Genomic DNA, 144,179 nt, shown 5'->3' on the forward strand with positions numbered 1-144,179 from the left:
AGGGATCTGCGCTGGCAATTGGAAGTTTACCAGTTTGATTCCCACTACTGCCAGAAGTGATTCCACTTTGTTGGCCCCTCAAGCATGGCCCTTAACCTGCAATTGCTCTGTCCTGGGTATGATGTTACCCTGCATCCAGCCCTGGTCCTCCAACTTGCAGGGAGAACTCGAGGATTGGTGGCAGGATTGGCACTCCAGCCACTGTAAAAAACCTCACACTGTTCCATTCAAACTAGTGTGGCACTGAGGTGTCACCCACTGCACGGCTGCAATCAGGTCCAAATTTGGGATCCTGAGGTAGTTCATTGTTTGGTGAGTGCTGAAACATACTGTATCAGTACAGGCTCCCAACCTCTATCTCTCTGTCCATCATACATACAATATCGAGAGCCCGTTGTTGAATCTTAACAATAATTAAGCTCTTATTGTTTAATTAATATGATATCGTTGTAATTGATTATTATTTTATAGTCTCTAAGTGCCTTACAAAGCCCCCATGTAAATGGACAATAAAATAAATTCCCTGAAACCCCTGCAGTCGACCTCATAAAAATCCAAATTAAGATTCAAATGTATTTTTTTAAACAAGACACAACATTCCCACAGTTATAGCCCCCTCCACCCCCCACTGCTACTGGCCTTCCCAGGACCCTGTATGGTATAAAGCAGTAATGGAAAATAGACAGGATATTCATCACATAGGCACGCACACTCACTTAAACAGAAAGTGTGATGTCTGAAACCGGGACCTTTAACTGATTCCCATAATACCTGGTACTGTACTCTTAAGAATGACCAGTGTGAGGGACAGTTGGGACAGACTGGTGTCCTAGCTGGGGTGTCCCCCATCTCATTACCTGGTTATCTATCTATCTATCTATCTATCTATCTATCTATCTATCTATCTATCTATCTATCTATCTATCTAGTACCTTTCATTATCTATCTATCTATCTATCTATCTATCTATCTATCTATCTATCTATCTATCTATCTATCTATCTATCTATCTATCGTATTTCTCTCAACTACACTACATTACAATAACAGCATTACAACATTACATACAACAGTAGTGAATAATAACATAGTACAAAAACGCAATGCAGAATTGCTCTCGTGTCCAGTAAGGTATAGAGCTAGTCTTTATAATTAAACAAAATTATAATAAATTAAGAATACCTACATTTTTCATGTGTCAAGAGGATGAAGATAGCAGGATTTTGGGGTAACCATTTCTTATACCCTGTTTGCGAATAATGTTGTATGAAATTATTGAAGCAAAAAAGTAGCTACAAATCACATAGTGTAGGACAACGGCCACTTTCTTTTCCACAGGGTTATCAGGGTGAGTGAGATGTGCCAACAAAGGAACGCATGGTAGAAGTAATGCATTGTTAGTATATAAGTGGCATTAACCAAAGTGTATCAGAGATCAGGCGTCTAGGTTATTCTTGGAGACCATAATGCTTCAGCCTTTAGGTGCAGATGATTTCTGGTGTCAGCCGTGTATCATTCACACCAAAGCTAGTAATTCCCTATATGGAGTGTTGAGGGTGATAGGCTGTGCAGGCTCATAATCAATTCTTAAGTAAACAGAGTCTCCCTCAGACCCTTACAAAATAAACTGAAGCCATTCTAATGGCCAGGAAAACTAAAACATGCCTTATAAGACATCTACGAGTTGTACAAATAAACATTTCAATCAAGGAGAGGTCTAAGATCAACACATGATTTTTGGAGTTACTAAGACTACAGTCTTAATCAAAGACTGGATTCAAAACAGAGAAAAGATTATTTCCTGGTAGTGGTCTAGGAAACCCGGATGAGAAAATGCTTCTTGGGAGCTTCTTTGTGTTTGTGTGTGTGTGTGTATCTTAGATTCTTTAAACCACAAAGAAGCAGCTTGCTTCTTAAGAGTGGTTTGATCTAGTTATAATTTCTTTAGACATGGCATCCTGGGTCCTCATCACCAAACACAGAAAAGATGTCATCTAGCTGAAGATATACTTGGTGAGCAAGTCTTTAGTATTGCCTCTTCATTAACCTGCAAGTTTTTACAAAATGAGGCCAAGCGATGGTGGTCTGATGCTTTCATGTAAACAGAATACAATATTATTACCAAATAATAGCCTCTGAGTGGCATGGTGGCACAGTGGTAGCGCTGCTGCCTGGCAGTTAGGAGTCCCGTGTTTGCTTCCCGGGTCCTCCCTGCGTGGAGTTTGCATGTTCTCCCCATGTCTGCGTGGGTTTCCTCCGGGTGCTCCGGTTTCCTCCCACAGTCCAAAGACATGCCGGCTAGGTGGACTGGTGATTCTCAATTGACCCTGGTGTGTTTGTGTGTGTCCTGCGGTGGGCTGGCACCCTGCCCGAGATTGGTTCCAGCCTTGTGCCCTGTGTTGGCTGGGATTGGCTCCAGCAGACCCCCGTGACCCTGTGTTTGGATTCAATGGGATAGAATGGATGGATGGATAATAGCCTCAGTACTTTGAGGCAGCAATTCAGTTGTCCGAGTTTTATTTCTAATATCCACACATTCATTGAAGTTGCCTATACATATGCTGAGTATTTTATATATTAAACATATGTCGGCTTTTGTATTATTGGGCATGACCACTTTTGCCTGTCGTAACGTCTAATTCATTGCCAGCACAATCTATTAACTGCACTCTGAGGCAGATTCTTTTGAATCCCAGCATTATTGGTCTTTTGAATTTTTAAGATTTTGCTGCCTTTAAGAGCTTTTAGAGAAGAAACTTTCAACCTTGCAGGAGAAATGAAGCTGAAACATCGACGGTGAGGAAATGATGAAGTGAGATGGAAGACCCTCTGAGACCTGCTAAAAGCCTGTGTTTCATATAGATTTTGGTTCACAGCTCTGTCACCAGCAGCAATGTGACTGTTCTGTGAAATATTGAAAACAAACATGCTTCTTAAAATGATTTTGTTATTGGAATTATAAACAGATAACGTATAGTATGTTAAAAAGCAGAGAGAATTTTTTCAGATTGAAACAGAAGAGAGTTTGGATTAAAGTAGACCTTCTTATCTTCTTTTTGAAGGACATGTTATGAAAGATTACTTCTGAAATAAAGAAGAGAAACACAATGTAGAAGCCATCATCAGCATTATGGAACTGTTACAATTGTTGTAAAGTGGAGTTTTTAACATAGCAACGATGGAGGTGAGACCTCCAAAATAAGCCAAGTAGCAGGCCAAGGGCCTGATGACACCCATCCAGTCTAACTACCTCAAAACTGTGACTAGTAGGCAGGTCCCAAACAGGGAAAGCTGGCAAAATAACACAAAAATGTCCCGATATGAAGCATAGTTTTAACAAGGAGGAGCATTTTCATAAACCCCCGGTTTGTGAATTAAACAAAAATGAGAAAATTAGAAGAAAATGCTGAAAAAAAGCAAAACAAGACGAGAAGGAGTTGCCTAGTGCCAGGCATACACTTGGCAATTTTGGTCTGATTTGCATTCACCAGCTGACTTTCTGATTTGGCCTAAATGGCAGCTTCTTCTGATGTTGTTTCATGTGCAGTATGAGGGGGTTGTGATTCTCAATTGCATCTTATGATTGGCCTTTTATAGGATCAGATGTCAGAAGTTTCAGTCAGCAAATTTCCAGAAATTCATTGGGCATTGACTGCAGTACACTCTATACTGGGCATTGCCATAGCCACACTCATTTTCATTGTTTTGATTTCAAAAAGCTAACTAACATGCAGAAACACACGTACAACTAAATGGCCAGTTACAAAGGCATCTTAGGAAACGTTTACTTGGAAAACCTGAAATAAACTCACAAATAGTAAATTGCATACTTCTAATTCTCTTTATGAAAGAGAGAGACCGCATTGTCCGCACCTTCCCAATCACCCGCAGGTCCAATTACACCTTTTTCTTTTTTTTTGTAGTTTTGAAGCACAGTATAGCAAGAGTCAGCAATGTGTTGATATTTTGAGAAGCCTGTAATCATCATGGGTAAAACTTCTCACCGGGGCCACGTACACGTAAACTTCTTCTTCTTTTGGCTGCTCCTGTTAGGGGTCATCACAGCGGATCATCTTCTTCCATATCTTTCTGTCCTCTGCTTCTTGTTATTTTACACCCATCACCTGCATGTCCTCTCTCACAACATCCATAAACCTCCTCTTAGGCCTTCCTCTTTTCCTGTTCCCTGGCAGCTCTATCCTTAGCATCCTTCTCCCAATATACCCAGCATCTCTCCTCTGCACATGTCCAAACCAATGCAATCTTGCCTCTCTGACTTTGTCTCCCAACCGTCCAACTTGAGCTGACCCTCTTTGATTCTTTTCAATCTGGTTTTCGGAGGCGACATTCTACAGAAACAGCTCTTCTAAAAGTTTTTAATGATCTTTTAATTGCTGCTGATGCAGGCAGGTGCTCTGTACTTATACTGTTAGATCTTACCGCAGCTTTTGATACGGTAGACCATCAGATCTTAATTAATAGATTAGAGCTGTTAGGTGTCTGTGGCTCTGCTTTGGACTGGTTCTCCTCTTATTTGTTAAATAGGAGTTTCTCAGTCAGTGTGGCTGGGTTTTTCATCTGACTCTGCTCCTTTGACATGTGGAGTGCCACAGGGATCGGTTCTTGGACCTGTACTTTTCTCTTTATATATTCTTCCCTTATCACAGATTCTTAACTCTTTCAAAGACATCTCGTATCATCTGTATGCAGATGATATACAGCTCTATTTTTCATTTAAGCCTAACCAAATTAATACTTTGGTCACTTTAGTTGATTGTCTGTCTGAGGTTAACGACTGGCTCAGTAGTAATTACCTGCAGTTGAATTCAGGAAAAACTGAGGTACTAATTGTTGCTCCTCCTGTTCTTCATTCTGAGATCAGTTTAAAATTATCTTTTGTCTCTCCTGTTATTAAGTCGAGTCTACGTAACCTTGGGGTTATTTTTGACCAGTCCCTGACACTTGATGAGTATGTACGGTCAGTCAGCCGCTCGTGTTTCTTTCATTTAAGAAATCTTTCAAAATTAAGAAATGTTGTTTCTAAATCAGAATTGGAGATGCTTGTTCATTCTGTTATTTCTTCACGGCTTGATTACTGTAATGCTCTCTTTACAGGTTTGAGCAAGTCCTCTCTGTCACGCCTCCAGTTAGTTCAAAATGCAGCTGCCAGGCTCCTAACTCGTGCTAGCTGGAGTGATCATATCACTCCCATTCTGTACACACTGCACTGGCTCCCAGTGTTTTATAGAATTAATTTTAAAATTTTGGTACTCACTTTCAGAGCTTTGCATGGACAGGCCCCTGAGTACCTAACCAGCCTGCTCCAACGCCATACAGCTTGCCGGACTCTAAGATCTGGTCAACAGGGCCTTTTAGTTGTCCCACGCACTCGGCTAAAAACCCGTGGGGATCGTGCCTTTCAGTCTGTGGCACCAAGACTATGGAACAGCCTGCCTTGTTGTCTGCGTGGAGTCGAGTCTGTTGATTCTTTTAAAAAACAGCGCTCTGTGACCTCTTGTCTGTGAAGGGCGCTATATAAATAAACTACTACTACTACTACTAATCCTGTCCATCCTCGTCACACCCAATGCAAATCTTAGCATCTTTAACTCTGCCATCTTCAGCTCTGTCTCCTGCTTTCTGGTCAGTGCCACCGTCTCCAACCCATATAATATAACTGGTCTCACTACCGTCCTGCAGAACAGGGGTAGTCAATTGTGGTTTAAGGAGGTCCGGATAGAGAAAATATCTTCATGTACAGGTCCACAGCCTCAGCTTGTTTAAGCTGCATTATAATTTAGTTATACATTTCAATTAATTTATATATTGAAGTAGCACTGTCATTGTGACAATATCTGCACTGTGTAAAGTCAATGACTCAAATCAAATGAAGAAAGCTATAATTCAATGCCATTTCAACAATATTTATTTTCACTGCAACTCTTGACTCTAGAGGGCTAAATACAATAACAAATAAATAAGAAAAAATAAGTAACAAAATTAAAAGCAAGGTAAATTTGACATTCAACTGAGAATTATAAATAACAAGTACTTTCATAATAATAACAAGTTTTAACATATCAACAAAAAATAAGACTTGGCCTCATATAAAAATAAAATATATAAGAGTTTTTAATATGTGCACAACTGAGCAGGTTTAACCAGTTTCACAGTAAATCTGAACATCTTTAAATAACTGAACGTTATCTTCCCCTTGTGACAGACAGATGGCGCTATCGTCCTCTTGAACCCTCGGACAATACGTCAGACACCAGGTAAAAGTCCAATAATTAAATTTATTTGAACTAAACAGTGCACAAAGCACCCTCCTCTCCACAATACTCATAAACTCTCGACAATGCACAATTAATAATCAATAATACACTCCACCACTCCCAGGCGCATTGCCACCCTTCCACCCAGCTCAGCTCAACTCTGGGATCTCCCACAGTCCTTTAAATAGTCCGTGACCCAGAAGTGCTCCTGAAGCCCTGTCCATGTGACTTCTTAGCACTTCCGGGTCAGATCAAAACTCCTCTTCTTCATCCTGGAAGCACATCATTCCCTTTGTCCATGTGACTCGGATGCACTTCCGGGTTGTAGGGAAAATACTCGCTGCTCCTCCCTGCAGCACCTTCTAGAGGCCCCAATGGTATCCAGCAGGGCTGTAAAGGAAAACTCCAATGTCCATAATTCCCTGCTGGCATTCTGGGCACCTCCATGCTGCAGGGAGGGCTCCACCTGGCGGCCTGGGGGTATTGGCCAAGATGAAAGGTCCGGCCATATCCCACACCCTCTTTTTTTCCCTTGTATCCCACTACCTACTTTCTCTTGTTCAGTGAGAGAAGTGAGATCTTGCTTTGTCTGCCAGTATTTTAAATCTGGGCTGGAATGGTGCCAGTGCCATCCTCATGCATGTGTGAAGACTGCCATCCCTAAATGTTTTTTTGTGACTTCTCAAAATCCGTGCAACTCTGAGGGAACACTCATTAGTGAGTTGTTGGCCAGCAAATGTGTTAAAATCCTTGTTGACCGATTGTTAGTTGACTTTAAAATCGCTTATTTTCTGTAGCGTTACTGCCGAATTTAGTGGGTTATTTTTCTCAAATGTAAGTTTGTGCTTAGTTTCATAGTGGTGTTTCACATTCCCACTCTTAACCACTGCCACCGTCTCTGAGCAGATGAGACACAGCGGTTTCGAGCTTCCTACGGAAAGTATGAACATAAACGCCTTGGCCCATTCCGGACTAGATGCTTCCACTGTTTAGCAAAAGCCATGGCACATTGACGCACAATTTCGCCGCTTTTCTCTCTTGTCTTCTCATTCCTTTATATTTTTTTTCACCCTGTCAATGCCGCTGCCACAAGAGTACAAGTTGTTTTCACGTGGAATGCAGGTTTTCCGCACCTTTATTCAGTGAAGGCCCGCCCTACTCTGCCTGTGATTGGCTGACATTCTTGCCTTCACCTTGACCAATCTCAGTTTTCATGCTTAAACCCAACCAACTGGAACCCACGAAAACAACAAGTACTGGCCAATCAGAGACACGTAGGAGGCCCCTTTCACTGAGTAGCCGTGTAGAAACACTGTCAGAGAAGAGTTGCCGGTAAAAATGTAATCGCCGACAAAACTAAATAAAACTCAGTGATATGTCTGTTCCAGGTCTGGGTCCGGACCCGGATCGCAGTCCACTTATTAGTAACCTGTGCTGTAGAGTGTCAATCGCCTGAACACGCTCATGCACGTTGAGCACAGTTACAACAGTGTGAGTTGTCGCTTGATCATTATTTCTAAAAATCACAAACTGTACCTGCAGGCTCATTTATATTTCACGCTCAGAACGCGTACGCGCCCTCATCATGGCTGCCACACGTTCCCAGCATTCATTTCATGAGTCCTCTGAACAGGTCCTCAGAAATTAGCGTGATGCGTGCGCAAGTTGCAGTACCAGCAAAAAGTCGGGGGGCGCAGTGTGCTAAAAGTCGGAACGTGACGTCAGTGTCTCTGTTTACCATCTACATGTGACAGCAATCCTCTATGGAGATCCTACGGGATGAATGCTTCGATGTGTTGAAGCAAAATGCTGACATACAGATGCATTCGTGGTGCTTTTATATTCAAGTGTCGCATATTCCCGATCGTAATGACACAATACATTTTAAAAGTCTGACATGCCATCTTTTGTGAGTCTTTTTTTTCTTTTTTTTTGCAACTTAACAGCAGCAACATAATGTATAGCGGTGTATTTGAGCCACTGAGAAAAAAATAAAAGACACGGTGAAAACGTGTATTTTGTGATTAAAGTGGAAATTTCGGCTTTAATCTCGAAATGTCCACTTTAACCTCGTAGTTTACTTTATCATTAATGCAGACCATCGAAAACGTCAACCCAGTTTTTAATCGCTACGAGCTTCTTGGACCGGACAGCAACGGCAAGCAGCAATAGATCACCACACAGAACAAATTAAATGTCTGATATCCCAACTCTGCACATTTAGAATCTTTAGATTTGTACTTGATACCACTTTCATGATGAAATGCATTACACTGTGTGTGTTACATTTTACATATAATTTCGTTTAAATAATGAATACTGTTAATGATTACACACATGGGGGTGTCACGGTGGTGGAGTTATAGCACTGCTGTCTCGCAGGGAGTTATGTTGCTGGTATTTCCTGCTTGTATTCCACACTGTGCTCCGGTTTCCTTCCAAAGATATGCTGATTTGGAGCCGCTACAATGACGCTAGTGTATGCGAGTGCTTGTATTCACCTTGCGGTGAGCTGAGGCCTCGTCCAGGGATTGTTTCTCACTTGTGCCCAATGCTTGCTGGAATGGACACATCCCTGAATTGATGGATTTAATCAATAAACATAATTTTCAGAGATATTGCGGTAAGGTGTCATCAGAATTTAATGAGTGTTCCAGGCAATTCACAACACAGAGAAGCCGAACATGTTCTCACCGTGATAATATCTTGCACTGCCACCTGGTGGATTCCTCCAGATTTATATAAAGTACGCGTGCAAGTATAAACACTACAATGCTTGCGTAGCAGGAGCGTCCACTGCAGCATGCGTCATGTCGCATGAAGTATAACTCCGGCCTTAGAGGCAATAATAAGCAAACAAGCCCCAATCCAGAGTCATGAACTTAAAATCCTAAAATATAAGAAAGGGGTCAGCAAAATAAGAAGCAATCCAGCGTTTCTCAACCTTTACGTATTTGCGACCAACGTTTTCATAACAGTTTCAATCGTGCCCCCCCCCCAACAGTTTTTGGAAATGTAGATGCATATTTTATTATACCTACTTTTATCGACATTTATCTAACTCTATATTCATTGTTCTAGTATCAGCATGTAGTTTAAGTTAATTTGTTTTGGTTTCAACAAATGTTTTTTTTTCATATTTTTGATTCATTTTCTTTTTTTCACATCTTTACACCCCCCTTTTTGTTACTTCACACCCCCCTAGGGGGGCCCGCCCCTCAGGTTGAGAACCACTAAAGTAATCGAAGAAAATAGCAATACCTCCAATTCTCCAAAATTCAAACTGTGTGCTCTCCTGATCTGAGCTCATTTGACGCCTAAATAACCAGAGGGAGGGCCCTTGAATGATGATGTCAGGGTGACCACGCCCCCTGGAGCTCCACCCCACAAAATACATGGAATGGAGGCACATTTAAAGAGACAGTACATAATTTTACATATCACAGAAAATACATGAAAATATGAAAAATAATCATTCTAAGAGAACAAAAACAGCAACAATATACATAGATTTTAACTGATACAAAACATATTTTTAGGGGTGATTTACAAACATCCTCAAACAAAATGAAAAGTGACAGTCAACCTACAATATATACAAACAGTCCAGAAGAGCAAAAACATGTTTGTCTTTCAACAGAGGCAGCCAGGTATGCAATGACTTTGGCCTGGCAGGGCAGACGAGGTGAGAAGACTCTGGCCCAGTGGGGCTAACTGGACAGCTGGCTGTTATGTACTGAGAGTCCCAAAGCGCAAGAATGTCAAAAACTTCCAGAAATGCCCACTAGAATGAGGCATACTGCCAACCCCATCTAGATATAAGGGCAAGAAAAACATTTTAATAAAATAAAATGGCCCTGTCACTAGTTTAGTTGAGTTGTTGCAATGATTTATTTTCTGGTCCCATGTTGTGTCTATCATTGCAGACAGAACAGGAATGTTTAAAACCTGAATCAGTTCAAATATATATAGAGTACAGTATTAGTATTAAAAGTACAATGGGGATGCCAAGGTGGTGCAGTGTTCAATAATGCTGCATCACAGCTCCAGAGACCTGAATTCAAAGACAGTAGAAAGTTGCTGATTTTCAAATAAAGACGTATCACACTTCTCAGCTACCCTGGGAAAAGGAATGCTGGGAAAGTGGAAGGAAGACTGTATCCAATAGCTGAACCTCAGATCCATGAGGAACAACATGGATTCCATCCAAGCTGTTGAACCGTTGAACAGAAGATTAACCCTTTAGCCATTTACTAATATTTTAGTGGTCCTCCCTTACATGGATTTGTAAAAAGTGTCACACCTATGAAGGTCTCATGGACATGTTTACATTGGAAAATAAGGGGAATGGTTTGGATGTGACACCACCACTAACAGTATTTCCATTCCCTTTATAATGGAAGACAACAACCTGGAGGAATAGTGACATTATTTCTGCTTTCTCCATCTTCACTTTGGAAACTTTAAAGATCTCGGACAGACAAGGAGTCCCTGTTCATTTTGGACTCAGTTCTTAACAGAAGAACAGAAGCACTTGAGGAGCTGTAATTATAATTCCTGGATTCATTTCTTTTTAATATTTTTCCATAACCTGAACATTACATGGGGTATCCCTTAGAACCCCAAAGCTTTTCCTCTCATTCTTCTCTTAGTTTCACAAAAATTGTTATCTCTAGGGAGGCACTTCAAGGGTATAGGCTTCCTGGGCTCCCGTTTTATGCCATTTGGTGCCTGTATTTGTGGAGCCAGAATTGTGTCTACATCCACGACAAGACGTTAAATCTACTCAATGTGAGTGGAGAGCCTTGCTAAGAGAACTTCTTGTCTCTTTTGCTTGAGATTTTCACAGGCAAGGTAATAATAATAATAATAATAATAATAATAATAATAATAATAATAATAATAATGTTTTATTTATGTAGCACCACTCAAGGAAATTTTATAATTCAATAAACACATTAACAAGACAATAGAAATTACATATTAGCAATCCAAATTTTAGGGCCATCACACTGAAAGCTGTGCCACCCATTGTTACTAACCCGTATTTAGGTAAGTTAAGTAAGTTAGCATCTGATGATCTTAATGAGTGTAAGGAAGTAGCAGCTCAGACAGATAATGGGGGGCTAAACCATGAAGGGCTTTAAAGGTGAGAAGAATAAATTTACATTCTAATCTTGAAGAAACTGGTAACCAATGCAAATCATAGAGGACAGGAGTGATGTGAGGAGATTTTTTAGTGTGTGTAAGTAGACGAGCAGCAGAATTCTGAACATATTGACTTCTTCTTCTTCTTTCAGCTGCTCCCGTTAGGGTTCACCACAGCTGATCATCTTTTTCCATATCTTCCTGTCCTATGGCTCTTGCTCTATCACACCCATCACCTGCATGTCTTCTCTCACCACATCCATAAACCTTCTCTTAGACCTTCATCTTTTCCTTTTCCCTGGCAGCTCTATCCTTAGCATCATTATCCCAATATACTAGCATCTCTTCTCTGCACATGTCCAAACCAACACAATCTCTACTGATATATTTAGTCGGGAGGCCATTAAACAATGCATTGCAATAGCCCAGATGGGTAGTGATGAAAGCATGAATGAGTCTTTCAGTATCCTTCACACTGAGGAAAGAATGAAGAAGCTGTCTATACTATTGAGCTAATGTGTGGTTGAAAAGTAAGAAGCTGTTCAAAGATGACACCCAAATTATGGACTGATGCTGAGGGTTCAACCAAGATCCCATCGACGTCAATTTTTAGCCCACGAAGATTAGAGAGGATAGATTTGGTACCAACTAATAAGATTTCTGTTTTATCAGGATTAAGTCATTAAAAATGATCTCTCATCCAATGATTGATTTCCCAAATGCATTCAGTCGGTGCGACAGGTGAAGATGTTGCAGTTGCATCAACACTTGTATAAAACTATGTGTCATCGGCATAGCAGTGGAAGCTTAGACCATACCGACGAATAATCTCACCTATAGATGTTAAAGAGAATTGGACCTAGAACATACCCTTGAGGCATACCTTGTGTAAGTGAAGTAGTGGCAGATTTGTGTTCCCTAATGAAGACGTAATACTGGCGATCATTGAGGTATGATGTGAACCAAGAAAGAGCAGCACTAGAGATACCAATACGTGAAAGTTATTATGAAAGTTGGTACAGTAAAATGTTATCGTTAACTGTATAAAATGCTGCACTTAAGTCAAGGAAAACTAGAATAGCGTCATAGAATAGGTAACACAACATAACGAAAGACAGAAGACTCGCCTGATCACATTGTGATCTAAATGTGTGCACTGCGTACATTTGTAGCTAAGTGTGATGAAAACCAGCAACTCCAAATTTGGGTTCATGGTCATGTCATAGAGAAGAGCACTCTTCAAATAAGCAGTGAACAGCTGCCCCAAGCAGAGGAGTTCAAATACTTTAAGTTCTTATTAATGAATAAGTAGAGAGAGGTGATCAGGAAATTTACCAAGGAGGACACATGAGTTGATGCAGTCGATAGATAATTATGACTTTACTTTTCACACAGAGTATTTATGAAATGGGAACATAATACACACTGCACAAAAAAAATGAAGGGAACACTTAATCATCAGAGTCTAACACCAAGTCAGTTAAGCTTCGGGGATATCAGTCTGTAAAGTTAGGAAGCATAAGCGATTGTGAATCAACTTCACCTGCTTTGGTGCAAATGAAAGGGTCAACAGGTACACTGGAGAGGCAACAGCAAGACACCCCAAAAAAGGGAATGGTGTTACAGGTGGATACAGACAGTTGCTCTCTCCTTCTCCTGCTAGATTGATTCTTCTCTAGTTTTGCATTTCACATTTAGTGTCCTTCTCACTAATGGTAGCATGAAGCCGATTCAGGATGCCAAAGCCTTATGAAATGACCTCCAGCTGGCTACAGGTGTGCATGTTTCTGATCAAAATGTCAGACACAGACTCCATGAGGGTGGCATGAGTACCCGATGTCCTCTAGTGGGAGCTGTGTTCACAGTCTGTCACCATGCAGCTCAATTGGCAATCCCCAGAGAACATCACAACTGGCATCTCCACCATTGGCGCCCCATTGTCTTCACAGATGAGAGCAGATTCACACCGAGCACACGTGACAGACATGGAAGAGTCTGGAGATGCTACGGTGAATGTAATGCAGCCTGCAACATCATCCAGCATGACTGGTTTGGTGGTGGGTCAGAGATGGTCTGGGAAGGCATTTTTTTGGAGGGTTGCATAGACCCCACATGCTAGGCAATGGTACCCTGACTGCTATTATTTACCAGAATGAAATCCACAGAGCCATTGTCTGACCATACGCTGCTGCAGTGGGCCCTGAGTTCCTCCTGGTGCAGGTCAATGCCCGGGCTCATGTGGTCAGAGTGTGTAGGCAGTTCCTGGATGACAAAGGCATTGATGTCATTACCTGGCCAGCACATTCCCCAGACCTGAATCCAATTCAGAACCACTGGGATGTTATGTATCGGTGAATCAGATGCCGCCTAGTTGTACCACAGACCGTCCAGGAACTCGCTGATGCCCTGATTCAGGTCCCCCAAGACACCATGCCCAGATATTGTCAGGATTGCATACGGGCACATGGGGGCCATACACACTACTGAGTCACATTATGAGCTGCTGTGATGAAATTCACCCTGTGATTTCAATTTCTGACTTTTACTTTTGGTCGGTGTGATGTTGAATCCAGCATTCAGTGGGTTGTTGATTTTGGTTTCCATTGACTGTTATTATATCATTTTCGTAATGAGGAAGACAATAAATAAATAAATAAATAAATAAATAAATAAATAAATAAATAAATAAATACATACATACATACATACATACATACATACATACATACATACATACAAAGCCCTTGTATGTGGAGAAAATGGAAGAAACCTTGGGTAAAGGCAATTCAAAGAGAGACCCTTTCCAGGTAGTTTGGTGACAGCCGCCCAGCCTTGTGCAGTGTAGGTGTCAATTCAAAAAGAAGGAGGTCAAAAGAAGGAGGTTGATACAATACAATACATAGAACAGAACAAATCCTCAATACAGTATAAAAATAAAAATATTATAAGTATGGAGCAGAATTCAACAGTAGATGATATCCCATAATATGATTTGGATTTGTTTAGAGTCCAGGGGACCTCAGCCATCAAGCTGCCTCCCCTTATTGGCCATTCCACACCTGAGTCAATGCTGGGCCAGCCAATCCAATGAAAGGACCCTTCTACCCCAAACTTCTTGCGATCCTCCATCAGGGATGACTTTACTTTAGGCAGGTAAAACCACCTGGCAGGTGGGCAGTGGCACCAAGTGCCACATTTGAGTATCAAGAAGAGAAACAGAATAGGTGAGGGTTAGTAACAAATTATAACTATCATATTACTCATGTTTTAGTGCTAATGACTAACAACAGAGATGCTGTCTGTACAGTTAATCAGCAGCTAATGCACCTGAGGATGAGCCAGGTAAATGAGGAAACACACCGTGAGTAAGGGGTTAGTGCATGGGGCTAGTACTTCTATTACAGAAAAACTGTGTCCAAAAGTGCAGTGCAAAAATCTTCAATAAATAAATAATCCAAAAAATAATCCAAAAAATCTGTGAAAATCTGTGAGTTAAAATTGAATGAATCAATGATAAAACTGGAATAAAACCACAGTAGTTGGATTCTCTCTTTTCTTCCATCTTCTACCCGTGCTCAGTTTAACCAGGGCCGTCTTAACAGCATTACCAGACCCCCGGGCAAAGCAGTGCACTGGGGCCCCTGCCTACACAACCACTCAACAAGTCACAACATACATAGATTAGCATGGGGCCCCCGGGCACCTGCCCATTCTGCCCATGTGTTAAAATGGCCCTGAGTGCAACTACCACTTTCTTGTCTTCCCAGCTCACCCAATGGATTGCTATGTATGTGGAGACACCAGCAGCTGCCGACTCCCGTCTTGGTTGTCTCTGCTCAGGGTCTGCTGTTCTCCTGTCTTACCCCCACACAATCTTAGCGTCTTCTGGATCCCTAGGAAGGACTCCACCACCATCATACCAACTCTTCCATTAATTCAGTGGGAAATGAATTACGCCATAGAGTGTCGATGACTTGCTCTTCCACAGAGCTACTGATCTCTCTGCCTTATTCTCCCTCACACTGGCTTGGCTCAGGTACCCGATATTGTGCTCACTCACGGTTCTCTTGTCTGTCTCTCTTTTCACCTCTCCTTTTAAAAACCTTGTGGGATGCTGGGGCAGCAATCATGACTCCTGCACTAATGATGAAACAGGTCAATCCTGCACATATGCACGTGGATGAGAGACCACCTGCCACCAGTGGCGTCCCACCATGCTACCTACACCCCAACCACTATTTGTTTAAAATGCATGTGCCATAGACCTGCTATCTCACAAACAGAAAAGGAAAGCTGTAACCAAGTAACTCAAAAACTAATAATGACACAAAAGTTTTTCATTCATAAATCCAGATCTTGGACAATTAGTTACATGTGGCTTTATACATTTTCACACTAGTGACACCATGACATGCAACCTCCTGGAGCGTCTCAGCAATGGGATCTCATGTCCAAAAATAATTTTGAATCCTCTGATGTTCTATATTATTTGAAACTGGAAAAATACAATTCTCACTCAGAGGATTTGTTCAAACCTTTTTAAAATATGGCAGGATCCAATCAACAACATTTTAGAATAAGCTTCTACAGTATATTGGGGAAAAGGATACTCTTCCTTCCTTGAGGCTTTTAAAGATTTGCTCTGGTTGTTATCTCTCCACTCTTTCTCTTGGGTGGGGATTAAATTCTGGTTTAAGTTTGATTTGATTGTATGGATTGTTATTTGCTTCTATTTAAAATCAATAAAGAAAAAAAAAGGCCTGATCCTGATCAGGGTCAAGGGGGTCTGCTGGAGCATATCCCAGCTAGCATAAAAACAACATTTATTTCTGTAGCAGATTTTTGTACAAATGATTTAGCTCAAAGTGCTTTACAAGATGAAGAAAGAAAAATAAAAAAATATATAAAAATTTGGCAATACTAATTAACAAAGAATAAAATAAGTTCATATGGCCATGGAGGACAGAAAAAACAAGAAAAACTCCAGAAGGCTGGAGAAAAAACAAAATCTGCAGGGTCCCCAAGGCCATGAGACATAGGCTGCAAGACAGGAATAAACATCTTTTTAACATTACTGATAAAAAAAAAAAAAACTTTGGTAGCTGCGGGTGGTTTTGAGGGTCCACAGCTCAGATTGAAGAGACCAGTTTTTAAACAGATAATCACGGCTTAACGAGGGGGCGTGATAGTGTGGCCGGAGTGGTTCACAGGTGCTTCGTGATGCGGGCAGTCCTCACTTAAGGGCACAGGTGAGGAGTCGACTGCATCCATAACTGACGCCGGGAACTGCTAACTGCCACACCTGAGCCATATCTCCATATAGTTATACTAGCAAAATACCCACGCTTCACAGCGGCGAAGTACTGCCTTAAAATTTTTATTAAGAAGAAAATGAAACCTTTTTAAACTGAGGGAAAATATACCAATAACTATCTTTTAAGGATCTCTTTGTATACCACATTGTGAGTTCGGCCCTCCAGTTGTAATATGATCAAGCTGTGCGCTGAGCTTACTCTTGAGCATGCAACGTACAGTTGGCCATGTGAACAGTAATCTTGTTTCAAATCTCACAGCTTGGATTGCTGCTGTCATAATCGGTTTGAGTTTCATGGTTTGTTTCAATTACGACAGTATTTGTAAGACTTGTGTTGAAGAGACATTCGGCATCTGTCGAGCGTTGTAAGTATACAACCAGTTTCATCGATAACTTCACTTCCAGCTTTTGAGAGTTTAAAAATTCATAAACATCAAAGTGTCCACTACTGAAATCGTCACCTGTGAATCTAAGATGTTTAAGAGGCATTGGCGGTTGTTGAAAGGTGTAAAATATTTGGCCATTTCAGTACACTTGAAAGCGACAACCCAACAATTCAGCGGCAGCCATCAACTCACATGCAGAACCATAGGTGAAGGGCTTAAGCATTTCACTCTTATAGTGCTCCTGTGTAGTATAATTATCTCCTGTACTGTCATCAGTCCACACCTTGAACCTGTCCCAGTCATTCAATACATAAGACACAATGTTCCTCCGGATATCAAGAGTGAGCCTGATATGGCCGTGCAATATGTAACACAGAGAATGGAAAAGGTAGGTGCCATCTCTGGACATGGAAACCACTCGGTAAGTGACAGTTCTTTGATCGATGGTGATCTCCTCGATAGACATGTTAATGGGGGTACGGTTGGAACGATAAAGGAAATGTGTACCTGAACAATGTAAAGTAAGTCTAAAATACCTACGCAATAACTATAAGCGTAATAAATGAACAATAAAACAGAGAAGAAGTCGTGGATTAAATAAAAAGGCTGTAGTTATCAGCAGGGAGACGTGAAAACTGTGGCGAAGCAAGGAAGGGAATGTGGAGATTGGAGCGACGGATGGCCTTATATAGGCAGGCAGCCAATAACGTGGGAGTCGTTGGGATGGGGGACCACACGGTGATCGAGCTGCAGACTATGGATGTATATATGTACGTAAGTAGGATTCAATTAGCGTAGGGAACCCGCGTACCAAATTTCTGGAAGATGGGCCCAGTAACAAAGACCGTTGAAAAGTTCAATATGGCGGCCGACAGTGGCATCATACCACCGAAATAAGTATGTACATTGGTTTCGGTTAGCGCAGGGAAGCCGCCTACCAAATTTCGTGAAGATGGGGCCATAAATAAGAAAGTTCAACATGGCGTACGTTGTTGACCGTTATGACCGTTACGCATAGAATTTCGAAATGAAACCTGCTTAACTTTTGTAAGTAAGCTATAAGGAATGAGCCTGCCAAATTTCAGCCTTCTACCTACACGGGAAGTTGGAGAATTAATGACGTTGGAAAGTTCAATATGGCGGCCGACAGTGGCATCATACCATTGAAATAAGTACATACATCGGTTTCGGTTAGCGCAGGGAAGCCGCCAACCAAATTTCGTGAAGATGGGGCCATAAATAAGAAAGTTCAACATGGTGGACGTTGTTTACCATTATGACCGTTACGCATAGAATTTCGAAATGAAACCTGCTTAACTTTTGTAAGTGAGCTATAAGGAATGGGCCTGCCATATTTCAGCCTTCTACCTACACGGGAAGTTGGAAAATTAGTGATGAGTGAGTGAGTGAGTGACTCAGTGAGGGCTTTGCCTTTTATTAATATAGATATAATAGGAGCGTGAGTGCAGAGGGGGAAAAAAAGATTGAAAGAATGGAGGTTAAGGAAGAAGGCAGCTGGAAGTGAGGAAGTCGGTGTGTGAGTGAGTCGGTGAGCGTACAGGCAGCTGAGAGAAGTGAGCCCTAGCGGGGTGTTTGGCTGGCACTCTGGGCAGGAAGTAGAGGCCGCTCATGCTGAGCACTTGTTAAGAGCAGGAGTGACCAGAAGGAGGATAGCTCGCCGTAGAAGACAACGGGAGTTGGAGGCTCGGAAGATGGAAGCCCCAACATGAGTACCCTGGTTACTGGGGAACCCAAGTCTTGGTCTGGGGAGAGCAGAACGAAGCCAGGGATCAGGAAGCCACCAGACCAGTAAGCAGAGAAGGTCAGCTGCAGTTAGGGTGACTCCCCTGGTGCATTAAGCCTGGATGGGAGAAGCAGGGGAGCTGCCAGTAGATGAAGGCACCGGGTGTTGTTATAAAGGACTGCTACCAGCCATTGTTTTTTTACCTCGCTTTTAAAGGAATTATTTATTGGTTTTAACCTCCACTGATTCACCCGTGTTTTAATAGATTATTTATTTAATAACATTCTTTTAGGAACACTGCACTACTTATTTGAACACTGTTTGTTTTTGGTTTTGGTTTAAATAAAAGTACTTGCACCTTTTTACACCATCCCCTTGCTTCATTGTGGCCTCACTGATCAGCTCATTCGGTGACATTACCGATGGTGTTGGGTTCAAAAGCTGCCAATAAGGTAGTGGGAGCACAGAGAAGAACCCACATCGTCACACTGCCCCCAGTGTCCACTAGTCCCATTACTGCACCCTCTTCACACTTTTGTGTTTGTTGTAGTTGCTCATTTAATTGGTCTTTTCACAATCATGTGCTCCTCCACGTATTCCCCCACCTAGGCTTCCAGAACATTTATTTAGTCAGGACAGAAAGTCTGTGACTTTCTTCTCTTATCCTGACACATATCAGACTTCAAATATTTAAATCTGCAGTGCATTGGTGTCCCTCGGCCCAGTCCCATTTGGTCACTTACATCAAATCAATCTTTAAGCTATCTATGGCCCCTTTGAATGCCAGGCACTGTTTTTCTACAGTGGTGTTCCTCACCTGTGGGAACACTTTTATACCTAAGTAAAACACCAGCCAACACTCTTCACCTTCACTCTGTCCTAATTCTTCTTCTGGACCTCCTCCACATTCATACCTCTGAAAAATAAAAGACATGTTACAATCAGGCAAGTGCAAAACATTTTCTTACACCTTATGCTGTAAATTAGTAAAAGCAAGTTTAGTGGAAGGATATGTCTGCTCTCAAACTATTTTTTCCACTTGCTGCTTGATGTTACCTCCTCCTACTGATTAACCAGGTAGAGGGCCTCCATCTCGAAGACACGCTTTCCTGAATTAATGACTAATCCAGCTGCTTTAGTTTATTTAAATGTTTTGCTCTTCCCACGGGTTACAGTAAATGATCAAAACACTGGCATATGACTCAACTCCCCTCTGCGCCTGATCCATAGGGCACTGAAAAGTTGCAGGGGTCCCATGCAGTCCGAAGAGCTTTACAGTAAAAGCCTGGAGCATCAAAAGCAGCAAGAGGTTTTGAATTTTCTGACAAAGGTATCTGCCAATATCATTAGCGAATGTCTACAGCTGACAAATATTTTGCAGATCCTAGATGTTCAATGAGTTCATGTAACCAGGAGACTCTAGTACTATTTTGATTTACAGTATAAATGTGCTTTTGTCTATTTTAAATTTTGACATTTGAGGTATCAATTTCTGAAATGAGTTTTATGTGTGGTTTTGAAATTAAAAAGCATTTTCCTTGGACATCTTTTATCCAAGGCGACTTACAACATTAATGATACAATTGGTTACATTTCTTTTGTTTTTCCAGTTGGAGCACAGGCAGGTGAAGTGACTTGCTCATGGCCACATAGTGTCAGTAACAGGATTTGAACCCACAACCTCAGGATCTAAAGTCCTAAGCCTTAACTACCATAACACAATGTTTATTTGATGTCTGGTTAGTTGATCACATGACCACGGTCATCATGCTGATGAAATATGGTGATGATCGCAAATCTGGTGGTTATCACGTACTGCTTTTGTTCTTTGGTTGTGTCGCATATGCACGAGTAGGAGGCAGCTAAAGGGCCTGATTGACTGTAATAAAACATCCGACCAGGGGTCGGAGGAATGCGCTGACTGTCTTTTCTCATTTTCCCTACAGACTTTTCCTGGGAAATCCTGCAAAGGTTCTGGCACCTCAGAAGACATCACTTCTGGCTGTGGGGCCTTTGCTGACGTCACTTATGGTCCAGACGACATCACTTCTGATTTCGGCCCTTTTGATATATGGGCGTTTAAAGCCTCAATCTATGTCTTGTGTGATCAGTTCCGTTTTGGACTCTGTTCTATGCACATTGTGCTACTTAATTCAACTTTTGCAGCCAGGAAAACAGTATACAGATGGCTGCCCCAAATCTTTATGATGTCTTGGACTCTTTATTATCACAGTAGATATAAAGTCCTTCTTTATTCTTAGTGGTGTTCATTTGTTTTGGTACTAACACAACTGGACTACACCTTTAACTGGAGGATGGATTCAAGTATGCCAAGACTCAACATTTGCCAAAGCTCTTCTGTGAAGGACTGAGCTGTTCTTTCTAGCAAGATTAGAGAAGACAGAAATCATGTTCAATTAAATTTAGTGTCTGATAATTCAACATTCGTTCTGCTCTTTTTAAGAGTGATGCTCCAAGAAAGGCATCATCAATTGCTCATTCTGGCACATAGAAAGGTATCACACCTCAGATTCCTCTTCATTCATCTCTCGGTAAAGAAGAACTGCTTAGATTCATCAGTCCTCTTATACCGCATCTGCAGCAAACATATGTGGAAAGTCTATTGTCTGAAATGCCTATTGGGCAAATACATTTTATAAGTCACAGGAACCTTCTGAGCATTCTTGGCTAAAAGAATGTTTTCATTACTACACAATTTGGTAGAATTGATCCCTCATCTTCTAAACAAAGGTTACAAAGTTAACTGATCCTTGTGGTTCTAGTATATGACACCCATATAATAGCCAGTTTGATTCTTATGGTCCTTTTAAGGATGCAAAAGCACAAATGGCAACCAATAGTCCTAATCATCTGGACCACTTGCTTTAATGTCTACCAAACCATCCCACTACAGGTGGTATGGTGTGTTTCTCATTCATCTTATGCCCAACACCTTAAGTACTTACTGTAATAGTTTCAAGGTAAAATTTGTACCCTAATCATTTCATGGGGTATCCTTACTTGAGAAAAAAGTGTATTAAGGTACTCCTTATTTATGTAGATAACTGTCACAAAATCAAAGAAGCCACAGATAGGTTTGGGGCAGCCACTCGTATATTATTCCCTGGCTGCAAAATTGTTTATAGGTTTGTACTGATGCATACAGATTGGAATCCAGAACAGAACTGAGCAGATGGAGGAAAGGTGGTGGCTTGAAAGGTCAATATAGGAAGTGACATCAAAGGGGCAGGTGGAATTTCCCGTCAACGGTCTGCAGAAAAGTGAGAGAAAGAGTCAGTACACTCTGCTACCTCTCGGTCTGGCGTGGAATTACTTTCATTCAAGCCCTTTAGCTGCCTCCTATGTGCATGTGTGTGACAATACGTACGTCCAAATAACGTAGTGGCAAAATCCTATACCCTGAAAATATATTCATTCCTGTTTAACTGTTGTGGGACACTTAGATTTTATTGGTTTTAGTTAGGAATGCCAGGAACCCACCCAGCCATGACTTGACTCGCTCACTCGCATACTGAGACATGTAAAACAGCAGTTCAGAAAATCAATGATAAAGAATATATTAAGCAAGTTATGAAGGTATAAAATAACTGACCAACAACACACACAAAATCTCACCCAAATAACCCAGACGGTGATAATTATTTAACTAACATAGACATTAATGAAACGAGACAAAATACTAAGAATAAAAATACCCACAACAGCCATAATTATTTAATTTATAGAGATACTATGAAACCTGACAAAATACTAAGCACCAAATGACCAACAATAAGCAAACCAAAGTCCAAACACAGTCCAATTCCAAATCAATGGAATTCTCAAGTGATCAGCTTCCTGTATATATTGTAATGTTTTGTCCAACCCTGATACTGAATACGTGAAGAACTGCAGGCACTCCACAGACGCAGATATTTTCCAACCCAGATCAAATCACATGAGCACATGGCACAAACACACATCCAGAGATACCTCTAATCTCCAGGTTTTCGTATTTGTAATTTGATTGTGGGGTGAAAGCGATGATTCAAAAAAACACAAGACGACTTGCAACCCACATTTAAAATCCTGTACCTCATTTTTCTCTTGGCATCAACCTTTGCAGCATAGCTGAGGCTGTCCAATAGCACAGCACTTCCATAGCTGCTGGTAAATATAGTCCAGTCTTCTTTGTATCGCTGCTACAGGTGGTACGTGTCCTGACGGCATGAAAAACAGATAATTAGTTTCTGGAGTAAACCAGAGGATGTGAGCAAAATGCAAAATAGATGAAAAAAAAAAAATCAATAAGCAACCAAAACTCAGACAAGAGGCAAAATTAATGGTCAAATAATAGGTAATAAGTAGAAAATTAGGCAAGACAGGAAAAGTAATCACACAGGAAGTCAGAAATGTACAGAAGGGTTTAAGGCTCAGAGCAAAAGACTGACCTTTTATCCCGTCTGCTGATTAATTCGAGGTCATGACCAATGAGACTTCACCCCTAGGAATGCGGGACGTTACCCTGACAACGGTACACAAAATAATAATACATTTTATTTATTTGTAGCCGCCTTTCTAACCACTCAAGGACACCGAACAATAGATAAAACACACATTATAAACAAAGATAAAATAAAAATTTTAAATCAGAGCAATTGTAATCAAAGAGAAAAAGCAGTCTGAAACAGATGAGTTTGAAGTTTAGATCTGAAAAGTGAGAATGATTCAGTATTTCTAAGCTCAGATGGTAGTGAGTTTCAGAGCTGGGGAACAGAAAAACTGAATGCTCTGCTCCCCATGGTGGTAAAGTCAGGTCAAGTGGATGGATGAAGAGGATCTAAGGGTGCAGAAGAGAATGGCAACATGGAGGAGGTCGGGCAGAAAAGCAGAGGCTATGGTTAGCGACAGTGCCCTCTCTCACCCCGAGGTGGTACTACATAGTTTAAGCCATCGTTATCTCTTTCCTACACTGGTTAGATACTTTGGTGCCTTTCTCTACTGAGATTTGTTTAACAAAGGTGGGGATTATATAAGAGAAGTGAAAAAGAGAGTGCAGGCAGGGTGGAATGGTGGAGAAAAGTGACAGGAGTAATTTGTGACAGACGGGTATCAGCAAGAGTGAAAGGGAAGATCTACAGGACAGTAATGAGACCAGCTATGTTTTATGGGTAGGAGATGGTGGCACTGACCAGAAAGCAGGAGACAGAGTTAAAGATGCTAAGATTTGCATTGGGTGTGACAAGGATGGACAGGATTAGAAACGAGTACATTAGAGGGTCAGATCAAGTTGGATGGTTGGGAGACAAAGTCAGAGAGGCGAGATTGCGTTGGTTTGGACATGTGCAGAGGAGAGATGCTGGATATATTGGGGGAAGAATGCTAAGGATAGAGCTGCCAGGCAAGAGAAAGGTTTATGGATGTGGTGAGAGAGGTCATGCAGGTGATGAATGTGACAGAGCAAGATGTAGAGGACGGGAAGATATGAAAGAAGATGATCCGCTGTGGCAACCCCTAACAGGAGCAGTCGAAAGAAGAAGAAGAAGGTCTTTTGCAATTCTCTTTGCTTTTTCTTTTACCTAATGTTAATCCTGTCATTCAAACAAGTTGATTCTGGTTTAATTACTATTCTCATCCTTTTTGATCTGAGTGCAGACACTATTGACACTATTTGTCACACTACTCTTCTCAATAGATTATCTTCAATTGGCATTACCCACACCCCACTAGATTGATTCAGGTCCTACCTCTCAGGCTGCACTCAGTCTGTTCAACTTAAAACTTTCACATCCCCTGTTACTTCAGGTGGGCTCTGTCCTGGGCCCCTCCTTTTCATTATTTACCTCCTTCCCCTCGGCAATATCTTTTGTAAATATAACATTAACTTCCACTGTTATGCTGATGACACCCAGCTCTATCTCACTAGCAAACCTACTGCTTCCTTTCCACTCTCCTCACTTACTGATTGCATAGCAGAAATCAAATCCTGGTTTTCTTAGAATTTTCTTAAATTAAATAGTGACAAAACATTTCATTGGTACAAAATCAACATTATCCAAAACTGATCATTTTTAATTTATTTTTGATAACTCCTCTGTCTCCCCTTCCCCACAGGTTAAGAGTCTGGGTGTCATCCTTGACAGTATGTTTTCTTTTCAGTCCCACATCAATAACATCTCCCAGTCTGCATATTTCCACTTGCATAACATTAATCGTATTCGCCCCTCCCTCACTCCCCACACCACTGCTATCCTTGTTCATAGCCTTGTCACTTCTCGTCTGGATTATTGTAATTCTCTTTTCTTTGGTCTTTCTCGCTAATCTCTTTATAAGCTTCAACTGGTCCAGAATTCAGCTGCCCGCATCATTACTAGAACCCCCTCTATTCACCATATCACTCCCGTTTTGCAGCAGCTTCATTGGCTTCCAGTTGAGTTCCGAATTCAATTCAAAATTCTCCTACTAACTTTTAAGGCTCTCCACAACCTTGCTCCTCCATATCTGTCTGACCTTCTCCATGTTGCCATTCCCTCCCGTACCCTTACATCCTTTTCCTCCATCCACTTGACTGTCTCCTTCGTCCGTCTTACCACTATGGGGAGCAGGGCATTCAATTACTCTGCTCCCCAGCTTTGGAACTCACTACCACCTGAGCTTAGAAATATTGAATCATTTTCACTTTTCAAATCTAAACTTAACGCTCATTTGTTTAAGACTGCTTTTTCTCTTTGATTACAATTGCTCTGTCTGATTTTAACTTTTGTATTTTACTTTTGTTTATAATCTGTGTTTTATCTATTGTTCGGTGTCATTGAGTGTTTAGAAAGGCGCCTACAAATAAATAAAATGTATTATTATTATAAGTTTTAACATTTTCTAAATCATTCCCATCATCATTGGCAAACAAGCCATCATCTGAGCCATTGTCATAAATCTTCTTATAACTAGTAAGACTAGCTTAATATTTCAAACTAGCAGACCTGGCGTGCTTCGCTGCACGTTTAACCAGCTCGTTTCGGCAGCCAATTGTCTTTTTCCTAATCTAGAAATCCTGTCTTCTTTAGATTCGTTTAACCGCCTGATTTTGGGAGTGAATCGTTTTTTTTTCTAACGTAGAAGTTGTTTCTTGTTGAGATTCGTTTAATAGCCTGGTTTTTGCAAAAAGCGCTTTTTTTCCATCCTAGAAGACCTCTCTTGAGACCCGTTTAATTGTCTCGTTGATTGCATGTCTTGCAAGGTAGTTTCAATACCCATTCCTTGCACGGAGTCATCTCCTCTTTTATGAGTGACTGTGTAAGTACCGCGTGTACTAAACAGTAAATTAGTAAAGAAGAAAGGACTGAACACTAAGGAAAAAGAACGGCAAGATCGCATCAGCCGCGGAGCTCAGCTCGGCGCGAATTGAAGTGAATGAAATGAGGTGAATAGGAGGGGAGATGATCACGTGACTCCCCCACCCGCCTTAACTCTCAATCCCTCTGCAAACACAGTCTCTGGGATACCAACTCTCATTTATATAAATCAGTAAAGGAGAGAGGACTAAATACTAAGGAAAAAGAACGGCAAGACCGCTTCAGATGCGGAGCTCACTCGGAACGAAATGAAGTGAATTAAATGAGGTGAATGGGAGGGGAGATGATCACGTGACTCCCACACCCACCTTAACTCTCCTTCCCTCCACAAACACAGTCTATCGGATCCCAACTCTACTTTATATATATAGATGACTTGTTAAAGTATTGACAGTGTGGACGAGTGAAGAATTGCAAGTTCCAAGCACAGGAATGTTGGGGCGCCAAATCAATAGTCCCCATTACTTCTTCCAAATAATAACGAAAATTACAGGAGAAAAGCCAACAAAATGATAGCAACAAATTAGCCGCTGATGGGGTCAAGTTGAGATAATTGAAACGTTGTTGTGCTCTGCTCATATTTTATTATGGAAAAACTGGAAGGGGCGGAGTCAAATGTCCTCCGGGGGTGTCTTCTCAGTGTTACTGGATGAAAAGCAGAAGCCATGGTTAGCGACAGCGCCCTCTTTCACCCCGAGGTGGTACTGCATAGCTTAGAGGAGTCCTGAGAATGATCCACAGATACACATAAATGACAACAGCTATAACAAATTCACCTTTGCTTGAAATTCATAAACAATGTTTCTGTTTTTAAAAGAAATCAAACACTATTGTACTAAATATTGTTCAAAATGATAAATTAAAGTTCACAAACATACTCATCAGCGCTGCTTGTACTCTTGGGTTGTAGTGAGGTGGAGACTAAAAAAAGTCAGTTAAGCCTCCAGGGTGCAGTTTAATTTAGCCTGCATGTTTTCAGACTGTGGGAGGAAGTGGCAAAATTGGGAGAAAATCAAATGCACATGGGAGGAATACTGAAATCCCACAGTCCCTACAGCCTAGAACTGTATGTTATTTTGGTTTCATTTCTTCTTTATTATTTCTAATAAAAGGTCATTTCTATGCCTCTCAGTTAAGTCAGCTAGAAGGTAAAACTTTCATTGCATTTTTAACCAAGGCCCTGTGGAGCAGTTCATCTCTCATCTTCTAATTCAAAGCTAAGAACCTAACTGATCCTTGTGGCTGTCTTATATGACGCACATGCAAAGCTTCAAGGGTTAGAGCTGGTTTGATCCTTGTGGTACTTTTCAGTATGTAAAAGTAAAAATGGTAACAATGCGTCCTGATCATCTGGATCACTTTTTTAATGTCTTGTTAAAATGATTAACCAAACTATCAATCTATAGGTGGTATTGTGTGCTTATCACCCACCTGAAATACATATATAGTTTTGAGGTAAAACTAGTACCCTGATTATTTCATTGGGTATTCTTATTCAAGAACATAATTATATTAGGGTGCTCTCTATATGTGACATGCATTTTTCTAAGAAGATATACAATGTCCTCCATAATGTTTGGGACAAAAACACATTTTTTCTTGACTTACCCCGGTCACATGATGTAGAAATGATAACACTTTTATATGATCCCCCATTTCAGGGCACCATAGTATCTGAGACAATTGGTGTCACAGGTGTTTGCAATGACTCAGGTGGGTTTTGTTGCTTCATCAGATACTTCAGCTTGCTTTGATATCTGTAGTTACTGTTGTTCAACAGGACATCACGAGCTGTGCCAATGAAAGTCAGAGAAGCCATTACAAGGCTGAAAAACAAGAACAAAACCATGCAAGACATTGGTAAAACCTTAGGTTGATCTCATTCAACTGTCTGGAATATCATTAAGAAGAAAGAACACACTGGTGAGCTCAGTAATCACAAAGAGACTAGTAGGCCAAGGAAGACCTCAACTGCTGATGACAGAAGAATCCTTATTATCATGGTACCAAAACATCCTCCAAGAGCAGCTTCTCCCCACTATCCAAGAACAGTCTGGTGATGAACAATGTCTTTTCCAGAATGATGGAGCACCAGGACATAAGGCAAAAATGATAAGTGGCTTGGGGAACAAAACATCGAAATTTTGGGTCCATGACCAGGAACCTCCTCAGACCTTAATCCCATTGAGAACTTGTGGTTACTCCTCAAGAGGGACAAACAAAAACCCACAAATTCTGACAAACTCCAAGCAGTGATTATGCAAGAATGGGCTGCCAACAGTCAAGATTTGGCCCAGATGTTGATTGACAGCATGCCAGGGCAAACCACAGAGGTCTTGGAAAAGAAAGAAGGGCCAACACTGCAAATATTGACTCTTTGCATAAACTTAATCTAATTGTCAGGAAAAGCCTTTGAAACTTATGAAATGCTTGTAATTATCCATCAGTATATACCATAGCAACATCTGACAAAAAAAATCTAAAAGCACTAAAGCAGCAAACTTTGTGAAAACCAATACTTGTGTCATTCTCAAAACTTTTGGCCACGACTGTACAAAGGCCACACTGCAAGATGACAACCAGTAGTTAGCCACACAAACAGGATGGCCAGATTACAGTTTTTTAAAAAGGATTTCAAAGATCCTGCACAATTCAGGGAAAAGGTTTTGTGAGCAGACAAGACAAAGATGAACCTGATCAGAGTGATGGCAACCTCATCTGTTAAAAATGGTGCTGTGGTGTTATAGCTTGGGCATGTTTGGCTGCCACAGTTTCTCTTCATTGATGATGGAACTGCTGATGGCAGTGGCACAATGAACTCTGAGGTGTACAGAAACAATATAAGTAATTGAATAGGACTGTTGAACAGGCACTTGATTTTGAAACCTAAAGATTCCCAAATGGCACAGATAAAGGTTAGCAATGGAAATTGAGGGAGGAGAATGCAAGTTTGCAGAAGTCTCCACTAAGATGACCCTCCTTCTCCCATTGCCCCAAGGTTTGCAGCCCAAGTATTGGACTCATTAGCTACCTCTGGTCACACAGGAAACTTGACTTGACTTAACATTTTCATAGAGAGGCTATCTGACCGGGTTTGGAAAATGAACAAATGACAACAAAACCGAGACACGCATTTAAAATGGGTGCTCCTTTGAAATGATTCTGTATAATAAAACTGAATTTTAGGCCTGGGACTAAGAGCCACAACTGAACAACTGAATGGCAGTAAGGAATATTGGTTCTCTCAAAATGTTAATAGTAATATAAAAAAATCTTCTTTATCTTAACTTTTTGTTACAAATGTTAAAAAGCCTATCATAAACATTCTCACTCCCACATCTGGCGAGTGGCTGAGAGAAAACACTTCTGCTGCTCAAGTGAGTCACTGCTTTAGATAAAACAAAAATGACAGTGCATCCCTTTTAGGGAAAAGAAGAAAGAGAGGAGCTGCTAATCTGCCTAGAAGGGGTCAGGCATTCAGTCCTCCTCTCGCAAGCTTGGAGAGGGGCTTTTTTAAACTTTAGTGGAAGCTATTTCGGGCTCATATTTTCCATGAGGTGGGAAAACAGGCAAACAATAAAGAGCTGTGCTCCTTTGTAATAGCCTCCACCATGGTGGAAATGTTTTTTGTTTTTAGTGTATGCATCCCTATCAGCCGGGCTGAACACCTTCACGGTACTCATCAGAAGCCTGACACTTCTCAGCATATCACCCCTACACCAGCCAGCACCCCCTGACAAACACACACTCACCCATTTAGAAAAGCATGTTGCATGAAAATGGCCTCATATGATTTGTTTCTCTAGTCAAACTCTCTGGACTTGTTTTCCTATGCTGTCCACATATTACTCCTATAAAGCAAACTTACCCATTGTCATTTGCATCGTAACTTTTACTTCAAACATTTGCATTCATACTGAATATGCTAGCTGCACATATGGAAATATAACACAGTTTACCTTTATAGCTCTTTGCTAATGTGGCATCTCTGATCTAAACGTTCATGTCTAAGCACTCCTGTCTTCTGAGTATCAGTGCTAAGGCAACTTCTTTTTGAATGTGAATGAATGATTTTCAGCGATTTTCAGTTGTAGCCTTCATTTATGGGAGTTGGAGATACGCTCCCGTGACGGGCAGTCATCTAGTCTGAAACACCCAATGATTCCCTCCAGCAAGTCCTGTGTCTTAGCCCATGTTGACTGCAAATGTTGGCTGTTAATAGTCATCTCCGATGATGAGCTGGGCAAGGAGGGCACATAACAAGCAAGGGTAGGTGCAAATCAGTGCTTCATGCTTTTATTCTCAACACGGTGCAAAATCATCAAATAAATAAATCAATAAATGTGCCATAGAAACAGACAATCAAAATTAAATAAATAAATCCACACAAGTTAGAATCCAGGTCAAAGTGTGCAGGATCTGCTCCTTAAAAATTATTATAAGCCTTTGCGGTCCTTTCTAAAGCCGATGTCCCTGCTACTCACCGCTCAGGTCTGCTCTACAACAGGAGACGTCCACTGACAGGCACAGTCATCCCTCATCTGGCTTGCATACTTTGCTCCTTTCCCACTGTTGCAATTCTCTCGGCATCTTTGGGAGCCATCTTGGAGTGGCTGGTTGCTTCTTCTCCTAGGGTGCTTGGAAGGAACATCCTTGCACATCCACTCACTCCTATTAGGGCCATTACAGAAGGCCTGCCTCCTCTGCATAGAGCACCGGCTCTCACACAATCCTTCTGAGACTCTTTCTGTGGAAGAAAAATTAGACTTGGGGATAACAGTCATTCACGATAAAGTGATTTGATATACTTTCCATATAAAAATATAGAATTAATCTTAAAGAAATAGCATAAAGGGTCAATAAATGTCAGAAACCTGTTCAGGAACCCAGATAAAGGTCAAGTGAACAACAAAGACAAGAATGTACCAGGAGAAGGTTGATGTAATACACCAAATTTATGGCTAAGAGATCAGCAGATTGTCACACAAAGCCTGAAGGAGTGTAACTCCATGCCAGACCAGTAGGTGATGGAGTGCACCAACTCTTTCTCTCACTTCTCTGCAGACCAGTTACGGGAAATTCCGCCTGGCTCAGATGACGCCACTTCTGGTTCTGGACCCAATGAAATCATTTCTGGTTTCGGCCCCAGTGATGATGTCACTTTCTCCGCTCACCTTTAAAGCCGCCATCTTTGTGCCGGCAAATCAGTTCAGTTGTGGACCTGAACCTGTACAAATCTGCATCTTACAATTATCCATTGCAGCCAGGAACAATATACAGTTGGCTGCCCCAAACCTTTTTTTTTTGTGTACCTCTTTGTCGTGCTTATGATAAGATGTCCTGTAAATAATAAATAATAAATAATAATAATGAACAACAGGACAGTTGTCACATAGAAAGAGATTTGAAAGGTAATACCTAAACTAAGAGATATTGAAGAACAAGGATAGAATGGAGAAAGTCTTATTTAGGCTGGTTATGCGCTGTGCTAAACACCTCATGTCTTTTAACCAATCAGAATATGAAATGTAAGCATTAATCAGCACAGTTATGTGAATTCATTTACAGTATCAGTAAGTACGAGCTTCTGCTTTTGTTCTGTGGCCATTCTCCTCCTGCTTTAACAGACTGCTATAAGAAAGCTCCCTCCTTTGCTTAGTGCTGCGGGTAAAATAAATGACGCACGTGGACAAGCCTTTCTCCTGCCTGATTACTGACTAAAAGGATTTATCAGATTTGTCCTTTTAGAGGATAACTTTCCATAATTAACATGCTGATTTCTACCACATTTCTTACTCCTCCTTTAACCTGCAGTCTTCTCGACCTTTCTTTCTTGTTTTCTTCTTATCAATCTTCCTCTTAGGCACCTTTTATTCCTTCAGTGTTTGCAGGTGCCTAATCCTGCACCCCAGAATGCTAATGAGGGAGCTGGCGCATGAAGTGTGCTCCACCAATCCCCCGATCAACATCCTAGGGCTGCACCTAACCCCACACCAGCCCTGATCACACTGTGTTTAGTATAAAATCTGTACACTGTGTGGTCCCCGGCCGGGCTCCAGGAGGACGTGAGGAGGGCTTGTGCCTCCTCCAGACCGCGAGGGGGCGTCCGTCCTGGTTCTGTTGGGAGCCACGGGTCGAGGGCATGGAAGCCCTACCCTGTAGGGGCCCGTGGTCACCGCCAGGCGGCGCCCCGATGCCGGTTTACCCCGTGTGGTCTTTGGCCGGGGATGGAGCCCGGCCAGGACGCCTTGGAGGACCGGAGGAGGGCGTGTGCTTCCTCCAGACCGAGTGGGGGCGTCCGTCCTGGTTACGCGGGGGCCTCGGGTAGGGGGCTTTGAAGCCCACCCCTGTAGGGACCCGTGGCCACCGCCAGGCGGCGCCCCAGTGCCTGTTTATCCCAGGAGCCTGGCACTTCCGCCACACCAGGAAGTGCCGGGGGGAAGACGACCGGGAGACACGGACGGCTTCCGAGTGCGCAGCCGGCACTTCTGCCACACAGGGGTGTGGCCACCGCTAAGTGCCGGGAAGCAGCTGGGACCCATCCGGCTTCCCATAAAAGGGGCCGCCTCCCTCCAGTCAGTGGTGGACGTCGAGAGGCAGTGTTGGCGAAGCTTGAGAGAGGACAGGAGGCGGCCAGGAAGGCACAAGAGACTGTGGGCCTGGACATTGGGGAAATCAGTGCGAGAAGGCACTGGGGTTGTGAGTGTGCACTGGACTTTTATATTGTAAATAGTGTAAATAAACAGTGTGTGGGTTGAAAATATGTTGTCCGTCTGTGTGTGTCCGGGCCAGCGTTCACAACTGCCATGCACCTCTAATATGTTTTATCACGACTCCTTCAGACAAACTAACAGTTTTTGGCTTTAGTGGGCTCTGTGTGCATGAGAGTTGACGACCAATGAATGCTCACCTGGAAGTGCTATTCATACGTATAATGCAGCGATGAGGAATAAGGAACATGGGTGTTGTGGACCTCTTAAACTGAAAAGAAGCTCATCTGTATATAGTAATGTCTTATGTTTTATGTACCACAACAGAATGGGAAAAAGAAAAATGGACAGATTGCACCTGATCTCACTGTATCTGTTAACACATCGTATAGCACCAGCTGGGCTGGTGCCACCATTAAAGTGAAGTAGGCATTTGCTTAGGGCACAGATCATAAGGGGGGTAAAACCCCTAAGTTACTGAACAGTTGGTTGGTGCACTAATAAAATGGGCCTAGGACCCAAAATAACCAAGCGCCAGCACTAGTCACCGGCTGTGTTAGGTGGCACACTATTGACATGTCAGAAAAAGGTCAGTCCCTAAATCTGACACGTCCAGTGATTTTCACTCATGTGAATTGAGTTAAATTCTATACTTAAGTGATATAACATTTTAGCAAGGAGTCATCTGGAGTACTACGAGTTTTGGTCTTCATATTATATACAGTAAGCATAGGAGTGCTGGAGAAGTCCAGGGAAGTTTGAATTGATTTATTCCAGGATTGCACGAGCTACGAACAATTGAAAGAGTTCAACCTGTCCATTTAAACAAGGAGACAGAGATAAAGGGCTGAGATAACAGAAGTTTTCAAATCACAACATCCCAGCTGTTGCTTTAAAATGAGTCCTTCAAGGAGAGCATGGAGACACAGATTGTAATTAGCTAGGCTGCAGAGCTTCAGGTGTGGCCTAATAACCAAAGCAGCCTGGACCCATATCCAAATTCTACAAGCAGGGTTTTTGGCCTGTACAAGAAAAGAGGAACCATCAAACCTGTGGCTAAAATGATAAAAACAAAGTTTCCTTATACTTTGAAGACTTATTTACAAAAATTCAAAATTAAAAGAGTAGGCAACCCTTAAATAAATAAAGCCAGTCTGAAATCCAAAGCTAAAATCCAGTGACAAATATCTAATATTACAATTAGAACTAAAATGTGTAATGCTGTCATTGAAATATAGAACAAATCCATCCACATTAATGTCTGGGGATATAAGTTACACCATCTTGATTAATGTTTGTTAACTTAGCAATAGAAATGACTTACTCTGTTAAAAACACTCTAATGAAGCAATCATTATGAGTCTAGAATGCTGGAGACTTCAACCAGAGGAACATCGGAATGAACCACCATGTTCTATTTGTGGACACAACAAGCTGGACCTTCTCTGTCCAAATGTTTAATGCCTTTAAATGTAAACCTGTGGTACAACTGGGCAGATTACTGCCAACCTACAAGCCTGTTACAAGATGGCAGCAGCAACTCTCTTATTAGCCAAGCCAGAAGTTCTTGTGTGTTTGGAAGGTTGATTTGTTATAATATTTTATCTTCTTATATAATATGCTACCATGGCTGTCCGTTTATCTGTCCAGGAATCACCTGAAGCTCACAAACCATTTGAACTATTGATCTGAAATTTGGTACACATATACTACGTGATGTCTACTATCCGCTTTTGGAGTAATGATTGACCTCCAAGGTTATTCCTTTTTTATTTTTATTTAATTTATTGTAGAATCGACTCTCTGCAGTGGCCAGCAGGGCAGCCGTGCGGCCCGTGTGTATGGGCACCGTTCTCGTCCCTACCACCTACGCCGTTACTTCTCCTACCTCTTCATATCTTAAATCATTTTTGAGGCAGAATGAAGACTTAAGTGCCAGCTTAAGTGAAAAATTAAGGAAAACGTATTAAGTAATTGCAACACAAACACTGTCTTAATCAGTTTTAACCTGAAAAGATGACGACGAAAGAAGAGAAGAAGTGGGCTGCTAGAGTGGAGAAAAGAAGAGCTGCTCAGGAAGTAGCAAGTGCATCAACCTCTGAGTAAATGAATGCTAAACGTACAGAGAAAGAGTCTGAAAACTAGGAATGGTCAAGTCAAGTGTATTCACTGCACGTTATCATGCAAAGCGCCGTTACTGGTAATTATATAATTATAATTTTAGATTATATATCTATCTGCCATATATTGCCTTTCATATACCTATCATATATTGTTCTTGAGTTCGTTCTATCTATCTATCTATCTATCTATCTATCTATCTATCTATCTATCTATCTATCTATCTATCTATCTATCTATCTATCATATAGCACTCTTCAGTTCTATCTATCTATTTATCCCTTTATCTATCTATTGTAATATAAGAGACAAAGAAAAAGTTTTGGGGCACCCTAAGGATAAACCCATATCATCAAATAAAATTCAGGTTTATAAACGTGTTACAGAAAAAAATAAATAAACGTAATGTAGATGTGAGTCTCAGGAATAGACAGCCTCAAGAGTTTCTAGAAATATGGTCTCCTGGCAGGAAGAGGCGGGTCTAGGCAGGTGGACACTGGAAGTGATGTCAGAGATGTTAAGGTTGTCAGTCCTCTGGTCTGCAATGAGAGGAAGAGAAAAGGTATCAATTAACAGTGCCCTCTGGTGTTCAGGTGGGAAATTACTATTATCTGAGTCTTTAAGCTGCTACCCATGTGCATGTGTGTGACGTTATCTATCTATCTATCTATCTATCTATCTATCTATCTATCATATAGCACCTTTCATATCTATCTATCTATCTATCTATCTATCTATCTATCTATCTATCTATCTATCACATAATACCTTTCATGTCCATCTACCTATTCTTCAGAGCAAGGCTCCAGAAAAATAAATTAATGGATGGATGGATTTATGATAGAAGGTTTTTTTAATTTAAAGGAGGCATAACATTTTTAGTGTGTGACTCATAATGTTGTCTGAGTCAATTTTGTGCAAGTCTCCTGTGTGCAAGAAAATTCAAGGGCCAAGAACGTAAGTTACATCATAAGATTTAATTTTCTGCCACAAATCACAGCAGTTCAGCCATGTAAATTTCAACATAAATAATTGAAGGCAAAGAAAACTTTACATAGTAGCTGAATGAAAAGTTTTGGTTTATGATTTCAGCTCAAAAGCTCTATAGCCTGCCAATCAGGTTTTCTTCATTGAGGCTGAGTGTTATCTCACATTCCAAATATTGTTAAATACTAAATTGAATTACCCAATAAATGAGACTGGTTGATTGACGTTGATTGACTCCTTGGAAAAATGTGTCCACCACAGAAATGAGCACAACACAGGATTTTAATTTGTTTTTCATTTCAAGACAACTTTGGGGTATGTGATTGCTGGTAAAATACCAAAGAAGTCTTTGCATGCTTCTCTTGCTAATGACAGTTTTAGGAGGTCCCACGTATTAAACTAATTGAAATGTATATCATGAATAACTCCGAAGATGCGTGAATTGAGTCTTGACAGAACAGCACATAATGTGAATTGTAAAAGATCTGAATACTTATTACTAAAATTGTAGAGAGGGATTTTCAGTTATCTACCAAAAAGAAGAAGTGTGCCATGTATCTCTTGCTCATAGAAGTATTCAGGACCCTTTGCTGTGTCACTCCTAATTGTGCTCAAGTGCGGCCTGTTTGCTTTAATTCTTCTTGAGGTGGGCCTTGGACTTGATCGGAGTCCAGATGAGGCAAATGGCAATGACTGGCTATCGTTTAGCAAGGCACGTGTGTACCCGTGTTTAGAAGGTCCCACATTTCACACCAAGCCATGAAGTCCAAAGAACTCTCTGTACAGTAGACCCCTGTGATCAAAATATAATGTGGTATAGATCAGGGCAGGGCAGGGAAATAAAACCATTTCTAAAGTCTGAGTGTTCCCAGGAGCACAGTTGCCTCAATAATTGTGAAATGGAAGGAGTTTGGAACCATCAGGACTCTTCCTAGAGATGACCGTCTGGGCAAACAAACTAACTGGGCAAGAAGGACTTTGAAGCCAATGGTTACTCTAACAGACAAAAAAATTATGTGCAGAGATGGGAGAACCTGTTGGAAGGACGACCATCTCAGCAGCACTCCTTCAATCAGGAGTTTATGGTTGAGTAGTTTGATGAAATAAAAGGCATCTGACAGTTTAAAGCAGGAGGGCAGAACACCAAGCACCATGTGTAGTGAAAAGCAGGTGCTGCTCATCACCTCCCTAATACCATCACTATGGTGAAAAATGGTGGTGGCAGCATCATGCTGTTGGTCGTGCTTCTCAGTGTCAAGAAGAGGAGACTGCTTGGAATTGAGGGTAAGATGATTGTTGCCAAATACAAAGAGCTCCTTGAAGAAAACCTGCTCCAGACTGCATGCTGCCTCAGACTGGGGTGGGGGGGCTCATCTTTCAGCACGACAATGACTTGGTTTTCAAGGCGTCGAGACGAGTGGGCTAATAGGCTGGAGGTGTGTGGAGAACCACAGCAGTGCTGTATGCTAAATGCAGTATCAGTGGCCATGGACAACTGGTCAGAGCCTCAGCTTGTGTTGACTCTAATGGCATTCATTGAATCTAAATCTTTGACAGAGGTGCAAAGAAGATTTGGAATTAAATTTAACATGCATCAGTGAGAAAGAATTCCTTCTTGTATCTTAAAGCGATCAATATCAGTCTGCTTTTAGTGTGAAGGACATGTGTATTGAACCATTGAGAATTGTAAGAACACCAGAAAATATCAAAATGGTGAGACAGGCTGTGGAGCAGAGACCTGTGTGTTCAGCGCACAGTCAGTCAGCAGCATTAAATCTTTGGATTGTTTGCCAAATTCTTCATGTAGACTTATCTTATCACCCATATAAAATACAAACAGCGTGTCATTTTCTAGCTATAATTTAGCTACACTGCTTAACTTTTGTACTCGGTTTGCTGGATTGTTAAGTGAAAACTTGGATATACTGAACAATTTTCAAACTCATTTAGAAGTATATATTTTAAAGTGTGGTGCTCCTTTGAAATGTTATTTAAACAAATGTATTGAAGACAAAGTAAATAAATCACATTCATTATTTTTTGACTACTTTACCAATTTAAGTGGCCATTCATACTGTCTAATCCTTTCATTTCCTTATGCCACACCTATTATGGAGAATGCATTTTCCTCAGCATTACTAAAGCTTATACTAAGCATTTACATTTGCAGTGATATCCCTCAGGAACGTGTTGGTCTGAATGAAAATTATTTTTATCAGCAATTCTCACTGGTCTGTCCTTCTAAGACAGGTTTAAATCAAAATAATTAGTGTAGACCTTGGTGTTAACCTTTGCAGGGTACCACCTATTGGAATGTACCGGTATTTTGTAATGCATGTAATAATGAAATGTATCACATTTATCATTCCAACAGATGACACTTCACAAACAGTAGTAGTAATAAAATGCATTACTATACCGTCTTCTGTTATGCCATCTGTTGGAATGACAAGTGTAATGCATGTCTCTCTGTTATATGCCATTTGATATGGGATTTGCAAAAGCAGGGTTAATGTTTGTGATGCACCATCTGTTGGAATGACAAGTGCAATGCATATCTCTCCGTTATATACCATTTGGTATGGGCTTTGCAAAAGCATGTCTTGCCCCCGAAAAACAAGGCAGAATCCACGGGCTTCGGGAAAACCAGCTTTATTCAATTCAAAACACGAACAGCAAGGGTATTTATTGAACACTTCACACAGACAGAGCAAACCAGCAGTGACGTTATTGGTCGTCTTGCCTTGGCTCCCTTCTTCAGTTCAGGAACAGATAGTCCTGCTGAGATCGAGTTGTCCTATAGTGGAGGAGACAGAAAAGAAAAAGCGGCCAGGTCAGTGGCTAAATTAGAGTGTTGCCCGCATCAACCATTGGCTGATGGATGTGTTGCGTGGCAGGGCTGTGGCTCATTGCATCGTGGTGGACAAAGAACCCTCCACAAAGGCATCACCCGCGTTTTGACACTGGGGCGTCTTAACGCGTCTCACAATATACACACATATATATGTTTTGTCACACATGTGCATCAATGGACCACACTCCAGGCTCATCTGAGGTGTGCACTACCACCCCTGGTTGAGAGCTGCTGCTGGCACCAACTTTGTCCTCTTCTTTTTTTCTCCGCAGTATTGAGAAGATGGCCTAAGAGGTCTCTCTGCCCCTTCTGATGCACCAACTATGAACCACAGCTACTTGAAGGAGGCATTCCATTCTGAATACAACGCACCATAGCACAGAGCCCTTGACTGGCTGACTGAAATTCTGGGAATTACAAATCCTGACGGCTTCTCTGGGAACTTTGGACCTTTCTGCTGCTCTATGTACCCACAGAGGCCATTTTTTGTTTATTTCGTTTAGTTTGATTAAATATGGATGACCATATTTGTGCCCCAACATTTCCTTGTGGAACTTGCAGTCCTTTCCTCGACCACAACATACATTTTGTATTTATATTATTTCCTTATTGCTAGTTTGTGGCCATTTGTTGTAGTTTCTTTGTGGTTATCATGCGCCTGCATCTTTTGTTGTTTCAGGCACAGTGGCTCAGTGGTTGGTACTGCTGCCTCACAGCACAGATCACATTTTGGTCACAATGGCGTAGTTTATTATAATCCACTCAAAACTAGTTCAGCTCCTCCGACTCCACCGACGTTGATGCCTTTTGCAGACTTCGAAGATCTCAAACATTTCCTAGATTCCAAACTCAGTGGGGTTCGCTCATCACTAGTGTGTCCCACTGTGGAAAATATTCAGTATGTCATGTTTTTGAAAAAATGTACTAAAGATATGAATAGGAGACATTAATGGAATTGATTTTCCTGATTTGGTACAGCTGCAGGAAAGGACATGTAAAGCAGAAGTGTGAATGAGGCTTTAGGGAGCAGTATTGCTCTTTTTATACCCCATCCTTGGAAAAAAAACAAAAAAAAAACTTGAACCCCCGACCCCTGCAAGAAAAAAAAAAACACCTTTTCATGCGCCATCACCACCTGATCAAAGCGCCATGATGTCCCTACATTGATGGATTAAAGGCCAGAAGTCCATGTGACCGTCGTCATCAAGTCCTTCCATGAGAACCCTGAATACAATGAGGACGGATCATTTATGTTAGGTAGAATGCCTAGAGGAGCCTGGGTGGTCTCATGGCCTGGAACCCCTGAAGATTTTATTTTTTCTCCAGCCATCTGGAGTTTTTTTGTTTTTTCGGTCCTCCCTGGCCATCGGACCTTACTTTTATTCCATGTTAATTAGTGTTCTCTTGTTTTAATTCTAACTTTGTCTTTTTTTCCTCTTTCTTCATCATGTAAAGCACTTTGAGCTACATTGTTTGCATGAAAATGTGCTATAGAAATAAATGTTGTTGTTTTGCATTTACAAATTTGAAAGCTTAACAAATTTGTGTCAGTTTGGCGAACACCTAAGAAGTCTACCATCGACTGCATCCTGGCACTGAGGGTTCTCATGGAGCGCAAACGCGAATATCAGCAGAGTTTCTTTGCAGCCTTTTGCCGATTTTCACAAAGTGTTCGACTCAGTTGGTCGAGTTGCCCTGTGGGACATCCTGAATGTTCGCGGGATCCCCTCGAGGCTGCTGGATATCATGGCCGGCCTTTACACTGGTACTGTGAGTGCTGTGCAGAGTGGAGGCAGGACCTCTGTGTTTTTCCCAGTTGATTCTGGGGTTCGTCAGGAGTGTGTTTTTGCTCCTACTCTGTTCAATGCTTGTATGGACTGGGTGTTGGACAAAGAAGTGGGGAGCATCTCTGTTTGAGGAGCATGGCGAGAGGGTTGCCTACCTTGGCAGTGACATTCATGTCTCTGGTGACTCTTTCTGTGAAGTCAGTAGACGGATTGGGAGAGCATGGGGGTCATGAGGTCGCTGGAAAGGGGTGTGTGGCGCTCTCAATATCTATGCAAAAGGATGAAGGTCCAAGTCTTTAGAGTCCTGGTGCTTCCTGTCTTACTATATGGTTGCGAGACATGGACGCTATCCACTGACCTGATATGAAGACTGAACTCCTTTTGTTCCATTGGTTGGACTTTGTGTTGAATGAGCGGTTGCTCATGGAGTCCCGAATGAGGCACATTACCTGCATTGAAAGGGATTGTCAGTTACGGCACTACGACCATGTGGCGTGTTTCCCCGAGGGTGACCTAGCTCATAAGATCCTCATTGTTGGGGACCCGAGTAGCTGGACCAGGCCAAGGGGTCACCCATGTAACACCTGGCTGCGGCAGAGAGAGGGTCATTTCAGGAGGGTAGGACTGGACCGTGTGTCTGCCTGGGGGGTTGCCAACCTGGATCCCGAGCTGTTTCGACGTGTAGTGGGTGCGGCAACATGCTGTGCCAGTGCATGCTCCCCAACTTGACTTGACTTGACTTTGCGAATTGAAACTTGCCTGTTTCACTCATCGGTAGTGGCATGACAATGAGAGCCAGTGGTGTACCATTACATAGCAATGCATTTTATTTTACATTTACCAATATTGCTATTTTACAGAATGTTAAATTACAAACTTTTATGGACATTGCCAAATGTAACTATATAAAATATCTGCTAATTCAGTGTTACTTACACATTTTTCATGGTGGCATAGCAGCTAGAGTTACCAGCATTCCAGGGGCTTGGAAACCAAATCTATTCAACTCAGACGTGTTTTTGTGGTGTGGAGTTTGCCGATTTCCTTTGGCACTTTTCCCTAAGAGAGCACATGCCAAACGATACTCTGGCATCGCATCCAGAATTTAGCTCCTTCTTTGTTCGCGTTGTTAATGGATTCTGCCTTCGTGTAACAAAACACAAATCAATGGTTACAGTATAGGGCTATTTTAAAATGACTTACAAATAAAACATTCAAAAGCATCTCTAAATCATTCAAGTATTTCCCAGTAATTTAAAAATCACATAATTAAATAAAGTAAAACTCTAATATTTATCAGGTCCCGTATTTTTGTGTGCAATTTCAAATTCAGTTCCAAATTTACGAACCTAATAGCATTATGTTCTTCTACAGAAAAGAACGTCGAGTGAATTCTTTGCAATGAATTGGAGTCGTGTGCATTGTGAGACAAATCAGTTGCCAAAACAGCACTCATAAAATGAAGGCTTCCTTAATGGTGGGTTGCTGTGTGCTTTCCTCTAAGGACCACTGCCTGACACAGAACCATATCATTCTGTGAAGGGTTCCTGGCTTATGAATTTTGTTCTTTACGCTTTGAAAAGGTTCCTAACTTGTGGACAACACAGAAATCTTCGATGTATGGTAGGCCACCTAGCAGGACATGACAGCTGGGTTGGGATCTACCCAGAAACTAATGAGCTTCAGGGCCCTTGGCTACTGGAGGGACCACGGGAGTGACCTTAGTCCACATTGCTTTAAATTTTTGGGTGTCTTCTGTATGAAAAGGAGTTTTAAAAAAATTTTAATGGTATAGTGTAATTCAATATTAAATAATAGCTAAAGTAAAAATAAGGTTTTTAAAGTATAATGTCTCTTCTTTAAGATCTTACCTCATTGATCTGGTTATGGATGTGTTGAGCCTTTAGATTAAAGATCAATCCCCCCTCGTGCAGGGTATTTGCTGATGATATTGTGTTGTGTGGCACCAGAAGAGAGAAACTGGAGAGGAAGTTGGAAGAATGGAGAAGGGCTTTGGAAGGCAGAGGACTGAAGATAAATAGGAAGAAGACAGAATGCATGATGATCAGGGATCAGAAGTTAGCAGGCAGGGTTAGCTATTGAAAGGAGTGGATAAATTTAAAAATCGAGGATCAGTTGTAGCCCGAGATGGTAAACTACATGGTGAAAGAACCCAAAGAGTGCATTGTGGATGGAACAGTTGGAAGAAGGTATCAGGAGTGTTGTGTGATCGAAGGATTAAGGCGAAGATTAAAGGTGAGGTTTTTAAGGCAGTGGTAAAAGCAGCAATGATATATGGAGATGAGACATGGGGGCAGTAAAGGGAGAGCAGGTGAAGAACTTCAGATGTGGCAGAAAAGAGAATGTTAAGGTGGATGTGTGGAGTCACAAAAAAGGACAGAATGAGAAATGAGACAATCAGAGGAACAACAAAAAGTGGGAGAGATAGCTAAGAAAGTAGAGTAGGTTAAAGGCCCCGGAAAGAACTTTTATTATTTATAGATCTGTAACAGACCCCGAGGAGTGAATAACTGTGAATAAATAGTAACAGATCTGGGAAATACCAAAGGGTCCCAATTTTAAAAGGACTCTTGCTGCATACGTACAATAGCACAGCAAGTCTGGATTTTCCTATAGTGTCCTGTTAGGTAGCCTACAACACATCCAAGATGTATTTTCCTAAACATTATGAAGTTATTTTTTAAGTATTAAGTATGCAAAGAACCTGTTCCAGAATGAATTACCCAAGCAATGGAACTACGAGGAACCATACAACCCAGTAAAGAACCCTAAAGTGCCATTAAGGAGCCATTAGTTTTCAATGTGTGTAGGCAGTCGCTACAAGAATAATAAGAAAATATTGTTCCTCTAGATTTACAAAATTCAGGACATCCATCTTATGTATTAGACTACATAAATACTAATTAGTGCTGCATTAACACATTAACTCTAATGTTTAACATGGATATTGATTTTTACATTAAAAAGTGAGAATAAAAAAACGTATTAAAATGTCAATCTAATTCTAAATAGATAGGTAGAGTAATAAATAAATAAATAAATAATAATGCATACAGATATGCACATAATTCATGAATAAAAAATTAAACAAATATACATAATTAAAGAGGAGAGCTCTCGGTTAGTGCGCCTACTCCTCCACTGCTCAGTTTATCGCCGTCTCTAAGGTTTATTCAAGTTTTATGACTTTTTGAGAAAATGGATTTTTAATTAACGTCATAAGGTGAACTAGACTGGAAATTAAGAAGAAGAAAACATTCATAGAATCAGCGGAACGGCGCTGTCTGCTTACTGCGCGTCTTGTGCAGAAGTTTGGCATCCAAAAATGCAAATTAACAGTTTTAAAGAGCGTCTCATTGAGAATTTTTCTTTAGTCTCGATTTTCATAATTGAAAACGAATGAATAGAAATAGTATCGCATGTTTGCGGCCAGGCTCCAGGTTAGATTCTGGATGAGCGGGTTTGGAAGATGGAGGGCCGGCTTTATGAATGCCTCAAGCTTATTTGCATTATAAAATCGGAAGGTTACGACAAACAAATCCTCGACCAAAAGTGTTCTCTTCGTTTTTTTTTTTTTTTTGTATTTCGAGCCTTTGTCTGTCACATTGCCTGACTAAAGCTGCCATCTTGTTGCTTTACTTGTGTACGTAGATGTTAGGGGCTCAGATCGTCTTTTTCCGCCACTACCATTAGTGATAAAAGTGAAATTATATTCAGATATTCTTTTGACTGTTCCGGATTTGAGGTGCGTTCATGAATATATTCAGGATGCGTTTTTAATTTGATCTTTGACACCTTGTGTAATGTAACAAAGTGGTCTATAATGGCTTTCATTGTTGTCTTTAGGCTGATACACGAAAGCCATTAAAATGACACAAGTATGGCAGAGTACAGGTTCAGCTTCCTCGCACATTCACATTTTCTTTAAAAAAATGTAATTCATAGGATGTATCAAGACTCAGTTACTGTAAGAGCTGGTCATAATCACCGAGTCCTCACGTCTAATTCACGACCTCTCCCACCGACTCCTTCAATCGCCCCCCGCTGCGCGGAGTTGGATTAGCGGGCGGTCTGCGCACTCGCTCGATAAACAGCCGGAACTACTCTGTCAGTTTATTAAAGGCAATAATCAAATACGGAAAGAATGGCAATAAATGTTATCAATTCTTATATTTTTCAGAAAAAAAACATAAATAAATAAATGAAATAAAATAAAAACACAATCTTACAAAATGAAAGGGTAGAGAGAGGCTGGGTTTTCAGAAACATTTTTTACACATTTACGTTTATTTGCTTAGCAGACGGGTGGCGCAGTGGGACAGTAAGGAGACCAGCGTTCGCTTCCCGGGTCCCCCCTGCATGGAGTTTGCGTGTTCTCCCCGTGTCTGCATGGGTTTCCTCCGGGTACTCCGGTTTCCTGCACAGTCCAAAGACATGCAGGATGGGTAAATTGTCCCTTGTGTGTGTGTACGCGCTGGGATTGGCTCCAGCAGACCACCGTGACCCTGTAGTTAGGCTATAGCGGGTTGGATAATGGATGAATGGATGCTTAGCAGACTCTTTTGTCCAAAGCGACATACAAAGGAGGTCAGCACGATCGGGTAAACAGCAGACTGGGAGAACTGTTTGATATTGTACTTGCTATTTTATTTATTTATTTGGGATTAAGTGACGCTTTATTATTGCGTTTCTGTTCTAAAAAACGTGCAAAGTGCTTATAAGTGGTAATCAATTACAAGGAACTGTAAAGATTACATCTTGCCTGAAGAAGGGGCCTGAGTTGCCTCGAAAGCTTTCATATTGTAATTTTTTTTCTGTTAGCCAATAAAAGGTGTCATTTTGCTTGACTTTTCTCTACAAGGAACTGTAAAGAGAACCTACTAATTAAAAATATTTAAGATTTACTTTTTCATTTGTACTGAAATCAATTGTCTTGGGATTATTCAACTATTTCTATTAATATTCGTTATATTGACACTAATCATATTGTAAACAAATTATCACCTGTTAGTATTACTTCGTTAATTCAGGTGTCGATGTTAAAACAAGTGCATTTGTAAAGACCACCGCTAAACGGGTTAATTTACTTTATATTAGAAATGAATTTTCAGGTAGGAAAATAACAACACTAGGTCGAATTGAGTTCTTCTTAATTATGGCATACAATGTAGCAAAGAAATATCGATTTAAGTCTAAAAAAGTCCGAAATTAAATGGCTGTTGTGGGATACGGATTGAAATCCTCCAGTGCTGCAATGGTTCGCTGTATAATTTCACGTCTTGTACCGTACAATAGCTCCGAATACGTTTCTTAACGATTTCTATTAAGTGTAAAGATTGTAGCGTGGGACTGCACTGACGTCCCAGGAGGCTCTGCGCCGCTGTACCTAAAATTTCACTGTTAATTGTTTCTCTTACGTCGGGGTTCAGACGGTTGTGTTTAACGTTGGTTTGTAGCTATTGGCAAAGAGAGTGTTTTATTGAAGTTTAAAAGGGGGTCTGAGTTTGCCTATCATCACTAACTGGTACTGCCTGGTGTATGCGGGACTAAACGATGGAGGTTTAATTTGAATTTTGCCGTTTGTGTGTTTTGTTTGCCTCTACAATACTACCAGTATTAATAAAATAGCAAAGAAAAAGTATGTCCGTGATTAATGGAGTGTGTCAAATTGTCGCAATGTTTTTAACGATAAGAAAGAATATAGCGAATGGTTAAGCTTTTATTTAAAGATTTTCACTTTTTAAAATAAAGGCATCAGATCGGTTCTTCAGGGCGTTGCCATTATGGATTTCTGATTTTAAACGGACTATTGCGGTACACAATAAGACAATAATCTAAGTTCAGGTTTTCTTCCCCCGTCAGTGTCTTTCGGTAGCCTGCTATATCTTAAATATTTTCGTTTTGTCCACAAATTAGGAAACCCAGATAATCAATTTAAGATACAAAGAGTCATTCCAGAATGAAATTACTCTTTGTCAAGTCGTGCTTCTGTACGATCAACCACAGAAGTTAGTGAAGTGCCACAGCGAGCCGTTAGTTTTATTCACAACTGCGCTAACACGGCTCATATTCTTCAATGTAGCGTCATGGCCAGCTGGAGCCCATCAAGGGAAAGGTCGCCAGTCCTGCGCCGAAGGCACCCCATGCAGTCCCCGAAGTCGCATTAGGCAAGGCGGTCGCCGATCGGCTATCATCGGGCGGTGATAGGAGAAGATAAAGCAAATGTACTTGTAAATAGACGTCAAGACCTGTCAGCAGTGTTGTATTATGCTAAACTGCCCCTTTCTCATCACATTAAGCCATTTTTAAAGTTTACGTTTTAAGCGAACTACCAAAACGTGCATTTACCAAAAAAAAAAACCAAAAAAAACAAAAACAAATAAATAAATAAACAAATAAATGAGCTCATTAACAGGACACTGTAATTATTGGAATAAAATATCAAGGCCGTTATATGCAAAAATCGTTAAATGAACAGAACATAAGGCAGGTGAAGAACAAATGCAAACAGGATAATGCCGCTATTATAGTCTTTAAGAATAAAAGTGCTAAAGTGGTTCTTCAGAACGATGCCACCGGGGAATAACTTCTGGTTCTTAAACGAGCCATCCACATGAGGATTCCAGAATGAACATTTTTATCAGTAACAGGTTCCTAAAATAAGCATAAACAGATGATAACAGATGTGGGAAATACCAATGGGTTCCCGATTTTAAATGGACTCTTGCTGCATTCAACAACACAGCAGATGCTAAGGTCAGGTTTTTCTCATAGCTTAGTTTCCTTCTAGGTAGCCTATTAATATTTCTGTGTTGTTCACATATTGGGAAACTTTTCAAAGCCCGAAGATCCAGTTTCATACTCAAAATACCCTTTCCAGAAATAAATGGTTCTTTGTCAAGCAACGGCATGGAACATAAAGGAAGGTTTTAGAGGGTACCTTATATGATTAAAGTGCTCCAAAAAATAATCATAAATAGAAGATACCGGATTTGTAAAATATCAAGACATTCATGATTTTAAAAGCACACTAATTGCACAACCAAGACCAAGTTCAAGTTGTCAGTGTCCGATTTCTACTTAGTCCATCTGCCTTTTCAAAATACTAAGAAACCATTTAAGAAACCTTCCCAGGAAAAAATGGAGTTTTGTCAAGCAAAGGATCAACGAGGAACAACACAACCCAGTAAAGTAAAGAAGCATTCGTGTAAGAAAGTATAGGAGACAGTTGGTTTATTCAGTATGTGTTCGAGTCCATATGATGAGATGCTGTTGTCAAGACTAAGCTGGGGTTTGGAACAGATAAACTTGGAGTTCAAATCGCGTGTCCGACGAGTCACCATGCCAGGCTGGCATTAAACACTACACGGTGCTCGGCTTGTGCGCCAAGTAACGCGGCCCCCCCATTTGGCTTGCTGTATATGCCAAGCAATATAGCGGCAGTTAAAACGATCTGTAACCTTAATGGTACACAAACGGAATGCAAAAAATACACACAATGCAATTAAAAAAATAAAATGATAAATGAATTGCAAAAATGAACACAATTCGGCAATGTAATAAAAATAAAATAAATGAACTGCAAAACTGCACACAAATAGGCATGTTATTTAAAGGAATAATAATGGTAAGCCAAAAGAACAAGCGAGTATTTAATACAAATAAAATAAACGAATTCCAGTAAACAAACACAAATCTGCAATTTAATACAAATAAAATAGTGGATTAGCAAAAGTGCAAACAAATCTGTATTTACAAAAAAAAAAAAAAAAAAGGCATCAGTTTAACTGGTGTTCTTGTTGTATTTACAGTACTGCCTGTGGGGGAGATACTTGACCGACATTTTTTATTTTTCTCACTAAGATACCAGGTAAGCTAGTTTACATTTCCACTCAATAATATATTCACGTTTATCGTGGCGCCGTTGAGTGGCGGCGTGTTGGACACACAATTAACTTGAACTCCGTACACGTGACAGCCTGCTGCTGCTACCAGAAGGAAGACTTAAACTTTAATTCATTTATATTCAAATACTGCTGGACTCCTATACTGATATGATGAATTACTTTCTATTCATATTATACCAAAATGATGACTTACTAAAATTCATTTCTAAGTTGTACAATACTAAATGAGGACTTACTGTTATTAATTTATATAATGTCGTATTACTACTGCTTACTTTCAACAAGTTATATTTATACTGTTGTAGTATACTCTTAAAACTATGGTTCTCTAATGGCACTTTATGGTTCTTCACTGGGCTGTGTTGTTCCTCGGAGTTCCATTTCTTGACAAAGCACCATTTCATTCTGAGAAGGATTGTTCACATATGAAGTTAGTTCTTGGTGTTTTGAAAAAACTTCCTATAAAGGGATGGAAAATTAAAGAAATCTTTAATGTACGATACGCTACCTGACAGGTAACAGATTAAGAAAACCTGAACTTAGCTTGCATTACTCTATGCAGCGAGAGCCCTTTTAAATCCCTGCGTGTTTGGTGTTTCTCAAATCCGTTACCATCTATTCCTTGTTATTGAATGTGTGACGTCCGTTACGTATTTAAATAAATACAAAGTTCTTTCTGGAACCATTATGTGGGCGATTCTTTTGGGACCTCTATATCATCGCTCTGGAGAACCTCTTTCTTTTTAAAAGTGAACTGCTACAAAAAGGATGTCTATACTTTCCTTTATATTCATAGAATTGTATTGCTACTATCAAATAGATGACCGATTTTAACTAATTTCTACTTATAATGTTGTAATGGAATCGAAATCTGGTCTGACGATTCATTCTTTAAGTAAACGATACAAAATAACGATGGAATTTTGAAAGCATGAAGAGTGTAGAACCAAAAATGCGAAAGAATTTTGTGAAAATGTTTATAATTCACTTTTTTAAGAAATCGACGCGGTTACAAATATTTTTACTTCTAGTGGTATTTCTAATTGCCGCAAACACTACACGTTAATTTTGCAGGCAAAGGTATACATGAAGAAGAGCAGAAAAAATAACTGAACTGCATAGCATGAGGCGTAAATATTTAAATTCAACCTCATATACCCCAATATTAATTTACATTATTAAAGAAAGCACTTGTTTATCCTGCACTCGCCTAATGAGTAGTCTTTCTAATATAAAAATGTATTTGTGGTCGTTGTAAAGCGGCGATCCGCTATGGCACCTCCAAGTACACTTCCAATTTAGTTATTTGGCTGACGCCTAAATCCACGACGGTTTACACCATTGGTTACATGTTCTTTTTTGCCCACCAATTGTCGCACAGGTAGGTAAAGTGGCATCCTCGTGATCGCACATGGTCGGTATCGGGAGTCGAACCCACAGCTTCGGCATCTTAAGTCCAAAGTTCTGCCTAGAATATCTTTTCTCTTCTTCTTCCTCTACACTGTTGGTTCTACTTTTTCCGAAGATGTCCGTGGCAGTAACACGCTGCCCTGCCCAGAAGCCTCTGAAAGACACCCGCCGTAATGTTGACTTTCGGGCAGAGGAACGTTCAAGGCGGAGAGCGGGCTACTCAGAAGAGGCCTGTGCGGATCGCTGAACTCCTGCTATGCATATTTCTTCTGAGCGACTCAGGGTAGTCAAGTCAAGCAGGTTTTTTTTTTTATTAATCAAAAAGAGCATAGCGAAAATTAAATTCCTCTCGCTAATTCCGCTTTCCAGGCAGGCAGACTGTAGGAAAAGTGTATAGTAATAGGAAGAGACACGAGCATTAAGCTTTCGTTTACTAAACACTTCGAATTATCTGCAAATTGGAAGACTTGACTTCCTTTACTAGTTGTCCACAGGCATTTGAGGTTTTTTTTTTGTGTTAATTAGCAGCCAGTTGTTACTGTTAATGGACCTTGTCCTTTTAATTACACGACTTAATCCTGTTGCCGTTCTGTCCGCAGTCTCACAAATTAACGCGCATGCAAGCTTTAAGTCATAATACATTTCAGAAAGGCAGTCACCGAGTCATTGATTTTAGCGCACAGGGGTGTTGTCTCTCTTTTTTACTATTAATTTGCATTCATTTGTTAGTTGGGATAGTCAGATGTAAAATAATTTGTGGTTTCATAACAGCCGATAAAACATTTAACAAGGTGGCGAAACAGGGACCACTTACGTGTGTTGATTAACAGGTAACTATTATCAATCAGTTTGAATAAAATATATGAAATTAAATTAAATATTGCAAATAGAACAACTGAGCACTTTATTTCGAATTAAATATAGGCGTACGCTGATAAGGCTGAATGAGCGCAAGAGAAAGGTGTAAAATCAAAGCACCTGCTCCGTTAGAGCGGCAATCGGCACATAATTAATGGGCTATTTTAAATGAAATTCCCGCAGCCGATTTGACATTCTGAAACAGTTTGCGAGGTCCATGCTTTATTATTTTATTTAGGGCCTTTCAGCACAGGACGTCCCACAAAAAAAGAACGGAACTGAGTCGAAATAAATAAAGTAAATTCAATAGAGGAAACACGCCCTGCTTTTTCAAGCGGAAAAACATCCAAAGCACTGATGGAAAGTGCTTTAACTAATTGTTATTTCAATTTTAGCCAGCCCGTTACAATTTTAAAACCTAGTGTTTATCAATTTGTTAGATTATTCCCAAAACAAGCTTTTTAACATAACATAATTCTGACATTCTTATGCGACAAAAGAGAGTTAGCAGAAAACTACACATCATAGCATTGGGTGTGATGGTGGCATAGAGGTTAGAGCATCGTAACCGCATCATTGGCCCCCGGGTAGAGTAGTGAGCTGGGGCCTCTGTTTTAAATCGTGGTCCTCGCGGTCAGTGCCCATACATTAAAACAGCCCTTATTATACAAATAACCACAACCGCAGCCCCTCTCAGTCAGTTCACACTATTTCGTGTGGGAACTGGCGACTCAAAACTGCCCCGATGTAAGTAGGTATAAATGTCCTCTTTCTCCTTCTGTTGTTAAAATAGGTTTTGCCTCAACATTAATTTGACTGGGTTAATTAAACTGTCGGAGGGCTAAAATGCGCATCATTTCCATTTTTAAACAGACGTCTAGTGTGAATTACAATTAACGTGTAGTTTAGGGTTTAATTTGTAATAATGATGAGACACTGATTTTTACACTTACCATATAAATTTGCTCGATTACATTAGAACTGCAGTCGGCAGCAAGTTAAATTATTTATATATTAAATAAAAAAAAAAAAAAAAAGTTTGGAAGTGTGCGCACAGTTGGCCTGAAGTTTCCATAGAGACAGTGATGCAGTTTAAAAGGGGCTGGGTTTACTCCAGCTGCGTCCCATCACAGACGTCAGCGCAATAGATTTTCTTTAATTGAATTGATCGTTAATTTGGAAGGCAGAAGGAGTGCGAGGAACGAAACCAAATCCTTATGTTGGAGTTTTTTCTTCTTCCTTTCAATTGAAGTTTAATTGAAACAAGCTTGATGTAAAGGATCGGGGAGATAAAGGCGCTTCTTTTTCCCTCCTTTCACCTTCACAGTGCACCTTTCCACTTCATCACCTTTTTCTGTTTTCTTTCCGTCGGTACGTTTGGCTTCTCGCACTGTATCACTTGTGCACCCTTTTCACCAGTTTTCTTTTCCTTCTTCTTCCTCCTCGTCAATCTTCCCAGGAAAACTTTGGGGGGAAAATAGAGGAAGTGAATTTTTTTTTGTCTTTTTGGGAATAAATACCAAGAAGTCGCGATGAGCAATATAAAGTCTGAGGCTGAGTCAAACAACAACAATGTGGAAGAAGAGGTAAGTTCAGAATGTCCGCTAACTTTTTGTTTTTTTGTTTGTTTCTTCTGGGTGGCGGCGGATTGTGGGGGAAGGAATAAGTTACCCTGCATAAGAATTTGTTCAGCAGTCCGGCAGCTTGCGAAGTATTTGGGCTTTCGCGTATCTTTACGTGCCGGAGGATTTCCTATCTTTTAAACCTTGAAACTGCTCGCTGTGTTTAAAATTCCTTCACGGGCGCCCTGCCAAGATAAAACGAGACCGTGGGATTCGAAGCGGTGCAGAAACTGGCCGTTGTTGTGTTTAGCGGTGCTTTAGTTCTGTGGCAGTTTTTAATTAACTTCAGAGTGCTGTCCTCTGCTGTTCTGATGACTGTTTTCACGGGTAGTTAATCGAAAGCCTTTTTTCTTTGCAATGAAACGGGTTTAAAATTGTTTTTTTAAAAAAAAAACCAACCCGAGACCAGGAAGCAGCAAGGTTTCTTAAAGAAACTTCTTGTTTAAATGGTGTGATCGGTTTTTTCTTGGTACCTTATCCCACTATAGGTGTATCGCGTTTGGAGACTTTTGAAGTTCTCAATGATGAACTAGGTCGGGATCCGTGTGGCGCTGAAACGTCTGAAAGACTCTGCAGTTGTGATGTCCTTTCTGTACGTTCTTAAAATGCCTGACTCTCAAGAGGCACTCCACTGGGTTGCGCGGGTCCTTGTAGAACCGTCTGCTTTATTAAGAGCCTCTACCTTCTGGTACGGGACCTTAATGCCTGCAACACTTGGCAGAACCTTTTTGTTTGGGCGTTGAAGAATTTCCAGGTTAGTGGGAAAACAGAATATTTTAATTAGTGGTAGATTATCTGGCAGGCTATTAGCAGGTGAACGTCTTTTTGTTGGTGCATGAAGCATCAGGAACCATTTGGTCCTCCATACGTTATCTTCATAGTGATTTATGGACCTAAAGCTCTTTCTGGAACATTCCCGTGTGCGTATATGTATATAGATAGAGATCTATCCAAAAGAGGTGCAATTATGGTAAGGGTCCTCCATGGCCCTGGAGGGCTGCAACTTTCCACTTCAACCAAATTTAGAACCCATCTAGTTCAATATTTTCTCAATTTTAGTTAATATCCTTGTTAGGATTCAGAACTGCAAATTCCCAAGTTTTAGTTTCAAACTCCTACATTTTAAGTTTTATTTGTTCCTGGTCTCAAGCATCCATCAGTTAATGACATGCTGATAACCAAGAAACCGCCAGCTCTTCCTCTGCTCTGGTTCCATTTAAAGCTGTGAATACATCCTGTGTAGTTTTTATTAATAAAATGACGTAAAGGACTGTGAGGTACAAATGTTTTGGTCCCTAAAACATTTGGGTATCTTTCTACCAAAGGTGGCCACTTGAATGTAATTTTCTTTTGAATGCTTGCACTAAACAAGCCATATAGTAAAATACCAAGCATTATTAGCATGGACTTTTCTTGGATTGGATTCTAGTTGGAATGAGAACTTGTAGCCCTCCAGGACCATAACTGTGGACCCCCTGCCTTTTGGCATTGCTCTAATGAACCCCTTTTAGTGTAGATCTGTATCCAAGAAACCCTTGTTCACAAACTTTTTTAAAAAGTGCTTTAACCTAATGAATGTCATCCAGAGAATTGTGTAACACATCTAATGTAAGATGTTCAAGTGCGCACATGAAGCTGGCGAATCAGATTTTCATGGAGGCAAACTTGATTTTGATGACCTGCTGTGTTGCAAAACCCGTTTCTGTTTTCCAAAGCCCACACCCTGGTAGCAGTGTCCATAGTTTACAGCAGAATGTATTGATGAGCGTCCGTTTCCCTGTTTGACCATCTTGTTTACCTTCATTTGAAATTCAAACCCTTGTTAAATTGACTCCTTTTTACTGTAAACCAATTTTTTTTTTTCTTGTTTAAAAAGTGATTTGGTTATCTTGGATGTAAAATTTCAAATTGTGTATACTCTTTAAATATTATTATTTTTTTTTTTTGTTTGAGAAGTACCTGAAGTTAAGAGTCTTGAAAGAAATTTCTTTTGAAGCACTTCCTCACATGTGCTCTTACTGTTTCGGGGTTCTGTTCATGGTGGTCCTTTAATCTGTCACTGGTGATGCTTTGTCCGAGTCCTTATTCTAAGGTTAGGCAGGGCAACCTTATCAAAGTGGCACCAGCAAGAGTCTCCTGAACAGAACTTGCAGGGGGGTTTATTGAATAACTTTCTAACAGCTGATGACAATTGCTGCAATTATCAAAAAGGAACACAAACAGCTGCTCTGGTTTCTGTGGGGTGCTTTTTTAGGCAGCCTACCAAGAGCTCCCTTGATCATGTTCTTGTTTGTTATGCTCTTCCAGATAAGTATACTTTGTTAATCAGACCAGTTTCCTTGAGAAACAAGAGCTGGCTTCATTCATAAGGTGGCATATGCTAAAAAAGAGCACTACTTGTGTCACTCGTGAGTGAATAAATGCAAATCCTCTTTGAAGTACAGAGTAATGTTTCAGTCGTTCTTCTGTTATTTTAAACTTGTGCCTTCCTTTTAGAAGTGTCCTAATGTTGGACTTTCAAGGCACAAGTGTCACGGGGTGTGTTTTGTATGGCTGGTGCTTGTCCATTACCCCAGAACACCATTATGTAGGTCAAGACACCAAAGTTTAATGCTCTTCAGCACTTTTTTCTCCATAATGTAACTAACTGAGCTTTTGCCAGTCAAGTTGCACTTCAGCACATTTTGAACCATCTTAAGCTGGGGTGGAATTTGGTTTATGTAGAGGTGGATCAAATATTTGGTATACTGAACTCCTTAAGATAGAACCTTTTGTTGTCCCCAGGGGAAAAAGAGCTTCTGTAAAAAGAGAATTTATCTACATAAATAGGTATATACTTGCACCAGAGACTTTGTGATTTGAGTAGAAAACTGGTATTCTTGCTTCATTACGTTTTTAAGAGAATTCTGTGGCATTATGCAGATGTATTGTTCGGTAAGAAGGAGCTCCAGTTGCATTTCCTGATGCTTCTGCTGAATAACTTGTTGGCTGAAAGTCCTCCGTGTTTGTGTGGCAGTGGGAGGATGTGCAGCATTGTTCAAAATGGCACCCAGTTTTGCTTTGATTTCCTCAAGTATGACCTCCAGGGGGTCCAAAGTGCATGCTATAATGAAGCTTGCCCTTTTAATTAGATTGATGCACTGGGTGCCTCTGGAAATGACGATCCGATCCAGAACACCACAGAGTTGTAGATGTGAAGGATGTCGCTTCCCACATTATAGGAGTGCAGCCTCCGAAGGAAAAAAGCTTGCTCGGCCCTTTGTTCTGGTTCTGAGACCAGTCATTAATGTGGATGCCAGAGTACTTGTAGGATTGTCCACCTACATCAACTCACTCAATAGTGACCAGGTGGATTCTTGGGTGTGTCAAAAGGTCAGTTTCAAGTTCCTTGGTTTTGCTGATAAATTGCAGACAATTCTTTTTGTACCAAGGAAAGTTCACCCCTCTCTCCCTCCATTACACACGAAGTGCAGAATCGACTGAATTTCTGCAAGTGATGTGACGTGGTGATTTATAGGTGGACAACTTTGAACAAATAGAGCAGTGTTTCTAACCTCCGTCCCGTGGACCCCTGTCGCTGCAGGTTTTTGTTTCAACCAGCTTCTGTTTTTAATTGGACTCCTGGGCTAATTAGGTAGGATTTCCTGAGTTCTGTGTTTTGGGAACAAAGAAATTTAGAAAACTAAAGTTTTTTTTTTTGTTAAAACCTATGTACTAAGTAGTTATATGGAGATTTTTTCTTTAACAATATTTTTATTCTACTTTTCCAGGTGTTCTAATTAATCCATTTAGTAATTGTCTGTAATGTAAGTCTGATGCTAAAGTAGTGGCAGCCTTTGATTATTCAGTGTTGGCCAGTGTGCTCTGCTCATTTTTTAACTGCCATTAAGAAGATAGAGGGCAAAAGTTAAGCATTTAAATCTATAGCAGAAATTTCTAAATGTCTTTATAAATGTAAAAATCATGCTGCTGTGAATGTCCAAAGAAATACCAGCTAATTAAATGAGGTCCGTGCTAACAGGTGTTGTCACAGAGTAGGAATTTTTTTTTTTGGGCGGTGGGAACAAACCTGCAGCCACAGTGTGCCCCCAGGGCCAAATTTGGGAGACACGAATAGATTAATGTTGGTCACTAGGGTTTGATTTGAACTGGGGTGGTCAATGTTGGTCCTGGAGGGCCACAGTGGCTGCAGGTTTTTCTTCCAACCCAGTCTATTAATGAGAGAATTACTGCTGCTGAAACACTTTATTGCTTAAGCGATATTTTGATGCTTCATTTTAGTGGTCGCTTGTTAAGGTTCTCCATCCTAGATTGCTTATTTCAGTCTAACAGCTGCATTCATGGTTTTAATGACTCCTTATTAGCAATAAAATGTAAATGACAAAGCAGCCAGCAGTTCTTCATCCAGTTTTTCATCAACATCTGTATGTTCATGCACTGTTTGATTTAATAAAACATAAAAAATGTGACTGACTGAAAATGATCTGTTTTAGGCTTCACATTTTGATATCCTTGAGTAAAAAAATCTACAATCCTTACATTGCAGACTAACAAGCCTAAAATAAGGTGCGAGACTGGCAAGGATTGGTTTCTAATTTAGTAGTTGGGTTGCAATGAAAGCCTGTCGTTGCTGTGGCTCTTCAGGACTGACATTGCCCACCCCTAGAACAGAACTATGGTGTAAGCCACGGGTGTCAAACTCCAAGCCTGGCAGTGGCTGCAGGTTTTCATTCTGACCCTTTTTTCCTAATAGTGACCAGTTTTCACATGCTAATTAACTCCTTTTACCTTCATTTTAATAGCCCTGCTTTTAAAGAATGACCCCCAATTCTAGTCTTCATTAAATGACAGCCAAACAGAAATGAGATGTGCCAACAGCTGACCAGCTAAATTGGAACTTCAAATGCCAACCAATTTCACTCCAACCAATTTCTTAATGAGAAGCAGATTCTTGTTAGTTAACCTAATTTAATTCTGTGGCTTGTTGCTGATCGCATTCTGCCACGGCAGACATTTCCAAAACTATTGATTTGGTTTTGTTTTTTTTCTCTCTCTAAGAACAAAGTCAATGTTGTGGTGACCTGAGAGATCAGCCTTACTGAGACCTCCACCTTTGTTTTTAGATATTGTGTGATGGGCACAGGCGAGCTGGTCATCTGGCGGCTCGTTTTTGGTCTCATTGTTTGGCTGCTTATTAAGGAAAGAGACCACTAAGGAGCCCGAGTGAAGTCAGTTAAGACGAAGACAAATGAAGTTAATTAGCAACAGAAATGGGTCACTAATGAAGATGGTTAGAATGAAAACCTGCAGCCACTGTGGCCCTCCAGGACCGGAGTTTGACACCCCTGGTGTAAACACTTGGTGGCATTTCGATGAAGATCATGTCTTCTATTAGGACACTCCATTTATATATATTTTAAGAATGACCTTTTTGGAAGAAGGGGGTTAAATTGTCCAGTGATCTCTGGGGAGCAGTAATGTCTGAACAAGACAAGTGAATGGTGTAAAACCGAGGAGAGTGTAATTTTGTCCATAACTGGGCTGCAGTGGCCACATGAAGTACAAAGATGTAAGGGCTAGAATTGCTACTGGGTGTTGGAGGAAGGCAATGTGACCTAGGGAGGGCTGCAAAACCTATTAAGTGAACAGAGGCTGTAATTGCACAATGTGATCGAAATGGATTGACTTGTACAATTGTGGCCATTTTTTAATAAACTGGTGGTTCGCTATACTGCTATGCATACAATCAGTACCTCATGGTGTGTGCTGCTGCCTCTCCTTAGTAGCGACCTTTTGGTTAAACTGCATCTCACTCGGGTGGGTCGTGTGTGTAGTTTGCATCTTTCCCAGTCTGAGGATTTTCTTTGTGCACTTGCCTTTACTCTGTCTGTAAAATGGTCAAGTGAGGGGAAACCTGATAATGCTGGTTTCCTGTTTTATGCCAATTTCCAGAGACCTTTTTTTATAAATTTTAAGGAAATTGATAGTCTTGTACTAGACTACATAAATCTCTTCTCTATGCCTAAATTGACATTACCATTCTGGAAAGGGCCTACATCCGAGGGCTGTAGGGATTTCCTGTAGCGAGTGTGTGCGCGAAATCAAAAAACACCCACACAATGGGCCTGGTGGCTGTCCTGGCTACCAAAAAAAAAAAAATCGCTCACTCACTTCCCAAATGATTGTGCAGGCCAAATCTGAGATAATGTGACATTTTAGGGTAACTTTAAGAATAGCCGTAGAGCTAAAACTAGTCATCTGACTCTTGTTGAAGCTCCGGTCTAAGAGGAGAGGCGGGCTGTTAAATTGCATTTTCGGGTGGTACAAACAAGGAGTCCCAGTAAGTGTCCATACTGTTGCAGAAATCTGATGGTAGATGGTCTTTGTCGAGTTAAATTGTGGACTGGGTCCTCTGCCCACCAAGAAGAGTGGGCTTTATGTCAGAAATGCATGTTTACAGTGAAATATTAGACACTCTGATCTATTTAAAATGGATCAATTGCCTATAGGATGGCAAAACTCGCTCAAGGCTGCCATCACCTTTAAACATTTTTTTTTTTGTCAATTGGAGGTTCAAGTTTTTCAATTTTGTGTATGTATAATTTGTTTGCATTTACATTCTTTTTGATATGGGATTGGGGGTGATGGAATTTAACTCTGAAGTTAACTGATGCATTTTTGGAATGAAATGCAAGGAGGTGGTCTTGGTTTTCTTTCTTTATAGATTGGCTGGTAGGTGGGGATAAGTTAATGGGTTTTTCTAATTTCATCCTGTTGAAACAGTGACACAAATTGGGTTAACAATTGGTTTTCAAATGTGGGAAGGGATTGGAAAGGGAGTTAAGGTTGAGTTGTACAATGGAGTTGCTGGCTGCTTTATCCAGTCTCACTTGGTGTGTAATCATGGCTGCCATTGAGGTTTGTGATTTGTCATTTTACAGTACACCCTACCAGTTTTAGGGAATACAATATCCACATTCTATCAATCCAGAAACTTTAATTTGATAAAATTTTAAATTTAATGGAGATTGGCTGCATGTTCTAAGAACAAAGGTTACAGGACTTATTTTAGACGTAACTCCTTCCTGGTGTGTCTGACCGACTCCACTCCACTTTCATTTCAGTAAATGTCTTAATGGAATGGCTTGAATACACAAGCAATTGCAGAATTTGGTCTCTGAAGGGTTGTTTTGTTTTTCATTCAATCATCTGATAGCCAAATGAAGCACATGAAACAAATGAATGCATGTTCCAGGTTGTGATAAAACTGATGGACTGTGCCATTATGCATCTCCAGGTTCGTTTTACATTTTTATTTATGTAGTGCCTTTCATACACTCAAGGATACTTTACAATTCAATAAACACGTTACCAATAGAAGTTGCATACAAGAAAATCATTGACGAGATGTGCTTAACAGGAGTTTGAAAAGAAGAATTTTTCCTTGCGAAGGTTTAGAGGAAGAGCATTCCAAATTTTAGGGCCTATCACCCTGAAAGCTCTGCCACCCATAGTTACTTACTAACCTGTATTTAGGTACAGTGAGCAAGTTACCGTCCGATCTTAATGTAGGAGTGTAAGGAAGCAGCAGCTCAGACAGATAATGAGGGGCTAAACCATAAAAGGGCTTTTAAAGGTGAGAATTTTTAGTTTTTTATAGAAAAATTAGGGTGACTCTGGTCCTGGAGACCTGCAGGTTTTCAATCAAATCATTTTTGTAACTGCAAGGCAGGCCTAGCAGGATATGAAACTTGACATTTAATTATATGGCTTATTTGCAGTCTTCCTAGACAAATCTTTATCACATTTTAGATTTTAATTTTCTAAGAATGCTATCCAGATGTGGCCTGGAACAGATTGTCTTGTCTGTCTCATTTTCTTCACAACCCAGGTACTACTACAGATTAAAATTGCTTATACGTTCTGACTAACTTACTAAATTGCTTTTTACTGTTGCTTTCAGGAAAACCGATGCCCTGCAAGCCAACAGATGACCAGTTAACTATGTTAAGTCCTGGAGACACAACTTTTCACTCCTGCCAATCTCCTTGGCTGTAAAGGAAGGTTCACGGTTTTCATTCTGTCCAGTCTTCCAAGTTATTTTGAGATCCAACTCTAAACTGTTTTGGATTAGAGCAGGTCTCCCGGACTTCAGTTCTTTTTAGAGTTTTAAGAAACACACAGGTGTCAATGGGTTTTAAGTTGGCCTGGTCATCTTGGCTTGGTTTGCATCTTACTGTTTGACTGTTCATCAACTGATGCAATTAAAATAAGGCTACATAGCGTGTTTCATTGGCATTAATTGGATATAAATAGAGAAAATGGCTGAAACAAAAGCCTGTAGCTACTGTGGCCCTTCAGGAATGGTGTTTGACTGCTCTGCTCTAGTTTTAGTGGCTTTGCAAGATTATCTCTGAAACTAGCAACAGTGAGCACTCTCTAAGTATCCTACAAAATTAGGTCTTCATTTCTGGAAAGAAGGAGTTTGAATAAACAGTCATATGTAGAATGTTCATGAAGAAACTTCTTTTTTTGAATCTGTTTTAATAATCCCTTTTTGATGACCTGGGTTATGTCCAATATTCACGCATGTCCTATTTTATAAAAGCTCTAGCTACCAAAACACCCTAGGCTGCTTTGGCAGTATTTGACAACTTTTTTTTTGTTTAATTTTAAATCTGGATAGACCATAAAGGTTACTGGCAACTACCAGGAATTTTTAGAATCCCTCTTAAGCCAGAACCTTAATATCCCCTGAACCCCATATGTTTTAATTGTAACTAGACTATCTTGTAGATTGTCGTCATTTTAGTCTTTCGGTAGAAATTAGGGGGGGCTTCACTCACCAACCCACCCTGCCTGCACTACACACCAGCAACTTTGTCTCTGCCTCATGTATGTGGATTTCACTTTCACGAACCTCTAATTCTTGTGGATATGGCTTTGTTTTGGGGTGAAGACCCTACTTTTCCCTGATGGCAACATGAATTACAGTCTACAAGTCTCCCATTTAAAGTTTTAAAGCCAAACAATATCTGCATACATCTCATATCGCCTATGTCCATATTTGACCATTTCTCTTTCACCTTGTTGTCAATATCGCATTGAATTTTGTGTTTAGAATTGCATCGTGACAATGCAACGTATAACTGCCCATGAGTGAATATCGTTTCTTTCGGTCTACATGAACTGTCTGACAATAGCATTCACAAATGAGAAATGATTGGACCATCTGCGTGGCTGTACATGTTTTAAATGTAGGCAGGACTTTTCCAAATCTCTTTGCATAAAGTCTTGTCTCATGGGGCTTTTTTTTTTTTCTCCCCCCTTTCTCTCTTGTGGGATTTTACTTTCACCAAACAAGTCTTTTAATTCTCACGGATACCCCTCTTCATTGGGAAGAAACACTAGTTTCCCTGATGGCAACACGAATTAGGCGATCAAAGAGTCTCCGACTTAAAGTTTTAAATCTGAACAATTCACTCTTTTTGCTGTTCCGTTATTTTGGAGTAATTTCAGTTTGTTTGCACTAATGTGTTATTTTACTATCTCTTTTTGAGTTTTCATACTTTATCTCTAACCTGCTCTGCATATGTATCGTGCCAATGTTTTTGAATTCTTTGACGTTCTACTTTGTCATCTACTGTCTTATTTCTGGCCCTGGGTGTGGTTAAATCCCTTGGCACAAAGTCTCATTTCGCGGTACAGAAGTCTCTGAGAAAGATGAGACCTGACTGTTCAAGGTGTGTTGGGTTTTTTTTTTAAATTATAATAGAGATTAATCTCTGCTAGTGGGCTTTGAAGGAATTCAATCTGGACTTTACATGTTGGTAAATCCTCTTGTGCGTTTCTCCTCAAAAAAAAAAAAACTAGTCCGCAGAACTTTAGCTATGACATTGCAGCCTGAATACCCAAGTAGATTTCATACCTTTTTTTGCTTAAAATCGCTGATTAGAGAAACAAGGGAGTCAAATTCCAGTAATGCACTTGCAGCCCTCTGTTGAATGAGTGGTGTTGGCTTTTTCTCCATGTAAATGTCATGTTTTTGGAATATAAAGTACCCAGGTCTGCGGAGAGGATAGCAACTATTATAGTATTGCCCAAAAACCAGCGGTAAAATGTTAGACCTCTCTTGCCTTCTATATATGCTTTCCACCCTTTATGCCTTTAGTCTTCTCTACTGCTTGAACTTTTGGCAATTCAACATAAGCGAGCAAATTGAAACTTGAACCATTCTCTGTAAGACTCTGTAATAAGTTCCTAATCCAAAACCAATTTCTGGTTCTGCATTTTAAAGTCCACAGTGTTGCCTTTGCCTTGTAATTCAACTTTCCTTCATGTCTCTTTTGCCACCCTTGCTGTTTTTAAACCCATGTTTTCTGGAATCCGTTTTAATAAGACATTTTCTATTTCATTTGGTTTTGGCCTCTACATCTAGTGTCACAAGAGCTTCACTGCCAAATTTTACTTCCTAATAAAATGCAGGTGTACCTGAAGCTTATTGTGACTGCTACAGAAGATTGGCCAGTCCTGCCATCCCTGTCATTACCCAGTGTGGAGCTGGTGGGTGTGAGCTATGCCATTAAGGATATGGGGTGGCATCCATCAAGCTTTTCTGATCCTGAAGATTAGACGAGTCTTTCTTAGTTTAGTGGCTGGGTAAGAGATGACTCTGTAATAGTGCCCAGAGCTGTACTGTTTTTTAGTAAGTCTCTTTAATAACACCAACATGGTTGGATTGAGCCGGTTTGCTCTCCTGTGGATATCTTGCCAACAGACCTATTGGAAGGGAGTGATTGTTTGGAAGTGGCCCATAGAACATCCATTGCTCTGAAATGCTTGACATGTCGCATGACTTGCTGTCAAGATTAGTTGAGTAGTCTATCATGTGGGGAGTCGGGAGGTGACCGTCAAACCTGAAGAGATTTCATTTGCTGCTGTTCAATCCCATCCTTCTGTGGGAGGGTTGGTGGCACGTGGTGCCTTGCTGTCCAGACTGCTTCATTGACTCCCAGTCTAGTGAACAATATTCTGTCCATCTTCATCATCCTCTGCTGCACTTGCCTTCTGTGCATCCCTGAATGATGTCTTTCTCCACGCAGCCAGCTTTCCTTTGTAATGTGCCCAAAGTAGCCAAGTTTTTTTTACCTTTTTATGAAGTTGTGGTTTCATTTAGCTGCTTGAGAGCCCATCCATTAGTATGGTGTTTTTTCCATGACTCTTGGACCATCTGCCTGTAGCACCACATTTTGAAAGTGTTTGTTTGTGTGCCTGCTTGAGGGGCCATCCTTATGCTGCAATTGGCTAAATGAGCGCTTTACCCAGCCTGACTTTTGACCTTTTTAGATATGTTCTTCAACCTGTAGGTGATGTCATTGTTGACTGACCCGTTGTTGTGTGCCTTAACTCATTTTACAATTTTTTCTGACCATCTCCATAAAAGATGGATCCCAGGTAAATGAACCTTTGAACCTGCTTTTCCATTAATCTTTTTGTTTTGACCTTTTCTTTGTTCTTTGCACATACCATTTTATTGCTCCTTTTTGACATCTGATTTGTAGACCCATGTTTCAAATTGTTAATGAGTAATTTTGTTTTAAATGGATTCTACTCTTGATCAAGTGATTTTATGTTGAAGGGTCTTGGGTACATCGGAGTTTGTATGTTGCCAGCTTTACTATGATGGAGAGCTTTCTTCCATTGTAAATGGTTCTGGGCAGACATGGAGCCAGTATGTTTTGGGTACATATGGAGCTATTAATGGAGAACCTGTTAAATATCCATTGAATTCTGCTGGTCTTGGCTCACCTCTTCCATAAAACCCATATTTTAAAATCCCTCAAAACAATTGTATGTCACTTATTCAGATTTATATAACAAGCCTCTTGGAACCCACTTGCTCATGTGGTAAATATTCTACACATTGAATGTAGAGGTGATTTGCAGTCACCACAGACTTTTTACTGATTCTGTGGCTTTATTTTGCCTTGTGAGGGTTAGGCAGGCCACCATTTTACTAACTTAAGACTTTGCATTTCATTGTACTTGAGTTGTTGGCAATCACTCTGCTTAATGAAGTCAAGACTTCTAATGAGGAGTTTTATTAAAAATGGGTATAAATGTGGGAAGAATCGTTTTCTACATATTCTCCCCTGGCAGCTGATCTGTTTTTGTTTGGGAGTTAGGAGTTAGGCTGCTGTCCTGCCTGCTCCATTTTCCTAAGCTGGAACAGGCCAGAATGGGTTTAATGAGACTTACTAGTGCCCACCCATCCAGGCCAGTGCTCTATCTGCAAGTGCCCCCTTATCCAACCCTGCATATTGCATTGTTAATGTGAAATAGTCTGAGAAACTACAGTACACAAGCAATAAGAACTTGTTTAACATTTTGCACTGTATAGCCCCCCTGATGGTGGTTATTCTATGGAGGTGGGCTGCACAATGAGTTGCAGGGCAGTTCCATGGCACATGTTCCAGCAGGTTTTTGAGTTTACTTTGTCCTAAAGGAGCTTGGTACTGAGGATTCCTTGACTAAGGTGTTCTTGCACTTTAGAAATGTGCTGTGATCAGATGGAATGTGGCAGTAATAGTAGCATATTTACACTTCAGAACTTTGAGAAGTTCAGTTAATAGAAATAAAACCCATTTAACTGTTTCATACAGGTTCACTCTGCAAAATTGGACCTTTTTGTTTGATGGAATATATGGCACAAGTCCTGGTCCAGATTTTAGTCCTGCAACCTCTGGATTACCATAACTTGCAGGTTCTCTATTGGCATGTGAATTAAAGCACCTGCAGATAGTTCAAGATGGACAGTCACTCCTTAATGTTACTACATTGGGCCCTATGCTTGCCTAAAGACTAGTCAAAGGGTCCAGTCCTGTGTATTCAGACACTAAACTGCTGTGCTCATTTTTGCACACTTGGGTCTGCTAGTGAGCAGCATCTTATGCCACCACTGAGTGGTATCAAATCTCAATGCAGACTTTTCATATGGTGCTATTGCTTGGAGTAAGTTGCCCACCTCCATCTAAACTGTCAACTCCCTCTCTTCAAAATAGCGTCCTACTGTTCTGTGAATGTCATTAATATTTTGCTTGCTTTATGGATGGTGATCTTTTGAAACCTGTCCTGCGACACTTGTCTAAAGCGGTTATTAGACTTGCTCAGTTGTTCTCCTTTTTGTCAATCACTTTGCTAAGCAAATAATTGTAAACCTAACTGAAACTGCCTCCAAACATTCCTGGTGGTGCCAACGTTTGTAGAAAAGTTGTGCCGTACAGCCACTTCTATTTGCCTGCTGGAAGAACAAACTCTTTAGTTTGCATTGGTCATTAACCATAGGTGTCTAGTTTTTAACTGGTGATTTAATTCCAAAGGAGGATCACAAATGAGGCTCCAAGTATCAATTTCTCCAATTGGTAATAGATGAGTTACTTTAGGGTTCAGGTTGAAGTACCTTCCATAGACTTGTGAGTTTTTGTTTTAAACGGGTAGGAAATGGAAAGTTGCCCAAAACTATTGGAATTTTTTCAATACACAATTTAGTTTTGTGCCTGTTAAAATAAATGGTGGGTGATTGAGGTTGTGGGAACTAACCAAAGGCCTAGTGACAGTGGGTCATTGAAGTTAATGTGTCTGTATGTTCGTGATTCCAAGACCTAGGCCATCATGTATAAACTGTGTGTACGCACAAATGTTGTGTACACCACTTTCCATATTTGATGTATAAAAGCTAAACTTGTGTAAAGCGTAGACAAATTTGAGGCTGCCGTGAAAAATGTGTCAAGTTTCTGCTTGGTTTTGAAAACTGGCACCACCCAGTGTGAAGGCAGTGCTGTTTGTGGTCTTTTCTTTTGTTTTATATTCAAATCTATGATGTGGAGGTAATAAAACAGATTGCATATAGTTTACAAATTTAATTCACTTGATTGGCCATTCCGTGTACGAAATTGTTACAGAATTACAAACTATTCCAGCTACCATAGCTGCTTTAGTGTTAGACCTTGCAAATGGAAGAATTGGGGCACTCGCATTTTTAGGTGGTGATGACAACTGGTGGAGAAAGAGGGCTTTAATTGGCAGGGGGTGCAAAACCAAAATGGGGTTTTCTGGCAAAATGTTTTAGCCAATGGCCATGATCTTGCATCCAGCAATTAATCACATGGGCATCTGTCCAGTGTTCTGGGGTCAGCATCTTTTAATCTATTTGTGCACCAAAAAACTAAGGACACCTTAATGCGATTCTAGTATCCAGATTAAAGTATTAAAATAACTTGAAAGAGCCAACAAGGAAGCATTGTTAATGTAAGGATAGGAGGAACTTTTTTTTATGAGAGCATGAAACTTCTTGAGGGTACTGGTAATTTTTAGCATCTGTCAGAACATTTTATCCCTGGGTGATATTTGGCTTTTTACAGAAGCTCTTTAAATAGAAATGTGTATATAATATATACACACACACACCCCAGAATGACTAAAATGAGGCGTGACCTTGGCAGTCATGGAGTATTAATCATGTGTATTAAGGATCCCCCATAGTATTTACTGGCTGAAAGTCCTCTTTGGGCATTAGTGTGTCCCAAAGAGGACGTGAATCATAGCTGGTAGTTTTGCTTCCACCTCCAGAGTGTCCTATAACTAAGCTCACCCTTTTAAAATTTGTTTTGTTGGGCCTCCTTGAAGTGCTGTCACCAGCCCAGCACACTACCATGTAGAATGTAAACTGGCTATCGGAGTTGAAGATATGGATGTCCATCCCACATTAAAGGACTGCAGTCTGTCTCAAGTAGTGTCTGCTCTGCTCTTATTCCTTGGTGTTCAGAGACCAGTCCAACCTGTCATTAATGTGGATTCCCCAAATACTAGGAGTAGGAGTGGGTCAACTCTACAACCACTCCCTGAATTGTGATTGGACAGGGGATGGGTGGGCTTTTTGGTGCAGTAATGCAGACAAAGGATGGACCAGTTGCATTTCAGCTTTTGGGGGGTCAGTGTAGGGTCACCCATTCAGGTTAAGGGCCCCCAAAAAAGTCGGATCCCTTCTAGCAGCAACATGATTTGAGCTGGCAACCTTCCAGATACTTCTGCAGATCCTTGGCCACCTTTCTTGCCTTAGCCCATTTTACAGATCTACCCATGTTAATACTGGGTACTTGACTAATAAGTGCTTTTCCTGCATGCAGATAAGCAAAAGGGGGCATCTAATTAGGGGGAAGATCTGAATCCCAGAGTATGAAACTGGTTGGAACAGCAGTGTAGCCACCTTTTGGGTCCCCAGAATGCGCTTGGCTAATCTCTAGCTAACTCCTCCTAGACTGCAGCTACATTGGCTCACTATAATGAACCTTGAACCACCAGCTTTCTTTCAAGTTAGCCTTGCTCGTTGCAAGCACCTGGCCTTTCCCAGTGTCTTGAGCAGGGGGAAGGTGCTCTATAAATGTATTTGCTTGTGACCCTTCAATTCTTATCTGAAGCAAGTCGTGGAACCTTCTGATCTCTCCATGTCCATACCAAATGTTCTCTTGCCAGTCTTCCTGTCCTGCACATTCCCAGCAGACAAACCCTTGCAGTATTTGTCTTTTATTTGTTAAAGGATTTTGGTTTTTTTTTTTTTTTTGTGTGCTGAAGCTGGATGTACAGTAGAACTGAAAAGCAAAGGCATTGCCAGCATTATACCAGGCAGTGCTGCCTTCCTGTGCTGTTATCAGCTGTTTGGCTAGAGTTTAGACAGAGGAATGTTAGATAAAACCTCCATGCCAGACAGATCTGCTGGGCTTCAGAATGCGCTCAAACAGATCTCTGCTTAGTCACTTTTGACATCTTAACACTTCCCTATCTATCTTCATTAAAACCTCTAGCTGGTTGTCATGCCTGAGGCCTCCATTTGCCCATAAAGTTCTGTTTCCTAACACTTCAGAAGTTGAACAGATGCCCTTCAGTGACTTTTTAGAGGACTTCGTCGGCTGTGAGTAAATGACGTGCTCTCTGTTGCCATGTGCATGACTTTTTTGCCTTTGTAATGTCATGCTTGGATGGTTGCTGCTCTTGACGGTAAGCTGGCTATAAGGAGCTTGACAGCCGAGTTGGCTCCTGCTCGTTTGTGCAGCCCTGGCTGTCCCGTGACTCTTGCCGCCTTGTTTATCTTATGTAAGGGTCAGACTCAGGTTCTCTCTCTCTCTCTCTCTCTCTCTCTCTCTCTCTCTCTCTCTCTCTCTCTCTCTCTCTCTCTCTCTCTCTCTCTGTGTGTGTGTTTAAAGTTCATCTGGATGGGGCGAAGGGGCCTAGTGACGTGTAAAGCTAGAGGGTTTCATTGGTTATGGACGAGGGGTCGTCCAGTCCGGATCTGGAGGACCACGGTGGCTGCAGGTTTTTATTCTAATCCTTAATGAGTGACCTGTTTTGCTGCTAAGTTTAACTTTTTGAATGAATTTTAATTGACTTGCTCAGACTCGGACCCCTGAATTTTTTTCACTTTTTCTTAATTAGCTGCCAAACAATGATACGAAATGAGCCAAAACTGGTGTCAGTCATACAATATCTGAAAATAAAGATGGTCTCTGGAATGTCAATCTGCTCAGGTCTCCTAAAATAATAGGGCTCTTAGAAGGAGCAATTCAAGGATTTCGGAAATTTCTGCTATTGCACCACGAGAGCAGCAACAAGCCACGAAATTAAAGAACCGGTTTAATTAACGACAAGAATCTGCATCTCCATTAAGCAGCTGGTTGGAGTTTGTGGCCCTGACTTAGTTGGTCTTCTGTTGGCTCCCTCACTTCACATTTCATTTCTGTGTGCGTGCAATTTAAGGAAAAAATGAAGAAATTCACGGGGAACACCTCTTAAAGCAATTCAATTAAAATGAGTTCACAAAACATTAATTAGCATCACAAACTGGGCACTTTTTTTTTTTTTAATAAGTTGGAATGAAAACCTGCAGCCACGGTGGTCATCCAGGACTGGACTTGGTGACCCCTGGACAAGGGGGTGTTGGATTGTGGAAGGTATGTTAAGCAGTTGGTCCTGTAACCCTTTATGCTGTGTAAATGTAGAGCTGTCAGCTTGATTGCAAGCGACTCTGGGCTTTGAAATCCTCCCTGACAAATCCTACTTTTAATCCCTGTTATGGTAGTGGTGTATGGATTATGGAGGTATGCCCAGCACAGGAGCAAGCCTGAAACTTTTAATGTGTGGCAGTAAATGAGTATGGGCTCCATAAATATGAGGTGGGTGACCTATGAAGAGCTCTACTTAAATGTCTGGTCTCGAAGGAAGAGACTTCTCATTAGCAGGCCTGGTGTCAATTTGGCGGGTGATGTGATTGCTTATCAGAGCTGAATTCCTGTGTGCTAATTTACATTCTTTGTTTAGACTCCAATTTTTCTGTTTGTCAATTGGATAACAAACTGAACCTGCAGTATCTGGTGAAGTTGAGGGTAGTTCTTCTGCCTGCACCAGTAACAGGAGCTTCACAAGGTGTGTGGGTTTGGTGGTGTGGGTGTGTTATTTTTTTAAGATGGTGTTTTGGGGTATTGAACTTTTTTTTTTTTTTTTTTATATTTATTAAGAGTGCAGCAAATGACTTGCTGAGGAAACACCCACTTGTAACTGTTGGGGCCACACCAGGCCATTCATGTACTGTTTTGGGTATTTCTAATCTGTTGCATGGTATAAAAAGCCAATTAAGGCTCCCACTGGGCACATGGTAGGAACCAACTCTAGACAGTGGGCCAGGATATGGCTAATTGGGCAAGTTTAATCTCCCTCAAACAATTTTTACTTAAATTCATTCGTCAAACCGTGAGGGATTGGACTGGAATGACTGGAACTGGTGGTTGACTTCAAGCACAGAACCGATGGCCTTTAACAGGGTCTGAACTCTCGGAGTGTTGCCCTGGATGTTAACTTTCTTCCCAAATAACTATCTTGTAGTACAGTTGTAATCCTAATGAGTGGCACAGATGGAATTTGGGATTGTTTAATGGGTTTATCATAATACATTAAAGGTGCTCTGATTTTCACACAACTGGGTCAAATTTGAAGATGTTCTAACAAACTTGGCATATCTGTGTGTAGTTAAGACTTTAAGCATTATTTCCCTGCTTGTGAATATGTACAATTCCCTTTATGATAAATCTCTGCAATATGTAAACTCAACTTAGTATGTATGTTTTGGCTAATGCTTTTAGTTGAGGTCAAGTGAAAATTTTAAATTTTTTTTTTTTATAGGTGTTAATTTTTTAAAATCTTTTTTTCCTTTGAAAATGAACCCTTTTTATATAATGGGATGCAAATACTGAACAGGAAACAATACAACCTCCATGCAGAATTTGCTACTTGTTACATAATCTTGATGATCTGTCATGCTCAATGTCCCAATTATGCCCTCTGTTAACGGAGATTTTTCTACAGTTGTGTGTGTTGTGTATTTGTTAAATACCTCAAAAAAAAAGTTTCCTGATCATGTGCTGCCCTTCCAAATATTTAATTGCTCCCCGCCCCCAATGGCTTTGTTTTGGGTAGTCCATCAAACATGCTGTCGTGGACAGCTGGGGCCCTTGCCTGGCCGGGATGCCCCTGTGATGGAAGGACTTGGGACAGGTTTGTGGCAATACCTCCCCCAGAAGACAAGGGCAACCAACCCCTGGATTGGATCAGGGTTGGAAGATCAACTCTACTGGGGCCCATGGCCACCACCAGGGGGTGCCTGGACAGTTCCAGAGCCTTGGACTACAGCACTTCCACCAAACCCAGAAGAGGATCTGGGGGCACTATAAAGGAGGCTGCCTCTGTTTGTTTAGAGAGCCAGAGTTGGGAGGGGGTGGACAAAGCTTGCATGGAGAAGAGTGGAGGTGGCAGAATAGGGACATGGAGCATTGTTGTGCTGTTTTTAATTGCCCTCTGAAGTAGGGAGCTGGGGAATAGAGCTGCCCCATGGGGAAATAAACTGTGTGCTGCATTTGGACTCGTGTCCTTGTGCCTGTCTGTATGGGTTTGGGGAGCTGTACGTCCCTGTGGCTTTCACAATGCATGTGGATTGAGGTGGTGATAGAACAAGTTAAGATGTACAAAGGATGACGCAGGGAAGGTATATGAAGGCAAGGATCCTGTGGTAAAGTGGATGCTTTTGCTTTCATTTGGAGTGTTCCTCTTAGGTCAATTTTTGACAAGAAAAAGATGACCAAAAACCTTCCCAACCTAGCAGTGGGCAGATGTTGTCCTTTATTTGCTCAACTAAGATGTTTGGCTTTCTGTCAACGTTAGGGGTATCTCTCTGTAGAGTTTGGTTTTTCCTCCAGTATTTTCAGGGCAAGACTGCAAGATTAGATGTTGGTTGGCATGTTTAGAATGTGGGTATTGAATGGTTGTCCAGATCATTCACGACCAAAAGCTTTTGTCATTTCTTAGATTTGTTCCCAACCTCCTCCTCTAAAATATATTTTTCTCTCCTTGTTTGTTAGTGTGTGCTGGTGCCTTCAGCAAAAAGCACATTCTATAGGAGCCTATCAAATGGCACGTTATTCATTTGCAGTGCGGAGCATAACGCTCTTAACATGAAGTGGGGGAGTGAGGAGAAGGAAATGACATGCTGCAGCTGCCTCGTATTTACAGAAGGGTAATGTTCAAAATGCTGCTTCTGCCTTGTATAGTGTTTCAAGATCCACTTGACAGACTTATTAGGTTGTGAATTCCTTTAGTGTTTATGAAATGGACGTGGGAGAGACAATCCAGCTGCTGTCTTGAGGGGTGTTTGCTCTTCTAAAGGCGCTTCTCCCTCCCTCATTGACAGCCACCCTCCTGTTTTGGATACTTCAGTGTTTGAAAATCATGAATACAAATCTGGGATCTCCTAGTAGTCTTGGTGGTAGATCTGAAACCTTGGCTTAAATGGGCTTGAAGACTGTACCACCCTTATCTAGGGGGTCTGCCTTCTCTCAAATGTGTTCTCTTGTGGACGTCCATCTGCCACTACTTCTCTTAAATAGACTTTAATAAGTTTGAGTTCTTTAAATGGTGCTGGACAATGGATTGCAAGTTCAACTCCCCTGGGAGTTCACTGCATGATGGGGGATATGTACTACAGTCATTTGTGAAGTTTGTGCAGTGCTTGTACAAGTTAAAGCACTTAAATTGTTCAAATTTTCATGGCAGACATCTTGTGCATTTCAGCCTTTATTGAAGGGAACAAATGTATGAATCTCTCTGGAATTTTAATTCTGAGCAAATGCACTGGTGTTGCTGTTGCTGGGGTTCTCGTGGAGTGGTTTGTGTTTAATCTCAAATCAAGTAAAATATGAATGAAGATTTAGATGTTTGGATGCCTTCTTGTGAAATCCTACTTAATGCATAACTTCATGGTGGAGATGCTAAAGCCATCACACCAGCATAGCGGGTGCTTCCTCTGGAATCTAAGGGGGGGAAAAGTCTGGCCATAAAGCGCAAATGTGCATCCAAATCTCTTGCACGAGACCTGGGCCTATGTCGACACAATTTAATCTTGGGTTTTAAACAAATGATCCCTGTAAATAGTAATTTTTACATTTAAGGATGTGTGCATTCTCAGTATAGGCAAATGGGCCGTGTGTGTGTTTGGTCATTTTCTTTTAAACGGTACATTTTTGTCTTCTGCCCATGTTGCTTTCAAACTATATACAAAATGTAATTTTAGATCAGGGGTCACCAAGTCAGTTCCTGGAGGACCACTGTGGCTGCGGGTTTTCATTCGAACCCCTTGTTTTAAAACATGTGGTTTGTGCTGTTAACTTCTTGTGAATTGTAATTGAATTGCTTTAAGATTTGTTCCCCTGAATTGCTTAATTTATTTCCTTAAATGGCACACAAATAAAATGTGAAGTGAATGAGCCAACAGAAGACTAATGAAGTCTGGGTCTCAACTCAACCAATTTCACTCCAACCAGCTGCTTTAATGAGGCGCCGATCTTTGTTGTTGAACCTGTTCTTGAATTTCGTGGCTTGTTCCTGCTCTCATTGTGCAATCGACATTTTCAAAATTCTTGAATTTCTCTAAGAGCAACGTTTTAAATTGTTTTAGGAGACCTGAGCGGATTGACATTCCTGAGACAATCTTTCTTTTCAGATATTGTATGATGGACATTTTGAATCAGTTTGACTGCTAATTAAGAAAACAATTAAGGGGTCTGAGTTTTAAAGAGCAACTCAATCAAAATTAGTTCAAAAGTTAACTAGCAGCAAAAACGGGTCACTCCTTAAGAGTTAGAATGAAAACCTGTAACCACTGTGGTCCTCCAGGACTGGAGTTGGTGACCCCTGATTTTAGATTCATACTGGTTAGGAACAAGCACCATGGAAAGCAACTCTTCTGTACCTGCGATGTTGGAATGTGGTTTAATCCAATGCAGGGCAACCGATTTATTATTTAGGCACTTCTCACCAACCAGCAAACCAGATGCTATAATCAGCAGGGTCCAATTGGGAAAGGGTTATTTAAAGAGCATGAGCCAATAGCAATGCTTGGAGTCTGTAGCTCTGGAGAATTTTCAGGTGGGTTAATGCTGGAGTTGTGTGGGTGAAAGGCTAAAACGGTTTGCATTTTTAAAATTTTGCAGTGAGTATGTAGCTGTAGTCTCCTACCAACCTGAGCTGTATGGGTTACCTCCGAAAGAACTGCAAATGCCTCCGTAACCAACACTGAATTAAGAATTACTGCATCCAGCAGTTACTCACTCACTACAAACTGCTACAGCAGTCTTCTTTTCATGGGACTTGGGTTGTAGTTCTTTCAGTAGGGTTTTTTTTTTTTTTTCCTCCCCCCAACCCCTGTGGCATCTTTGTATTCTAGTCAATACTGTACATACAGTGCATCCAGAAAGTGTTCACAGCACATCACTTTTTCCACATTTTGTTACAGCCTTATTCCAAAATGGATTAAATTCATTTTTTTTCAATTCTACTCAACACCCCCATAATGACAACATGAAAAAGGTTTACTTGAGGTTTTTGCAAATTTATTAAAAATTAAAAAAAAAAACTGAGAAATCACAAGTATTCACAGCCTTTGCTCAATACTTTGTCGATGCACCTTTGGCAGCAATTACAGCCTCAAGTCTTTTTGAATATGATGCCACAAGCTTGGCACACCTATCCTTGGCCAGTTTCACCCATTCCTCTTTATAGCTCCTCTCAAGCTCCATCTGGTTGGATGGGAAGCGTTGGTGCACAGCCATTTTAAAATCTCTCCAGAGATGTTCAATCGGATTCAAGTCTGGGCTCTGGCTGGGCCACTCAAGGACATTCAGAGTTGTCCTGAAGCCACTCCTTTGATATCTTGGTTGTGTGCTTAGGGTCGTTGTCCTGCTGAAAGATGAACCGTCGCCCCAGTCTGAGGTCAAGAGCGCTCTGGGGCAGGTTTTCATCCAGGATGTCTCTGTACATTGCTGCAGTCATCTTTCATTTTATCCTGACTAGTCTCCCAGTTTCCTGCCACTGAACAACATCCCCACAGCCTGATGCTGCCACCACCATGCTTCACTGTAGGGATGGTATTGGCCTGGTGATGAGCGGTGCCTGGTTTCCTCCAAACGTGATGCCTGGCATTCGCACCAAAGTGTTCAATCTTTGTCTCCTCAGACCAGAGAATTTTGTTTCTCATGGTCTGAGAGTCCTTCAGATGCCTTTTGGCAAACTCCAGGCGGGCTGCCATGTGCCTTTTACTAAGGAGTGGCTTTTGTCTGGCCACTCTACCATACAGGCCTGATTGGTGAATTGCTGCAGAGATGGTCTTCCTTCTGGAAGATTCTCCTCTCTCCACAGAGGACCTCTGGAGCTCTGACAGAGTGACTATTGGGTTCTTGGTCACCTCCCTGACTAAGTCCTTCTCCCCCCGATCGCTCAGTTTAGATGGCTGGCCAGCTCTAGGAAGAGTCCCCATGGTTTTGAACTTCTTCCACTTATGGAAGGCTGTGAATACTTATGTACATGTGCATTCTCAATACATTTTTTTTTTTTTTTTAATTTGCAAAAATCTCAAACTTTTTTTCACGTTGTCTTTAACGGGTGTTTGTGTGTAGAATTCTGAGGATTAAAATGAATTTAATACATTTTGGAATAAGGCTGTAGCATAATGTGGAAAAAGTGATGTGCTGTGAATACTTTCCGGATGTACTGTATCTGTTCATTTAATTAAAAATTTAAGAATGTAGAGATTTGGATAGTGTTGCCATGGTATAGCTAGGCTTTAAAGTACACAGTAAATGGAATTCCAAAAGTAGTTGATCTGTCAAGTGGATTTTTTTTTTTTTTTTGGCGGCCAGATATGTCAAATGCACCCTAATTTTATGGTGAGCTGTTTTTGCAATTTGAGCAATTTGGTCCTGTTTTTGACAATGGTGGACTTTGTTGCTTTTGCATTATGCCTCTTATGGCTCTCTCTATCTCTCTCTATCTCTCTCTATCTCTCTCTATCTCTCTCTCGGATGCCACATTCATGAGATCATTTGGTCAGGGAGTTGAAGTGTTTGCTGGCATAAGCAAAGAATACAGGTGATGGTGTGCCAAGGGTGGAAGTACCCTGCCATAGACTATCGGTATTCATTCCTCAATGTGTCTGTTTTCATAGTGGTCTTAATGTCCACCTATTCCCTTTTTTGTGTCCAGGAAACTCCCTTTTCTAATCATTCGTACCTTGATTGGTGTTTTGGTCTGTCTCCGCATGTACGCTTCTGTCTTTTTTGCCTTAAAAGGAAAGGGTTCATGTGCTGAAGGCTTTGCATTTCTGGCATCTACAAAGGTTTGCAGCCTCTGTGCTTCTAATTTGTGTGTGTGTGTTGCTGCTTGCTTTTGAGGTTGGAGGGTTGGCAGCTGACTTAAATTTGGCAAATGTATTGTTTACATGAAGTCAAATTGTCAGCAAAACCTTTTTAGGTTTGCACTGCAGTCTTTTAAAATCTGTAGGTTGTTCCTAATACTTAACCATTTCCTGCTAATAATGAATGGAAGGGTTTTATTTTTATAGTCCCCTCTTTTTCCTGCCATCACAAAGGTAGGTGTTTGACTTCTTCTCATTCACGTGATGGTGAATGATCACGAAAATGTGTTAGTGTCCGCCTCCTGTAAGTGAGCAGGTGCCACTTTACCAAGTATCTCTTAAAGCGGCATAAACTGGGCACTGCACGGTGGCAATTTAAACAAGAGCCTGGTGGTGATGTCCTGTCAATGTAGACTTGTGTAGCTAGTGAGCCAAAGGATCTGTGCAGCGGGTTATTGAACTGAAAATTTAAATGCCAGATAATGACGGACGGGCCAAGGAGGAACAAACTGACTGAAAAAACGCTTTTGTTCCTCTGCCAGTGTATGGTACTTGGCCCCCATATTTCCAATATAAGGCAGCCTCCCGAGGACCAGTTTATTTCATCTTTTTTTGTTTCTGCATATTCTTTGGGGTCAGAGTGCAGGGTTAGCCGTTGTACAGCACCCGTGGAGCCAATTGTAGGTTAAGGGCCCAGCAAAGTAGGATCTCTTTTGGCAGCGACCAGGAATTCGAATGGCAACCTTCAGGATATCAGTGCAGATCCTTCGCCTCAGCCTCCAGTTGTGTATAGTTGTTTGTGGTGTGTGTTGTTTGTTTTTTTTTTTTTTTAACCAGTTAATGAACAGCAAAAAGTGTATATTAGTCAATGGTGGGTCAAAACTTGCCCAAAAGATGTGGCAAAGAATTTCCAGTGCATTTAAATAGGCCTCGTTTATTTGTGGCCCCTAAGCATTGTCTTAATCTTTTCAGCTCAAATGAGTTTTTAGTAATGTGTGCCAAGTTTACAAAAAGCTAAAGGTTTCCAAACATCACATTATTATGCGTTTTGACCCAACATGTACTGAAACTTGGTGTGTGTTCCCATCATTCAGTACTCGCCTGTACTTTCATTTTAAGAGTTAATCGCAGGTGACCTGTTAACATTCTCGCCTGCCTTAAGGATGTCTTGGGTGGTGGTTGGGCACTAGTTCATGTGTGTACAAATTACAGCTTTGTGGTTTGTAAATGGGCCTTCATTTGGTATGAATTAGGAATGCTTAATAGACCTTTTAAATTTCTCATGGTCTGTTGTGAAATCTTATGTGTAAATATTTGGATTTTTCCACTTTTCTAAATTGCTGGTCTTGAATGTTAGATTGTGAGCAGTAGTGCAGGGGGACAACTGATCTTAGAATAAACGGCGGCAAGAAAGGATTTTTAAGATGGACTGAATGTTGAGTTCCTGCTGTGAGGAAGGCTTATGATACTTGGCATTAGAACTTTTGATTGGCCAATTGGTTCACCTCACCCTGGACCAATCCAATACTAGTAACTAGGATCAGTTTACGATTTTGAGGGTTCTGATATTGCACATCTTATTACAAAAACTCCTAGGCCTTAGTTCTGAGTTGCTTCATGTCAGCTAGAATTCTACTTGAAATATCCTGTGGTTTATTTCTGTAGGAGAGATTCCTATGCATATGTTAATGTGGTGGGTCTCCTAAGCCATACTACCTTGTATTGGTTCAGCTCTTCATTAAAGTTATCTGGTCATTTTTTTTTTCTTTTTTTGTTTGCCTATACAAGGATTTAAGAAGACAGTAACAACGGCATCCAAGTGGTTAGGTTTTGCTAAACTTGAATTAGTGTAATTTTACAAAGAGGCAATGTTCCCTCAACTTGACCTAAAAGCTGGTTTATAAGTGGTTTGCAGCCTTAAACTGGAGCCTGTTTCAGATTCAAGTGAACAACTGATTAGCAGTTGTCAATTATCTGGGATTAGCTGTGCTAATCTGAAATTAATCACAGACCTGCCTGCAGTGCACAGTCTATGGGAATGTTTTTTATAATGCATGCAATATTGTATTTATCATTCCAACAGATGGTACCACACAATCATTTACAATAATAAAATGCATCTTTACACGTTATGCACCATCTGTTGGAATGACAAAGCACCTGGAAAGACATGCACTAAAAAAAAAAAAAAGTGCAAGTAGGTTGGATATCAAAAGTATAAGCAGTGATGGACTGAGTCTGGATGTTGGCCATGTTTGATTTTTGCAGATATGGGGACATCGGGAGGTTCTAGATTCTAACCTTTGCCAAGAGTTGGTCAGATGGTGACCCTGGAGTATCAACTGTTTAAATATTCCAAAGTTAACTTCTTTCAAGGAGTTGCTTCTGATCCTCCAGATCCACGAGCTGGAATTAAGTGTGCACAGTCGCCACACCAGATGTCATGAGGCTGTTGGGCACATCACAATTGGGTATTGGTTTTTATAACTTTAACAGATTTGCTCAATATCTGGCATATTGTCTTTTGCAAGCTGTCTTGGTTGTGTCCTCCTATTCCAAAGCACTTTGTATGAGATTTTGCCCCAAAAACACTCTTGCAGATCCTTGCTCCACTCCTTTCCTCCCAAATAGCATATAAAGTGTGTACAATGATCATGTTCAACCAGTGATGTGGAATGGAGAGACTGCCTGCTCATAATCCCAACTGTTCTAGTCCAATGATTGTATGCTGTACATCTGATCAGACCACAGTTGGGTGAAAGCCTTTTGGCAGCAATTTAAAAAAATTCGGAGAAGGAGTCTCCACACTGCCGTGGGGGGTGGAGACCAAGAGCTGCTTGATGATACCTGAGGTGGACAGTGAAGTAAATTCAGGAGTGGTGGGGAAACGTGTATTTTGCCTAACTTGGGGAAACTTCCAAAAAAGTACCTGTGCCCCCCTGCGTCAAGCAGCCCCTCTGAGAGGGCTTTCAGTACCAGAGGAAATGTTGAACATCTAATCGGGCAGCTCTATGGACAGATACTGGGGACAAATTGGTGTTTCTGGCACAACTTCACATTTCCTCAGTTTTTATTTTCTGTTATCTTTGTGCAATATTGGGCAGAACTTGTTTACAAATACTAGTGTTTTCTTTGCAGTATTTTACAGAACTTTTGTGGGGTGTGGTGGGTGTGTTTTTTTTTGCTCATATTCTACTCCATTACCTTTCAGCAGAGCAGTTTTTACCCAGATTGTAATGTTAATGCCCAATAGTTCAATTATAATTGGTATATTCCCCTTTTGGATTCCTTTGTTTACGTCAAGAGTGATTTTTAAAATGCTCTCATTTATAATTTTTGTCTTTTGTGTAAATCCTGCAGGCCAATTTTTAAAATGGTTTGCTCATACTTGCACTGATCTCAGTAACACTTTGACTGTTTTAATTTGTGTCCTTATTTTTTTTTTTACTTCAGTTTTAAGACCTGTTTTTGCCTCTTTTTAAAAATGTGCTTGTAAGTGGTATTGATCGAGTTTGGCCTTAATAGGGTATTTAATCTCATTAGTAAGCTACAGTTAAGAGTGCACTGATGTTCCTCTCCTCCAACTGCAAGTCAATGTGGGTTTTTTTTTTGGAAGAAAAAAAAAAAACTCCACAGGCCATTTGGCTGATCACCTTGGTCTTGCTGATTCTTCCTCCTCTACCAAACTCCAGCACACCTTACCTTTCCTCTTGCTGCCATGATCTAGTGCATTTTATACATGCATAAATATAAATATCATGCAAAATTGCACTGCACTGATGAGTCAGTTTATTTCCCCTTGCATTTAAAGATTCTAGAAAGCAGTTTTTCAGCTGTTGATTACTTGATCAAACATGAAGTTTCTCTTCTCTTTTAGAATAAGCAGTGATTCAGAAATGTTCACATTTAAAACGGTGAATGATTTAGGGGTTAATGAGGACGCAGGTAGACTTGACTTGAGTGCAGCATTTGACACAAACAAATTTCGTCTCTTGTTAAAACTCCTCGGACAATGGCCTGGTTACTTTGGTTGACTTGCATTGGTTTGTCTTTAACAGGTAGAACCTTCTTTATGGTGTACCACAAGGTTCTTTCCAGGCCCTCTATGTTCAATCTACATTCTTTTTATTAGGCCAGATTAATACAAAGCAGGCTACCACAGCTATGCAGATGACTTGCAACTTTATCTATAAGCATGTGATCCTGACTTTCTGAGATCTCTGATCCAGTGTGTCTTATTTGAGTGGAGGAGTAGTGCTTTTCTAAAGCTAATTAAGGAAAATAAATTTTGCTAGTTGGCAGGACTGGAAACCTTGAAGGCCTTGGAAATAAACTTGATCCCTTAGTATTAGAAGTAATGGAAGTGACTTTTGGTGTAATGATCTCTGATCTAAACTTTAAATTGCGCCTTAACCAGATTACTAGGGCTGCATTTTGTTTTTCCCCTTTTAAGGAACATTGCAAATGTTAGATCTTTTATAAAAATGAAAGATGCTGAGAAATTCATCCAATTGTGTTTAGTCAACTAGATTACGGGATTGTATTCCTAAGTGGACTACCAAAGAGCCCTCATTCAGTTGGTTCAGACTGTAACGACAGGAATCTTAAGCAGAAATAGAATTGGTTAGCGGAAGAACTGACCAGAATACTATTAATGGTGGTTTAAAGCTTTCAGTCTTCATTCCTATATTTGACAGTGCCTGTCTCCCTGCGTTAAGCTGTTGGAATAAGCAGACCACTGTTAGGGGGTCTAATATTGCAATGAAGTATTAAGTGATGAAATGGCCTTATGCTGTTATGCCTGTAAAATTTGGGATACTTGACCAACAAATGTACTAGGCTTACATTATGGATTTTTTTCTCCTTTTGAAACCTCCCAAAATCCCACAGCTTTATAGCTATTTTTTTATACTTCCTTGCTAATTTTAAACACTTGGTGGCATTTTGTGCTGCCACCCCCTGATCAAGGCACTGTAGGTATCGGTGACACTCCAAAGATGGCACATACAGTGGGTCTCGGACAGTTGGAGTATCAAATCATAAAAAAAACAAGGAATGACTTGAGTGCGTTTGCTATAGAATGACTGACTAGTGCTTGCAAGCAGTCTTTGGCCTTCGAACTCATGCAAAACTTTTTTCCTCCAGCTTCTCTCGGTCAGATGGTTTTTGTTTTCTGTCCTCCTCTGACCATCTCCGACATGTATGCAGTAATTTATCTGAGAGTTTGTAGGCAGCCAGTTGGCTGAGGTCTCCAGAACACTGACTTTATTTTTGACTTTTAAAAATTTTTAATCTCCACTGTTAACTGGTCATAGTTCATCAATTAGTAGACGGATTGTTTTAGATTTTAATTGGCATGTGTGTACCAGTTTAGTAAATTTTGTAATCCTAACTGAATTGTTCTGAGCACTTAGTTTAAAATGAGAGTCCTTGTATAACTCCTTTCTTGTATACTGCTTTCCACAAATTCTATTTAACATCATTGATTGATTCCTGTCAGATTAATTCTTCTTGCAACTTTCTTTAACATCTTAAAGCCCTTCTGAGCTATATCCTGTATGTAAAAATGTGTAATGGAAACGGTTTTTGGAATGACAAATCTTTACTGTTAAATTCATACTATTGGCTTTCCATCTGTCCTGCCCCTCTTAGTCTCTCTAAAACTAATACTTCTAAAGGCACAAGTAAAATTCTAGACCATTATAAAGTATGCCTTTACAATGTATGGACAACCTATGAAGTGTTTGCATATACAGGGTGTTCAGCGAGTTTAACGTTTATGCAGCGTACAAGTTGTTCTGATACGCGTGCGTCTGTCTGAATGTTTTGAGTCTTCAGGGACTCTGTGAAGCAATCTTGGCCTTCCAGTCTTTTTTTTTTTTTTTTTTTTTTTTTTGTGGCACTTCCTCCCTGGCTGATTTGTAAATCTACTGTACAAGACTTTTTGACCGGGGGCATAAGTGGTGGTAAGCCATTCCATACAGTGGTGTTTTGTGACCCCAATAATTTAGGCAAGGACAGGCCTTTTTTTTAATATCTTATTTGCAGATGTGTATCCCCATCTACAAAGTGCACTGGTACTTTAGGGTACCCTGTGCATACAAATGATGCCACCTTTTCAGTGGGCCTTCCCAACCTCTCATCCTATAGAGTAAAGGGCCCAATGCCAGCAACTGGTTTTAATAAAGCACAGTTTAAAGTTATGGCAACAACAAAGCATGGCTATTTTTAAGACCGCTTCACTTAAAGATCTTTCTAAATGGCTCCATCAGAAGTGTGCTATTGCCAAATCAAATGTACTCAAAGTTCACCAGAGTTCACTTTCACACATAGTGACGGTTCTTAAGCTGCCCTAGAGGGTCATGGGTTTTCTTCTCTTGACTAGCCTTATCTATCAGAACAGGAAGTTTTTCTGTAATTAGTGCTGCCTTCATTTCCTTTCTCCTCCCTGGAGTTCACAGGCAAAGAATTTGCTCAAATCCTGGGAGGAGGAGGACTAAACCATGCAAAACAAAGCAAGATCCAGTCTCGCTTTAATAAACATGAAGTGCTGGGCTTTCCCTTCTAGAATGAGGGTAAGGAACATGAGAGCCACTCTGAGAAGGGGTGGGCAGTAACTGGTTGTGGGGGGTGGTGTGTTTTTTTTTTTTTGAGATGGTGCCTTTAATCCCCTTTTTTGGTAGTGAAGAGAGTTGGACTCCACGAGGTGGCAGTTTTTTTCCCCCCCTGGTGTGCCAGTTAAGGATTTTTTTTGATTAATAACCAATAATATTGGCCACCTAGGTGGATGGTGTAATGTGGGATTAATAATCTAATTCAGCGAGGCTCCTACTTTAACTTTTCTCTCTAGGAGTGGGGTCTCTGGCCTTTAGACTCGTATCAAGGTAACCTGAGATGCATCTGTTTAAGAAATGGAATACAATGTATTGATAAACACAAGGATTATTAAAATGGCAATATGCAGTTTAGGCAAACCGGTTGCCTGTTTACTGGTAGAGTTCTACTTTATCTTGGCACAGGTAAATAGACTTACGAAAGCAAGTCTTTATGGATAATGTCTGTGTAGTTGCTCCAGTTTCAAATGGAAGATTCTTTCTGCACTGAAGTTCACGCCTTCTCTTTTCTGTATGATCCTTGCTGCTGCACTTGGGTCCCAGTCCCGGTGGGTGCAGCAACGTGCCGTTAGCACCAATACTGTGCTGCTGTTTCCTCCGCTTACCTTCTCTGGTCTTTGCACCACCTTAGGGAAAAGGGCATCACTCCTTTCTGGCACAAGAATGTAGATGCTGAAGTTCCCTTGAAGTGATGGCTGCGTCTCTGCCTTCAGACTACTGGCACATGGCTTTGGCTGGATAGACAGACTGGGTCTCTGCTTCTGGTCTACAATGAGAGTTTGGTGTAAGTGTAATCCCCCAGTAGAGAATCCCTGACCTTTGTCTCAACTTGCCTTTCTCAAGTCCCTTTCACTTCTCTCAAACTTGAGGTTGGGTGCATGTGGTTTTAAAGGAAGATTGAACAGTCTGCTGATTGGATTAAGATCCCTTCAAGTTACAAAATTACTGTCTTCTAATAGGTGGGGTTTTCTGTCCATCTTGGTTGTCTTCATTTGAAGTATAGGTCTTTGTCCTGGAGTCCATTTCACACCACCTGGCCCAAGAGGTCTGCAGGGAAGCCTCTGGTGATGTTTGGTCCCCTTTATTAACCGATGAAGTCCAGGAAGATCCTGATACAAGCTTGAGTTCAGTCACTTAGTTTGGAAGCCTCACAGAATGGACAATGTACACTTTGTCCTACTGCAGTGGTAATTGCCTCTTTTGTATTAATCTCTGTGTAGATGTGAACTACAAAGCCTTCAGAATTCCAGAAGACGGAGCCCTGAGGATTCAATGAATGCTTTAGCTCTTATATTAAAGACTTTCCCAAAATCTGCCTAGTTGCTCATCCTTTCTCTAGCATGACCAAGATTGAAGGAGTTGAACCTTTCAGTTAAGCAGTTAGCCAATAAATGGGGTCATTCTGCCAAGCTGCTAACTAAAGATTACAATCTGCAAGCTTGTGCAGCAATTCAGCTCCCTTTTGATTACATTATGTCTGAAGGGGCCTTAGTTGCCTGAAACGTTTGCATATTGTAATCTTATATTAGCCAATAAAAGGGGTCATTTTGTTAGATTTCTCATTGTGTCCATAATGGCTTAAAGATTAACACCCTAGAACTACAGTTAAGCAGTTAAGAGTAGCTGTGATCGGTTTTTGAAATTATGAAAGAAATTGGTATATTAGATTAAGACAGTAATTTTTAAAATGCATTTTCCAAGAGCATGGACACTCTGTGAAATTTAAGTTTCCAAATTTGGTTTGGTCTTCACATAAAGAAGCATAACCACAAGTTACCAGGTTGTATGGGACTTTTGGTTGAGAAACGTAGGATTTCCCCAATTGATTTAGGATGGACATGCTTGTTGGGCTGAATTCTCCTCGATTGTTCTAATGCTACTATAGAGTGAGCATGGTTGCTACTTTCTGAAAAGCTGGAGCAACAAAATTGGCTGTAGTTCATAGCCTAAACCTGCATTACTTAAGTGGATGTTTACCATTGTACGAGGGCAATCCCAAAAGTAAGATCGGTCTTTTTTGAAATACAAACAACTGTTTATTTTCTATAATTGCATCATTTTAAAGGTTGAAGAATTTATTTTTCTACACAATCGTCTACAAAAATGCATCGACCGAAATGGCGCTGGCAGATTTAGAATGCCAATGTCCTACCAGCTCGCCGCCATGTCCTTCAGGAAGCGTTGAATCTCCATCTTTCACCTCTTCGTCGGTGCTTTGGGAAACCTCGGGAACCAAAATGCAGAGAGCATCCAGAATGATCTGCCGATCTTCATGCATGTTTTCCTCAGCCTTCGACTGTCTCGTTGGAAATTGATGGTCTCCCGCTCCTTTGTTCGTCGTGAATTTCGGTACGACCGGCTGTAAACACTCTACACTACTTGTGAACGTTTTTGGCGTTCATGCACAACTGTTCATACACTTCCATCAATTGGCGATGAATTTCAACCGGGCTGCCAAGATTCAGCATCCCAGTGAAGCTGCGCATGCTTGTTTGGGAGTGGAGGAAGCACCAATCACAACAGTGTGGCCAACAGCCGTACGAACAGTTTCTCTACGTCCCCACTGCTTTGGAGACCTTACTTTTGGGATTGCCCTCGTATAACTGAAAGATTCTTCAGCAGAAGATGGCAGTAAATGCTACAGTTTTAAACCATGCATTAAACTTGGATGCTTTTCAGGAGGCTGGCTTTTGATACTTGATAGAAAGGAGGTTTTGAACACATGCTGAAATATACTGTATGGTACTCTGAAGACTGATGTGCAGGTGGCACTGGTGTGCAAATGAACCTCGGACATCTGGACACCCAGGGGCCAAATTATGGGCTTAAGTGGTCATCTCTGTACAATCCTAGAAAGCAATTTTGTTAAATGTGGTCCAGATTTTTGTATAGGAAGTATACCTTATTGAGAGAGAATCTTGGAGTAAAGTTAACAAGCTACAGTTTGGTACATGGCTGGCTTAACTTAACAGATGCATTGTGGCTACTGGTGTCACCTTTTCAAATTTGAGGGTGTGCATATTGGGCACACATTCATAAGCCTACTGCAATTTTATTTATTTTTTTTTTGCCCCATGTAATCCAAATGGGAGAACACGATACTGCCAGTGCCTGCTAGGGGTGCTAAACGCTGTCTTTTTCCTTAGTGAGGTCCGTTAAGGGAATCTGCCAGTACCCCTTAGTCCTATCTAAAGTAGTCAAGAATTTTAGCATTACCTAGACGCTTGAGGAGGTTGTCCACACGTGGCATCGAATTGGGAGACTTGGTTAAGCTGATGGAAGTCCATTGCAGAACCTCCAACTTCCATCCGGCTTACTGACCATGGCAATAGGACTGGACCAGGGACTAACTTTCCTAAATCACACCAAGGTCCAGCATGCGTCTGATCTCAAGCTCCACCTCAGCATTTTTTGCCTCGGGAATTCTGTACCGGCATTCGAACTAACCCCAGGTTTCATCACAATGTCATGCTCAATTGAGGAGGTCCGTCCTGGATTTTCACTTACCTCGGGGACAGACAGGATAACTACTTTGAGCTCCTGTGGTTGTTGGAGAGTCTGATTACCTCAAATTAAGGTTTAATTTATGAGCAGAGAGAGTGGGGCTGTCTGGAGGAGGGCTCGAGATCCCTGTCCTTCCACAGTTTAAGCAGATTGACATGATAAATCCGCTCACTGGGACAGGGGCCTTGCCAATGAGCCAGTAATTTTAGAATGAGGTAGGAACTAAAACCATGACTCTCTCCTGGGCAGAACTCCTGAAGAGACCTACCATGATTATAGCATCGGACCTGGGCTGCTTGCACCTCTTCCATATGCGTTTTCAATGTAGGTCTGATCTTTTCAAAACTATCGTGTAATTGTGCAATAGTCCAATTTATTTGTTGACAGGAGGGCCTCTTCCTCCCAGCTGCCTTTTTTTAAAATGTCTAATATGCCCTGGGGTTGTCGTCCATATAGTAATTTAAAAGGGGAGATGTGCATTGGCCATCTATCAGAATGACTGCATTCTTTGCAAACTTAAGGGAGTTGTCGTTCCACTGCTCCCTTTTAAATGAAGCCAGGGTCTGCATAAATTGAAAGTGCAGGTGTTTGAGGGGATTGGATTTGACCTCAAGGGGTGGGGTTTCATCCCGAGTCGACTCTGTGCTTGATGTACTTGGCTGAGATGTCCCGGGTGTCTCCCCGTCATTACCAGAGGCTGAACTCTGCTCCCCAGCTGGCTGTATACACCACAGACATGAAATTACTAGACACCGTATGACCTGCAGCATCGTACTTCAATGTCGCCGCCATATTGCGAGTGGCACTGCTGTGGAGTGAAGTAATGGATAAAGATGCCTCATGCATGTGCTACTTGGGATTGTGCAAACGGCTGTACACTCCAAACCAGATCCTGGGTGATTACATTTCATAGGTAAGGCTGAACAACTGTTTTGGTTATATTTGGCCATTAGAAAAATCCCATTTTCTAATCTTTAGCTACACCAGGCTAAACTAGCAAAGCTATGCATTTATGTGCTCAAGTGAGCCTCCAAACAATGTAGATTGTTAGCTGTTAACATTTCTCAAACTTTGAAGGTTTCCCAAAGAAATCCACCTCAGGAAGCAGTGGGAGGTAGCCCTTGGAGGGGATTTTGAGAAAGCTTTCCTGTGTGTGCCGTGCTAGTTTGGTAACTGATGCTCTACTGGCATCATATGATCAAAGCTACCACTTGCTCACATTTAAAAAAAAAAAAATCAACAAAGGAGGTTTGATTCCTTTGAAGTGTACAGTCAAGGTGGTCAAATTAGCGGAGTGTTACATTGACAGCTTGTCCTAATGTCGACTGTCCTATCTTTGATCAATCGGTTTGTTTGGGCTGAGATTGGTTCAGATTTACCAACCACACCCGAACCAAAGAGCACATTGAGGAAACTGTTTGAAATTGACAACCATTTTATGCTCATGTCTTTTGTGGAAGATGGACAACTAAGGCTGCACCATATTGCCAGACTGAATCCTCTCAAATTACAGGATCTGAGTGAGCGAGAGGGGAGTGCAAGTCTGTAGGGGATCAGTGAGGTAGGGGGAGCTCTAAATGTTGAGCTTTTTTTTCTTTTTTTCCTTCAGTAGTAAACAGGGAGCCAGTGAAGTTGAGAGAGAGTGGGTGTAATGTTCAGTGGATTTAGAACAGCAGATTATTATTCTGGCAGAAGAATTTTGAAGTTGTAAGCAATGGATACGTTTGTGGGATGCCAGATAGAATAGCATTACAGTAATCTATACATAAGGTGACTCGGGCATTTAACCAATACTTCAGTACTGTGTTGCGCAAGAATAGGACGTCTAGAAATGTTTCGTAGATGGAAGAAGGCAGTCTGAGGAATGTTACTTATATGGGAGGAATTATTTAATTGCTATTAGTGTATGAATAGATACAGATTTTGGCATACTGTTTAAATGTAATTTATATGTAAAAAAATTCTGTTTTAAACGTTTTTTCATCAGAAAACCGGTTTTGCATGTCTACTTGTATTAGTTTAAATGGGACTTTCTGCCACTCAATATGGCGGATGAGCCAACGTATCCTGTTGACTTAGTGACACAGTGAATGCGGCATCTATCTATCCATCCATCCTCTAACCCGTTGAATCCGAATACAGGGTTGTGTCTGTGTCTGTGTCTGTGTCTGTGTCATCTGTGCGACGCTTTTAAGGTCTACCTAATATCATAGGGAAGGGTGGATTAGCCATCACTGCCACAGTCAACTTTTTTTAATATGCAGTCCTGACAAGTATAACATCTGGAGGATGTATAATTTGGACATCCCTGTGAATGCAGGTAATGCGGGTTTTAATCTTTAACCATCGTCGCGGTAGTACCAGATGGCAAGCAACAATAGAAATGTTACTGCTGGGATCAAAGTTATAGCATTAATTCCATTAACACTTCTCCCGTATGTGTAAAGGCCAGAGGGTTAGTGAGCGAACACAGTTCTCCCCCAACCCCCCCAATATCACTCTGCAGACCCCTTTGTTGCTTCGTGGAGCTGGCTGTGTCCCAGGTTCCACTCGAGTACGCTTCGCATTGTAGCTCCGAGACTGTTAAGGACGCAAATGTGAACCCGGGTGTACGAGTCCCGTTCTGATACTCCCAAACCAGTTTCTGCCTTGATGAGTTCTATTTCCTCAGGTAGAGTGACAATATCAGTAAAGCCCCAGGCCAGCTGGGTGATTTTTTTTTTCTTCTTTCTCCTCTCTCCCCCAGAAACCAAGTGCAGGCCACCTACTCTGCTATTCGATTCCTCGATTTGTGTGGTTGTAACCACCTTTGCCCATAAAGCCATGGCCTTTTTTTATATAAAACTGCTTTAGCAGGTTTATAGGTCCAGGCCATTAGGTTTTCCACCTGACAGCCTGGGTTTCTCCCAACTTTATCAAAAGGCTTGCCTTTTGTGGGATATTTAGGGGCAGAGACCATAATAGAGCCTGGTGTGTCTTGCAACACATCAAGGACTTATCCTGTGGTTCCTGTTTTTACTCTTTCCCGGACCTTTAACAGGATGATGGGTCGAAGCATACTCAAATTTTTCCTTGACACGGCCCGACTGACCCAACTCGGCAATTCGAGAGCAGTACTTGCCCATCTGACTTTTCTTGAGTTGGGAGTAGTATGTCGTATTTGTGTGTGTTCTGACTTCCATTCTCTCCAGGAGGTCACCATCCTGCAGACTACACCACTGTAAAAGGAATTGACTCGACACACTTAAAGGTTTGGGGCAGCCACCCGTATATTCCTGGCTGCAAAAAGATTCTTTGATAAATAGAGATGCTCTCTGTACAGAGTCCAAAACAGAACTGACAATGGTTTGTCAAGGTGGTGGCTTTGAGAGCGGACAGGAAGTGATGCTCATTGGAGTACGTGCCGGAAGGGATAATCTAGGTGCTGGAACCGGAAGTGATGTCGCCTGTTTTAAATTGGACAAGTTTTCCCTTGGCTGGTCTGTAGAGATCTTGGGAGAAGGTTTAGTGCACCCCACCACCCCCCTGCCCTGGCATGGAATTACCTTTGCTTGGTCCAAACGTCTTCCTAGTTGCACATGTGACACGTGTTAGGAGATCCACCTGTCCAAATGTATTGTGGAATGAAGGTGGCTGATCATTTGTTCTCCATGTGTTCTGGTTGACTTATTTCCGACTTGTCTAATTTTCTATGTAAAGTTGGTCAATATTTTTGAAAATGAGAAATGTAAAATAAGCATACATGAACCAGTACAAAGGGCAGCATTATCTCCTTACGAAATGTGAAACTCTAACAAACACTTTCCCAATACATAGCTGACTGGTGCTACTTTTGGCACCAGTCTCTTCCTGCCCAGTCAGCTGTTTATTGGGGAAAGTGTGTTAGTGGTGGTGTGGGGTTTTTTTTTTTTTGTTTTTTAAACTGGCTTTAATTTAATTTCTCTTCTACAAAGTTTTAAAATTTGTCAGGTTGATTCTTTGGGCTTCAGGGCCAGAAGTTTGATTTAATTGGTAAAAAGTTTTATCCTTGGATTGTTGACAAAGAGCCAAATTCTGTTGGTTGGGGTTTAAGTAGGACTGAATGTTTTTCATTTCCAGTTTTAGAGCTGCAGACTCCTTTGTCTTGCCCAGTTTGATATGAAAGGTGGTCAAACTTTTATTTATTTTTTTTTCCCATTCTCCAATAGGTACGGACACTCTTTGTCAGTGGACTTCCAGTTGATATCAAACCTCGGGAACTCTACTTACTTTTTAGACCATTTAAGGTAAGTTGTCCCATGTTTGGTGGGAAAGAATCTTAAATAGTGGAAATTTTGAACCGAGTTGGCAAAGCTCAGTCCCTTAAGTTTCCCATTTAAACCTGTTGATATTGGGGAACATGGACATATTTAAGATTAACTCATCCTAGAATATTTTAGCTGCTTAAGCGTTTTGGGATGGGAAGTAGAAATGAGAAGGGAGGTTTAAGGGGAAACCTTTTATACTTTGGTTGGACTAGGGCAATTGTTTTGGCCAAATCCATTCTGACTTTAGGTAGGCCGCATTTTCTTTGTGGTGCAGGTTACAGTGCCTACAAAAAGTGTGCACCTATTGTTTCTACATTTTACTATTATACAACATTGAATCACAGTGGATTTATTTGGCTTTTTTGACACTTCATGCCAACGTGAAACGGATCACTGCAAGTTGATCTGCAGTTTCAATTAATGGTACTGTAAAAGTTTCTGTATGTGGAGAGTCTCTATGCTGGCCTAACTTACAATGATGACACACATGCTCTCTAAGCAACTCTGTGAAAAGGGGATTTAAAAAGCACAAGTCCATGGATGGAGAAGAGAATGGCCAAGTCACTGAATATCCATTGGAGTCCAGAAGAAGCCGTCATTTAAATGGGGAAAGTGCAAGGTGCAGCTGTCATTCTGCTAGATGGTCATCCACAAACTGTAGCTGTGCAAGAAGAAAAGGTGAATGAGGCCATCAAGAGACCTATAAGAACTTTGAAGGAACTGCAAGCTATAGTAAAGAATGGCAACACTGAAGAAGACCACTGCTTGGGGGCTTCACTGGTGGCTGCTTTAAGAGAATGGCAAAAAAACACCATGCGATTCACTAGTCAGCTGGAAGAAGGTTCCATTGTCTGATACAAGCTTTTTGGCCATCTGAATAAATGTCCTGTTTGTAAGCAAAGTAATGGCACCATCCACCTTGTGAAGCCAAGTGGCGGCAGCATTCTATTGAAGGGGTGATTCACTACAGTAGGCCCTGGATAGCTTGCAATGGTGTCAGGGTAAAAATGATTGCAGAAAAACAGAAGGAAGTCCTGGAGGAAAAATCTAACACAATCTGCAAGAAACCTGAACCTTGGGAGAAGATTTGTTGCCCAGCCAGACGACACAAGAATAAAGGGCTACACAGGAATGGCTTCAAAACAATGGTAATGTCTAGGAGTGGCAGATTCTCAGTCCAGTGGAGACTTTGTTGCTAGACTTGGAGAAAAGCTGTTCACTCAGGATCTCCATGACACCTGGCAGAGCTTCAGCAGTTTCTTCAAAAAAACGGGTAGAAAATATAGGTGTCCAGATGTTCAAGACTGAGGGAAGAGTCACTGACTTGAGGCTATCATGGCTGCCAAAGTTGCATCTACAATGTATTGGCTTGAAGGTGGTGAGTACTTTGTGATTAACTAACTTTATTTGTACTTTTAGCTCCCTTTTTTAGAGATCTCTTCACTTAGATATTAATTGAGCAGTGTAAGCCAAATGAAATGAAGTGATTCAATGTTGTATAATGCGAACATCTAAGGGGTGAAACATTTCTGCTCCAAATGCAGAATGAAGCAATTGCTGTTGCAGCATAGTTATTGGGATTTCATCTTCTTTATGGCTGTAGCACCAAAACCAATGAAAGCAATGCCTTTTTAGAATTACTTCTTGGAAATTTGGGTGACTAATCAATTTTCTAAATCCACTTCATCATGGAGTTTTTTAGGTCATGATTTTTCACACACCCAATGTAATTTCCAAGGAATTGTACGTGCGAGTGGTGCCTAATAGGACTTTTAGGAATGTAAGACTAAAAAAATACATGCTTGTTGCCATGGCCAGAATATCTGCTCATGTCGTTTTTTTTTTTTTCCTTCCCTTTAATCTCCATAGGGTTATGAAGGTTCCTTGATTAAGTTAACATCAAAGCAGGTGAGTTCTCCATGCATGTACGAAACCTAGGAAAGGTCATCTGTGAATTGTATGCAGGCAGTGTGGTGTAGTGGTTAAGGCTTAACTTCAGACTCCATGGCTGTGGGTTCAACTCCTGCTACTGACACTTTGTGACCATGAGCAAGTCACTTGACCTGCCTGTGCTACAATTGGAGAACCAAAAGAAATGTAACCAATGATCAGAAATGTTAGTTGCCTTTGATAAAGGTGTCCGCCAAATAAGGAAAACCAAGTGCTAAGGCAGAATTTCTGTTTTAAAGTCTGCCTTAGGCCATTGATGTTTAAACATGAAGTATCCTAACCAATCTTTGAGAAACAATATTTGTTCCCCCAAATTCAGCTTAGTGTTCAGATGAAGATGCAGATGTTTTGGATTATCTCTTACCCATATAGCTCATTTATACATCTTTCACTAAAATCTTCTGCTTTTTTTGCGAGTTCAGAAATATCTGGCTTATTTAAAGCTTGTTGGAAAGATGAGGTAATGGTGGGGTGGGGGGGACGAGATGCATTGTGTGCTTGTTAGAGAAGAGAATTAATCTCCAAAAAAGGAAGACTGAACTAATGCTAAATATAGCATTAAACTACTGTGGCATCGCTCATTCTTAGGAATGGTAAAATGTTGGATTACTTGCGAAGTAATTCTCAAAAGCTCAATGACATTTGGAAACGGACTAGAATATGGAGCTGGTGGGAAATGCTACACTGTTTGTGACCCTGAGAGGTTTGTTTGTCTAAAGTTGAGATACTTAAAGTCTAAATACTGTGTTTATGCTGTAGCTTTGGCCAGTAAAGTCTAAAACCTGTAAACACCCCCTTATTTTTTTTTTTTTTTTAAATTTGTAATTTTAACAGGATTGCTTATTCAGCATTGAGTAAGCCCATGCAGTGGTGCATACACACTGACCAAGATACTTTTCTTCCATGAATGGTTTACAATTTTGTTTAATTGTGGAATATTTAGCCAAAGTGTTCAAGAAAAAAGTGTCATGAATTCCAGAATGTTAATAAAAACAAGTAGGTCAAGCAATGTCCTTTTTGTAGCCTGGAGACCAAAACTGCCCATTGTACTCCAGATAAGGCCTCAGACTTGTACTCTTGGCGCTATATAACCTGACATTCTATTAGCCTTTAATGACTTCTGAACACTGTCTGGTTAGTTGATCGTGTTGAGTCCACTACAACTCCTAAATCCTTCTCATAAGGTGTACTTTCGATTTGTCAGACCTCCCTTTGCTCATTAACCATTTATTTTTACTTCCTACATGTAACACTTGAAATTTTACTGACATTAAATTTCATCTGGCAGAAATCTGCTCAAGCCTGTTTGCTGCCCAAGTCCCTATGTGATGAGTCAACAGATTCTTGATTATCTGACAATCCACCCGTCTCTGCATCATCTGCAGACTTAACCAGCTTGTTTTCCCAGACATCTTTTTGTGCAAGGGGGGGTGTGTATTTTTTTTTTTTGTGTTGGTCAGCCTCCACCCTTAACTCCCTAAGACCGTCAACAGCAAACGGTCCAATGTTGCAATCGTGACCATAGAGCCAGGTTTCTTTGCAAAATTTTTGTTGCTTGTACATGAAGGGTAGCAAGGCCATACCATATCTGCATGATCAGCATATGCTTTGTGTTGTAGGTTACTACAGTACAAGACTTGGTGACTTCCACATTTTCCTCTAACACTGACAGTTGCTGAACTGTGAACATCTCTTATCCTACTTGATCGATTTAATCTCCACCCCATTTACCCCTTGGTGAGCCTTCAGGTGACTTAATTCTACAGGCATTGCATTTTTTTCGGTCGTATGTTGCCATAAGCATCGGTCTCTTTCCAATTACTTAGATACATTTTAACTGAATGTGCCTTCATTTCCTTAACCCAATATTCTAACCTTTCGCTCATCTGTTTAAATCCAAGACTTCCAGCTTAACAGTACATCCACTCAGTCTTTCACTCTGCCATTTTAAAGCAAGTGTTTCATTCTGATACACAAACGAAAATGACAAAGATCCCACATCGATTAGAACAGTACTCCAAATACTTGAGACTGCAAATATAAGGAGCCCCATGTATTTGTAAACCTTCTCAAAGTTTCATTATTGCATGTCGAGTATCCTTTGAAAGTGTACAGATACATTGCATGCAAAGATTTCCCCCCCCCCAAATGCACTTCATATGATAAGCAACCGAGTAAACTGATGCACACTTCTGTCCATTCTGTAAAACCTACAAAATTCTTGGTTGGGGATGAAGATGGAAGTTTTTTGGTTCCCCTTCAAACTTCAGGGATAGTGAGTAGGCCTAACTTAACCCCGAAACCCCCCCGAAAATGTCCAAAAATGGCAGAGCCTGTGGAGGTTAAGATGCTTTAGCAGTGTGTGTTAATGTAATGAATTAATATTGTGATAGTAAATAACTTCAAAGATTTTACAAAAACCCATGCCTTTTTAAAATATCCACATTGATTGATTAAACATTTAAAGTATTTAACTTGCTGTTTTCTGTCTGATTCTGAATGTGTGGATTTCTAAGTTGTGTATATTTTGAACTAAAATCTTTTTCAAACCTGAGAGCCATGTAGACAAGACCTGACCATTCAGTCCAACAAAGCTCAAGTAAACCCTTCTGCCAAAATAACATTTAAGTCCAACGGTCAATTGCACTGCTATCAGACCTCTTATGGTTCTGTAGCTAAAACAATACTGATTTAAAAAAATAAAATAAAATAAAACCCTAAAATGAAAAGTTTAAAATCTGTGCTATGCAGACTAGTGACCAAGATTTCTCAGAATAAATGGTTAAGGCCAAACTTTTTTTTATTATAGCTGGCTTTGTAGCACTTCATGTCATGATTTGACATTTTGAGGTTGGTTTACTCCAGTCTATGGATGAGACCTTGATAGCTGCTATTGAGCAAATTGACATTTTGAGGTAAATGCTTCATCTCCAACCAACCCCCATTTTACATTTTGTTTTAAATAGCCAAGGATATATTTTGCAAAACCAAACGTGAAGTTAAGAAATCCATTATTTCGAAACTTCTGTAAAGTAGCCTTCATTTTGGTTTTTGCTTGTTTCTTTCCAAATTGTCCTGAAATGTAGCTCTGTAGAAGGTTGTAAGATTGTTGGATGGACTACAGCCACGTGTCTTGTGTTCAGGGGTTGAAGGTAAAGTCTCTAACACTACTATATGCAACTGCAGTAAAGTAGCAATGTCTGCTCTAATGCCTTCATTTGACACTACAGATTCAAATACAGGTTTCATACATGCTTTGAGTGTACACTGTCCGCAGTCTGCTGTGAGCTACAATCATTGTTTTCTGAACCATTCCATTTCGTAATGGAGATGTGGCAAAGCTTCTTGCTTTAAAAGATCAGCAGGACTTCTCTGCTGGTTTTAAGCCATGCAAGTTTCTTGGGTTGGATTCTCACCCTCCATCCAGGTGTGCTGTGCATCTGTCTAACCCATGAATGAGTATGAGAAACGGAGATCTCGTCTCCAAGGCACCTGTGCCAAATGCTAGTTAACTTTACTTCAGTCTAACGGACACCATTTTTGTTAAACTTCAATGCCAGGCTGATGGAGTAGGACATGCATGGCTACATCCCAATTGTTCAGTCTCCTCCATATATAACTACCTTTAGATTGGAGGCCATGTTTATGGCAAACTTGGCTTCTGTGTCTATGATTTGCACGTTCCTTTTAGTATTGGTCTGACCAGCTTGTGGACAAATGAATCATTTTTTCTTTGCTGATAATTGAGCTACATTTTATCTAAAGTTACTGTGTTTGGACTTTGAAGCACACGCTTAGTCATTGCTTGGCTGGGTGCCACCATGACCTAGTGGAATATTAACTTCCAGTCTAGTGGTTACAAGCGCAACTCCTTGGCTGTGCAGATGCTCATTTAATTTGGTTTTAAGGTGGTTAAGGATTTCACTTTTAATTAGTCTTTCTTTCACATTGCCCTCTTGATCTGGTGCCCAGTCTTTCTCCGCTGCTCACACTGGCAGCCTAGTTGTCATTTGCCAGATATTCATGTCTGCTCCTTTTCAAGGAGAGTTCATCAGATGTGTGTGTGTGTGATTTAATATTCCTTCAAGTTTGGGAGTGCTTGGTTTTTACTTAATGGCTTATCGCAAAGCAATTTATAACACATTCCTGCAGGAGAAACCAGCTTCTGCTGTGTAGCAAGATGTGGGAAAGCTAGCAGTCAGCTCGTTCTGTCTTAATAGCTTTTGTCCAAGTAATTCTAACCATATGCTGTTCTGCAAAGTCGGGATATCTTTGGAATGATTCACAGCTGAGCACGTTTATAAGTGTAATATGTAACTAAGAAGGAAGCCCAATATGCAGACTTGCTGCAGTTCATGAAGTTTGGGAAAGGTTACTTAAGGGCACGAGGGATGGGAGTTGCTTTGTGGTGCTTTGACTAATAGATGAACCTCCTGTTAGAAATCAAAGGCTGTATAATTGCAGATGTTGTAAATCTACCTACTGCAAGTCTCTCGGTTTTAATTGAGTAGATAATTGACATCACACTTGACTGGGAGGACAGGTTACTTGGGCTCTAAAAGCCTGACCTGGACTTGTCTTATTTTTCCACTCGGCATGTTGGAGAGAACGGCCAGAGGAAACAAACCTGGGCATTGTGGACCAACTCTGTGTGTGTGTGTATAAGAGAGAACTTTATACCAATAGTAATGTCTGCCTAATGCCTTGCTGTGAAGGTCAAGTCAGAGCTTTTGAATTTTCTTCCTTTAGTTATTCCTGCATTTTATTTACTTGACTGCCTATGTTATGTATTTAAAGAGCTTCAATAAAAAGCTCTTAAACTTTATTTAAAAGGCAACATGTTAATAGAACGCCTCCAATTCAGGGTTGGGGTGTGGTGGGTTTTAAAAAAAAAACCAAATTCCTGGGATTGGTATGCCAAGACAAAATGGTTGAGAACCCCTGGTCTAGTGTTGCTTGGTGTTTTTTAGTTTTCTTTAAATAGAAAACCATATAATCAAACTCTCACAACAAATTACTTCATAGTCCAACTAAAAGAGATCCATTTCTCGGCCCTATAGAATGACCAATCAGGGAATGAGACCTTGTCATGAGCAGGACCCAAGCAGGGAAGGGCCATAATACTTCAAGTAAGCCTAGTGTGATTTTTAGGTTTTCAAAAGTCCCAGTCTTCACTTGTGCACTGCTGTGCTGCTGCTTTCAGAATTAGACTCTGGACAGCATTTTCAAAACTCTTGGGTTTTTGGGGGTTAATGTGGATGAAAGGCAAAAATGGAGACATGTGTTTAACATTTTAAACACTGTTGTGTGGATGTAGCCTTAGTCTTCTCACCTTTGTATGATCTTCACACTTTTGATGCAAGATGAATTCTCATTTGAAGTCTTGACTGACCAACTCTTCACATGTCTCCTTTAAACGGAAGCTCTTGTCAATTTTGCCTGTCTACTTTTTCCTCATGTTGGCTCTGGTCTGCATGGCAACTTTTGGTGGACTGTTGGTAGATTTCCTTCATCCAGGCCACTGGGAATGGCAAATTATATTCATCTCCATCGCTCTGTGCAGAATCATTCACTCGCTGAAATATCTGATTCCATTCTAATATTCAAGATCTTGAGACCAAAGGATTTTAGGTTTTCACAACAGTTGACACTAGACATTCTTGTTTCCAGTGCTGAAAAGACCCCACAAACACCAGCTTTTTATCCATCCTGTCTTGCTATGATGCCAATTTTTCATAGCAGAAAAGACTTGATGGTTAAATTGAAATTGTCTTGGTAGTTTTAGAACCTCTAGGCTAATATTTGGGCTGCTTATGACAATGTAAAGATTTTGTCCTGTCAAGACTGTCTTCAAATCAAGTATCTAGTGGAGACCATTGAAACCAATCCCCACTTTAATGCATTTTGAATTGTTTTTTTAGGCAAATGAATCTGAAATGTACAAGGGTGGGAAGACTTTCACAAGGCACTGTATCATGACATACCATGGTCCAAGGCTGCACGTTCAAAGATTAAGACTATTAAATTAGCCGTTCAGGTAGACGACAGTACAAGAGATCAGGTAAGACGTGACATCTAGCAAACACTAAGGGGTGGGTGCAATGGAGAGGGAAATGCAAATACTCAAGATCGCTTTGGAATATTTACACAGCGAGCTATTCATTAGGATCCACTTAAAGACCGAAAAATGTACATGGGTCAAATTCAAATATGTGGGTTGACGATCAGGAAGCACAAAATCTTCAAATGTGGTGTTGGTTTGAAACCCTTTGAGTATAGCATCGTCATCAGATCTACTCGTACATTGGCTCATCCTTATGTACTCCTATAGAATTGGTTTTTAAATGTGCCTCATTTGAGGTGTTGCTCACTTCAGCATGTAATGGTCTACTTAACTAGACAACCTTATGCTTGCCTGAACCTCATTCTGCCTATGGTGCAAAAATACTTGCTTGTATTCCTATAAAGCTGTAGAGTTGACATGCTTTTTTTCCTGACTCTTTAGCAGCATTTCATGAAATGTTGGCTTTGAGACCTTCCACTGTGTTTTGACTCACTATGTTTCAAGTTTTGAATGATATTTACATTTTCCGAATGTGTTCTCATTAAATGTTGAGGTTTTGGAAGGGAGTTTCTTTTGTAAAATGAAGTTCAGATTTGTTCGTTCAACTGTAGCATGGCCTGTATATTCATCTTGCTCTTCAACAAAGCATATTCTTTGTTTTTCAGCGATAAGCTACAATATTCATACAAGGTGCTACTTTTACAAAGTTGATTCATGATGGATCTTCAAGACTTCTTACTTTTGACACTTGATCAGTTCCCAGAAATGCATTGATTAAGCCTTAATTTTTTTTTCTTTATTTCTTAATAGCCTGTTGGTTTTGTAACCTTTGACAGTCGGTCTGGAGCTGAAGCTGCCAAAAATGCATTAAATGTAAGTAGCGTTTTGTTTATAAATTCACTCTTTAATTGCCACAGATAACTGAGGTGTGTGGGTTTTTTTTGTAATTTTATGCACTTTTATGAGCGGTCTTGGTGGCTCTAGCCTAGGAATCCGGAGGCTGTGTCCATGCCTTAGGAGCTGCTGCAATTTTTAAAATGAGCCTTGAAGTCTCAAGATGAACCAACGTAACAATTTGTTGTGATTTTTGTAAGCAGTTTCAGAACTAAAGTGCCCCATTGTGATGTAGGCTTCTGCAGCACAAGGCTTAGTGATTTAATTTTCCCCTGACATGGTCATTGACAGTTGCTGCATTGTGCTAACGTCTTGTACTTCCACTTGATAACCTTTTTGCTATTGCCTCTTTAAAGCTTTACGTGACTGATTTCATCTGGTGTTATCACAGCAGTTTGACTGTACAGTCCTGCATGCATCAATTTCACCATGTGAGCCAATGTCTGACCAATTTACATTATCGTTACTTGATTTCACTAACGGTTCAATTTGTTTATTCTAAAACTGGCTTTACAGCTATTTGTTTACATGTCAGTGTGTTTAGAAGATTCTGCCTCGCTCATGAATTTTGAAAATTGAGTTAGAGTGGCGAAAATGTCTAGAAATGTGCTGCTTGTAGTTTTAGCCACAAATTTGTGGCAAAACAATGCTGAGTGTTGCCCTGGCCTAACCATTTTTACATGGATATCCGAGTTGGGGCGATACTTTGGTTTAACACCAAGAAAGTAATTTTTTTTTTTTTTGGCTGTTATTTAAATCTGTTCGGACAACCTTTACTACCAGGCATTTTAATTTTTTCATGTGGTAGAACTTCTTCTGTGCTTTCTTCACATCCGGAGAAAACTAATTTCTCAAATTGCTTTTTAAACTGGTAGTCTCACTTTTGAAAGGGATTTTTTTTTTTTTTTCCCCTATTTTTTCATGTATTCTGATCAAGTCCATGCAAGCAAGACAACACAGCTAGGATTTGACAAATGTAAAACGGGGGAAAAAATCCATTCAGTTGCGATGTGGCTCCTTTAGCTCACCGCCATTGTGCTTTGTTCACTTATTTAATGCTCTGCTTCAGAATTTTGAGGACCACGATGCATAACCAAGAAGTGCCACAGTGTTAAATGATTGTTTGCAGAAAAATGATGCAATTTCCCTTACCTGCCTGTTACAAAAATATTAAAATTGTATGATCTCCAGCCATGGCCCCAGCATAATTGAAGATGCAAGGACTTTCCTCCCCAGTTTCTTTACATTCAAGACTGTGCTAAACTGGCTTTGAATTCCTACTGCTTGTAGTCTCTGTTAAGCATTTAGAAAACCAATCTTCACCTCTGTCCATGGACTTTTTGCTTCTTGAAGTCCATTTTGTTGGTAAGACCTGTCCAAAAAACTGACAGTTTGCAAATAACTCTTAATGTGCTGCTTAGTCACTTCCATTAACTTTAATGTAATTTTAAGTGGATTGTCTTTACTAGAATTCACTTGATCCTTTATTAGAGTGCAAAATGGCGACTTCTGAAAATGTGTTGGCTTCCTTGAGAGTTTTTGACTTTACAAAGTGCTAATGTTGTATTTGATTTTAGCAGTTAATATTTTGAGTGTAAGAAGTACTGCTAGAAATTGGAGTTTCACTGCCATAAGTTTTGAGCTTTTTCATAAACATTATTAAAACATTAAGTACTAGTTAGTTGATTGATGTGGTCGTCTTAACTGTGCAGTCATGGCAGATCACAATTGTAAAGAAATTCATCTCTAAAGATCCCCCCCCCCCATCAAATGTGGTCCTAACCATTTTAAAATGAACAGCACTTTCCTGTATCTGAGTAGTTGCCCTCCTCTGTCACAAATGTGGGTGGCTCTCTCTAAATTGGCTGGCTATGCTACCCTGTATAATATGAGCAACTGCACAGGGCCTATGCCAGTTTCATTCTTGATATTGCCAGTATGCAGAAGTCTGGGTCAATGGCTAATGTATTCCGGTCAGGTTCATCTTTTAATGCTTGCTGTAGGCCACATACACGCTTTCACCTTTTCATCCAAACTGTAAACACAGGAACTCTTTAGAGCTTTTTTCATGGCTGGGTTCTTTACTGGTATTTTAGTTTCTGTGGCATTTTCAAGAATGCAGAGAATGGCAAGTTTATTTAGTACAGTTAAGTGTTCAGACCAAAGTAAAAGGTACCTTAGTGCTTAACGTGGCAGATAATCAAACCACCCTTTTTTATAAATGCTGAAATGTATCTGGAAGAAGTCGCACCATTGCTGTCAAGTGTTGTTCCTTTCAATTTCCTGGCAGGTTTGTAGCTTTTATACTGTAGCTTTTTGTTTTGCTCCTGATGAATTTAAACTTGCATTGTCACATTTTGGGTAGATTTGCAGACCATTTTCAATGCTATGTATTAGTCTACTTCCAGTGGCGCAGAAAGGCAATTTCAGTTTTAATGAATTCATAAAACCAGCAGTAAAACATTCAAAGATCCAAATGTACAAGCAATGCAGTGAAGCCAGTGACGTGCTACACTTGTCCTCTTTGGGCAAGATCAGCAACAGCAGTCTTCACATTTTAATATCCTGTCAGAGTGCAACTTGGATGACCAGGAATTAAACTCTCTTGCGCCACCCCCACATGGAATCCGTTTTGAGTTTCCAAAGTCTAATACTCTAACCCATTGTCTAGCTGAGCTGGTCTTGTATGATTGAGTTCCAAGAATGGAGGGTTTTACTGCAATCTCATCAGCCCCCATCATGCTAACTAAAACCTGACTTATCAAATGGGTTTGTGTTTTTAGAGGTCCAAAGCATTCACATTTCTTGCCTGTATCCTAAGCATTGGTCTACTAGGTGAGCACTCCTTGAGGTTATCCCCTCCCCGCTGCTTTTGCATTAATACAAGTCTGCCCGTACAACTGGAGATGAAATGAGAGCTGGGTGAGTCAGACTGGTTGGATCAAACCTGAGGTTCACCAATTCTCAAGTGTAAAGTGTTAGCCGACAAGAAAGTCTGACATGCCCCATGACTGAAAGCTGTGTAATGAGACCTGTCTAATTTTACCATCTGCTTGATGACCTTCCAACACAGATTTGCTTGTCCCTTTTTGTACCGGGGCTCCTCGGGATTAGAATTCAATGTAATTAAAGTTTAAACCAGAGCCAATCTTGGATGTGTAATGATCCATTTGCTGTATCAAGCCTGAATAAACGTTGGGGGCCCATTTACTGCCAACTGGTGGATAAAAACCTCATGCTACCAAAAACTGGATTGGCATTTTGCCACTATGGTAACTAATCAATATTCAGAAGTGTGGTGGGGCTTTCCATCAAAACAGTTATGTGTAAACAAAGCTATAAAGCCAGTTTTAGAACAAACTAAACCTGAACCATTAGTTGAATCAAGCAATAGTGACTATGTGAATCTGTCCTCCTGAGACTGGTGAAGTGTTTGTATATGACACTGTTCCCGTGAACTGCCATGATGTGGGGGGGAAAAAAGGCAAAATGATTACAAGCAAGTAGAGGGTCTACTGCCCCTTAAACTGCTGCTCACAATGCAGCAAGTGTCATTGCTGTCCTGAAGTTTGTCCCTAAACCTTATGCTGCGGTAGCTTTCTAATATAATGGCAGAATCCATTGTACAGTACAGATCAGGCACTGATATTCTACTTCATATTCAAGGAACAGAAAATGTGCCAAATGCAATTCTACTATCCTGATAGCTGCATGGGGCCGTGTGTTTGAAGGACCTGTTCTAAATCTGCTTCGGATTTCTGTTTTTGTTGACACATTGGTATATTTAATTTCCAAGTCAATGATTTTTTTACTACTTCTCACTGGGTGAACAACATTAAGGAGATTAAGCAAAGTGATTATTGTGGAAACTGTATGAAGCCACAGTTTTTGTCCATTGTTTAAATGTATTTGTCTAATATTCACCTTTTCTGAATACCTTCTGTGACTCAAATGAGGCATTGTAAGCATATTTACTAAATGGAAGGAGGTGTTTTTTGTTTTCCTCTCTTCAGGGTATACGTTTCGATCCAGAGAGTCCACAAACCCTACGGTTAGAATTTGCAAAAGCGAACACAAAAATGGCAAAGAGTAAGCTGATGGCCACACCAAACCCCACTAATATCCACCCAGCTTTAGGAGCACATTTCATTGCACGGGACCCATGTAAGTTAACCCACTTGTACATTGCCTGTTTTTAATGCTTAGATTTTCAAACCATCAGGCTCATGGTGGTTATTAAATGCCAGTAAGTTCTCTTTCTATTTGAACTAACTATGCATGCTTAACCTGAAGAAACGATTCACTTATTTGAAAACTCTGCACCCCATTTGGATGATCTGTCCACGGCTATCTTGCAAAGAATGTGAGCCTGTCTCTACATTTTAACAAACGGACCTTTTCAATTCCCTAGGAATCGGACACTGATCTCATAAATGAGTTTAAGAGTTACATTTGCACAATTGGGAAAGTTTAATACTTGTTCTACTTTTTAGTACATTTGCCTTATTTCTGCTACTCCATATCACCTTCATCAGGCTCTTTAATAGTTCACTACTAAATCAACCCACATGTTTGTTTGTAGGTCTTCACCCTGAAAGGTTTTTTCACTGCTGCGCATTAACATTACAACATGGGGGGTGTGGAGTGTCTTGTTCATATAAAACATGGGTGTCCAGCTCTGGACCTGGTGGGCTGCAGGTTTTCATTCTAACCCTTTTCCTTATCAGTTTCCAGTTTTCACCGCTAATTAACTTTTTTCCCTTCATTTTAATGGCCTGTTTTTTTTAGGATTCAGTTCTCCACTGATTACTTTAAATTGTAGCCAATCAGAAATGAGACGTGAAATGAGCCAACAGATGACCAGCTAAACTGGGATTTCAAACTCCAATTTCACTCCAACCAGTTTCTTAATGAGAAGCCAATTCTTGCTGTTAAATTCGTTATTGAATATTACTTGTTGCTGCTCTCAATCTGCCAGAGCAGACTCCCCAAACCCCCCCTCCCTTTATATTTAAAAAAAAAAAAAAAAGACCACAGTCAAGTTCTGGTGACCTGAGTAGACCAACATTTACTTTCAGGTTAGCTGGTCATGTGGCGACTTGTGTTGTGTCCTTGTCTGCTCATTAAGGGGAAAAACCAACTAAGGGGTCTGAGTCACGTCAATTAAAACTAAGGCAAAACAAGTTAATTGGCAGCAAAAATGGCTCATTAAGAAGATGGTTAGAATGAAAACCTGCAGTCCAGCAGGACCGGAGTTGGACACAGAACTAAAGTCTGAAGAATAGCTAGGACAGGTTAGAGTGGGGAAATGCTTGCCAGCAGGGCATTTATGCCGATGTGATGAGTGGTATGCCCCTGGACGTCCTCCAGTGTGTATTAAGGCTGTCCTGCTCTTCTATGATGGGCACCATTTATGTCCACCTCTGACTTTCAGCAAAGGGAGGTTGTAGAATTGCAGGACAGCAGAATCTTTTAGTTATGTTGGCACTCATATTGGACAGAATATGATCATGGGCTGGAGCAACCTAATGCACAAAAATTGGATATGGACCTCTCCTGTACTTGGCACTAATAAACAGATGAGCTACATTTAGACTAATCGGTTAAGATGTCATGTCCAAATGTTTCCCCACACTGTCATTTCTCACTTGCTTGACTGCTCCAGATGTCCTTGACCCTCGACCAATCTGTGCCTGCAATGGTGTCAAAAATACAGTTGGATGGCAGGATGACGGACTCCTCCAAAGGCGCGATGTTATGCCAAAGATCAGATCACTACTCCATGATGGATGGACCTGTGTATGGAGCCATGCTCTTTGCAGTGTCATTCAGGCCCAAAACAAAGTGGTGTGGGGAGACATTGGCTGCAGCAGCTTCCATTTCTTCGTGCATTACTAGTAACTTGGCCAGTCAGTGGAACCTCAGGTTTTGGTGGCTGATAAGGTACCCTATCTTCAGGGGGTTCCTTGGTATGTCATCCAGGAACTGCATAACAACATTGTGTCAAATATGGTCAAAAATTGTACTGTTAGAAAATGGCACCAAGTGCCACATCATCTGCGACAAGGTTAAAGGACTGCCAGGATAGAGTCCACCAGCAGTTACCATGGATGAATGCAGATGTCCATCTCTTCCCAGCCTTTCCTGACTGTATGAGGGGATCTTTTCTGGCAGTGGTGGACAGATTATGCGTTCTGCATGTTAGACCAAGCTGAAATTCTAATCGTGCATGCCATGTACCCAGAATAATCTTCCTTATTGTAATTATTGCTGTGGTATCTTGTCTGCCTTGGTGTTGCAGTTTTAATGGCCGGCAGTGTATAACTGCTTCGGTGAAGGTGGGGGACACAGAATTGCTCATGTTAATCTTTAACCTCTCTTCAGATGACCTGACAGGTGCAGCTTTAATTCCTGCTTCCCCAGAGTCCTGGGCTCCTTATCCTCTCTACACAGCTGAGCTGTCTCCTGGCATTCCTCATGCAGCGTTCACTTACCCAGCAGCAGCCGCAGCTGCTGCTGCCCTCCACGCTCAGGTAAGTGAAGACTGATGCAGCCCTTTATGGAAATGTGTCGAAAATGAAAGTGCGGTTAGTTATGAATTCCATAGTGCATGCAAAATTAAACATTCCTGAAACTTGTGGCCTATGATTCTCGCTGTTTTCCCAATGGTAAAGCTTACAAAAAAGGCACTGGACTACCATTCACAGAAGGAACTGGCATGTCCTTGAAATGTAGTAGGTGGTAATGCAGGTGCCTTTTCAGTCTACCAAGTTTTTAAAAAAAAAAAACCCTATTTGAATTGTTGGTCAGATTTAATTGCATTCTTGTGGAGCCTGTGGGGGAGGTGAATACTGAGGATAAATTGTTTAAAATGTTAAAACATCCAATCCTGGGCTGTCTTAGTATATTGGCACTGGCTAGGGGCCCATGATGTTTCTGATGCCTGTGTTTTGCTATCAAAACGGGGGCTCCAGGGCCTTTAGTGCTGGTAAGATGACGCTGGTTTAATCCAATCTGCAGCATCTGATGTCTGTCCAAACAAGCAACTTTGATTAAGCTTTTTAACAACCCCCAAACAGACGTGTTGTGTTCCAGGTATTTCCCTCTATTTATACACTTCTCGTGAGCTTTTCCATATCTGCATTATCTGGAACTTGTTTTGTGCAATGTCCCATACTCTTTAAACTGTGGTTCTCTAATGGCACTTTGCTGGTTGGTGTGGTTCCTTGAGCTATTGCTTAAAGTGCCATTTCATTCTGGCTGGGTTCGTTGCATTTGAAGTTGGTTCTTTTTGTGCTTTTAAACTTCCTAATGTATAGGTGCCGGTCATAAAATTAGAATATAATGACAAAGCTGATTTATTTCAGTAATTCCATTCAAAAAGTGAAACTTGTATATTAAATTCATTCACTACACACAGACTGATGTATATCAAATGTTGGTTTTCATTTTTGATTATAACTGACAACTGAGTCCCAAATTCAATATCTCGAAAAATTACAATATTGTGAAAAGGTTCAATATTGAAGACACCGGGTACCACACTCTAATCAGCTAATTAACTCAAAACACCTGCAAAAGCCTTTAAATGGTCTGTCTAGTTCTGTGGGCTACACAATCATGGGGAAGACTGCTGACTTGACAGTTGTCCAAAAGACGACCATTGACACCTTGCACAAGGAGGGCAAGACACAAAAGGTCATTGCTAAAGAGGCTGGCTGTTCACAGAGCTCTGTGTCCAAGCACATTAATAGAGAGGTGAAGGGAAGGACAAGATGTGGTAGAAAAAATTGTACAAGCAATAGGGATAACCGCACCCTGGAGAGATTGTGAAACAAAACCCATTCCAAACTGTGGGAGAGATTCACAAAGTGGCCTGCAGCTGGAGTCACTGCTTAAAGAACCACCACGCACAGACGTATGCAAGACATGGGTTTCAGCTGTCGCATTCCTTGTGTCAAGCCACTCTTGAACAAGAGACAGCGTCAGAAGTGTCTCGCCTGGGCTAAAGACAAAAAGGACTGGACTGCTGCTGAGTGGTCCAAAGTTATGTTCTCTGATGAAAGTAAATTTTGCATTTCCTTTGGAAATCAAGGTCCCAGAGTCTGGAGGAAGAGGAGAGGCACAGAATCCACGTTGCTTGAGGTCCAGTGTCAAGTTTCCACAGTCAGTGATGGTTTGGGGTGCCATGTCATCTGCTGGTGTTGGTCAATTGTGTTTTCTGAGGTCCAAGGTCAACGCAGCCGTCTACTAGGAAGTTTTAGAGCACTTCATGCTTCCTGCTGCTGACTAACTTTATGGTAGATGCAGATTTCATTTTCCAACAGGACCTGGCAGCTGCACAAATGCCAAACTACCAGTACCTGGTTTAAGGACCATGGTATCCCTGTTCTTGATTGGCCAGCAAACTCGCCTGACCTTAACCCCATAGAAAATCTATGGGGTATTGTGAAGAGGAAGATGCAATACACCAGACTCAACAATTCAGAAGAGCTGAAGGTCACTATCAGAGCAACATGGGCTCTCATAACATCTGAGCTGTGCCACAGACTGATCGACTCCATGCCGCGCCGCATTGCTGCAGTAATTCAGGCCAAAGGAGACCCAACTAAATATTGAGTGCTGTACATGCTTTTCATGTTCATACCTTTCAGTTGGCCAACATTTCTAAAAATACTTTTTTTGCATTGGTCTTGATTGATATTCTAATTTTCCGAGATACTGAATTTGGGACTTTCATTAGTTGTCAGTTATAATCATCAAAATTAAAAGAAATAAACATTTGAAATACATCAGTCTGTGTGTAATGAATGAATCTAATATACAAGTTTCACTTTTTGAATGGAATTACTGAAATCAACTTTGTCATGATATTCTAATTTTGACTGGCACCTGTAGAAGAAATCCAATCCTTAATAAATGGTAGGCTACACAGCAGAACACTAACAGATTAAGAACCTGGACTTAGCCTGATGTTGTATGCAGCAAGGGTCCTTTTGAAATCATGAACTAATTGGCATTTCACAAATCTGTTGCCATATTTGGTGGTTTGCTTTATGGAGACTGCAGCAGATTTCATTAAGGTTCTTGGTAGAACCTTCATATGGACAGATTAGTTCCCAAATGGCTTTGCACTGAACAACTCTGGTGCATCTTTGTTCCCAAAATGCTGAAATCTGCCCTGAAAGGTTGATTTCAAAATTCTAGAAATTTGACACAAGACCTGCATTCTTTAACAGAGTCCACAGGGGCTGTACACCCCTATTTCATCACCTGTTACGATTGTGTTTTAGGAAGCTTCTCAGCATTTGAATGATCTTCCATCTCCTAACTGACATGATTTTCTGCTTGCTCATCTGTCAATAGATGCAGCAACATGTTGCACCTGTAGGTTTTCAGTCAAAATGGACGTTCTTTCTGGAACTTCAGACCGGTAATTTTTCATGAAGCAAAGCAAGTGGTTTCTGCTCTGGTTTTTGTGAGTCTGCCAGATTTGAAATTCTCCAAGCAAAGCAAATGAGTTCACTCTACTGCATGTACTTGATAACTGAAATGGTGTGATTGGGCAAGTTTATTTAGACGCTTGAGGTCTCCTACACACTGCCATCATCTCAAATCTGCTGGGGCTTATTGGTGACCTATTTAAGTCTGGTTTCTTTTTGGACAGACCTCGCATTGCTAAAAATGTGGGTTGTTAAGTATGTCCCCCAAATGAGGAGCTATTCTGTTTTTATTGCCAAAACACCACAATTTTTCCCAAATCAAATTATTCCTAGCTTATAAATCGTGTTTCCATGATGGCTTCAAGTGGTTTTTGTGGTGGTTTGACAGGCTATTCCGATTAGGAATAAAGAGTTGCTTTACTAAATTGTTCCCCCAGTTATTTAATTTGACTAACTGAAAGTGGCTTTGTTTCAGATGCGCTGGTATCCTTCCTCGGAGGCTACCCAGCAAGGCTGGAAGTCTCGCCAGTTTTGCTGAACCATCCAGTAAGTATACGTATTTCTGTGTATGACTGCTTTCATTCAGATTCGTAGCCCAGACAAAATTGGTGGCTGTTTCAAAGTGGGGGGGGGGGAGAGGGGAGAACTTGATATGGATTGTTAAATTTTAAAGTATGGCTTTAAAACCAGTACACAGAAGGTTGTCAAAACTTATCTTGTGTAAAAGTACTGCACACTTTGAAGGTATCACATGGTCAATGAAGTAAGAGTGTGAAATGAAAGTTGGCTGTTCAGGAGTGGTTGAGGAGTCCAATAGCTAGTGATAAGCAAAAGAGGGGGTTTCAATGTATGTACAATTGGGCAAAACTAACAGCTAAACACCTTTTTCCAACTTCACAAATTTATAAGATTTGAGATTTAAAGAAATTGAGACAGACAAACCTGGAATAACCACATTACCTTTGTGGTTCAGAGCACAGGGACGGCTGTTGTACGGTGACCCGGAGTAATTTTCAGTATCGGGCTCTTGCTCCAGGGACCAACACAGTAGGATCTCTTGGTAGCAATGGAATTTGAGCCGGCAATCTTCCAGTGCAGATCCTTGGCCACAGAACTGCTGCTCAACCTTGGACAGTAAAGCATGCAATCTGTACCATACCAGTAGAATCAATTCTATGTATGCCAGTCCTATCTTTGAAGGAGTGCAGGGCTTGTCTATATGGGCGCTCTCTCGCTCTCTCTCGTACATATTACTGTGGCTTCTTCAAAGGGGAATCTCAATACATAGAAAGTAGCCACTGCCAAACCAAATGCACTCTTATCTCAATTGCCTTAACCACACACAGCCAAGAATATTACCTTCCAAATATTTAAATTCTAAATGACAGGCAGTTAATCCCTGAAAAATCGGGGGGGCGCTCCTTATTTCTTGTGTGAATGGAAGTCTACAAACCTGCTTATTTTTAATTAACTTAGCCACAAAATATCAACTTCCCAAAACTGTTTCTAAATTGTAATTTTATTTTTGGGGCAAAATCAGTTTTTGGTAACTGAGTAATGGCAGTAGAAACATTAAATAGGTTCTGTGATTGGTGCTGTTAAAGTGATTGACAAAAATGAGGCAGTGTTTAAGAGGCTAGTTTTCTACTATGTGGATTTCCTGGTTAGAACATCCTCCTTCCTCCAATGTTCACGTTCTACCCCTCAGTTGGGCCTTCCTCTTTCAGAAGTTTTACAATTGGAGAATTATTGTATACAAGTTACAATAGCATGAGTTGTAAAATTGTTTTACCAAAAAATGCACTTTGAATATTGCAGTTAGTGTGTTGATGAATATTTGAAGTGCAAAGAATAAACATTTTTAGTTTAACTATTTTGAAGCAGTACAAAAACAGGATTCTTTTTCTCTGCTTTTACCGCCTTGTTAAACATGGCATTCATATCCATTATTGAAGAGCCTTGGCCTACATATCATTAAGGGCACGTCTTGCTTTGAATACACAGCATCATTTCTTTACCAACTATGGGTGTTCTGACAAAGTACAATGCCAATTTGCAAGTTTCTACAGAAGAGAACAGTGATGATTCAGATGGCTGGAAAGGAGAGAAACACATTTGCGTTGACTAGGAGGCCCAATGGGTGGGGGATTTTGGCCTTGGAACTCCTGCAGATTGTCATTCCACATGGTTTCCAGGCTGCCTCCTAGAGGATTCAATGCAGTTGGTCTCCTGGAGTGCTGGGGCCCTGCTTCATGTGAATATTGCAGGTGACTGTGCCACCACCAAGTGATCAAGGCACTGTGCAATGTCCCCACAGAAGACAAAGCAGAGAAAGAGGGCTTCTAAAATTCTTGCCATTTTTGTATAGATCCTTGGGGTCTTTTGTTTTCTGCTTTGCGAATACAGAACATCTCTCCTCAACTGGAGGAATTCCTAGGGCATGAAAAGTCTGTGCGCTGCTAGTGTGGTGTAAGGATGTTCCTGTGCACATCAATGACATCCAGGAGTGCACCAAATATCACCATTAAAATGTAAATTGTGATTAACGCCAAGGCCATCTAAATATCAAGAGATGTTAATTTAGTGCATTGCCAGAGCATGTGGCCTGATGGTTCTTGCCCAGAGTACTGTTTTTGGACACTTAAATCTGATTGAAAGACCTTTAGGGGATCATAGAATGCTTGGAGTAAATAGAACTAATTTTATGGATGGTGGTGCTCTTGCGCTCACTCTCTCTCGCTCGCTCAAAAAAAAAAAAAAAATGTTCCTATTTCACCAGTACTTGGGGTCCTTCAAGGGTAAATACCTGGACATCCTTTCAGCAATAAGAATATTTCAGTTTCCAAGACAAACCAGTATGGCCTCTGGGATAGTTAAGGGTGTGAGATGGGGAAAGTAGGGTAGGTTTAAGATTTGTATTTTGGAATGTGTGCAGCTTATGAACAATTACATTCCAAATTTAACTTTCTAGCTACAAATACATTGTCTGTATAAAGATCTCCATGTGCCTTAATCCCTAGTGTTTTCCATAACTGATCTTTACTTTTTATTTGCAGATGCATCAATACTTACTGTTCTCCAACTCTTCTGACGTGAAACCTTAAGAGCTCTTGAATCCTGTTGAAGGAAAGGCAATTTTCTTGTATTTTTTTTTTTTTTTTTTGGAATTCCCCCTTCATTCCTCCTCCATTCTGCAGAGACTGATCTTGGAGGTCTGACCATGCTTTCTACTGCAAGGTTTGCAAGACTCGTGTGAACAAAATACCCCTTTGTATAGAAAATGGTTAAGACTTGTCAGTCCAAGAGTTTGCATGTTGAAGTCCGTAGCATGTAACCTTTTTTCTATTTTGACTTTGGCTGACTGGACTCTCTTTAGTCGTTTGACACTTTCCTGAGTTTCTTGCTTTTTTTTTTTTTTTTTTGTGTCTGAATTGCTTGCAATATGAATTTAAGGCCAGCTGCCTCTGGTCAGTAAAACTTATGAGAGGGTAGGGTAGGATAGCGTGGTAAGAAGTGGGCCAGGGAAAATCTATATATATATAATTTTCTTTAAAGGGTTACTCTATGCACTGGGGTTTTAAAATCTATATGATAAAAGCTTAGTATACTGTTGGGCTCTTTTGAATTACCTCAGCTTGTACAGAATAATCTTATGGATTGTGTATGAAGTGGTAAGGTCAATCCAGTCTTTCCAGCTTGTTTTGAAGAAACACTGAATTGATTTCTTGTGTGTAATTTAATAAAATATATATTTGTGGGGTTTTTTTCCTCTTGCCCTCCCTGCTTTCCAGCAGTGGGGCTTTTGAGTTGGAAATGGGGAGGTTTAAAAAAAGTTTGTGTTGCATACATGTTTGTGTACTTTTTTTTTGTTTAAATATCGATTTAAACTGTTCAGAAAGTAAACTAAGATTATTGTGAAACTGATTCAAAATGTGTTTAAAAAATAATAAAAAAAACACAAACTTTGCTGGAATCTGGTTATCTAAGGTAGGGTGGCTGCCAAGCCCCTCTTGCTTCATTAATTCTATCTGGATGCCAACTCAACATTTAATTTCCCGCTTCATTCAAAATGTCTGCTAATCGCAGCCCACAGAGTTGTAGTGGAGATCTGTATAATGGCATTCCTCTATCATTTTCAAACAATTGGAAATGTGGGATTATCTGACTTTAGAGATTTTATTTAGGCTGTGTTAAGACGCCACACCCCGACTTAATCAGTGATTCTGATTAACTTCTGCGGTTTTCATCCTATGCTGTGAAGAGTGTGGAATACGAGTACTGTGTAACTTGGTCTCTCTGGAAGGGTTGTCTGACATGAAGATGGATCTCATCACCTGATTATGTCTTGTATCCAACTTGAAATTGCAGGGCCTGAAACTGGAAATCAAAAACTGCTTAGTGGTATCAAGTATCGCAACCTTTTCCCACCCTGACCAAGGTGTATTGGAGCCACTGCTATACAAATGATGATCTTTGAACTTGATCATTTAAAACAATAGTTTGCCCACTGCAGGAACTTTTCCAGGAATAATGACTTCCTGTATGATGCAAGTCCTAGTCCACTTTTGTGTGTTGCATTCCCACCGCTCAACAGGAACTGTAACCTTTATGCAAAATGTGACACGTGTAAAGTGTGCCTCAATTGGGAGTTCAAAAGTGATTTGCTTTGATGCAGTGCATGGCACCCCAAATACAAAGCTATAAAGTGTGGTGTGGCTGAGTTTTATGGGGGAGATGATTACATTGATGTGTGTTCTAAGATGGGATCAAGTGCTTGTGCTGAACCAAGTGGCACAGCTCATCGCCCAAACACCATTCGTGATAGTTCTTAATTGTACAAAACTCATACTCTGGAGTAGGAGTAGTAAATGTCAGGAGATCCTTTAATTTCTAAAGTTCCTCATTCCTGGGAAAGTGGCTAAAGCAGCACTGACACCTACTTTATCACGATTGACTGGTGCAATCGGATACAGAAGTTCTTAAATGAAACCTTCCATTTGAATTATTCTACATGCTGTCAGAGTCTGAGCAATAACCAAAAGCTCAAATGGGGGGTGAAGCTCTTATTCAGAGCTGCTGTCTGTACCCAGGTGAACGGCTCCACACTGCAGGATCTTGAATTGAAGCACTGCTTTTCCAGATTCTTGGGTACCTTCTTGATGTTGTGCTGGAGCACTCTTCTGGCAGCTTGTCATGGTGTAGACCAAGATTACTCGGTCAACGTCAGACAATGGTGTTACAGAGAATTCCTGATCTGTACTGCTGGATGTGTTGTCATCTAATAGAGGAGATATCTGGATTTCAAGCTTAAGTCAGAGTGTAATCGTATCCTTTGTGTGCTGTCAATTTTAATTTCTTGAGGGATTTTAGAGAAAAGCCAAACAAAATGACACCTTTTATTGGCTAACTAAAAAGATTACAATATACAAGCTTTCGAGGCACCTTGGTCCCTTCAGGCAAGATGTAATACAGAAACTGAAGTTCCCTGTGTTTATATCCACACACTAGGACAAGAAATAACATTGGTAAATCTTTTAAATGAAAAATCTTAAATGTTAAGATGTCGCTGTCCATGTGTGCCAGTTTCTTCCACCGGCTCTTCAATTCCATGCAGTAGCGGTATATTTCAGTGTCTTGTATGCTGGTAGTACTAGGGTGTTGTACAGTGTTAGCCATTATGAATGGAGAGAAAGCCAAGCAAAAGGACACATTATTGGCCAACTAAAGATTACAACATGCAAGCTTTCAAGGCAACTCGGGCTGCTTCAGGTGCTCTTGCCTGAAGTGGCCCGAGTTGCCTCAAAAGCTTGCATATTGTAATCTTTTTAGTTGGCCAATAAAATGTGTCCCCTTGCTTGGCTTTTCTCTCCATTCATAATGGCTAACACTGTACAACACCCTAGTACTACAAACATTGAGGGATTTTATAAACTGTTAATGGAAGGCTTTTCATAGTTCTGCAGTCATATTGCCAGTCCATTGGTGTTAGTGAAATTTACTATGTTCCTAGTTTCGTTAGTACAAAATTGTTTATGCCATTGAGAAGGACTGGAGTCCATGTCTGCATAAGATTTATTGACTTAAATAAAATTAGTTTACAAATAACTCAAGCTGTTAGATTTACTGTGTCCTTCTGAGAAAGGCTTGTATCTGAAAATTGCTGCGTCTGTACCTATTCATTTCTACACCACTAATTCAGGATCGCACACACCAGTGTTATCAAATACAAGGCAGGATCCAACAACAGAGGAGTTCTCGGTCCATTAAATGGCAGAGTCCTGTGTATCCCCACCGTCATTCAGTCACCTTAACTTGCATATGTTCAGCATGTAGGAGAAATGAGAGAAAAATCAATACACATTTTTGGCCTGAACTTGGAACAGGGTTTGATTCCTGCTTTCACGTGAAACCAGGCTGCACCAGTTTTTGAACTTGATTCTTGTCAATTCCCCTGAAGGTCAGAAAGCTCCATAAGTGAAATCCACAACTCTTTCAAAGAAGTGGTGATGACTAGTAATGCCATCGGCTCATTAGTTTTCATCCCATTGCGATGTGGCTATGGCTTTTTATAGTAGAAGCAATTGTTCAAGTTGTGTAGAAATGCCATCAAAAACAATTATTTTCTCAGCACAGGTGAGAATCAATGATCTACTTGGACTACAATCTAATCTTTCAAATGCTAAGTCCTTCAAAATATCAATTGGACAATGTTAATTTGTGTCTGAACATTGGCAAAAACCAAAAACAAAGTGGTGGACTTGGACGAAAACAAAGGATTGATGACTCCAACCTTCATCTGGAATCAAATGTACTCGAATGACTTCACCATCTACGTATATAAATACCTGGCCATGTATCCAGGCAAATTTATATTGGGCTGCAGATAGTGAAGCCATAGATCAGTCAGAGGCAAAAGTATTTTACAGAGGACACTAAGGTCCTCTGGCATGTGCAGAACAAAACTACCTATAGAGAAGTGCCAGTTTATCTATTTCTGTCAAACAGAATGTTGTGCCACCTCTTTCGAGCAAGGAAAACGTGTGGTCTTGTTCTAGGAGCCATTTGGTGGCATTTGCCTTTGCAACATGGCTTACTAGGAAATGAAGTGTTAGTGTGGATAAGTCATGAAAGGATGAGCTCAACAGTGTTCAGATATGCCTTTCTCTTCAGACCTACTTCTGTAGGCATTGGGGTACCAAATATGTGCCCCATGTCCTCACACTGACACCACGAGCATGCATTGTTAAGCCAAAATATGATGGCTCTATGGATTAATATTGCTTCTACCAAATGCATCTGATCTTTCCATCCACATGATGTATAGAACTGAATTCGTCTGTCTAAACCTCCATGTCTCAATGTTCGGTTTGGTTCCACCCAAGGTTGTTTTGAACGGGGTACAATGATTGAAGACCAAGTTCAATAAGTGGTGCATTCTGAGGTGAGATTCTTGACACGAATGTTGAATTTGCATGTATTTTGTAGCCCATCTCTCTTCTTGTTCTCTTCTGCATTGATTCCGCGGGGCACAGAGTTGTATGTTACCGGTAATCTGTTACGCAGCACAACTAACAGTTTGCTTTTTGGTGTATCTTCTGGATTTTGGCCTGCTGATCAGAAAAATCCCATTTGCATTTTTCTATCCTGTACCATTTAATTGCAGAGGTCTTTGAGATTTCTTGTCATATTATAGGTGTACATATACAGTACATCAGCTGCAACATCGGTGGTGACCTAAATGTGCTGGAAACACGAAGAGGAATGCAGCTCGGATATACAGAGTACTGCAAATGGGATACCTATACTAAAGGGTCTCGTTACATTAAAAAGAAATGGCAGCTTCATAAGGGCAGAAAAGTGTGGCACATTAACCACTTGTTGACCCAACAAAGAGATTTTTGCCTTTTATTCTTTTAACACTTAGACTGATGAAGTTTTATGAAAGTGTTGATCAAGGCTGGCGAAGGGTTTCCATATATGAGACAGATGTTTCCACAAATAACTAACATCAAGGTTAAAGAAGATATTTTTGTTGGTCAATCCAAAGGCATCATCAATGATGAGGTTTTGCAACGTGTGCCCAGAGGAAATTACATGGAAGTCATTCAAGATGTTGAGAATCTTGCTAGCGCCTACCGAATGCTAAACTGCGGTATGTCAAACTGGGTGAGAAGCTTAAAGCATACACCACCATGAAATGCAGTCTGTCGCTGAAGATTTATTGTCTGCCTTCGCATGTAGAGGTCTTTCCTGCTAATCTTGGTCCAGTCAGTGCATCGGTGTTGGAAACTGAAACAAATGGCATCAGATGCGGAGTACAAATGAAAGTTAGAAGCAAAACATTTTAAATTAACTGATCTAATGTTATGTATCCGCATCATTAAGTGTACAAACACACTAAATTTCAAGAAAAGCTGATTTCATATTTCAATTTCAAGTCACTCTGAAGTTATGTTTGGGTTTAACTTAGAGGTCTATCATATTCTCCAAAGAATTCTCATGAAGCAAATTTTTTTTTTTTGAAAAATTGTTGTCCAGTGTTATGAATGATATGTCCCACAGTCTTAATGGTACCGTGGTCACCCTGTGAGACTCCACTGGTGGGATGCTGTGGCTTGCTTAAGGGTCCAGGTTGTGCAATTATGGGTTTATTCTACAGAAATGCTTTCTTACTGAACCAACAAACTCTCTAATGGCATCAAATTGAGACAATTATAATGTATGTTTGAAATTTTTCATTTGGCCAATATTTAATGGAGCATAATAGGATTAGATTATATTTTCTAGCACACTGAAAATCAATGCAGGTAAAAGACTGAAAAGACAGCATGTACGGTTGCCACTCTAGAATAACAATATGCAACATGGTACTGAGTTTCTAAAGCGGAGTATCTGCATTAATAATTCAGTTTGTAGCCATTAAATATACATTCATATTGTTTCCGCATGATGTGTTTTGCTTTAACAGCATGGCTGACCTGCAGCCTGCTGCCTTTGGAGACATTAAAACATTCCTGCTCAACCAAATGGAGAAAACTGTCGACACTCTTCAAAGGTTTAATTTGCTGCAAAGCTGGTTGACTAATTAAAGTGACTGATGCACTGTTTTGGACTCAATATGCAGTACACCAGCTGTCAGGTACCATCTAAATCCAAGGCTCCGAACATGGAAGGCAGCCTCATAGCTCTTCATTTTTAATGCATGGAGCTACTGCACCAATTCTGCTTTTGCATATAAACGTGTGGTTGATTCCTGATGTGCCCACAATGCTACTTTGTTGGGCTTCAGTCCCTCGAAACACTGAGTTGGATTTGAAGTGGAATGAGAATGCTTTATGCTAATCATAACCCAATTTAGCAAAGACATGCTGTTATATGCCATTTGGTATGGGATTTGTGAAAGCTTTGTTAATGTCTGTGATGCACCATCTGCTGGAATGACAAGTGCAGTGCATTTTATTACTAAAGATTATTTAACATCAGAAAATTGTGATGAGAACAGTCAATTTAGCCCAACAAGCTCATTCGTTGTATTCACCTAGATTGTCCAAGATAAGGGCAAGCAGAGATTTGAAGATCCATGAAGTCCTAGGCTCCACCATGTGTCTATGGCTCTTTGCTTGAATAAGAGCTTTGTAACATTTTTGCAAAATATGCCCTTAACAAGTTTCCAAACATGGCTTTGTGCTCTTGTTGCAGAATTTATTTTAAAGTAACAACTGTGATCCTCTTTACTAATTCCTTTCATAGCTTTAAGCACTTCAGTCATGTCACCTCTTGATCTTAGTTTACTTAAACATGAAAAGTTTCAACTCTTTCAATCTTTCCTTATAACACATACTCTGCAGTCCTGGAATTAGCCTAGTCACTCTTCTCTGGACTTTTTCTAGTGTTGCTATGTCTTTTTTCCGGCTCGGAGTCCAAAACTGTGCACAAAGTGCTCCAGATGAGGCCTCACCAGTGTGTTATAAAGCTTGAGCACAACCGCCTATGACATGCACTCTACACATCAAGACGCTATATAACCAGACATTCTGTCGGCCTTCATAATGGCTTCTGAACACAGTCTGGCAGTCCATTATGTGTCCACTATGACTCCTAAATCCTTCTCATAAGGTTTAATTTTGATTTTCAAACCCCCCATTGTGTATTCAAACCTCACGTTTTTACTTTCCGTGTGTAATACATTTACATACATTAAACTTTATCTGCCGCAAATCTGCCCAAGCAAGTCCCTCTGTAATAATTTTACTAATTCTAGATTATTTGAAAATCCACCTAGTATTTCATCACCTGCAGACTTAACTAGCTTATTTATATTCCTATGTAAATCATTTATATATATATGTATGTATATACAGTATATATATATATATATATATATATATATATATATATATATATATATATAGATATAATATAGCAGTGGCCCTGGAAATGCCACTCTTAACATCTGCCAATTCTGATAAGGTTCCTCACACCATCACCCTCTGCTTCCTGTGTTTTAGTCTATTCTGCAGTCATCTACACACCCCACTCTGAATTCCCATTTCTTTAAGTTTGATGTCTAAACTCTGCTGATTGGTTGACCACAACCACTGGTGCCATCTTAAAAATCTGTTAGTAGTTGGGACTTTGGAGAGTTATTGGTGAGGACAGAGAGCTGTACTTCACACCGCATCACTCTTCATAGCCACCTCCCTGGACATAGTGCCAGTCTCTCTCATGAAGCCAGAATCACTTTGAAGCAATATGGTGGGGGAACAACAACAACATTTATTTCTATAGCACATTTTCATACAAACAGTAGCTCAAAGTGCTTTACATAATAAAGAATAGAAAAATAAAAGACACAACAAGGTGGGGGAGTCCCCTGTGAACTCCCAAATGTGCCTCACTGTGCACCACATCACTCTTCTTTTTCTATTTTGCAGTGGGAAAGCAACACGTGAAATTGGCCAAGGACAACAAGTGGCACAAGGCCTTCATCGAATAGGAACTCATTGGTTCCTAAAAACAAAATTCCAGTCATGGGAAATCACCTTTTGCGAATGTGTGATGACTTCAACTCACGGGATGCAGTAAGGAACAATAACTTCAATTAATATGTGTTATGTTTCATTTATGGGCACAAGAAGCTGGATCTGCTGTATTTAAATTTTAAAAGCCTTTAAATGAAAACCTGTAATATAATTGGGCAGCTCTGAACTCAATCTGACACATCTTACTTCCACCTACACGCCTGTTAGAAAAGAGAAATGGCTCTTTTATCATTAATTAAGCCACAAATTTTCATAAGTGTTTGGGTTGTGGGTTATTATTTATGATTTTATTTCTAGTTTTCTTCACCTTCTGTAAAGTCTTAATTTATCCTGGGGATATCTATCTATCTATCTATCTATCTATCTATCTATCTATCTGTCTACAGTCATATGAAAAAGTTTGTGAACTCCTCTCAGCCTGTATAATAATTTACCCTCCTTTCAACAAAAAAGATAACCGTGGTATGTCTTTCATTTCCTATGAAAATCTGAGTCCTGTAGTGTTTTCCGAACAAAGATTTTTAGTGAAGCAGTATTTAGTTGTATGAAATTAAATCAAATGTTAAAAACTGGCTGTGCAAAAATGTGGGTCCCCTTGTAATTTTGCTGATTTGAATGCCTGTCACTGCTCAATGCTGATTACTTGCAACACCACATTGGTTGGATTAGCTTGTTAAGCCTTGAACTTCATAGACAGGTGTGTCCAATCATGAGAAAAGGTATTTAAGGTGGTCAATTGCAAGTTGTGCTCCCCTTTGACTCTCCTCTGAAGAGTGACAGCATGGGATCATCTCAAAAGATCTGAAAACAAAGATTGTTCCACATCATGGTTTAGGGGAAGGCTACAAAAAGCTATCTCAGAGGGTTAAACTGTCAGTTTCAACTGTAAGGAATGGAATCAGGAAATGGAAGGCCACTGGCACAGTTGCTGTTAAGCCCAGCAGGTCTGGCAGGCCAAGAAAAATACAGGAGCAGCATATGTGCAGGATTGTGACAATGGTTACAGTCAACCCACAGATCACCTCCAAGACCTGCAAGATCTTGCTGCAGATGGTGTATCTGTACATCATTCTACAATTCAGCACAATTTGCACAAAGAACATCTGTATGGCAGGGTGATGAGAAAGAAGCCCTTTCTGCACTCACACCACAAACAGAGTCGCTTGTTGTATGCAAATGCTCATTTAGACAAGCCAGATTCATTTTGGAACAAAGTGCTTTGGACTGATGAGACAAAAAAATGATTTATTTGATCATAACAAAAAGTGCTTTACATGGCGGAAGAAGAACACCGCATTCCAAGAAAAACACCTGCTACCTACTGTCAAATTTGGTGGAGGGCTGTGTGGCTAGTTCAGGGACTGGGGCCCTTGTTAAAGTCAAGGGTCAGATGAATTCAACCCAATATCAACAAATGTTCAAGCATCAGTCACAAAGTTAAAGTTACGCAGGGGTTGGATATTCCAACAAGACAATGACCAAAAACACAGTTCGAAATCTACAAAGGCATTCATGCAGAGGGAGAAGTACAATGTTCTGGAATAGCAGTCACAGTCCCCTGACTTGAGTATCATCGAAAATCTATCGGATGATTTGAAGCAGGCTGTCCATGCTTGGCAGCCATCAAATTTAGCTGAACTGGAGAGATTTTGTATGGAAGAATGGTCAAAAATACCTCCATCCAGAATCCAGACACTCATCAAAGACTATAGGAGGCATCTAGAGGCTGTTATATTTACAAAAGGAGGCTCAACTAAGTATTGATGTCATATTTCTGTTGCGGTGCCCAAATTTATGCACCTGTCTAATTTTGTTATGATGCATATTGCATATTTTCTGTTAATCGAATCAACTTAATGTCACTGCTGAAATACTACTGTTTCCATAAGGCATGTCATATATTAAAAGGAAGTTGCTACTTTGAAAGCTCAGCCAATGACAAAGAAAATCCAAAGAATTAAGAGGGGTTCCCAAACTATTCCATATAACTGTATCTATCTATCTATCTATCTATCTATCTATCTATCTATCTATCTATCGACAAGTCATCAGACTGTTTTTGAAATATCTGCATTCCTTATTTTTCTTAGCTGCATTATATATATGGTACTTACTGGTGAGCACTCATTGGTTGTCAAGTGTCACATGGCACACAAGCCCACTTCTACAATTTAAGACAAAGACAGATCTGTTAGAGTTTCTGGAGGGAGACATTGGGGGCATCAGATTACACAACTGGGGAACATGGGAGTGCACCATGACTGGCCCCAACTTGGTAACATTATTTTAATAAAGTGTTCAAATGGAAAATCACTGCAAAAGTCATGTAACGTGACAGGTGACCTTATGGTAGCATCTTTCAAAGTGTTTCTTCATCTGACAGGACTTGACTGAGCTACACTGGAATTGAGCAGAAAATGTCAGTCTCTTGGCCATTAAGTAGATCTGTTCACACACTGTAAAAGTAGAACTGTGTAACCAATCAGAATCTAGTTTTAACTGTACATATACTCATTGAGCACATTCTTAGGACCTCTCTACTAGTACTGTGTAGGGCCTCCTTTTGCTCTCAAAACAGCGTCCGTTCACCATGGCATAGACTCTTCAAGATGTTGCAGACATTTCTTAGAGATTCTGGTCCAAGTTCACATCACTGTATTAAGTACTTTCTGCAGATTTGTCAACTTCTTGTAACTTCTTTGAGATGATTTTTGCTTTGTGATGTGCTGCCATATAGTAGCCATTAAAAGATGGGTAAATTGTGGCCATCGAGAGATGCACATGCTCAATAACAACACTCAAATAGGCCATGGCATTTAAATGATGATTGATTGGTATTAACGGGCGCCAACATCCCCCACACCATTACTCCTCCACCACCATTCTGACTCTACCATCTGTGTGATTCATTAGAAATTGAAATGCCACATTTCAAGATATGTTTTTTTCAGTCTTCAACAGTCCAGTTTTGGTGAACCCACTGCAGCCTCAGTTTTCTGTTCTTGGCTGACAGGAACAGAACCCAATGTGGTCTTCTGCTGTTGTAGCCCATCTGTCTGAAAGTTCAACGTGTTGTTCATTCTGAAATGCTTTTCTACCCCCCACAGCTGTACATAGAGCTTATCTGACATACTGTGGCCTTTCTGTTTCAACAGACCAGTCTGGACATTCTCCTCTGACCTTTCTAATCAATAAGGCATTTCTATCTGTAGATCAGCTACTCACTGCCTATTTTTTGCTTTCACATCATTATGAGTAAACTGTAGAGGCTGGCATGAGTGAAGAATTTACAGAAGCACTTAAACCAGCCTGTCTGACACCAACAATCGCAACATGGTCAAAATCTCGGAGATCTTAAATGATTTCCCCCATTCTGGTGTTTGACATGAACATTAACAGGAGCTCCTGACCTGTGCCTACTTGATTGTATGCATTGTGATGCTGCCACTTGATTGGCTGATTAGATAATTGCATGGATAGGCAGGTGTGCTGGTGTTCCCAATAATTTGCACACTGAGCGTATATTCCTAATACTGGGAAAACTATAGAAAGAATCCCAGGTTGTGTTATGTACTCCACAGCAGGGTGAACTTGTCTCCTGCACTTCTCATATGTACTTTGAACTGCGTGTCTTGCCCTCCAAACCTTGAAACTGGCTGGCTATGGCATGCTATGCCAATTTGTAATTTTACTTTGGTTTCCTATCAGGAAAAATTGCAATTGTTCTGACTTTCTGGAATATACTGGATGATCATTTCACACAAGGATCACTTTTTTTTTTTTTTAACTGCTTCTGGGGTGAGGACACAAGTTTGATTTTTCCATCCACATTACCAAATATAGAGTATCTGCTCTGTTTGCATTACAGAAATTTTGTAATAGAACTGCAAGATTAGACTGTTCTCTGTTCGGTCTTCCAAATGACCTGGGACCACCTACGAGAAGTCCGATTACATAAGCGCAAAGGGAATGAGTCAGAACAGAATCCTCGAGTTGCTTAAAGTGGGAAGGCCACTGCTTTTTTTTTGCACATTTTTGTTCTGTTACTTGTATTGCAAGATCTTCTTTGAGGGTATTTTGAGCAGAATTGCCTCATAAGGCTTTCCTTGATGTTCTCCACCCTTTTCACCAATGTGAGGCATTCTGGGCTCTATAAGCAACATTTCTGCTTGCGCAATCATTCCTTTCAAAGAACATTTAAGATGTGTTATTTTTATTGTGGTCAAATCTTTAATAAATTAATAAAGGGTGTCACAATAAATGATTTAAAATATATAAACCCAACATGAAAGTAACAATATCCCTACCCACCCAACACATGAAGACAGCCAAAATAAAAAGCAAAGCAATTGTGGAGTGGTGGGAGATCACTGAGGGGTGGGGGCAAAGAGTCAAAAAGAAACCATATTATGGACCATCTCGAAATCACTAACTGCATGGTATAAAAATCATTTGGGATGGTGTAGCTGGAACAGATACAGCGCCTTCAGAAAGTTTTCAGACCCTCTTCACTTTTTTCACATTTTGTTATGTTGGAGTCTTGTGCTAAAATCATTTAATTTTTTTCCCTCATCGAGCACACTTAATTAAAGATAGCATCTTCAAACTGGCCTTGTTTGACTATCTGCCATGGAACCAGTGCCCCAGCTAGACTCGGCTCGTGCATTTCATCCAATGCCATCAGGGTAGACTTTAGTCCTCATGACACTAAAGAGGGTCTGAAAATGGATAAGTGATTGAAGTCTGGAAAAGATTCACGTCTTGTTGATCTGTGTGGTTTGGTTGAATTTTGAAAATATTTTCAACCTCTCAGTTCTGCCACTAGGTGTCACCCTTTATCAAAGCTTTATCTAGTTATCCTTCTATATAAAAGCGGTCGGGATTGTCCCTCCGTATCGTGAGTGCTACGCAGGCACGGAGTTTCACACACGCCCCGTCCATTTTGCAATGCACGATGGGATTTGTAGTTTCATTTTTCCAGGTAAAAGATGATTTTCTACTCCAGACTGTGCGATATCTTCTTCTTCTTTCTTACAATATAAAAGCGGTCGGGATTGTCCTTCCGTCCCGTGCGTGGAAAGCGTAGCGGTATTCCGCTTATCACAGACTTACTACTTGCAGCTTGCGATACGAAGCGACATGATGTGAGCAGAGTTCTGGTGCTACCATCGTTCCCTTGCTTTTGTGCGCGATGCGCTGGAAAAATAGACAAAATTATGTCTCTGGAAATAATTAATGTTGATGGAGTACAAATGCCTCACCGCGTAGTAAATATCAGGGGGGGTTCAAAAGGGCGACCTCAATATAGAAAAAAAGTTTAAATGTCATCACAAAAATAACAGAAACTACGAGTATTAAAGTAATACCGCTCAAATGCAATATAACCAAATTAATGAGTTTGTATAAAATATCAAATTGATCTACATATTGAATTGCCTTAAGAAGTGGTCAACTTAAAAGTCGGTCGCCTTAAAAGGCGGGTCAGCCTATATTAGGCCTATACTAGCAATCAAATTGGGCTACAAATTCTGTTTGTGAAATCCATACTTTCTCTGCAAAGAATAATTTGTTTTTTAAGTCCTTGAAATGATTTTGTTATCATGGCACTGATTTGTGCTTAAAATAGACCTTTTTGGCTGATTTAATGAAGAGCTTCCTGTTTAAACTGGGTTGCGAGACGTGAACTCAGCTCTTCGATGCACCTCATTAGATTTTTTCCTGCAAATTTTCAAAACAAACTGTATTTTACGACTCTAATCAGAGTCGGAGTAATACTTATGTTCGCGTGGTCATTTTAGATCTGAGATCGGCTAAAATTTAAACAATGACCGTTGTTAATACCCTGCCGTCATTACTCAGTTTGCCAATAGATGTCAGAAGGACAGATGCCAAAACCCAATTGTCCAAAGATAGATTTTGATGTACCAAGCAAATGGCGATACGTTCTAAATTACTTACGGTTCTGGAGCTGTCGAAGGGTTTAAGTCAGTCGACGATGTTAGTCCTGGAAAGTTCGCCCCACCAAACCAACATTCCAAAAACCAACAGAACTTACTGTTATCTGCTCGAAGCAACACCGACTTACTATACTCGGCCGTCCAGCGGCGTCACTGAAGCATTTGAACATTGTTAGCCAATCATGCAATACTGCGTCCACGTTTGCCACGTTATGTGCTAACTACAGAGGCAGTCAGAGTCCCATTGCATGCTTCTAACCTGTATTGAGTCGAGGTATTGACGCGAACACCATACATACGGATAGTATCAAATTATATATTAGGATCATATATATTATAATAGGAGGAGGTTAGGAGCACACGCTGATACAGCACATTGCCGCACCAACAACATGACAAGCCAACTCAGGATCCCAGATTAGGACCTGAGTGCAGCCATACAATGGGTGACACCTCAGCACCGCACTAGTTCAGATAGAGTGGAACAGTGTGAGGTTTTTTATGGTGGCTGAAGTGCCAGTTCTGCCACCAATCCCCACGTTTTTCCCTGCAGGTTGGAAGGCCAACATGCAAGGCTGGATGCTGATGAACATCATAACCAGGACGTAGCAATTGCAGGTTAAGGGCCATATATAATATATACAGTATTATAATATCCATCCATCTATTTTCCAACCCGCTATATCCTCACGGGGGTCTGCTGGAACCAATCCCAGCCAACACAGGGCGCAAGGCAGGAAACAAACTCGGGCAGGGTGCCAGCCCACTGCAGGGCACACACACACACACACCAAGCACACACTAGGGACAATTTAGGGTCGCTAATGCACCTAACCTACATGTCTTTGGACTGTGGGAGGAAACCCATGCAGTCACGGGGAGAACATGCAAACTCCATGCAGGGAGGACCCGGGAAGCAAACCCGGGTCTCTTTACTGCGAGGCAGCAGCGCTACCCACTGCACCACCGCACCGCCCATATTATAATATATGATATATATAATAATATATTATATGTATATAATATAAAATGTTATATATATATTATAATTATTATTATATTATAGTTAGCTTTATCTATTTGCTCTGTGTGGTTTGGTTGAATTTTGAAAATATTTTCAACCTCTCAGTTCTGCCACTAGATGTCACCCTTTATCTTTATCAAAGCTCTTTGGTGCCACCACTTGATTCAGTCTGCTTAACCAGAACCACAATTGAGGTCAGTTTGGCCAATTCATTAGCCCTCGTATAACTAAATATTTTTTTATTGCTTCTACTTGCAAATGTCTAAGTGCATTTTAATGTTATTATGGTTTTTAAATGCTGGATATAAAAATAAAAATCCACAATAAAGATCATATTAAGTCACAAGATTTGCTATTTTAATTTGTGTCTCTTTTCTATCAGATGAGCAGAATACTTTCAGAAGACCCCCATCTGAGACATCATACGGTCTCACATTCCTGGCAAAGCAGTTAATATCAAGTTTGAGGTTTCTTGCAGCTTGTAGAACACAGCTTTGTGACAATACTGGTGAAGGAACCACCATGAGAGTTGGTATATATCCATCCTTCTATTCTCTAAACCCAATCCCAGTAAATCCATTAGGGTGCCATCGTCCAAGGGACAGCATTTATGTAAGTCAAGTGGCATGCATTTTGAAACACCCATCGAGGGTTTCTGTTTTGGTTACTCAATGAACATGAGCTCTGAATACTCAAGGGCACCCTTTCCAGTTTTTGAAGTCTAACAGTACTGAATGAGCAGTACAGAAACCAAGGGGGGCACCCATAACCCTGCCCTCCTTTGGTACCTTAAAGTCTAATAACTGAATGCATTCTATGGACACCGAGAAGTGCCATTTATATGGATGAAGCAACACATGTTCTGGATATCAAAGGAGCCCCCTCCACCTGCCTTGGTCCTCAAAGTCTAATAATGCTAAATGCATGCTATGGATACCAAGGAGTGCTATTTAAGTAACTTAAAGGGTGCATGCTCTTTACCCCCCGTCACTGCATCCATGTTATGGATAACTACGGGCAACTTTTTGGCAACTCAAAGGGCATGAGCTCCACACACCAAAGGGGGATCCCCAGGGCTCTATATGGGCTTTGACTGGTAGGGTCCTAGCATCAAGTACAGATGCCAAGTCCTAGTTTCCTGGGCCTGAAAGGACATCATGGCTTACCCCTCCACCAACCCCAGTTTACAGACATGCAGAATAAAACAACAACATTATTAATGCCAATAATAATCGGGGCATCATTTGTCTGAATGGTGATGCTTATTTGTTGATATGGGATATCAAACATAATTCCATAATTTCATTATCCTGGCCAACCATATAGCACATACTTTACACCACACTAATTTGTGTTAGGATTTGGGAGCTTTATGTGAAGAATAGTGCTGAGCGGACCCCATTGAATTCATTTTGCATTGGGTTCAGTGAAATTGTGGAAAGATCAGAAATTTGGTTGAACTCGATGAAATCCATTGAAGTCAACAGGGAAGGAGAAACTGAATTAGTTTTGAATGGAATGGTACAAAAGCCTTTTAAGTGACCCTAATGGGGCAAGAAAGTGTCTGCCATCCATGCCAGATGTATTATTGTGGACAACAGATGTGACCTGAGCTGAGAACCACTGTGTCACCATGCTTTCCACGTGATAAAATAAATAGAAATAGAACAGTAACAACCTTGCAGGCAGTGGCAACAGGGAAAGGAAGCATGAATTCACTGAGGCTTGGGCTCCAAAGACACACCTGAGATAACAGGAATGGGATTTAAAATCAGGTCAGTAACATGTATGGCAGACAACAAGAGCAGAAAGCATGAAATCAATGTGGCTTGGCAAGGCCTGTGAAAAGAAGAATTACAGAAAACCAGAGGGAGAGCAATAGAGGCGGACAGACAAGGGAACTATGTTGTCCCTGGAATCAGCAGTAGGGGGCTGGAAATGTCCTCTGATCAAGGACTCACTCATTTTTATGAGCGCCACTCTGTCAACATAATGGCTGACACTGCCTGCAGCACTGGAAGCCCTCTCAGACAGCAAGATAAAAGCTGAATAACACGGCACTTCCAGCACAAACTGAGTCTGGCTGAGGTTTAAATTCGGCCTCGTTACCCAGAACTCCATGGGATCATCAGTGCATATAGACTAAAACACATGAAGCAAAGGATTACGGCGAGAACAGCTTTTCAAAGAATTAGGTGATGTTAATAGTGGTGCCCCTCAGGGGTCAGTGCTGAGGTCAATGCCCTTTTTAGTATAAATAAATGATTTGGGCAAGATTGATAAACTGATTAAGTTTGCAAATGATACCAAACTAAGTGGAACTGATACAGAGGGACTTGGAAACCATACAGGCTTGTGACTAATTTGTGGGAGATGACATTTAATGTACACAAATGTAAAATATTATATATAGTAAGTAAAAATGTTATATCTGAATACATAATAGAAGGTCTGAAACTGGAAAATTCCCCTCATGAGAAGGGTCTAGAAGTCATAGTGGACGAATTACTATCTATATCTACACAGAATGTAAAAGTGATCAAGAAAGCCAATAGGATGTTAGGTCAGATATGATCACGATGTAGGGAGTCCAAGTCAAGATAGGCCATGCTTACATTTTATAGCTCACTAGTGAGGTCTCATCTGGAGTACTCTGTACAGTTTTGGTCTCCATATTAGAAAAAGACAGCAGTGATGGACAAAGTCTGTAGATGAGTGACTAGCCTGATTCTGGTATGAGCTATGATGGAAGACTGAAGGAGCTTCAATTAACACAAATAGAGATTAAGAGGTGACATGATTGAAATGTTTAAAATTAAAATAAAAAAATCAAATATTTATATGGATTTTGTGCTTGCCCTATTGTCAGTTATATCCCCCTTTAGTGGGCATTTTTGGAAGTGTTTTGGGATTACGTTCTTTGGGACTCCAATTTCATAACACTGATTTGGAATTGGAAGCATAGTAGTGTCAATGGTAGCTGCTTTATACATCACAGACAGTGAATGACAGCAATGGAGACTTCTGATATGGATACATTTCAGGTCTGCAGACTATTACTACCCTGTATCTGCTCAGGGCAATGTCCTCCCTGATCTGTTTAACCCTGGGAATTTAGATTTACAGTTCTCGATAACTTCTGTACACTCCCACAGCATCTGGAGAAGACAACCGCTGAAGCACCAAGACCACCTTAGCTGTTACGCTCATCTCTGTCAATTTTTAGATAGATAGATAGATAGATAGATAGATACTTTATTAATCCCAAGGGGAAATTCACATAATCCAGCAGCAGTATACTGATACAAAAACAATATTAAATTAAAGAGTAATAAAAATGCATGCAAAAGCAGACAATAACTTTAAATAATGTTAGCATGTACTCCCCAGGGTGGAATTGAAGAGTCGCATAATGTGGGGGAGGAATGATCTCTTTAGTCTGTCAGTGGAGCAGGACAGTGACAAAAGTCTGTCACTGAAGCTACTCCTCTGCCTGGAGATGACACTGTTCAGTGGATGCAGTGGATTATTCATGATTGACAGGAGTTTGCTTAGTGCCTAATGTATAATTTATCTGGGGTCTCCTGTAAATCTGTATGCTGAAGGATTCTTTAATACAAGCCACGTATAAACTTAATTGTGTTGTGGTTGATTTGTGTTATTGTTGCGGTTATTTTGTCACCATTTTGGCTTTAAGTGTGCATTGCAAGCAAATCAATATTTCTACAGCACAATTCCCAGCATTTGAGCTGCTCCATTACAAAGAGTATGAAATATACGCACATGTTGGTGATCATGGACACTGTGAACAGATATAGTGTGTGGTACCTGGATGGAGGTGATACCCAGCCGGGACGTCCGAGACGACAGGAGGAGGGCTTGTGCCTCCTCCAGACCTCAAGGGGGCGACCGCCCTGGAGGCCGCGGGAAAAGAGCTGGGAAGCTCGACCCTGTAGGGACTTGGGGTTACTGCCAGGGGGACCCCAATACCAGGAAGACCCTAGACCTCAGCACTTCCGCCACACCAGGAAGTGCTGGGGGAAGAGAAACAGGGACACCCGGAGTGCATCCGGGGAGACAGCCGGTACTTCCGTCACACTGGGGCGTGTCGTTGGGAGATTACCGGGAACACACCTGGAGCACATCCGGGTGCTTATTTAAAGGGGCCGCCTCCCTTCAGATGGGGACAAGAGTCGGGTGGAAGAGTGGACAAAGTCTCTGGAGGAGGCAGGAGGCGGCCTGAAGAAGCAAAGCGAGAGAAGGCATTGTGTTGGCTTGGACTGAGGGGTATTGGGCTTGGGAGCATGGACTTGTGTAACAAGATGAAAAATAAACGTGTGCTTGGTGACATGAGCGTGTCTGTCTGTCGGTATCCGGCAAGTCTCGCAAGTGTAATAAGATAAATTTGACTCAGACACTTCAAAAAGAGTTGGGGAAATTGCCCCTTATAGTGTCTGTCAGACTTGATGAAAGTTGATTGAAAAACAGATCAAAAAGCCAAAACTTTTGACAAAATACATGGCTGAGATGGAGATATTTATACAGAAAATTGTGACAGGATGTGATATGGCAAGAAATTACATCAAAACTGTAGGTTGGAAATGACATCATCATGGCAGAACCGGAAGTGATGACATCAAGGTGGGACCTAAAATCTTTTGGAGCTGGAAGCGGAAATGATGTGGAGTGGCCATTTTGAGAACCCGAAAATGGTGGCGGTAAGTGCATAGAATTATTATTTGTCTTCTTTGGGTCTGGTAAAAGAGAGAGAGGGAAGTTAGTACCCAAAATCAACCCTTCATCTCGTGGTAGATCACTCACCTTAGGGCTTGTTGGCTGCCTCCTAAGTGCACATGTGTGACAATAGACAGAATGAAAAATGTTGAGAATCCAGGTTAAGTTTCCATGAAATGGAAAATGAAAACAAAATTATAAATAAATTAGCAATCTGTGGCTTTGTGGCTTACACTGGTCAACTGGCATGCCAAAATCAGTCGTTGGTAACCATTGACCAATTGAAGACATGTCTCTGGGGCTACAAAAACTGATGAGGGACCTTTCCGTTTTTCATCTTTTCTCAATTGTGACCAGTCTACCTGTCTCAGCTCTTGAGGAGCACTCCCATAACATGGTGCTACCACTACCATGCTTCACCTTAGGGATGGTACAGTGGAAGCTCGAGATACGAACAGCTCTGTATACGAGAAATTCAAGATACGAGGAAAGTATAAGCAAAAAATTCGGATCTAAATACGAGCATTGGCTCGCATAACGAGCCACAAGCCAGGCTGTGGGTATGCGTGACGCGTTTCCCGATCCGCCTCGACTCGGGGATTCACCCAAGCTGACGCTGCCCGCCCGTCAGCTCACTCAGTGTTCCTTGTTCTCCCATAGCGTGAGGATCTACGCGTTTGTGCGCTTGTGATTTCATTGTTTTTTTGCATTTAACGTAGATAGATAGATAGATAGATAGATAGATAGATAGATAGATAGATACTTTATTAATCCCAAGGGGAAATTCACATGCTGGAAAGGCTGCCACTCGCGGCGAGGCCTGAGTCATCTAGTCATCTAGTCTTTCTGGATTCACTGTATGTCCCGTTTATAAGCCTTACTCGCGTTAAGACTCAAAGACATCAGAATTCACTTTATTGACCAGGAACACTAATTTGTCTTGATAGTATTGGTGTAACATACAATGACAACACCGAATACAAAAGATAAATATAAAATGATAAAATAGGATGCAACATTTACGGGCACTACAAAAAAAAAAAAACAGAATAGGATTAAGATGTCCGGGCAATCTGGTGTACAGGTATGCATTGTGACAACAAGGGGCCACCAGAGAACCCCAAACTCAAGACACAGTACTACAGCACACGTTATTAGAATAAAACAAAGGCTTTTTTATTTTCTCCAGGCACTTCTTCACAATTCTCTCTCCAGCAATAAATCAAACAATTCTCACAATTCTTCCTCCTTTCCTCCGCTGAGTGTTGCCTCCCCCCGACTCTGAGACGTTGATGTGAGGTTAGGTGGGCTCCCTTTTAAGCCGGAGCAGAGAACACTTCTGGTGCCACTCCATGCCTTCCAGGAAGCACCTCCAGGCCGTAAAGGAAGTCAGGAGGTCCTCCTCCAACCAAGCCCTCTGTCAACACCCAGGGACTCCAACAGGGCTGCACTTCCAGACTCCAACTCCCAAGCGCTCCTGCAGGTGTGCCCACTGGGTTGCCATATGAGGACCACTGCCACCTGGTGCATGGTGGGGGGTGGAACAGCTTCCGACTCTCGGCTTCTGCTCTTTCATCCATTATAGACAAACAAAAAGTTATTTTTCCATCACACCAGCCACTCCATCTATTGTTCAGATCTGGCCTCCTGTCCGGGTAAGAAACCATCCTCCTTCCCAGTTGGGATGCCCATTTTCTTCCTTCAACTCAGATACTGAGTAGAATCTCAGACCTGATTAGTAAGAAAAACTGCATGTGGAAAACAAACTGTTGAACTGCCTTGTTATTTCAGCTTGCACTGCACTGCACTGCCGGAGGGAGGTGTTTAGAGCAGGTGATGCCTTGGGTGAGAAGCATCAGCAATACAGCCCTCTTTCTTACCATGGACTCATACAGGACTTCAAGTAAGTAAGTTAAAGCCTATGATCCTTTCACAGGCTTTGATGATGTATTGCAGATTGGCCTTAGGCTGAACAGAGGCAGCACCAAACCAGACAGCTATAGATGAGGTCAGAATGGACTCGATGATGGCTGTGCAGAACTGGACCAATACTGCTTGAGGGAGATTGAATTTCCTCAGCTCACACAAAAAGAACATTCGCTGATGGGCTTTCTTAATAATGCATGCAATTCTGTTGTCCCACGTAAGGGTTTGTAACAGCTGAGCCATTTATAGCATGTGATAGATGAGTAGGTGACAGTTTTCTGAAATCTTTGATCAACCTCAGTGATTATATCAGCAACTGGGTTTTTGGAATGGTAAGGTCCAAATTATTATGGCTGCACCACAATGTTAGATTTTCCACCTCTTGTCTATACAGTATGTGGACTCATCATTGTTGGCAATGAGGCCTAATACTGTTATGTCATCTGCAAATTTAAGAAGTTTGACAGATGAATTTGCAGAGGTAGAGTCATTTGTATTTAATAAGAATCTCCATGTTTCTGTACCTGTTTTTCGATTCGTTAACATTTCCTCCACAGTGATAACACTTTCATTATTGATGTCAAACCACAACCAAAGATTTGGTTAACCTCAAGCATTTCTACAGCCCACCTCTTGTGTATGAATGAAATGCATATGAAGGGGAGGTATCCTGTGCCAAACACATGAGCCTTGGAAGTGTGTAACGGGTTATTGTGTAGGGAAACACAGGGTGAAAGTTAAGGGTGTGACACAGGAACTAACCACTCTTCTGTTCCCCTTCTGGGACAACATCCATAACTCTTCCATCCGCAAGAACTTAACTGGAAGTTGGTGTTCAGTCTGAAACCAGCTAACCAAGGGGTTCAGACCTCATGGCGGCTTATGATTTGAACCTTGGTGAATATACCTCTGAATTATTTGTTTTTGGGTGCTATAAGTTTTCATTTTCATTTTTGGGACATTAAACTGGGCATGCTCCAGGAATCCCAACATTTTATATTCACTTTTTTTATTTATTCACTCCTGGTATATGATGACTAAGTGAAAAAAATCATCTCCAAACTTGTATTGTTCTGTTGTGTTAAGAAATTTAATGACAGTTCACGTCTTGATTTTAGTTCTGAAACAATAAACATACACTGTAAATTGCAAATGTAAGAATTTCATAATTCACATATTTTAGTCTTCAGAAGCTAACCTTTGGACACTTGCAAAATGAGCACCTTACACTAACCTGGTCAGGTTCAGGCTAAAAAAGATTTTGATCACCGCTTGTTTGGAGCTTAGTTTGTGCCAATTTACAGTCAGCCATTATCAATGTGCAGACTTAAGGAAGCATCAAAAATCTGTACAGGTTGCCCAGTATAAACCTCTAAGACAGGTAGGGTCTGTCACATCCATCTTTCCTCGGTATTGCAAAACCACATTGTCAAAAGTTTTTTAAAGTCTCCCCTGATTACCCTAAATTTCCTTCAGTCTAACTGTTTTACTCTTTTAGGGCAGATGTCAACATTTGTCGACTCAAGGGGTTGCAGGCGGGTGTCAACTAAAGTCGCAATTCAGGGGCAGAGGAGGAAAAAAAGCTGTTAATGTCGATAAAACTCATCTTTATGTTATAAGTAGACCCTTCTTTGCTAGGAGGACCATTAGACTCATTGATTTGATGTCGAATCCTTGCGTGTACGAAAGTAGCGTAAAAAACATCTAGAATGGCATTGAAATTGGGTGAAAGAGCAAAGCGAATGCGCAAAGCAAAATACTCTGCATATTATTTATTTATTGCATATTATTGCTGAATTGGACTCTGACTTACAGGACTCTGATTCTGATGCAAGTGATCTGGACATTGAAAATAAAAGTCAGGTACCTGAACCAGCTGATTGGTCCCCAGCTATCGTAGTGCTGAACACATTCGCATAGCTGACGTGCCTACGGCAACGTTCACATTGGGAGGACTACACCGACAGATCCATGGGAGGCAAGCTGGCTACTGGACTTCAATCGACACCACATGCTAGTGGACACTATGGATTACCAGCCACTCAACTACTCCAAGCTGTTTTTTTTTTCCAAAAAGTGCCTTTCATTTTATGAGTGACGAGACAAACAGGTATGTAGTAAGTATGTAATAAGTATGAGGATTTACACACAGTAGAGGGACATGTCATGTGTCATAGATACAGTAAATAAGAATTTCTTGGAAAAATATTCAGCCCTGGGACTAAAGGGAAAAAACAAGCCTTAAAAGAGGTACATTTTGACTAAAGAGGATAGGCAACTTGAACCACAATCCAAAATTGGAATGAATACAGTCAATTTTATACTCCCATGAGTATCCATCTACACACTTTCTGAATGTTTCTTCTAGTACGGTGTCTTTGGAACTGAAGTCTGTCGCAGCAGCAATGGATCCAAACAGAATGCCAGTCCAAAACTGTGACTTGAACCATATTTCAACTCAGAACCTTCACATGTAACCATCAGTTTTCTCAGATTGCAAAAAATATACCGACTGACATGCTAATTTAACATTTGAGTGGCAGTGCTGCTGCCTCGTGGTAAGGAGACCAGGGTTCACATCGCCAGTCCTCCTTGCATGGAGTTTGCATTTTCTCCCCCTGTGTCTCAGTGGGTTTCCTCTGGGTGCTCTGCTTTTCTCCCACTGTCTGAAGACATGCAGGTTAGGTGGACTGGTGACGATAAATTGGCCCTGGTGTGTGGTTGGGGCGTGTGGGTGTGTGTGCTCACCCTATGATGGACTGGTACTTTGTCCAGGATTTGTTCCTGCCTTGCCCCTGTAAAAGAACGAGTCTCAACACACTGAAAAAGGTTTGGGACAGCCACCCGTATATTGTTCCTGGCTGCAAAAGATTTATATTCAATATAATGATGTTGCTTGCTTGAGTTCTGAGAATGAACTGACTTAGTTAGGTAAGATGGAGGATTTTATAGTCTGTAACCTGGAAGTGACTTCAGTCTGGGTGCCAGAACCGGAAGTGACGTCAGTCTGGGTGCCGGAACAGGAAGTGACGTCAGATCAGGCAGGTTTTCCCATATTTGATCTGCAGAAATAACAGATATAGGTTTAGAGCACCCCGCCACCCCCTGGCCTGGTGGGTAATCACCTCCACTTGATCCATTCAGCTCGCTCCTAGTCGCACGTGTGTGACACCCCCTATGCTGGCTTGGATTGGCTGCAGCACCACTCACAACCCTGTTCTGGACTAAGCAGGTTAGAAAATACAATTACAATACAATACAATTATTTTTTGTACAGTTCAAAATCACACAAGAAGTGATGCAATGGGGTTTAACAGGCCCTACCTTTTGACAGACCCCCAGCCTTGACTCTCTAAGAAGACAAGGAAATACTCCCAAAAAAAACCTAGTAGGAGACAAAAATGGAAGAAACCTTGGGAAAGGCAGTTCAAAGACCCCTTTCCAGGTAGGTTGGGCGTGCAGTGGGTGTCAAATAGAAGGGGTGTAAATACAAAACAATACACAGAACAGAACAAATCCTCAATACAATATAATAGTAAAGTAAAAATATTACAAGTACAGAGCAGAATTCAATAGTAGATGATATCACATAACATGATTTGGATTTGCTTAGAGTCCTGGAGACCTCATCCATCAAGCTGCTGCCCCCTATTGGCCATTCTCCAGCTGAGACAGCGCTGGGCCAGCCAATCCGATGAAAGGACCCCTCTACCTGACGATTCATATGATTCTCCAACAGAGACGACTTTACCTTAGGCAGGCATGAAAATGAAATGAATGAATGAAAATTACCATTTGAAATATCTATATATATAATTCACTAAGGCAAGACACCAATGGAAAGGCAAGACACCCATGGAAAGCACGCCGGAAGGGGCGTGGATTCACTAAGCTGCCGACAAGTAAGACGCCCATGGAAAGCACGCAGGGAGGAGCCACGCCCATAAACTCTAAGACCATTGGATACGACGACAACTCGCAGAACTGCGCCCACCAACTCGGATGCGACGACACTGGAAAAACGGCGTCATTTATGTTCGTATGTCGTAGAGACCACATGCACCTCTGAGCCACGTTGACTGTTCATAGAGGCATGTTTCTCGCGGAGGTGAATTGCTATATGCAGCGTGTAAAACAGTTTGCGAGGGGTATCCTTTAAAACTGAGGTTAAAACACAATGAAGGAAGCAGTCTTTAAAAACCAATAAGTTTTGGTGCCTCTGTTTCATTACCGTCTCACCTGCTTCACCAATGCAGGCCCTGCAACAGTCGAGATGCTCTCTCAGCAGCTGACCTTCTCTGTGCCTGACCGGTTCACACAGAGGCACCACATGACCAGGCAGTGTGTGTACTTCGAGAGCGTGGGTGGACGCGACAGCACCATCTAAGAAGATTCATATTTGTCGCGGATGTGAATCGCTGTATGCAACGTGTAAAACAATTTGTCACGAATGTGAATCGCTGTATGCAGCGTGTAAAATGCTGTATTTTATGTTGCCCTCTCCAGAGTTACATCTTTTCATTCACCTACAGTCGTATACACAATGAAGTAAGCAGTCTTTAAAAAACGAGTTTTCAGTTACAACGCACAACCACGTGCACCATAGCAAGCTGTTTTGCACGCTACATACAGCAATTCGCATCCGCGACAAACATGCGTCTTCTTAGATCCTCCTGCACTTTGTCCACACCCCTCCCACCTCGCTACTATCGTGCTCGGGTGTCTTGGTGGATTATATATAGAAAGGCAGCCAAAACCGCAGAGAGCAATGAAAAGTCTACATGAGTCACAGGTGCATCTGGACTGTGCAAAGACGACAACGACTTGAGTGACGAGTTGGAGGTGGGCACAAGAGCAGGCAGTGCATACTGGACGAGAAATCAGCAGACTAGCATGACAGAGGGAGCGGAGTGGACGGCCTTCTCCTCTCCTCCCGTTCCACCCTCTGCGCCTGAGCGCCACACGGACGATTGTGTGTTGGTTCGTTCCATGCATTGTTACAATGTTGCTTTTCTTGCTGATTTATTACATTACCGATTTTTCAAATGTTAATTTTCTCCCTGTGCTTAAAAATTATTAAAAAAACGGCCTGATTATGCGGTGTATGGTACGCTGTGGGTTGGCTAGTTTTAAGATAATATCTGTACCTGGAAATTCAAATTTCTTATTCAAAGGATACCTTTAGTGATCTTCAGTGTTGCTGGTGATGACAACTGAGCATCCCTTTGTGATCCCAGCCTTATCCGTAGCTCCAGGCATAGGAAGACAAAGGGAAACACATGGGTCACATAATCTGGAAGCTGTCAACTCTCTGTGAAGCACAAAAAAACCATACCATTAAAAGACAAATGTAGCCAGTCCTCAAGGTGACATGAGGTGGACGGATGTAAGTCATCAGTTTATAACACATACATACATATACACTGTGTATAGCGAGATTGAACATCACAGACCTTTTTGTCACATACACTTTGATAGCATAGTGAAGTTCTTGTGGCACAGTTACTGTGACATATAAATAAATGCAGTAAACCAAAAAGTGTAGCAGAAGACTAGTAAGTAACTAAAAAATAAATAAAGAGCATAAATAAATAAAAACAGTGAATAAGAGTAAAACAAGTAACATGCAGTACAATTACACATAAACCAGCAGGTGGGTACCGTACACAGTACAATATTTATAGTGTATATAATGTAAAATAAGGAGGTACACAGATAAGATTTTGGGCTCCAGATGGTGATCCCTGTATAATGATGGAAGAAGAAAACAGAAGCAAGTTGAAACAAAATATTTCCATCATGCTTGATGTTTGTTTAGAGGTGAGTCCGTAATGCTCGTCTTTATATGCCCTCCACAGAGGAAGAGTCAGGCCTGGCAACAGAAATGGACGCGACGTCAGAGATCCTTGATGTTCAGGGCTTCAGGTCTGCAGATGAAGGAGGAGAAGATGTGAATGACAGTGCCCTCTCTCAACTCGGGGTGGAATTACAATCATTACACCTGCTCTGAGAAAGCCCCCTATACACATGCGTGTCACACTATAAATTATATACTCACGTCTCTGCCGTTCACGTATGTGGATTTCATTTTTCACCAAACAACAAATCTCGTGGATAAGCCTCTTCATTGGGAAGAAACAGTACTTTTTCCTGATCTACAAGTCTCCGATTTAAACTTTAAAGCCAAACAATAACTACATACTTCTGTCATATCACTTATGTCCATATTTGCTGTTCCATTATTTCATTGAGTAATAATTTCCGTTTATAGCGCTAATGCGATCTTTGCTATCAGTTTTTTGATACTTTCAAATTTAAGTAGTTTCATAATCTCTAACCTGCTCTGCATGTGTATCGCGCCAACGTTTTTGAACCACTTTATGACGTTCTACTTTGTCTTCTACTCTTTGACTTTTATTTCTGACCTCGCTTAGACCTGCTAGGTTTTCAATTCCACCTGGTCCAGGATGATTATTACTTTCCCTTATTTCGCAGAGTAATATTTTTCTTTTGTTAGCGCTAATGTGATCTTTACTATCTTTTATTTAATACTTTTGAATTATACTACTCTTGCTCTGCATGTGTATCGCGCCAATGTTTTTGAACCTCTTTATGAAGTTCTACTTTGTTTTTTACTCTTTGTCTTTTATTTCTGACCCAGATTGGACCTGTAAGGATTTCAATTCCACTTGGTCCAGGCTGATTATTACTTTCCTTATTTTCAGAATTTGCACAACACACTGCTATTTCTTAGTCGTTGATGTGTCATTTAGAATGTATAAAATTATTGTCCTTATAAAATTTATAAGCTGAGAGCTCAGGAAGTGTGTCTGCCAAAAGCATTCACAGGACTGAGAGGTTAGATGACCGTGGTCTTGTTTGAAAACGGTTGTAAGTCACCATCTTGCAGGACTTGCTTCTAAAAGTTGTAAGACGTGACTTGAAAGAATCTCATGTTAAAAGTCTCCGTCTCGTGGGACTTCATTCGAAAAAGTCTCTTCAAAAAAATCACGTCTCGTTCCAAGATTTTTTTTATTATAATACTAGCAAAATACCCGCACTTCGCAGCGGAGAAGTAGTGTGTTAAAGAAGTAATGAAAAAGAACAGGAAACATTTTAACAATAACGTAACACGATTGTCAATGTAATTGTGTTGTCACTGTTATGAGTGTTGTCATATATATATATATATATACACACACACACACACACATATAAACATATATATACATTTACACATATACATATACATATATACATATACATACATATCTACATATATAATATACACACACATATATATATATATATATATATATATATACATACCTATATACATATATATATGCACATACACACACATACCGGCCGGGACGCCCAGGAGGACCGGAGGAGGGCCTGTACCTCCACCAGACCACGAGGGGGCGTCCGTCCTGGTTACGCTGGTGGCCTCGGGTAAGGGGCATGGAAGCCCAGCTCTGTAGGGGCCCGTGGCCACCGCCAGGCGGCACCCCACAGCCTAAACAGCCCTGGAGCCCAGCACTTCCGCCACACCAGGAAGTGCTGGGGGGAAGACGACAGGGGACACCCGGACGGCTTCCGGGTGCGCAGCCGGCACTTCCGCCACAGAAGCAGCTGGAGCCCATCCGGGTTCCCATAAAAGGGGCCGCCTCCCTCCAGTCATGGGCGAGAGTTGGGAGGAAGGAAGACGGAGCTGGAGTGAGGACTGGAGGCGGCCAGGAGAGAAAGACAAAAGGACTGTGTGGCCTGGACTTTGGGGGATCGGTGCAGGAGGCACTGGGGTTGGTAGTGCACAAAGTTTGTAAATATTGTATATAATAAAGGGTGTGTGGTGAAACTATGTTGTCCGTCTGCCTGTGTCCGGGCCAGCGTTCACAATATATATATATATATACATACACACACACATATATAAACATATATATACATATACACATACATCCACATATATACATATCTACACACATATATATATGTGTGTCTGTGTGTATATATATATATATATATATATATGTATGTGTGTATATTGTCATGCACGCGCGCATGGGAGGCAGCTAAAGGGCTCGAGTGAAGGCAGTTCTAAGGCATGCTGGGATGTGGCAGAGTGCACTAACTCTTTTTCTCACTTCCCTGTAGACCAAACCCGGGAGGCTCCACCTGGCTCTCTTGACATCACTTCTGGGACCGAACCAATGGAAACAGACCTTACCAGCTCCGGCCCCCCGATGTCACATCCGGGCCTGATCCAATGAATAATGAACACGTGCCCGATCCTTATGACCTCACTTCCTGTCTTCCCCTTTAAAAGCCTACCCTTTTCCCTTCTCCCGCAGTCTGGTTTTAGACTCCGTTGTATGCACTTCAGTGCCAGTGCTTTGAAAACGACTTTTGCAGCCAGGATACCAAATTATATGGTAGGCTGCCCCAAACCTTTATCTGTCTTTGTCTCGTTTTATTACAGTGGCGTAGTCCCGCTACCCGGGCTAGCTCCGCCTGAATTAGCTCTCGGCCTTCCACGCTCCCTGTCAGGTAGGTCCAGGTCATTTCAGCGTCGGTTAGACTCCGTACCCCGTGGGTACTGACCTTCTTTTTTCCCGGCTTCTTCCCCATCACGGTCCGAATCGGTATGATGCTCACCGCCGTAGCGTTTTCAGTAGCGGGTGGTGTCTGCACTTGCGAAAAAAGATGGGGAATTCACCGAGGGTTGTCTGCCCACACAAAATTGTTTTAGGTGCCGGTCCTCTGCCAACAGACGGCCAGAGAATCCTGCCGGCTACGCCAGTGTGGCAGTAGGGGGCGCTAGTGCTCCCTTGAACCCTGAGGTACAATTCCAGACACCGGATAAAAGTCCAAGACTCTTTATTTATCCTTTCCTCAGTGCACCAAGCACTTTCCACACGACTCATAAATTATTCACTAATCCCAACTATAATAAACACAATAAACTCTTCTAACAATCCTCCTCCTCGCCCGGACACTTGCTTCTCTACCTCCCAGCTCAGCTCAGTGTCTGGACTGAGCCACAGTCCTTTTATAGCCCCTGACCCGGAGGCATTTCTGTCCCAGCAGTCCACAGTTCCTTATTCCTTCCGGGTCAGGGCATTCAGTTTTTTACTTCAACCCGGGAGCACATCGTTCCTTCCCGTCACATGACCGTGACGTACCCCCGAGTCATAAGGCACAAAAGAGCCCATAAGCCCCCCTACAGTGACTCCTGGTGGCCCCCAAGGTATCCAGCAGGGCTGTGTATAAATACTACAAAGTCCATGAGACCCTGCTGGACCTCGGGGCACTATCCTGCTGTCGGGAGGGCTCCTCCTGGTGGTGAGGACCGGCATGAGAAGCCGGCAGTCCTCCACAATATATATATATATATATATATATAAATAGTTTTACTGTCAAATAATGCAAAGAGTACGCAACACATGTTTCACCCTAATTCTGGGCTCATCAGGCGTGCACACTCACTGCACCCCCTCTCGGGAATCGAACCTCCAATGTCAGCGCAATGGGCGAAGCCTCTTGCGTTGAGCCATGGTGTGTGGTTCGTTGATTTGACAGTATGTAGATCGGGGTATATATATATATATATATATAGCAAAATACCCGTGCTTCGCAGTGGAGAAGTAGTGTGTTAAAGAAGTTATGAAAAAGAAAAGGGAACATTTTAAAAATAACGTAACATGATTGTCAATGTAATTGTTTGTGACTGTTATGAGTGTTGCTGTCATCAAGGATTTGAATATCATTATTTCTTTCAATCAGGTTCGTATTTGGAGGATGTGATGTGTTCAAGTTACATTACGTGTTTGTCCACCGTTGTAAAGATAACAGGTTTCATTCATTGATTCCTTTCTTACTGCATCAATAAACAGCTCGTCTTCCTCTTTATTTGAGACATCACACACTGCCTGCACAGGCTTTTTTTACACTGTTTCCCTTTAGCTGGACGTTGACTTTTTCCACCGTGTGCTTTGTTTCCGCAGTAGCTGCACTTATGAATATGCTTGTATGCGTCACTCGCTTCATATTCTTTTGCTGCCTTCTCAATTGTGTAATGTGTTTTTTGTTCAGTGCTCTTTGGAGCTGTTGCTTTTTGTCTGCATACTGCGTTCACAGTTAGTTCACGTGAGCCGCTCAGAGTACATGCATCAAAGGTTCTCAGCTGTGCTTGTGCTATCTCGTGCGATGTTGCGATGTTAGCTCAGACTCGGCAATGCACCTTCTCATTAAATTTAAAGTTAAGCTTTACACCTTGCTTTCCTATTCGTTTGCATAAGCACAGTCCTTCACCCACGAATATTTAGCGGCAGAGTGTTTCTATTGGATTGCCGCTGACGGACGGCCTTATATGGGCAGGCACTCAATTACATGGGAGGCGTGACGATAAGGGACGTAACTCCACCTCACACGGCAACCGAGCTGCAGGCTATGGCCGG

General features: G+C 40.9%; 1 protein-coding gene and 1 long non-coding RNA gene across 2 annotated transcripts; one reads left to right on the forward strand and one right to left on the reverse strand.

Annotated features, from left to right (window-relative positions):
- Positions 1–38,681: 38,681 nt before the first annotated feature.
- LOC120541694 lies at positions 38,682–51,912 on the reverse strand. Its single transcript, XR_005636061.1, has 3 exons — positions 51,828–51,912; positions 41,615–41,821; positions 38,682–38,834 (listed from the first exon to the last, which is right to left on the reverse strand). It is a non-coding gene; the product is annotated as an uncharacterized LOC120541694 (long non-coding RNA).
- Positions 51,913–52,072: 160 nt separating this feature from the next.
- On the forward strand, positions 52,073–113,002 carry LOC120541693 (RNA-binding protein with multiple splicing 2). Its single transcript, XM_039773569.1, has 8 exons — positions 52,073–52,460; positions 90,587–90,664; positions 92,555–92,593; positions 99,510–99,572; positions 103,607–103,757; positions 105,978–106,126; positions 109,512–109,582; positions 112,093–113,002. The coding sequence occupies exons 1-7, from the start codon at positions 52,407–52,409 to the stop codon at positions 109,572–109,574; spliced, it is 597 nt and encodes a 198-aa protein (XP_039629503.1). The 5' UTR covers positions 52,073–52,406; the 3' UTR covers positions 109,575–109,582; positions 112,093–113,002.
- The last annotated feature ends 31,177 nt before the right edge of the window (positions 113,003–144,179 follow it).

This window comes from Polypterus senegalus, chromosome 12, assembly GCF_016835505.1.
Source record: "Polypterus senegalus isolate Bchr_013 chromosome 12, ASM1683550v1, whole genome shotgun sequence".
Lineage (NCBI taxonomy): Eukaryota > Metazoa > Chordata > Cladistia > Polypteriformes > Polypteridae > Polypterus > Polypterus senegalus.

What these genes read in the sequence shown, in the direction of transcription:
- LOC120541693 (XM_039773569.1), top strand. Translation starts at nt 52,407, where the DNA reads ATGAGCAATATAAAGTCTGAGGCTGAGTCAAACAACAACAATGTGGAA. An exon ending in TTTCATTGCACGGGACCCAT is followed by an intron (nt 103,758 to 105,977) that starts GTAAGTTAACCC and finishes ACCTCTCTTCAG; the next exon opens with ATGACCTGACAGGTGCAGCT. An exon ending in CTGCTGCCCTCCACGCTCAG is followed by an intron (nt 106,127 to 109,511) that starts GTAAGTGAAGAC and finishes GCTTTGTTTCAG; the next exon opens with ATGCGCTGGTATCCTTCCTC.